The sequence below is a fragment of the Schistocerca cancellata genome, chromosome 7 (assembly GCF_023864275.1).
Source record: "Schistocerca cancellata isolate TAMUIC-IGC-003103 chromosome 7, iqSchCanc2.1, whole genome shotgun sequence".
Lineage (NCBI taxonomy): Eukaryota > Metazoa > Arthropoda > Insecta > Orthoptera > Acrididae > Schistocerca > Schistocerca cancellata.
In genome coordinates this window covers 572,441,532-572,585,710 of record NC_064632.1, presented here as the reverse complement: position 1 = coordinate 572,585,710, position 144,179 = coordinate 572,441,532, and the positions used below count along the sequence as shown (strand labels likewise).

General features: G+C 42.0%; 1 protein-coding gene across 1 annotated transcript; it reads left to right on the top strand.

Annotated features, from left to right (window-relative positions):
- Positions 1–61,798: 61,798 nt before the first annotated feature.
- Positions 61,799–143,734, top strand: LOC126091975 (caseinolytic peptidase B protein homolog). Its single transcript, XM_049907334.1, has 10 exons — positions 61,799–62,290; positions 80,615–80,666; positions 80,753–80,943; positions 98,025–98,251; positions 103,471–103,585; positions 110,006–110,184; positions 130,786–130,947; positions 142,240–142,396; positions 142,561–142,754; positions 143,247–143,734. Exons 1-10 carry the CDS (start codon positions 61,960–61,962, stop codon positions 143,553–143,555), a joined length of 1,917 nt encoding a protein of 638 aa, XP_049763291.1. The 5' UTR covers positions 61,799–61,959; the 3' UTR covers positions 143,556–143,734.
- The last annotated feature ends 445 nt before the right edge of the window (positions 143,735–144,179 follow it).

Sequence of the window (144,179 nt, the reverse complement as noted above, 5' to 3'; positions counted from 1 at the left end):
GCCTCAGTTTTCCACAGGCGCCCTATTCACCAAGCCGAGATGTAATCCCAAATGCCAACGGAAAAGTATCCGCTTCTCTCCAATTCCACAAGATACTTTGGACTGAAGCACTCTCCCCATGGCCATTACACATAGTAATATTAAAACAGTTTTCTGCATTTTGTGTTCAGACATCATTCCGTAAGTCGTCACCAGATGGACTGAAAGTCAAATTAACATCGCGTTCAGAATCACATTCAACCCAAAATTGAGTATTACTTTTGGTAATCGAATGTCAAAGCAATTAAACTTCGATAATACCAATACGAATGTTTTGATAGCCGAAAGGGCCTATTACTACGCATCTATTAGTAATTAATTATGATTTAACTGTAAGAGCTTGAGAAAATAAATAGAGGCCTTGGGCTTCGCTCCGTTTTCTTAACATCTTGTTGTTATTTTGGACCTCGGTGTTAGGAGTATTCCAAGTAGATATTCTAGTTCATACGGCACTTTTCACCTTTCTTGTAAAAGCATCAGTACCAATTAAATTGTAATCGTTGTGAGCAGATGATAGTAACAAATGTATGTTCAGAATGGTATGGGTGCTCAGTGAATGTGGTGGTGTTAGGCTGTCCACGTGGTCTGAATGACGTCAGTGATGACGTATTAACTCTATCGCTAATTACCTTAGTAATGATAAGGTGGCGGTGACTGAGCCTCTTGTGGGCAACGACTCTGATTAAACTCTCCATATATCATCCTGCTCTGCAAGCACGCCTACATTAAAAGCTGCCTTGCGATTAGAAACTACTGCCCTGCTTCACCGCCTCACCTTTTCCTCAAGCACAAGCAGAGTATGGGACAAAAAATTACTAACTTTTTAAAGAAAACCTCCGCCACTCTGCTCATTCTAATACACGAAGCATATTCGCAGCATATTGGTGGTGGAACAGTGACTATGCAGTACTGGAAAAAAATCTACAATCGGAATTTAAATAATTTGCGACTGTAGGCACAGACATATACTTTTTCAGTAATACACGAAGCACCTGTCTCAAGAGCACCAAGCAGACGCAGCGTTCATTCTTGTGGTATTTACAATAAGTCTGCTGACACTTACTTATCAAATACGAGGGTTGGAACTTTAATAGTGGCAACTATTCATATACAGCTCGTACAAAATAGATACGTGTTTCAAGTTTTACTGACCTTCAAAGAAGTCAACAGCACTGTGTATAGCCCGTTGCCAGCGATGTGGAAGTCGTAGGATACTCTTAGCAATGCCAGTTGTGTTGACAGTTCGAGCGGCGCGGTCTATTGCCCAACGAATTTGTAGCAGTTCTGATGCGTATGCCATGAAGTGTTTCCTTCAGTTTAGAAATCGAGTTGAACTTACGAGGGCTTAAGTCGTAGGTTGTGTTCCAAAAATGAACAGCATAGAGACAGAAGTGATGACACTTTCTGCAGGACCTGCAGGACAATGCTTAAGCATGGACAGTGCAAGCTGTTACTGCTTTGTTTGACTGATGGGGCTGCTAAGTGCTATACCACTTACTGCACTCCCCTGACTTAAGCCCTCGTTAGTTCAACTTGGTTTCTAAACTGAAGGAAACGCTTCACGGCATTCGCTTCGAACTGTTAACAAATTCGTCAGGCGATAGACCGAGCCACTCAAACTGTGAACACAACTGGCACTGCTAAGAGTATACTACGACTTCCACATTGCTGGTAACGGGTTATACGTAATGCTGGTGACTACTCTGAAGGTCAGTAAAACTTTGAAACACGTATCTATTTGTACAAGCTATAAATAAATAGTTGCCACTGTTAAAGTTCCAATCCTCGTATTACCATCTGCTATGCAACTGAAATGACAGTCACTAAACTTGTTTCATATGTTACAGTGAGTTAAGTAATAAGTTCGTTGCAATCCTGTTTCCCTTGTTATAAAAGATACTGAGTATTAATTATTTGACTATATAGGCGCCACACTGTAATTCACATGTATCTGACATGAATTAAGGGCATCACATACCGATGACTAAGGAAATGATGCTGTTGAAGCGTTATTGCACAGATAGCAAGACAAACGTTCGGAAATCACTAGTATTGTCTCAAAAAACAATTATGTGTAAAATTTCAGTTTGGCTACTGACAAGGGGACCTTCCAAGATCTGAGATTCAGTTCAGGATGAGACTTTGTGGGTTACTAGTCTACCACAAGGATGCCCAATCATAAAAGTGTTACAGCGCACAACGCAGAAAATTCCGAAAAAAGGGCTCTAAAAATTTAAACGTAGCTCATTCACACCTCATATATGGATCATAAGCAGCAAAGCAGCACGAAAATGAAGTAGTTCGATCAGTAGTGTAGTAGACACTCATGCGGCTGGTCTAGGTTCGATCTTATTTACTGGTGGGTAGGTAGGATTCTTTTAAAAATTATAAAAACTGTTAAATAAAGTAAGTAACCTGAATAGTATCAATTAAATTGTAAATAATTTTATTTTGTTTATAAAATGGCTGGCACAGCTATTTAAAATGTGAATTATACTCATCAATATTTTCTTTTTAAAAACTTGAATAATTTCAAATGCATTTTTGATGGAAGTAAATTAACTAACATGTCACAAGATTCTGAGTCAAGTTTCAGTTACAAGGTGTACAACTTTGCTTCTGCTGTTTGACGATAGGTGGCGACAACAGTAAGTAGCGGTCGAAAGAAACAGATCGCATATGTCAGTCAGTTAGCTTGGACCTCAGTCAACAGAACCTCATTCAAATTAAATGTTTATGTTGAGTAATGCAAATGCAGTTATTTTAGGAACATCATTAGCAACAGTCTTTTCATTAGCAAGAATAGTTTGCAACTACACTCCTGGAAATGGAAAAAAGGACACATTGACACCGGTGTGTCAGACCCACCATACTTGCTCCAGACACTGCGAGAGGGCTGTACAAGCAATGATCACATGCACGGCACAGCGGACACACCGGGAACCGCGGTGTTGGCCGTCGAATGGCGCTAGCTCCGCAGCATTTGTGCACCGCCGCCGTCAGTGTCAGCCAGTTTGCCGTGGCATACGGAGCTCCATCGCAGTCTTTAACACTGGTAGCATGCCGCGACAGCGTGGACGTGAACCGTATGTGCAGTTGACGGACTTTGAGCGAGGGCGTATAGTGGGCATGCGGGAGGCCGGGTGGACGTACCGCCGAATTGCTCAACACGTGGGGCGTGAGGTCTCCACAGTACATCGAAGTTGTCGCCAGTGGTCGGCGGAAGGTGCACGTGCCCGTCGACCTGGGACCGGACCGCAGCGACGCACGGATGCACGCCAAGACCGTAGGATCCTACGCAGTGCCGTAGGAGACCGCACCGCCACTTCCCAGCAAATTAGGGACACTGTTGCTCCTGGAGTATCGGCGAGGACCATTCGCAACCGTCTCCACGAAGCTGGGCTACGGTCCCGCACACCGTTAGGCCGTCTTCCGCTCACGCCCCAACATCGTGCAGCCCGCCTCCAGTGGTGTCGCGACAGGCGTGAATGGAGGGACGAATGGAGACGTGTCGTCTTCAGCGATGAGAGTCGCTTCTGCCTTGCTGCCAATGATGGTCGTATGCGTGTTTGGCGCCGTGCAGGTGAGCGCCACAATCAGGACTGCATACGACCGAGACACACAGGGCCAACACCCGGCATCATGGTGTGGGGAGCCATCTCCTACACTGGCTGTACACCACTGGTGATCGTCGAGGGGACACTGAATAGTGCACGGTACATCCAAACCGTCATCGAACCCATCGTTCTACCATCCCTAGACCGGCAAGGGAACTTGCTGTTCCAACAGGACAATGCACGTCCGCATGTATCCCGTGCCACCCAATGTGCTCTAGAAGGTGTAAGTCAACTACCCTGGCCAGCAAGATCTCCGGATCTGTCCCCCATTGAGCATGTTTGGGACTGGATGAAGCGTCGTCTCACGCGATCTGCACGTCCAGCACGAAAGCTGGTCCAACTGAGGCGCCAGGTGGAAGTGGCATGGCAAGCCGTTCCACAGGACTACATCCAGCATCTCTACGATCGTCTCCATGGGAGAATAGCAGCCTGCATTGCTGCGAAAGGTGGATATACACTGTACTAGTGCCGACATTGTGCATGCTCTGTTGCCTGTGTCTATGTGCCTGTGGTTCTGTCAGTGTGATCATGTGATGTATCTGACCCCAGGAATGTGTCAATAAAGTTTCCCCTTCCTGGGACAATGAATTCACGGTGTTCTTATTTCAATTTCCAGGAGTGTATGTCCAAGCACACATCCGATACTATCATTTATATCCATGTAAATGTAATGTTGCTTTCACTAATAAATTTATTTAAAATTTCATCTGCCTCAATGTGAAAATTTGTTTTTTTTTTGGATGAATAAATTTTTCTAAGTTTTTCAAATTATATTAACCAATATGAATTACTACTGTCTCTCTGTCACAATACATTTTATATAATATTATTAATGGCAAATATTGTATAAAAACCACCTAGTGCAACATTACCGCAGCTAGGTCATACACATACAGACAATCTTTTTCTGAGAACGAATGACTTACCACTAAACTGAGGCAGGTAACTCATTTACTACCCATAAAAATATTATTAATGAAATGAAAACAGATTGGTAATCAAAATAGAAATACCAAATAAGAAATCGAAAAATAATAATGGCAACCTCTTACCTAATTCTGTTCAATGTGCTTTAATAATTTCAAGGTGATGTGACGAAGCAGCATTCATACTTATATTCTCGCTTTGTGGTGGCTGAAATAGAATAAAATCAGTCATTTTTAGGTTTACTCCAACCAAATGTTTAGATGAGCCAAAATATCAAGAATTTATAAAAATGTGTAAAAATGGAAGATAGAAATAGTGACAACATTACTACTTCTATTGAGCATAATGAAGAAATTATACTATTAGATGAATGACAAGGTAATATGCTTGTAGTGTTCGATGATTTCATTCTTAAAAAATCAGTATGTTTTTAGAGACTATTATACTACAGCCTGACATTTAGGAATAAATTGTTTTTTTTAGCTTAGATAAACTCAAAAATACCACAACAATTAGTGAGAGATAACCTAAATTTTTTAAATATATTTCGTAGAGATGATACAAATTTAAATCATATTTACCACGAGTTTGATGCTGGTGATTTTAAGTTTGATGATTTTAAAGAATATTGTAGTAAATGCTGGAATAATGGTCAGTCCGAATTTTTATGAGAGAAATGACTAGAAAACCTAACAAAGGAAACTGCAGATATCAAATTGAAGATATTTTTACATCACCCATCATACATTAGAGATGATTTATTAATGTTCTTTATTTACGGTAAATGTTTGCAAAATATGACTCATATGTTAGTAAAAAAAGCTAGATGAAACAAAAAGAAAAAGAAGGAATTAAAAGAAGACTTTACAAAATGTAAAAGACAACCAAGAAGAGAATATGAAAACTATAAATAAGAATATCAGCCTTGCACCACAAGGAAGTGAAGAAGGATTATATGACAATGTTCTGAATGCTATTCAAGAAAATTTAGAAGTTGAAAAACAAATGTTTCTTTATGAGCATTATTTAGAAGAATTTAATGACATACCACCAATAAAAATATGCTTATAAATTAAGTGAATCTGAAATACAAGATGCATTGAATAAATAATGAAGAAGAGAAAAAGAACAAAAAAAAGATAAAGAACAAAACTTAAAGGAAATAAATCTAAGTGGAAGATTATTCAAATGTATCAGTCACATTGAAGATAAAATTCTTTGACTGAGACCTATTGGTTATCTTAAATATGTTGGTTCATAAATATATGCAATGCTACAGATGTACTGGCGAATCTTTTAACTAAAAAAACACATTATAGCTAAACCAATTAAATATATCTGATGTGTGAATTAATCGACAGATAAGCAGTAAATCATGAAGATGAATTAGCTGGAAATAAAAATCATCATAACAAAAACATAGGAATAATGCAAATGTTAACAAAAGAATTTTGTGACTTCATTACCAATAATAAAAAATGAAAATGATATATGACTAGAGTTTTAATAGCTTGTCACACACTTTTTGGAAACCTGAAAAACAGGGAAAAGGTTGAGTAAATTGGATTTTAAATAATTTCCAATGCCAGAGATGCATCTGCCAGGATTTTTGTACTGCAAACTGTCCACTAAACTAGATGGATGACTAGAATGTGGTGATATGGTCATAAATTTCTTAGAAGAAGCATACAACAAACATGACATTCCTTACAGAGATAATAAAGATTTAGAAACTAAATATCAAGCTGATGAATAACTATAGCTAGCTACAAAATAGAGAATGTTTGCTGAAGATGCATCACTTGGAGAAAAATTATTAGCAACAACGGTTAGAGGCATAATGTGTGGAAAGAGAAAATTGGGAAAGGGTTTGGATGTTGGTGAAAGTGGGTGAGCACTAAAAAAAATAGTCTCATAACAATTTTTAGTTACATAAGTGAATAATTTCAGTATTGATTACAAATTGCTACCTAGTGGCAAAATTAAACCAAAAATAATAAAATTTAAACATAATTGTGAAGAGTTACACACTACAGGTAATTTTTAACTGATGCTCAAAAAAGAAAGAGAGATAAAAAACTGATGGAAATTTGCTCATAACATTAGGTATACCTGTTGTGAAAAAGATTGTTGAATACCTAACAAAAAGGAAAGAAGACTCTGCCCAACAAAACATAACGGTGGATATCTTCTTCTATTGTCCGCAGCATTGCCATTGCCATGGCCCAGTCGGAAGTTCTGGAGCTGTGGGCAAATGTCAGCACCACATCATAAACTCCGCGCATTTCGTCCAGCAGCTCCAGAACTCCCGACTGAGCCAAGAAGACCTCATGGTGAGCTTTCATGTGGTATCCCTGTTTACTAGGGTACGTCTAAGAGACTTCCTAAGCCTCATAGGAGAAAAATTCGGCCCAACAGTAACGAAAGTTTTCGAATTCGTACTTACGTCAACATACCTCCTGTTCGATGGGATCTACTACGAGAAAACTGATGGAGTAGCGATGGGCTGTCCGCTATCACCAATAGTGGCCAATATGTTTATGGAGGCTTTTGAAGAAAAAGCTCTCGGCTCGGCAGCCTACAAGCCCTCTTGCTTTATTCGATACGTAGACGATACATCGTAATCTGGCAGCACGGACGACAACGCCTCCAAGTCTTTCTGCAGCATCTGAACTCGCTGCACCAGAATATCAAGTTCATGATGGAGGTAGAAGAAAACAACCAGCTTCCATTTCTGGATGTGCTCGTCAAGCCAAGACTAGAGGCACACTAGGACACAGCGTCTACCGTAACCCGACACATACAGATTTGTACCTGCATGCCTCCAGCTGTCATGCTCCTTCACAGCGAGAGGGTGTTCTGGGCACACTGGTGCACAGAGCACGCGAAATCTCGGATTGTGACAGCGTATCGGCTGAATTGCAGCTCTTGCAGGCCGTGTTCCGCACGAACGGTTACAGGAACTGGCAGATAAAACACGCCTTAAGACCGAAGAAGCCGAGACCGCAGCCTTCCGAGGACGAAGACAAACCGGTTGCGACGGCGATTATACCATATGTCGGGAACACATCGGCAAACATCGGCAGAATACTCAGAAAATATAATGGCAAGTGCGTGTTTCACCCACCATCCAAAACGAAAACATTATTAGGATCAGTCAAGGACGACTCAGGCCTCCGGAAACCGGGAGTTTACAGTATCCCTTGCCAGTGTGGGGAAATGTATATAGGCCAGATCATCCGGACGGTACAGGACAAATGTAGTGAACATAAACGCCACGCAGACAACACACAGCCGACCAAGTCCGCCGTGGCAGAGCACTGTATCTCACATGGACATGACATGAACTACGATGGCACCAAGGTGTTTCAGCAATCGAACACCTTGTGGGATTGTATCCTCAAAGAGGCAGTGGAGATCCGGCTGCATGACGAACTAATAAATAAAGACAGCGTTTTCCAGCCAAGCAAAGGCTGGGAGCCCACTTTAAGCATGATTAAAACACAACGACAGTCTACACGGAAATCCGCTCCTGTCAGGACACCTGTAGAAGAAGAGCCATTGTCACCACGACGGCAGAGTTCCGTAAGCGGCCGTAGTCGCGGAAGGACTGCGGCCCATGATCTGTCTCGGGGCGCCGCGCTTCCCCCACCACCCAGCGCCGCCCTTCCCCCACCACTGGCCGCGGACCGCTCGGAAGCGCCCAGACGGAGGCTGCGTGAGAGGGGTGGACATTATATAAAATCATCATCCATTAGAGATCAATCAAACACCAAGAACACCTGAAGATGGCAAGAAGTTAGCTGGCCGAAATATCGCGCCTTTTGGAAGACGCTACATGGTTGAAAACCCGACAAATTTTCAAGATTTCCACAGGTCCTAAAGATTATGATTTGGAATGTATTCTGAAGTATTGTGTTGAAAATACAATAAAAACAATACAGTCTACACAGGAACTAAACTGCTGTTATTGGAGATAAAGCTATTGAAATATAAATTATAAATAGAACCAATTTTGTACAAGAGCCATTTAGTAGCTTTTCAAAAATAATTGGTTTAAAATAATTGAAGAAATGTTACTTTCCACATTTATTCAATACCCAAGAAAATAAAAATTAAAAAGAATTTATTGGAGATGTCAAATATTATTGTGTTGAATCTATGAAACCAGAGAAAGAGAAATATGTCTCAAATGGGATAGGCAAAAAGTTAAAGGAAATTTTGTATGCAACAGAGGAAATAAATGAATAAATACTGCAATTCAGATGTAGATATATTGAGAAGAGATTGTTTAGAAATAGGAAAACAATTCATTGAATTAGCTAATATACATCCATTATCTTATTTAACAATTGCTAGAGTTTTCATGGCTGTATACTGATGTAAATATTTCCCTAATAGAAAAATTGCTCTATTGAATAAAGAGCAGAAGCAAAACTATAGCAAAGAGTCTATTGCTTGGCTAAACTGTTTAAATAATAATAGTATTCTACATGCTCTTAATGGTAGTGAAGTAAGTATATCTGGAGCAAAAGTAGATGTCTTTGATAAAGAAAACAGTAGTTTTCATCAATATCATAGTTGTTTCCGGCATGGTTGTAAAAATGTTTTAAAACTGAAATGGTTAACAATATAAATAAAGAATCGATGAATGACCTGTATCAAAAGACATTAATAAGAAGCACAAATATACAAAATGCTGGAGAATTTAGTGGAGATTTGGAAATGTCAGTGTATTAACACAGTAGATATTTAAAATATTAATAAATTAAAAAAATTGCCTTAAGTTAATGGACCTTTGAATCCAAAAGTTGCATTTTATGGTTGTCAAACTGATACCATAAAATTAAGAGATAAAGCAAATGGCATTATCATGACAATAACATATGAGGGCCATTCAATAAGTAATGCCCCACATTTTTTTAAAAAGCTGTTAATATACCTAGACAATCGTCCTTCTTGGTGCTTCACACTTCATGTTGGTTCTGTGCACCAGTGAAGTTTCGAAATCTTCTGGCAGATGGCAGAGCTGTACTACAGGGTCAACATGGCGTCTTCATATGACTCACATTACAGTAACATGCTGTTGTTGAATTTTTCTGTGCAGAAAAAGAAACCATGATGAACATTCATAAACGTATTTGTGCAGTGTATAGCAATGCTGTAGTGGACAGAAGTACAATTAGGCGATGGGTAAAGAAAGTTACATCCTCAGGATATACAGAAGCAGAGCTCCAAGATCAGCCATGCTCAGGACATTCTGTGACAGTCACTGCTCCAGACATGCTGAATTCTGCAGATGCCATTATTCGTGCTGACCGGCGATTCACAACTCGACAGTTGCCTCTAAAGTTGTTGGTCACCATTGGTAGTGCATCTGCAATGATCAAGACTCTTGGATGTTGAAAGAGGTGCTCATGATAGGTTCCACGAATGGTCGCAGCGGACCACAGGATTCAAAGAAAGGCCATTTCATCTGAATTGTTGGAGCGTTTTGAGGCCAACGGAGAGGCCTTTATGTCACAGATCGTTAAGGGGGACGAAAAGTGGGTGCACTACTTTGAGCCCAAAACAAAAAGGCAGTCCATGGAGCGGTATCAATCTCAGTCACCAAAAAAGAAGAAATTCAAGACAACTCCATTCGCCAGAAAAGTCATGGTGACAGTCTCCAAGAATTATGATGGCATCATTATCCTGAATCTGATGCCAAGAGTGTCAATCATCAATTCAGAAGCATGAAGACTCTGAATAAACTCAAGAAGCGCTTCCAACGTGTTCAATCGGACACGAATCCAGCAGAAATCTTGCTCCAACACGATAATGCACTCCCACACACAAGTCTGAGAATCCAGGAACACATCGCCAAATTGGGTTGGACATCTTTGCCTCATCCACCCCACAATCCCGACCTGGCATCGTCGGACTTCCATAGCCCTTGGGCCACTTAAAGATGCTCTACAGGGAACACATTTTGAAGATGACAAGAGTGTCAGTCACGCAGTGAAAACATGACTGAGGCTACAGGACAAGAGTTTTTACCAGCAGCGAATATATGTTCTACAACGACATTTGCATATGGCCATAGAAGACTATGTAGAGACCATGTAGAAAATTAGGACATGAACAACACATTTTGCTGTATAATTTCATCAAATTCTGACTCTTAACAACAAATATGTTCTGAGAAAAAAAAAGTGAGGAATTACTTATTGAGCGACCCTTGTATATTCATGTCTGTAGTCTTTTATCAACTGCAAAATATCATGAATATTATCCTGAGAGCCATCCAACAAAAATTTGTAGACAAAGATATTATACTAAAAAGGTACAGATTTATAAAATGGAAAGTGTTGGCACCTAGAGGAGTGTAGAATCAAGTTTTGCCAAAAGAGATAAAGATCAATAAAAATGGAAAACTGCTCTTTTACTTATGTGCCAAATGTGTAGAAGAAAAAATAAATGAATGTAATCACAATGATGATGTAAGACGTTTTATTGGAACTTCGCCATCTGATGAAGTAAAGAAAGTTGTGGAAAGAATGATATAAAATGTTAAGTATCAATAAAGCGTGTAATTTTAGAAATAAAAGCAACATGTTGTTTAAAAATTATGTAAAACACTTTATGAAAATATAATTAGCAATTACTCCCCATGAGTTTGAACCTAATGAGTTATACCTCAAAACAGAGAAAGACAGTTGGATATTGCATTAGATCCTGATAAGATAAAAGAAAATACAGAATAAAATACTGTTGCTAAGATATGTCTAAATTCATTGTGGGGAAAATTTAGACAATGACAAAATATGAGGAAAACTGAGTATATTACAGATTAGCAACAGTTTTATGAGATATAATTGTACGATTGATTAGACCATATTGACATAAATTTTATTAATGATAATATGGCTCAGATGAAAAGCAGTTTGAAAGGTTATTATATAGAAAATACACTGATGTAAATATTTTTATGATTGCATTCACTATATCAACTAGAAGGCTCAGGTTGATAAAATTTTCTCAGTTTGACAGCCGAGTCAATGAGTTGTTCTCCAGCAACATTTCACCAAGTTTCTTACTTTCCATCTTCAAGTGACAATGGCAAGTAAGAAATGTCCTGAAACATTGCTGGAGAACAATGCATTGACCCAGCTGTCAACCCAAGAAGATTTTATCATCAAGATTCGCCAACAAAGCCTGCATTCTCATATAAGGCTTAGGTTATTTGATATGTTAGATCAACGTGGAGAATCAGTTATGTATTTTGATACAGAATGGTAATATAGAGTATATAGATGATGGCAAAGATACTGTGCGAACAGGTTGTATGCCAGGTGAATGGACTGATAAGTTAGGAGACAAGTGGATTCAAATCTTAGCATCGACTGGATCTAAAAGTTATTATTTTAAGAAAAATGATAAAAATACTGTGATGAAGATGAAAGGTTTTACTTTAAAATATAAGGATATTCAAAGGTTGAATGGCAAATATATGATTGAAGTATTTGAGAATGAAGTGAAAGAAAAGATACAATTAGAGTACAAGCTGATAACGAACGATTTTAAGCCAAATACTTAATCAACAAGTAAGTTAAGAAAGAATTCTCATTTTAGTATAGTATAGTAAAAGAGTAGTTCTAGATAATTATGAAACAGTGCCATAAGTATATTACGATTAAAATAAGTTTTCTACATTTTCTAATGTAAAAATAAAATTAGTATTGGGAATTTTTTAAAACATTTATATAAATAAAGTAACTTTTTTCTTGTATTCTCTGTTTTCTAAAACTACTTCCTTTCTACTTCTCTTATTAAATTACTTTTGAGAATCATGAATCAGAATTAGAAAGTCAGAAATTTGAAAAATATCTTTAAAACACCAGCTTTCATTAAATATAAGTAATGCTTCCTTTCTTCTGTAGCTAATATTTTTTGTACAAAGTTATAATTACTATATTAATATTCATATTTTGTATGTAGACTTTCGTTTTTTAAAATTCTGTTAACCTTGTTTTGTTCTTCATGAGAATAAATTTTTTACTTCTATTTTTGTCACCAGTGTTTTGGAGCATAATTCTTTTTTTTTAACTTTTGATGGTTGCCAATATTTTGTCTTTTTCATTTAAATAATTTTGTTCCTTTTTTCAAATACGTACATATCTTTAACAACTCCACCACTGGAATAATACTGTTCTTGCTATGAATGTTGTCTAGTTATAACATGTAACATTTTATTGCAATAAAAATTTTATCTATTTATATGGAGCCTCTCCTGAAGAAGTTCAATATTGCAAGCAATTCTAATTTGTTTAAAAAATAGAGATATAAATGTAATGAGTTGAATAACACTACTGGATACAAATATTTCAATACCAGATGTGCAGATAAAATTAGACTGTGCTTAATAATGAGTTTAGGATTCCTTTACTGAAAGGATATTTGAAATCAATAGCAATTTAGGTTTCTAATTTTTTGAACATGGACATGTTAAATTGAGATACAATGGATTAAAGAAAATGAAAACTAATTCTAATGAATTTCATGATTTGGAATTTTTAGTTTAACTGAAATTTATGTTCAATTTTTTTATTATTGTGCCCACATTATTTTTTCCTGAGAAACCTGCTTAGTTCTCTCTGCATTGTCAGCTACGTCACAAAGAATACCTGGTTCGCTACAGCTGAGAGCTGTAGAGGTTTACAAGTGGCGTAGGTTTCAAATATCCTGGAATACCACTGCCCATATCGTTTAGTGCCTTGTGAACTTTGCGGTGAAAGAATTATACCAGACTGGACATGCATACTCTGCAGCACTTTGAAATGTCGCTAGTGCCGTCGTTCGGAGGGTTTGTGGTTGGGAGTCATCCCTACTACCAGTGATCCTCGAAAGGATACTATTTCTGGCTTCCAACTTAATTCTCATATCTTTACAGTGCTGCCTGTATGACAGACGAAGTGATTGGTCTCGTTCTTGTTATTCAAATGTTTCTGATAAGTTAATAGCAAAACGGCGTTTAGACAATGTAATGATAACTCAGCATAAAGAAGTTATATAAATTTTATTTTTAAACGGGCGTGAATGTTAATTTAGCACAATGAGTAAATGAAAGTGAGAGTTCTGGCGCGCAGACCAGTGGGTAATCCTTCCATCTTCTGTTCTGTTAAAACAGACGATGAGAACAAAAGTCAGTTCAGTAGGTGGCAAAAAATAAACTTTCGACGGAATTGCGAGGTAGCATCTGTCGTTTCTTCCTAACACTACTTCTTCTTGTTCACGTGAAATGTGATACTGGATGGAAGGCTATGGCTTCCACAGCCAGAAATCCCACGCTAGACAAGAACTTGGACCGACCAATTCAGCACATATCTGTTAGTCCATTGTGCAGGCTGAAAGCAATATGTGTCACTAGTCCACTCAAGAGTGCTCTTCAGAGACAGAAAAGAGATCTACGTATAAAAAGCAAATTTACCTGTGTAATATGTTTACAAAAAAAACACTTTGTAATGAAAAATGTTGTAACATTCGCCTATCTGTCTAATATTTAGTTTCTGAAGTAAATGGCTATATATCGTGAACCTTAGAGTTTCTGTCAGGGTGTCTCTAGTTTCAGTGCATAGGGAGGATGGTCTTTCCGTAGGACGCTTTTCGGACAAAATCAGTTTGTTCTGGGATTGAGAGACACTGCTGTATCCAAGGTGAGGGTAACGACAGTACCTAATATACTTCTTGTACACACAGATGTGGCGGAGAGTCCTCCGGTGGTTGTGCTGCTGCGGCAGCACTGAGGAGGAGGAAGAGGGCACCGTTCGGCTGGAGGAAGAGGAGAAGAACGTCCAGCAGGAGGCGGAGGGCGCCCCTCCAGACCCAGTGGCGGTCATGGAAGAGGTGAGGCTCGTCGCTGTACGTCACTCCAGAATGCTGGCAGTGTTTGGGAGCAGACCCACTGTTCAGGGGATGCACAGAAATATGGGAACGCATTGCCACACCTAACACAGAAGACCCATGGTAATTAAATAATAGCCTCCAGTCGAATGGGAATGAATGACTGTGCATTCTGTATGGTTCTCAAGGGGTCTTATACCATTCTTTCTGCAAAATAGTGGCAATTTCAGGTAACAGCGAAGCAGGTGAATAGCAATCTCGCACCTGTCTCTCCAAAGTAGAACACAAAGGCTCGACAATATTGAGGCCTGGTGACCGTGATGGCCAGGGGAGATGCGACAGTTCATCCCCGTGGAAAAGAAAACCAGTCCTGGACGATAGGAACAGTTTGAACAGAACCCCTGTAGTCTTCGAACACAGCAGCAGCCATTGGGGAACAGACATTGTACCATGGAATCAGCCAAAATGCTCACATAACCATGGGCATTAATGCTACCTTGTAGAGCGACTGCGGGGGACAGTGAAATACCACGATATTGCTGTCCGAGTCATCTCTGAACCCCCGTCATTTATCGCTTTTGGGACGTTAACTCCGCCAGAAGTTCGAAGCATTGTACAACATCACTGATTCGACCAAGTGACTTTCTTCTATTGCTCCATAGTCCAGGTCTTGCGTCTTTGGCACCACGTTTTTCTCTTACGGGAATTTTTGTACACGCTACAAATCTTCGACATGGTGCCTCTTGAAACACCGAACACTTCGGCTACCTTGGTTACGGAAGCACTCGCTATACGAGCACCAACAGTCTGCGCACGTTCGAATTCACTTAACTACGGTATAACATTGTTGTTACGACGACTGACATCTGCAACGTCTTGAGGATATAGCACAGGTGCCGTTCGTGGTCAGAGACGACAGAGCAACCTGCAGGCTTGTCTAGAATAGCACAAACATCTCTTAATGTTTCCATAGTCCTGTCCAATGGGTTTATACAGAACCACCCAGGCATTACATCATACCGCAACTAGCTCTTACTGCTTCTGCACCTGGCCAAGCTTCCCTAGTGACATATACACAGCTAATCAAGGTTCAAGGAGACTGAGCTCTCCTGACAGACCCACCCTGCTGTTACCACTTGTCTACTGACTACTTGACACTCCCCACCTCCTTCTGTACTGGTGGGTCCGCTTCTCGTGACCTCTACTGGTCAGTTCCTTATTACCTGCGGATAGCCGGATAATCTGATCAGACAGTACAATGGTGTCCAAAATTAAAGCCACAAACCGAAATTTTGCGAGGTTGCGTTTATTTTGAAACAAAACAGTATAATCAAGTCATAGTACAGTTGAAACAACATAAAGAATACAGAACGTAAACAAGTGTAACATGCATAATGGTCGACAAAAAATTTCTTCGTTTTTTCCAACTTAACGGATTTGCACACACATTCCGACAACTGGTTAATGTGGTCAATGTGGGGTGTGACCACTTCTGGTGCCATCACGGACCAGACAAACGACGGGACATGGTGTGAATGATGCTCTCAGTCTCATGTTGAGGCAAGAACGCCCATTCTTCCTGCAGCTGCTGTCAAATCTTGGTGGGTGGTTGGCGGATGCTGAGGTGATGCAACCCGTATCCACAGTGCACCCCAGACATGTTCTATTGGAGAGCGAGCAGGCCACGCCATGAGTGCAATATCCTCCGTTTCCAGGGAAACATCAACGACCCGTACTCCATGAGGTCGATTGTTATCGACCAGCAATAGGAAGTCTGGGCGCCCGTAGCTCGTGGTCGAGTGGTAGCGTTCTCGCTTCCCACGCCCGGGTTCCCATTTCGATTCCTGGGGTGTCAGGAATTTTCTCTGCCTCGTGATGACTGGGTGTTATGTGCTGTCCTTAGGTTAGTTAGGTTTAAGTAGTTCTAAGTTCTAGGGGACTAATGACCATAGATGTTAAGTCCCATACTGCTCAGAGCCATTTGAACCATTTTTTGAAGTCTGGGCCCACTGTACCTCCCAACAACTGCACAAGAGGTCCCAAGGTTTCCTCAGGATATCTGACAGCAGTTAAACCCTGCAGATTTAACCGTACCATTTCATGAAGAGGTGTTCGAGTGGTCAACGTAATCCTCGCCCACAACATTAGGGGACATCCTCGATATCAGTGTCTTCTACAACGGTTGGGTCACAAAATCGTGTTCTGCGTTCCCTCCAGATGCAAATTGGTCGGGAATCACTGTTCACACCAAACCGGGATTCATCTGCGGAAAGAACATTAGACCACTGTTCGACCGTCCAGGTGGTGTGTTCATTCCTCTACTCTACATGTTCCCTTCTGTGAAGACATGCCAGAGGTACACTACTGCAGGTCTCTGACAATAGAGGCCACTCTTCCGAAATCTTCTACACACCGTTTGCCTCGATACAACACGTGCAGTGGATGCTGCGAGGTCAGATGCCGCTTGCCGTGCAGCCAAACAACAGTTCTCTCTTTCTCGTGTTTACACGTGGTCGGCCCTGCCCTAGTCGTCGGGATACAGTTTCGATCTCTATAAACTGTCGCCCATCTGATTCACTTTAAGCCATTGGGCCACATCAGTTTGCGATTGTCCTGCTTCCATTCTTCACTCGGCCCTCCACCGCAGAGACCCTGGTAGACGTCTTCTCTGTGCCATACTATACAGTCTGTGACTGTGTTTTCACAGCGATTGTGGATGTGGGACTACCTGGAAAATACTATCCCGTTTCATATGTGCCCTGACGTCATCGTTGGCGTGGTTGTCCGTTGTTTGTATGATTATATCATGAATTAGGCACAGGAATCAGAAATAGTAGTTTGTTACCTTAATTTTGTACCCTAGTGTATATCTACAGCCGACTGTAGTTGCCTAGAGAAAACGTTTGCAACTTCGTATACGTTGCCAAACTCTGGTGTTTAATAGTAATATGTAGGTATATTTTCTCACATAAAAAGAGCATGAAAAATCATCAATTTTATAGCTGTCTTCGTCATCTCAGAAACTTGCCTGTGATATATATTATTCATTCTGCAGTTGAAGCTCATTCTTGTGTCTTTGTAAACAATCCAAAAACAAATGTAAATTGTACTATTCCAGTAATCTGCGTAAATCAACACCTGTGTCTGAAGTATATTGATACAAATATGTGAACTATACTCTTCAATACGTAAGCACTTCAGAACTTTATTACACATCGATCGGCAGTGGGCACAAGTGAAATGGAACATTGCTGCTTTGTGCTATTAGCAAGCGTCACAACCGTTGGCATGGTATCAATTTGAAAAGTCTCAAGGAAAATTGAGATTAAGATGCAAACACATGTTCTTAATATCGACATAGTTCAGTTTTAAGAGAATTTTCCCATGTTAAATCTACATTCAGAGTCAGGTGTTGGCTGCTATGTAGCTAATAAACCCTTTTCTTTACAGGAGTGGCAGAAGTTTGTGCAGGAGTTCTACGCAGTCTACAGCGGACTGGCGGATGAGCTGTCTATAGAGTCATCAGACGTGAGTATCACTACCTCTCTGGACTTGTAACTGATAGTCGCAGAAACTTACGGCGCGTGTGCTAGTTACAATTCGTTCACAACTGATAATGATGCCATAAAACCTGTTAACATTAAATCTAGAAGCACAGTTAGATGCTGGTTAGTATATGGCTGATACAGCCCTTCGTCTACAGGAACGTGAGCTGTTTCTGCAAGAGTGTTTCAAGATGTACTGCCGGATAATGGAAGAGGACCTAATGCAGTCAGTAGGGGTGAGTCTTACTAACTCCGTATACTTTAGTCTTAACTGATGGCCATATATTCTAGGTAGCTCTTGTCCACAGCAGATTACAGTGGTGAAGGCATTCATTTCTTCAGCCGCCCCAACCCCCTACGTAACCAAAAACATTACGTACATTCGCTAACTACATTTCTCTGCATTTATTCATGTCTATTGTGCACTCCGACGGACTTGGGAAAATCCAGCAGGACAATGCGTCACCCCACACGTCCATAATTGCTATTGTGTGGCTCCAGGAACACTCTTCTGAGTTCAACACTTCTGCTGCCCACTAAGGATCACTATGCCACGGAGACTGTCTGATACTGCGATGTTTAACAACATTTCCCTGTTATTTGAAACATGTCAACAAGGTAGTCTACATTTTCCTCACATTTAAACCGATTTATTCAGAGTTATTGATACCGAAGCGTTGTGTGAAACCTGCCACGAAAACCCGTCAGTGAATACGAGAATGAGACATACTCGGTTTTCTTTTTCTTTTTGAATTGTTTCGTGATGTTGGCAGTCTATGTCCAGAATTAAGAAGCTAGAGTCACTGACCTCTTAAAGAGCCTAATAATTGTGTATTAAAACAGCTAGCATATCTGAAAAAAAACCTGCACAAACAGCACTTCACCATCAGTGAAGCAGTTTAACAACAACATTCCCACCTAGAGTAGAAATTTACCACACATTTCCATTTGCCTCAATGCCTCATCAACTGTCGCGACGTCACAAAACGTTGTCCTCGTCTTGCAGGAGACGGCGGCAACTCCGCTCGCCCCCGCACCCCCAGCCCGCAGCGCTTCAGAGGCGCCGCACCGGAAGGGGAAGCGACGTCAGCGTCGTCGTGGCCGGCCCGCCGCCGCCCCCCGCAGCTCATCCTCCAGCAGCGGCGAGACTCCGCGCACCAGGTGGAGGCCGCGACGGCGCTACCGCAGGCCGAAGGTACGCGCGGGCCTTCGAGGCCGGTTCGCCGCCTCCGCCGCCGCCGCCGCCCCCAGCAGCTCCTCGTCCACCTCTGGCAGCAGTTGGGAGCTGCGGCGCGGGAGGCGGAGGCCCAGCCGCCGGTGTCGCGCCTGCGTCCGCACCAGCGTGGGCGCGCGGAGGCCGGGCGCCAACAGGCAGATACTACGCGACGACTACAGACTCTGTGCGCGTAGACAACCGTAAATAAATGGATCCCGCGGGTCCGTCTGGGCACTTTGTTGTTGTTCTTGTAGTTTCCGTCAGTGGCAGACGTCACAGCGATGATCGACGAATCGTTTCGCGGGAATCCACTGAGTTAGCGTTAGATCCCGCTAGAGTACTCTGCGCGGATAATTGACAACCATCTCCCAAAGGAGAATTCCGTGCCGAAGACTTAATGGCAGCAGCAAGGTTGTCATGGAGACACCCCAGTGGCAGTTCACGTCAGGCATCGCGTTGCTGTCTGGCGGCGTCTAACTTCTCCGCTGCTGCCTGCCGCTCTGAATATTCGAGGAACTACTCACAAGCACAGAGTGTGACACGAGGTGTCCTCCAGCAGCACATACACATATACATACGAACTGTCTGTAAAGCGATAGAACGAACGTCCTGGCCACTGTGAAATCCTTCATCTGATTTTGAGGAAACTATTCCGTAAAGGTTTTTTCACATCTCATCAACTGACAACTTGACGCGACGATTAATTGGAATTCTTTTCGCTCGTTATCACAGTTATTTTTATCCGTCAAAGTCGACACACAATACACGAAATCTTAAGAGTTTACAATGGTAAAAACGCATTCCATTTCAGGCCATACATTGCTCCATATCAGATTTAGATAACACATCAGAATAGTGTTAATGTTCAAGACAAAAAGATATTTCCATCCTCGACATATTGGTTTGTATCTCTATGGGAGGGTCACATGGTACACTCAATTCTACATGTGACGTGGAAACGTGGTCATAACATATGCCATATTTCATGACCTTTTCAAGATACTGAAATTACATTTTTCACAAATGTTGATGTGGAAGAGACACACACTGTGTGTCATGCAATTAATACCATAAACTTTTTTATCTAACGAGGTATGGAAGCAACTGCAGTTTTTTCGATGCAACCCTACACTTTTTTGGAACTGCAGTTAATATCTTGTCAATGAAGAATACAGTGACAGAACACAAGTTTATGTTTACTACAACCTATGTGTGCTACTGAGCTCTAATCAAAACCTGTTATATATTATATCGCTAACTACATCTTGTGACCATTTCAGTTTGCACCAAGGCTTTTTCTTTAGTGCAACCTTTTAATGCTTTACAGCTGCGTGTTACGACATCAGCTTCCTAATTACACTACTGGCCATTAAAATTACTACACCAAGAAAAAATGCAGATGATAAATGGGTATTCATTGGACAAATATATTATACTAGAACCGACATGTGATTACATTTTCACGCAATTCGGGTGCATAGATCCTGAGAAATCAGCACGCAGAACAACCACCTCTGGCCGTAATAACGGCCTTGATACGCCTGGGCATTGAGTCAAACAGAGCTTGGATGGTGGGTACAGGTACAGCTGCCCATGCACCTTCAACACGATACCACAGTTCATCAAGAGTAGTGACTGGCGAACCGTGATGAGCCAGTTGCTCAGCCACCATTGACCAGACGTTTTCAATTGGTGAGAGATCTGGAGAATGTGCTGGCCAGTTCAGCAGTCAAACATTTTCTGTATCCAGAAATGCCCATACAAGATCTGCAACATGTGGTCGTGCATTATCCTGCTGAAATGTAGGGTTTCGCATGGATCGAATCAAGGGTAAAGCCATGGGTCGTAACACATCTGAAATGTAACGTCCACTGTTCAAAGTGCCGTCAATGCGAACAAAAGGTGACCGAGACGTGTAACCAATGGCACCCCATACCATCACGCCGGGTGATACGCCACTATGGCGATGACGAATACACGCTTCCAATGTGTTCACCGAGATGTCGCCAAACACAGATGCGACCATCATGATGCTGTAAACAGAACCTGGATTCATCCGAAAAATTGTCGTTTTGCCATTCGTACACCCAGGTTCGTCATTGACTACACAATCGCACGCACTCCTGTCTGTAATGCAGCGTCAAGGGTAACTGCAGCCATGGTGTCGGAGCTGATAGTCCATGCTGCTGCAAACGTCGTCGAACTGTTCGTGCAGATGGTTGATGTCTTGCAAATGTCCCCATCTGATTACTCAGGGATCGAGACGTGGCTGTACGATCCGTTACAGCCATGCGAATAACATGCCTGTCATCTCGACTGCTAGTGATACAAGGCCGTTGGGATCCTGCACGGCGTTCCGTATTACCCTCCTGAACCCACCGATTCCATATTCTGACAATAGTGTTTGGATATGGACCAACGCGAGCAGCAATGTCGCAATACGATAAACCGCAATCGCGATACGCTACAACTGGATCTTTATCAAAGTCGGAAACGTGATGGTACGCATTTCTCCTCCTTACACAAGGCATCACAACAACGTAGCACCAGGCAACGCCGGTCAACTGCTGTTTGTGTACGAGAAATCGGTTGGAAACTTTCCTAATGTCAGCACGTTGTAGGTGTCACTACCGGCGCCAACCTTGTGTGAATGCTCTGAAAAGCTAATCATTTGCATATTACAGCATCTTCTTCCTGTCGGTTAAATTTTGCGTCTGTAGCACGTCATCTTCGTGGTGTAGCAATTTTTATGGCCAGTAGTGTAGTTTTCTAGCATCGTTATTGAAATGGTCTTCATAGACACGCGTCTGATTCTACACTTCAGTTACTTTTACTAAAATATGATAGATCCATGGTGCCATGATCCTGTGATGCGAAGTACCAGGTACAATTCCCTGTGCTCATCTTCAAATTACAAAAGTCCTGTAAACGTACTAAACACAAGATTAGCGTTCCCACTGACATTTTAGTGTGGTTGTGTATGACCAAAGCTGCCATAGTAATTAGCTCTGACGTTCTCACTTTAGCTCTAGATTCGCCACTCAGCAGGCAAAATATCGAGTCTACTTAATATTAACCTAGATCCCCAACACCGATAATAATTAATGGTTCAAATGGCTCTGAGCACTATGGGACCTAACTTCTAAGGACATTAGTCCCCTAGAACTTAGAACTACTTAAACCTAACTAACCTAAGGACATCACACACATCCATGCCCGAGGCAGGATTCGAACCTGCGACCGTAGCGGTTGCGCGGTTCCAGACTGCAGCGGCTAGAACCGCTCGGCCACCCCGGCCGGCGATAATAATTAAAAATAATGTTACATGAAATTAGTTCGCCCTGTGATCGGCCTGCGAACGGCTGCATGATATTTCGTGTCAGCAGATTTAACTTTTATGTTGAAGTGTTGAACGAAACTGAAGAAGAAAAATTGTAGGGTTAAGTTTTGCCTAGATCGACAAAGATCTATTAATAGGACTTAAGAATAAATTAAAGGAAGAAGTCTGAATCGTAGCAGCGAACTGATAATGAAACTTTGAAGAGTGTAGAAGAAAGAAGCAATCCTGCCAGCTTACAACTCGAATTTCATACAACTGCCGAACAATGATAAGTAGAAGCAGCGGGGAAAAATCTTCACTGGCTTTAACCAATCGAGCAGTGTTAACGGAGTCATTTTAAATTACACTGAGGTGACGAGAAACTCAATGGAGTGTGATATGCACGTACACAGATGGCGGTAGTGTAGCTTACACAAGGTATAGAAGAGCAGTGCACTCTCGGAGTTGTCATTTGTACTCAGGTGATTCATGTGAAAAGGCTTCCTATGTGATTAAGGAGGTATGACGTGAATTAACAGATTCTGAACAGGGACTGGTAGTTGGAGTTAGACGCACTGGCCATGCTATTTCGGAAATCGTTAGAGAATTCAGTATTGCGGGAGCCACAGTGTCAAGAGCATGCCGAGACTACCAAGATTCAGGCATTTCCCCTCACCACGGACAACGCAGTTGCCGACGGCCTTCACTTAATGACCGAGAGCAGCGGCGTTTGCATAGCTGTCGGTGATACAGACAAGCAACACTGTTTGAAATAACTGCCGAAATCAATGTGGGACATATTCGTTAGGACAGGGCAGCAAAATTTCGCACTGATGGGCTATGGCAGCAGACAGCCGACTCGAGTGCCTTTGCTGACAGCATCACGTTGTAACATTACGAGTCAAGATAGCTGTAGCGGAAATTGAATAGCGTAAAGTTATCATTAAAAATCCGTTAGGACAGGGCAGCAAAATTTCGCACTGATGGGCTATGGCAGCAGACAGCCGACTCGAGTGCCTTTGCTGACAGCATCACGTTGTAACATTACGAGCCAAGATAGCTGTAACGGAAATTGAATAGCGTAAAGTTACCATTAAAAACGCACGCCGCGCGATTTGTGACGAGTTGGTTGGTCATAATAGTAGTAACATGCTTTTGAATACAATTAAAATATAACGGCGATACCTGTTTAGTGTTATTGGAAATAATATGTAGTAAATTAATGAGTAAGGTAGCCGATCCTATAAGAAGAGGTGAAATTCGGCATATTAAGGTGTTTTGCTTTATGTCGACTAAGCCGATTATACGGCGTCTTTTTTTTCGTTTACTCTCAGAAAAAAAAAAAAAAAACAAATAAGTAACGAAGTGCTAATTGTGCGTTGTGAAAAATATAGGGGCGAATTTTAAATAGCTACAGCGTATAATCAGACTAACAAATGGACATTCAGTTACGCGAAATAGCGGACAGCGAAGTGTGGTCATTAAATTGAACACACCTACAGGGCGGTCAATTCCAGGATAAGTCTATTCGCATCTCACGAAGGACGCGGTATTGAGACCGGTTTTTTTTTTAATTATATCACGGAGAGCGGGCTTCAATTTATAAAAAGGAGAAAAGATGTATCATTATCATTGACTGTTGGTGTTAAGCAACCAAAACTGTTCATCAAAGGGTTTCGGTGAATGAGTGGTGAATGCGAAATGACACTGTGAACGAAGTTATGTTAAATAAAGCAGAAGAGACAAGACAGTTTGGTCGTATCTGTTATTATTCCATCAACCGTAACATTTCTTCTCGTTGTACGAAGCCTTTATAGACGATCGTTATGACAATTTGCTTTGAAGGGATCTCGCTACGAGTTAGGTTTTGGGGACCTGGTCAACAAGGGATAGTTCGTAGATCTTAACTACTGCAGCTATTCTGGAATCAGGTGCTACCGTGACCGTTGTGTGTTGTCAATGGCTTAAGGTCATCATATCTCATGCTCTAAGATCGACGCGCCTTTCCTAATGGTATAACGGTGTCTTACGGTAACAACGACAACGCCGACGGCGAATGAAGATACGGTAGAAGGGGATTGACAAGTATTTAGTAGATCAAACTAAAAGACTTGACGAAGATCTATCTGAATGGTTAGAAATAAAAGGAAATGAAATTGTAAACAAGGTTAAGACTACTATTGGATCCCAGCCAAATGAAAATATCAATGAGCACCTAAGTAGATATGATGAATTAATTAAGCTCTTCACTAGCGAAATTCAGAAAATAAAAGAGAAAATAGTTGATGAGTTACCTAAATGGCAAAAGGAAACCAATCATAAATTGGCGGAGTTAGAACGAAAGTCATCACAAAATTTGTTGACAGAGGACGAACGTTCGGAGAATAGGTCGAAAAACAACCGAACGTGTGATAATATGAAGTACAATTGTGGTGAAAATTTGCATTGGGAAGTTGATGATTCGGTTGGTAAAGATGATGATTCTTTTGGTCAGCGAGGATATTTGTCTTCTTTAAAGGTCGAGAACAGCATTTTTAAAAGTAGACAATTCCCAACATTCTCCACTGAAAAGAACAACCTGCATCCGAAAATCTTTATCAATAATTTCAAAAGAATATTTCCACGTAGCTGGTCAGAACACGACTGACTTCAATTCATAGTATCCAAAATTACCGGAGAAGCCGCATTATGGGCCGCCGAAGTAAGTGAAAGTTGCCATACTTGCGCTGAGTTTGAACAACTTTTTTTGGCTAAATACTGGTCGTCGAGTAAACAAGAGAAATTAAGAAAAGAGGTTTACCAACCTGAGTATTTTAACAGTAAAAGGAGTACTTTAAGGCAATATTTTGAAAAGTACATAAATAAGACACGTTATTGGAGTGATCCAATGTCTCACAAGGAAGTGATCAGAATTTTGAAGGGAAGGTTGCCCATAAATATACGTGAAAAGTTAATAAATGTTCCTGACCACGATGTAGAACAGTTCTTGTCGGTGATTGACTCTATAGATATGATTATGGAAGACGCAAGACAAATGAGTAGTAATCAAATGTCGACTCACACTCATAGTAATACGAATAATTATAATAATAATAATTTAACGTATGATAATAATAATACCGAAAACCAGGTCAAACCCGTGTCACAGGAGCGTGGACAATCTTCATCCTATGGTTACAATAAAAACAATGATTATAATAAATATAGAAGAGATACTTACTGTGCTAGAGGTAAACCTCGATATGGTGACACGAATGTGCATAGTAGTGATATTAATAAGAGTAACAGGTACCCAAGTGATGATCCCAATTGTATTCGACCTTGGGAAGATAATTCGAAGCATAATGTTCATCGGCAGGGTGGAACAAATGCCTCGAGTCCTCATCCAGCACAAGGAGTTAAACCAATGGGCGAAGGAGCCTCCAATGTGCGACGGGGTGAATACCATAACTCGGATCATACTGTACGGATTGTGGAAGTTCATGAACCCCCACCAATGACTCAACGAGATAGATTAAACTAATACCTGTCACCAAATGCCTTCCTAGGATGACTCTAAAGGAGAAGGAAGGAAGGCATCAATTTGAACTGAGAGTATTAAGGTACAATAATGATCAGGATATAAGGAATGAATTAATTGAAGAAAAACCTGAAGTTTCTAATAAATGTGGACAAATTTTACAGGCAATAATTCCAACAAGTATAAATAATGTTGATGTTGAAATATTAATTGATACCGGAGCAACTATTAGTGTCATGACGCTGGACTGTTTAAAACAGATAAGCCGAGGGGTAAAAATGCCCACTTTTCCTATCACAGGATGTACCGTGTCTGGTGCGTTCAGCGCAAAAATGCAAAAAGTTGTGAAACAGGTACGTGTCGACGTTACAATACGGGGGGCTCAAATAGAAAGTACATTCCTGGTTGTTCCTAAAATGACAGTACCATGTATCTGGGGTTTGGATTTTTTATGTGAGACCGGTGCAATCATTAATTTAGAGAAAGGTGAATGTATATTTAATTCCAATGGTAATGTTTTGACAGCCACCCTGAGAAAGGGCCGAGTAATTCCAAATCAGTTGTGTATGAATCTAATGGTAAAATATGTCAGTATTGATGATGAAAATGTGTATGATATATGCCTTATTAAATGTTCTGAAGAAATGATTGATAAAATGTCATTGCAGGAAAAGGTGTTAGAATCAGAATATTTATCTGTTATTCAAAGGGACGAACTGTACTACTTGTTGGAAGCACATCAGTCGATTTTTAGTAAACGTCCGGGTATAATAAAAGACTTTGAATTCCATATAAAGACGTATGCACATAAACCCTTTTGTCATACTTCCTATTCTATCCCATGGACAAAGAAAGAAGTAGTGTGAAAGGAAATCAATAAAATGTTAGAATGGGGTATTATTGAGCCCTCAGATTCCGAATATTGTAACCCTCTTGTGGCGGTAGCTAAACCCAATGGTGACATCAGATTGGTGTTGGATGCCAGAGAGATCAATAAGATCATTATACCTGTACAAACGCGACCGGAGAACCTAGAAGAGTTAGTACAAAAGTTTTATGGTGCCCGCTTTTTAACTTCTTTGGATATGCGTAGTTCATATTGGCAAACTAGAATATCGAAAGAATCTAGAAAATATACTGCATTCATTTTTCTGGGCCGAAGTTACCAGTTTACCGTCATGCCATTTGGGTTGAAAATAAGCGGTGGTGTTTTCATATCGGCATTAGATACAATAGTGGGCAGAGACTTTTTGAATGAAGTTACTTTATATGTGGATGATTTGCTAATTGCTTCTGAAACTTGGGAGGAACATTTGGACTTATTAAAAAGAGTTTTTGCGAAATTTTTGGAATACGGAGTTACTGTAAATTTGAGCAAATCCAAGTTTGCTCATAACCAATTGAAATTTCTTGGACATATAATCATTCCTGAAGAGATAAAACCAAATCCTAAAAAGATGGATGCGATTAACAGATGTGCTTATCCAAAAAATAGGACGGAATTAAAGTCATTTATCGGCTTAGTTTCATTTTTTGACGATTTTTACCCAATCAGTTAGGAAGCCAAGACTGTTTGTTATGGCTGTTAAGAAAAAAATTTCAAGTGGGAGTGGAATTCCGAATGCACGCAAGCTTTTGATAACATCCACAATGCTTTGACTAATGCTCCACTGTTACATCATCCGAGACTTGATCAAAATTTTTATATTGCTGCGGATGCTTCTGAAACAGGATTGGGTGCCACTCTTTTCCAGATGGACAATCCAGAAGATATCAGTACAATCAAAATAATTGGGTCTGCCAGCAGAACACTCTCTAGCTGTGAACGTGCATATTGTACTACTGAATTGGAAGTACTGGCCGTGGTCTGGTCCCTTAGAAAGTTTCGCTATTTTGTATATGGAAAGAAGATCATTGTATTCTGTGACCACAAAGCTTTATCTTTTATTTTAACAGGAAGGATGTTCCATTCACGTTTAACCCGGTGGGCCTTGCTACTGCAAGAATATGATATTACGCTCAAATACATCAGAGGGAAAGACAACATCATAGCCGATGCTCTTTCAAGACTACCGAAAAGAAAGACTGACGACAAGTGTGAAGAACGGACTATTGACTTTAAAGTCATGAATTTATCAAGGCAATATTGTGAGAGGCAGATTTCACAGCTATGTCGAAGTCTTCCACAACTGCAAGAAGATGATAAGTTGTGGAAAGCCATTAGGCATGCTGTTGAAAGCAAAACGCTAAGTCACTCTCAAGAACAGTATCAATTAAAATCCGGAATATTGTATCGGAGGAAGGATGAAGAAGATGTTTGGAAAGTTCGTGTTCCAAATAAATATTTAGAATGACTAGTATGGTACACTCACTTGAATTGGGGTCATTTTGGTGCCGCTAAATGTACGGCCAAAATAGCACAATACTGCTATCATCCAAATTTGGGACGTATAGCTACAAATTATCTTAAGAAGTGCAAAATATGTCAGAAGGTGAAACCCATTAACTATTGTCGGCAGATAGAATTACATCCTATCATCCCACAACAACCTTTAATGTTGGTGTCATGTGATGTCTGTGGGTCATGTCCCATGACACGTGGACAGTTCAAATATGTATTGGCTTTCTATGATCTCTTTTCAAAATATGTGAAATTATATCCTTTGAAAAATCTCCCCATGTTACGCAAATTTATCAACAACTATATAACTGAGCTTGGCAAACCTATAATGATCTTGACAGACAACGCTGCTTATTATACAAGCAAAGTATGGAGAGGCACTATGAAAGAACAAGGAGTCCAGCACATTTACATCTCAAGATTTTACCCTTGTGGAAATCCGGTTGAGAGAATCTTCCGAGAGTTGAACCGATTTTTATGGACGTACATACCCAAACAACATTATAAATGGATCGATTGGATTTATGAATTTGAGAAAGTGTATAATGACTTACCACACTTATCGACAGGTTATTCACCTAACCAAATAGTATTTGGTGAAAGTATTGTGCCAGAATGGATGAAGAAATTACCTGCGATAGAACAAAAGATTACCAAGAAAGAAGATATGGTGAAGAAGGTCTACGAAAACCTGAAGCATCAAGCACAATTGAGAAAAACCCGTTTTGATAAAAATGTGAAGAAAGTAGTCACATATGACGTAGGGGAAGAAATTTTATTGAGAAATCACCCAAAAGCATCAACCAGGAAAAGACTGAATAAGAAATGGCAATATTTATATACAGGTCCATACAAAATAATGAAAATACCTCATGAAGGGAGCTACCTCCTGGCAGATTGTGATACTGAAGTAATTAAAGGCTTGTTCCCTCACATAGACCTGAAGAAGTATTATCAATAATGAGCAAAATATAGATTCAAGAAACACTGAATGATACCAAGACTACACTCAGTAGACTAAATAAAAGCACCAGTGGATAAATACGTACTTATACTAACTTACAAAGAAAATTAAAGAATGTACCGACGATTTCCATGAGATCCCTTCTTGGTATCAGCAACAATGTCGACGCTGAAATACGATTTATCCTCTCACCGAACAGCGAGGATGGATGATTTAAAAGTGGAATTAAGAGAAACAGAAAAGGACCAAATCCTCTCTGGTTAAAGAAGTGGCCTAATAAGGGTTTTTGCCTAGGATGCCAATCGTCGAACCCGGCTGTGATCCCTGCCTTGCACAGTCGGTTGAAGACCGACAATCACCAGTTTGCACAGCGTCTTGTTGACTATCTGGATCCATGGCTTCGTGGGGTCTGCACCACACTCGAATGCTGTCATCAGCTCTTACCAACTGCAATCAGAACTCACATGGTCCGGTCCCGGTTTTCCAGTCGTCTAGGGTGCAACCAACGTGGCCACGAGCCTTGGAGAGGTGCGGCAGGGGACGTTCTACCGTATCTTCCTTCGCAGTCGGCTTTCTCGGCTCCTGTCGCCATTTTGTCTTACTGCGCTCTCGAGCGCTCTGACGGCAGAAACCTGAAGTGCGGCTTCAGCCGAACAAAACTTTGAGTTTTTCTACGTATCTGTAGTGTGCCGTGACCATATGTCAATGAATAGAGCTACGGTGAATTTATGAAATCGCTTCAATCATTTGTAATAGCCCTGTACATGAATGATTTGACGGACGGTGTGGGCAGCAGTCTGAGGTTGTTTGCTGGTGATGCTGTGATGTACGGCAAGCTGTCGAAGTGAGTGACTGTAGGAGGATACAAGCTGACGTAAACAAAATTTCCATTTGGTGTAGAAAACGTAGAAAATGTAAGTTAATGCCAATGATTAGTAAAAGCAAACCATAATCTTCAGATACAACATTAGTAGTGTCCTACTTGACACAGTCACGTAGTTTAAATATCTGGGCTGACACTCAAGGCGATATGAAATGGAACGAGCATGTGAGCACTGTGGTAGGGGAGGCGAATGGTCGACTTCGGCTTATTGGGACAATTCTAGGAAAGAGTGGTTCGTCTGCAATGTGACCTGATCTTGAGTGTTGCTCGAGTGTTTTGGAACCGTACCACGTGGGGTTAAAGCAACACAACGAAGCAGTTCAAAGACGGGCTGCTAGATTTGTTACCGGTAGGTTCGAACAACGCGCAAGTGTTAAGGAGGTGCTTCGGGAACTCAAATGGGTATACCCGGAGGGATGGTGTAACATTACGGGTCAAGATAGCTGTGACGGAAATTGAATAGCGTAAAGTTATCATTAAAAACGCACGCCGCGCGATTTAATTGAATAGCGTAAAGTTATCATTAAAAACGCACGCCGCGCGATTTGTGACGATTTGGTTGGTCATAATAGTAGTAACATGCTTTTGAATACAATTAAAATATAACAGCGATACCTGTTTAGTGTTATTGGAAATAATATGTAGTAAATTAATGAGTAAGGTACCCGATTCTATAAGAAGAGGTGAAATTGGGCATATTAAGGTGTTTTGCTTTATGTCGACTAAGCCGATTATACGGCGTCTTTTTTTTCGTTTACTCTTAGAAAAAAAAAAACAAATAAGTAACGAAGTGCTAATTGTGCGTTGTGAAAAATATAGGGGCGAATTTTAAATAGCTACAGTGTATAATCAGACTAACAAATGGACATTCAGTTACGCGAAATAGCGGACAGCGAAGTGTGGTCATTAAATTGAGTACACCTACAGGGCGGTCAATTCCGGGATAAGTCTATTCGCATCTCACGAAGGACGCGGTATTGAGACCGGTTTTTTTTTTTAATTATATCACGGAGAGCGGGCTTCAATTTATAAAAAGGAGAAAAGATGTATCATTATCATTGACTGTTGGTGTTAAGCAACCAAAACTGTTCATCAAAGGGTTTCGGTGAATGAGTGGTGAATGCGAAATGACACTGTGAACGAAGTTATGTTAAATAAAGCAGAAGAGACAAGACAGTTTGGTCGTATCTGTTATTATTCCATAAACCGTAACATTTCTTCTCGTTGTACGAAGCCCTTATAGACGATCGTTATGACCATTTGCTTTGAAGGGATCTCGTTACGAGTTAAGTTTTGGGGACCTGGTCAACAGGGGATAGTTCGTAGATCTTAACTACTGCAGCTATTCTGGAATCAGGTGCTACCGTGACCGTAGTGTGTTGTCAATGGCTTAAGGTCATCATATCTCAAGCTCTAAGATCGACGCGCCTTTCCTCTTGGTATAACGGTGTCTCACGGTAACAACGACAACGCCGACGGCGAAGGAAGATACGGTAGAACGTCCCCTGCCGCACCTCTCCAAGGCTCGTGGCCATGTTGGTTGCACCCTAGACGACTGGAAAACCGGGACCGGACCATGTGAGTTCCGATTGCAGTTGGTAAGAGCTGATGACAGCATTCGAGTGTGGTGCAGACCCCACGAAGCCATGGATCCAGATAGTCAACAAGACGCTGTGCAAACTGGTGGTGGCTCTATAGCCACATGGGCTATGTTTGCACGGAATGAACTGGGTCCGCTGGTCAAACAGAACCGATAATTGACTGGAAATCGTTATGTTGTTGTACTTGGGGTCCACTTGCAGCCATTCAACGATGGAATTTTTATCGATGACATTGCACTCTGTCAATGGCCACAGTTGTTCATAATTGGTTCGAACAACATTCTGGATAATTCAAGAGGAAGATTTGGCCACCCACATGACCTGACATGAACCCCATCAAACATTTATGAGACACAATCAAGAGATCAGTTCTTTCACAAAATTCTGCACCAACAACACTTTTACTATGCCTCACTATTTCTGCTGGGGACTTTCACTCACTACATTATGCTGGGAAAAGGGAGATCCGACATGGTATCCCATGACTTTTGTCTTCTCAGTGTAGCACACATAGAGCAACTTTATCCAGAGGTGAGTGATAAAACTCCAGTAAAAAAGACATTCTTGCACACAGTAAATCTGTTACCCCAAAAGCAATCAAAAGTATGCCTATGATACTTCATGTTGGCTCTACCGACTATAAAATAACGCTGTACATGGTATGATTATAACATGAAGCCCTCTTTGGTGCAGGCACAGGATTTTCTCCGAGTGTGTGGACACATCGCCTTCGTCTGGCGCATTACGTGACAGAGCCGCAACGAGAGCAGCATTTGTGACTTAAGTCCCTTCTTCACAAATCCCGTTGAGAGCTATCAACCCAGGCAGTGTATCCACTACATATTGTGGGACATCGCAGAACTGTATCTTACCACTTAGGGAGTGACCAATATGATTGTGTTTATGACATCATGAAAACCAGACACCGACTCACCAGGTCTCGAGACTGGACGCTTGACTTTCTGAGCAGCACACGCTGCAAAACGAGTTCACTGTATGTATTCAAATAAGACGCTCCCAATATGCAGCACTGATCCCTCTCGAGATCTGTTAACAAGAACACGTCCCAGGCGCCTGAATAAACTAGGCTGCACCAACACACAAAATCAGTGAAGAAAATACCGCCGATCATTTTATCCTGAGTCGACACCGGTTCACATAAGAGGTGAAATAGATAGTTTCGTTGCAAGTTAGAAACAATTGTATAAGGTCCATATTTAAGTCACAAAGCAGCTGCTTCTTAAAGGGCAAGTTCAAGTAAACGCAATGAAAAGCAACCAATGTTATGAGGTTCTAATATAAAATGCTCAAAAAGAAAAGCGTTTTATCCTACTCTCATTATTTGTATACTTTGAGTTTTGCTGATCACCAACCTCTTTCTTGATACTCTGTTGCCCACAGAAAAACGCTACGTACAGCCACAAATGTTCTGCAGGACAAAGTTAATATTTATTCTCAGTGCAGTTGACTTTAGTGCACTGTGTGTCAAATCAAGAAGTCATTCACGTAATGTCACTTTACAGGCAACATGAGTTATCAGTGTGGGAAGCTGATCATCGAAATGGCGTACACATAACGACATTATTCGAACATTAGACAACTAACAAGAGATGCAAAACACTGAATACTTGCCTCATCATGCTCCCTGCACTCATAAAGGTCCTAGCTGCTGCCTCCTAGCTATAAACTGTGGCTCATAGGTACACCGAGGATAATGCAGAAGTGCTTCACGCTGGCTTTCTGGAGGCATCCGTGAAGGCTGTGTCAACCCAAGACAGTATGCAGTCGTCCCCAGGCAAAAGGCTTGGCCTCTAGCTGTACATTACGAACCAGACCATGAACCATCCTCGCCATCCCGTGGACTGTGGTGAGGGAAGAACGTGGGTGAAGGAACTCCAAGAACGGAAACTGAATCAGTTTCGGAGGGGGGGGGGCTGTCATGTGCAGGGGCTAGTACCGTCTACATAGGTTGGATGATGCTCCTCACTAATTGGAGGGCTGTTGACTTTTGCGATAGTACCCTCCAGCCTATTATCCAGATCTTCCAAGGAGATAATGCACGAGTACACCGCACCCGCCTCGTGAACATCTTCCTCCAGATGGTGGGAATTCAGTGAATGGAATGAACTGCAGTATCTGCTCACAAGAATCCTACTGAATATGCTAAGAGCAAACCATAGTGCTCACTGTGTAATCGCAGAAACCATTCTCATACAATGAATGTTGTATGAGTGCATTTACTTTGGTTATTCAGAAGACTTCTTTTTTCATTCCTACTCACCTTGTATTTAAGCACACACATGCTCATAGACACGCAAGCTATACCATTTTTGAGCAGGTTATAAAGAGAAGGGTAGCAATAAGTTTTACTTCTGTTGTGTTCACCAAAGTATACTTGACATCCAACATAAAGGTTACAGGAAGAGAATCTACCACCACAAATGTAGTCACTCTTATTGAGCTTTCTTACTAAGCACACAGCACTTGTTACAAGGCAAATTAGTTATGATCAGAAATTTAAGGCGACCAGATTAAGATACACCTAACAATAATTTACTAATAATACTAGCCTGTTTTTGTAGCTTTGCTGGTGTATGCATTTGACACCCACAGAGAGGTCAAGAAAAATGTGACACTCTTTGATAGCCGATATCAACGGAACAAAATGACATATCGGTACAATTCTTGCTTGGGGGGAGGTTATTTTATGTGTTCAAAGTGATTCCCTATTAACAGCCAAAGAATGTCGCTGCCGCTGAACTGTTGACTGAACTACGGCTGTCAGTGTTGCTGATGTGATAGCCACACAGGACGTCTCTATGATTTCTTGTAGCTCATGCAGTGTAGCTGGCTTCTGTGGATAAACTTCATTCTTCAGTATCCCCAATATATAGAAGTCAAGAAGTGTAAGATCTGGAGACTTCTGTGGCTGCTCAACAGCTCCTCTTCAGCCTATCCATTGTCCAGGTAGATATTCATCCAGGTAGGCTCTGACGTCTCTGTGGTAGTGAGGTGGAGCGCCAGCTTGTTGTAGGTAAAACCTTTCATTCCAAACACCTCTCAGATGGCGGACAAAACAGGTGTTTGCAGCATATGAAGATACACCTCACCAGTTAGGATATCTTCAAAGAAGAACTGGGTCAATCAAACCACATGATGACGAACCATACCACACATTAACACCCAGTGGACTAACATGTTTGTCCACTTCAACTTGAGGATTTTCAGGAGCCTTTTACACACGGCTGTAGAAGTTTACAGTGCCATGCAGTTTGAATTGCGCCTCATCAGACAAGAAAACCATCCCTGCAAACTGTTCATCCACACGAGCATGCCTTCAAATCACTCTCAGTACTCCATCCTTCGATACAAGGTCGTCTTCGTTCACAGTGTGCAGTGATCTTGGAGTCTGCACTTTCCACTTTACAGCCTTCAGAATTCGTTGTACGCTTGATTAGCTTACCCTTCTTTCTCATCCACCCTGCTTCACAGATTTTTGAGATCACCTAGTAAAATGTTGCAACACAGCATTGCTGAAAGCTGGATTTGTTCATGTTTTCGATCGGCCAGACCTTTCCAAATACACATCCTGAACAGTACCGTTGGCTTCAGATTTATCCCAAATACGATGAACTTTTGTATGTGTTGGTGACAGTTCTGTACACATTGCGCTAATGCTGTTGTACCTCCATCATGTTTCCATACTTCCAGTACTAATTCAATATGGCCTTGCATTACTCAAGTGACACTCTTCACATTCATTGCTGCACTGTCATCTGCTGGAAAACGCAGAGAATCTGTTGAGAAAACAATGGACTAAACTACCATACAAAATTGCTATGATGTGTCATTTTGTTCCAAAGATATTAACTATGAAAGAGTGTCTAATTTTTTCTGGACCCTATGTACATTGCAGACATCTTCTCTTCTTCCTCCCTCTCTATTTTCACCTCTTGCTCCTTCCTATCTCTCTCCTCACCTCATCGTTCCAGCTCTGTATTTCCATTCCGTCCTCCCAAAGCCGTTGCTCCATATCCTTCACCACACTTCTTCATCCATCTCCTCTCAGTCCCTATCACCAACCACATCTTCTTCCCCATCTCTTTGGCCACATTATCCTCTCCTCCCTCTGTCCATATCCTCCTGCCCCTTTTCCACCTACCCACAACCCTTCTACCCCTCCACCTACTTCCTGCATTTGCCCCCTCTCAAAGTATATCTCTCCTCTCCCTCTCTTTGTCTACCCCCAGCTCTCCCAGCTATCGGTCCATCTCCTCCACCCCTTTTCCCTGTCCATCACCATCTCTCCCATGTCTCTGCCCAGTTCATCCTGCCCCCTCTCTCTGCTCAGCTGTGTCCATCAACAGATGTAGCTCCTGCAAGGCATGCCAATGCTTCATGTGTAAGATGGCTCCTCCCCTCTCTCTCTATCTCCTCCTCCTAACATTTTCTGTCCAACTCCTCCATCCCTCCCTTTGTCTATTTCCTCCACTCACTCTCTCTGACCATGTCATCTTCCTCCTCACCCTCTGACCATATCCTCCATCCCTGTCTCTGTCCACATTTTCCTACCACCTCCCTATGACTACATCTTCCTACTCCCTCCCTCTGACCACATCTTCCTACTCCTCCCTCTAACCACATATTTCTACTCCTCTTCCATCTCCACCACCCCCTCTTCCTATTCCACTTTCCCATTACTCCTCTATATACGCCTTCCACCCGCCTCATACTAAGTCCATTCTTCCCCTGTATCCATTTCCTCTTCCCCCTCGCTATATTCATCTCCTCTGTCCATCTCACCCTGTCCCAAGTCATGCTCATCAGCATGGGTAGCCTCTGCAATACAACTGAATAAAGCAGACAGATACTACTCACACGATGTGCCCATGATGCAGGGCTGTCTACATGTCGGTCCTTGAAAACCATTTCACGACCCTAACATGTCAACCGCCCTCCAAAGCAGATTGAGTTGCTGGCTGATACTGTTCCAACACAACATGCCATCATGCAGGACAATATATATTCCAGGGCCTGGAAAAACACTTTTTTGCCAGTATCTCTGCTCCTTTTGGGACTATGAGGTTATGAACCCTACAGTGCTGATACTTTTGAGCCCTCCTGTTTCCATGCCAAATCTGGTTGCAATCAATCTAGTATTTCAAACATACAGTATTGCTTTCTTCGTTTAAAATTTAGAAAAGAAACTAGTAATATACGCCAGATTTCTATAAGTTGCACCAAGTATCTAAGGCAGGACGAATTGTGTGGCATAGAAGAAATTTAATTTCAAGGACACGAAACACAGTTGTGAGTAATGTTAAGAGAACAACTGTAAGAAACTTAATAACATCACTGTCATACAACTTAAACGAGTGAAGCAGCGTGGGCTTGAAAATTTCTCAGGAGGCACAAGTGTTGTGTGTTCCATATATTACTGTTATTGTTCCATATATTACTGGTATTTGGAATGACATCTTGTGGCAATAATGGGAACCGATCGATATCATGATGCCTGGTGTGCCCTGAATCAATCTGTTAGTGAAATCCATACAAAATTCCCTACAGTGGTTCCTGAGGTTAGCCTTCACAATCAGAGAGAAAAACGCGATGGGGGACCTTTATCTATAAAAATAAAGGGGAAGAAGATATATGTACATGTATACAATCTGGTAACAGTTTCGTGTGGCTCAGAGCCATAGCGCAAGTCTTACAACTTTGTGTCTGTACTGGACAACACCAACATAATCGATGACGTGCGGGCAACACAAAATATGCTAACCACAGAATGGAAAACAACTATAGGTTACACCACCGGAGCGAGCGCACAAACGTCGCCACTGCAGGCAGTGTTGAAGATCAGATCGGCACCCTCAGCTACATAGCAACAGTTTGCATTGTGAAGACTGCTATTCAGTAGAGAATGATAATGGCATCATTTTCACAGCAGATGGTGACTCTAACTTACCACTAAACTAAACTAAACTCCCCCGGAATAGGCCATGAAGGCCGAACGGTACTGACCGGCCACTGCATCATCCCACCCCATAGGCGTCATTGGATATGAATATGGACTTCTCGTTCAAGTAGGTCCTCAGTTTGCCTCACGAGGGCTGAATTCAATTCACCACACTTCAGGTAATTTCCATGACATTTTTACATATTATGAACACAAACATTCCTCAAAAATCATTCTGTCTATAAATAAAAACGTATTAAAGTTCCTACAGTAGTTCCTGAGATTAACCCAAGCATACTAACACAATTGACTAAGGGCATTCAGTTTATACATGTCAAGGAGAAGATAAATATTCTAACAGCTAAAGATAAAAAGACAAAATACACATTTAAAATACATTAAAAACTACGCCACCATTCATTAAAAAGGAATACCGCACTTTCACTACTGAGCTGAAGGACCTGTGTGGCATAAAAAGGTTTTGGGAAGATTATATGTTGGATTTCTGCAGGGGGAAGTGTGGGTGTAAACATATAAGCACTTAGGTGGTATCTCAAAATGGGGGTAGATGGTAGGATAAACAATAGGAAGACAGAAAAGAATGATGAGTTTGGTGGGTAGTCAGGGCTTTAGTATCAGGAGGGGTAGGGATGGGGGAAAGGAAAAGGGAAGGTGGAGGTGGGAGCCCTGGTGTGAAAGTGGAATGGACTAGGTGGAGAAGAGTTATAGTTAGCAGGGTGAATAAAAATTGGAGCGCAGTTCATTTTCTGAGAGGAGAATCAGTTGAAGTAGCAGTGGTACAGGATATGAGTACCAGGGTTGGTGATCAGATAGGAAATATTACGGTTACTGGAATCAACTATGCAGATAGTGTAGTACACGCAGAGGTGGGAATTTGATGAGGTGGTGGAGGAAGTACATGGTTGGAGGGGAAATGGATGCAGACAGTAAGGTGGACTGAATGGCATTCAAGGATTTGGAGGGGCTGAAAAAATGAGAGTGGGTGGACATCCATGTGAAATCTGCGTAGGAGACGATGGATTAGATCAAGGCTTTTAGGTGTGGAGGATGTCGGAGGAGTGTAATTCCTAAGTTCAGCCAGCTAGTAATAGCCTAAAAGATGGTTCAAATGGCTCTAAGCACTATAGGACTTAACAGCTGAGGTCATCAGTCCCCTAAACTTAGAACTACGTAAACCTAACTAACCTAAGGACATCATACACATCAATGTCCAAGGCAGGATTCGAACCTACGTCCGTAACAGCCTCGTGGTTCCAGACTGAAGCGCCTAGAACCGCTCGGCCACTGCGGCCAGCAGTAATATACTCTATTATGGGCTCTCTGTGGAATGGTTAGTATATGGGGTTTCCTTGTTAGTTGGCAATCCAGTTTTAGTCCAAGGTATTTTAATGGTTACCTAATTGGATGGAATGGTTGTAAATCGTGAAGTAGAAGCAGTGGACGCAGAAGTTGTGTGTGGTTCAACCTGCAATTATTTACTGGGTTTTGGAAGCATGGATGGCTCGATGGTTTGAAGTACAACTGTCACGAATTTTATGATATCTTCAGCAGTAGGAGGTGGTCTGAGGGAATTATTGGGCTGAATGGGGTTATCTATGGGACTGATTGAAACAATTAGTTCACATTTGGTAGGCTGTTTGTCTTTGCAATTTGCAAAGTAGGTGGGGTGTGAGACATGCAGATGTTGCAGGTGTTACATTTGTTGCTGGCAGTAAGGAAAGCAAGAGTATGGCACCATTCAAGAATATGAGAGGCTTTGCTATGTGGACATGTCGGTGGATTTTTACAGTCTGCAGTAATGTGATCTTTGCAATGGAGACTCTTTTGGTAGTTGTGCTACTGAGGATGGGAATTCGGAAGTTCGACCTTGTGGTGGGGAGCATCTATGGTGCAGACGGAGTCAGTAAAAGCACGCTCGAGGTAAGTGAGAAAAGGTCATTATTGATGCATATGGCTTTTTGGACTTCTAAGTCAGGTGGTGTTCAGTTCAGATGCCACCTCTTCATTCACGATCTTGAGGTTGATCTTGGTGATCACTGTGCTCACCACGGTGATCACCAAGGTCGATCTCGAGATAATTCGTCACCGATTACTAAATTTCCATCATTTCCGCCAGCAGCACCAGCACAGCATCTAGCTACACTTGGTCCACAACATAATGTTCTTATAACACCTCCATCTGATGATGAGCCTGCAGAGACTCGAAAGCACGTTCTTGGTTGAATAAATTGTAAAAAAAGCAACTGGTTGCATATTTATTACCAAACAAATCGCCAATTTAAATCACAAACGCAGTTCGTCACCCACAATGGATATACTGAAAGTACTCTCACGAGATCTATCCGTAAAACTGCTGTGTTCATCTTCCTTATGGTGACACTGAGTTCAATGGCTCGCAGGTCCAGTTTATGTTAACCCTCACAAGAACCATTAGAAATCGCCTGCAGAGGTTGGATGGCCTATGAACAATGTAAAATATTTACAATTTTTGTGAGGAATCGCTTAAAAATTACGATGCTAGCCTGAGTAACAGATTACTTTCTTTTTACAGTGGTGATGACTGGAATTTAACGAACCGTCAAACGCTAGAAATTATCGTAATATTTCGAGCTCAAAACCCTTTCATACTGCCTCCCTTTCCTGTTCCAGTCACAAATGGAGCGAGGGGAGAAAGATTGTGAGATTTTTCACATTAAGTGTTTTCTGTCAAGTACCTTCAACTATGGTATAAGGAACACGTCGGGTATCTACGCAGTGCTCATAGATAAGCCTCCTCAGATAAGTGCTGTTCTGCTCTGCTGATTTTTACTTTAAAATAACGACTTAAGGACTGCTGGAGGTATTAAATCGTTACCTCATGTGCGTTGTGAATTCTGAATTCTCGTCTTGTGTGCATACCTTTAATTCCAAAGGAAAAATTTTAATTTGAATATGTTTCGGTGAAGAATGGCCTGCTGGTTTAAAAATCATGTTTCAACCTCCTATCAATGATGACTCTAGGAATATACTACAACTCTTGCATATCGCTCCCATTGGTACTCTGAAGACAAGATTAGATTAATTGTAGCACACGCAGATGGATTTACAAACTCATTCTCCTGCGCTCCGTATGTGAATGGAACGGTAAAAAGCCCTAGTAAGTGGTACAATGGGATGTATCTGCCATGCAACTCACAATGGTTCGCAGAGTATAGATGTAGATGTAGACACCTTCACATTGACTTGCTAGGAACCCATTTCACAATGCCGTAAACATAATGTGCTAAAACAGAAAGCCAACGATACGATTAAGCGCAGTACAAAACCAATTACAGAGGAAAAAAACTCACGAATTAACAAAGCAAGTACTCATTAAGAGTAAACTGATATTTAAATGTAGAAGGGCACTTACTTCACAATCTAAAGCGAAATACCTTTATGCATACTCAGTACCTAAAACGATGCGTTGCCTGCCAGCATTTGTGTCGCCACTCAGTGTCTCTGTCATAGGGGTACTTATGTAAGTGGAACTACGTGTTTCTCTCAACAACACATTAAAAATCGTATCCTCAAGAAAAGTATATGCAGTTTTCTTAGAACAAAAATTCATGTTGTAAGGTTAGGATATAATGGATTTTTTGAACAGTATTGCAAATACTTGCCAATTTTGTACACAAAGTACATTCTACAGATAAAAAATTTGAAGAATTTCTCGAAAACTAAATTGCCTGCTACCATTTGCTGGAACTAAATCACAAGTGAGACTGTTAAATCTCTAGCATGTGTTAAGGGATGAATTATTCAGAATTGTGGGGTATCGTCGAATGAAGATATTGAATCTTGTGCTGCTTTTGTAATTCCTTGCTTCATACACTTTTACAGTGGGACAATGTCTACAACTAAATATAAGTGAATAATGCTTGATCTCACACAGACCGATCGAAAGTTTTTACCTAAACACAACGTGTTGGATGGTGCAAATTGCAGACGTGCAACACTTTTATGCTTCGGGGCCAGAGTTCTCGACACACAGAGTATATAGATCACTGATACAGAAAAACAGTTAACCTCATCTACCTGTAGGGTAGTTCTATAGACGTTATCTTACCGCATCCATTTCAGTGTTGCTCTTTCCGACATTTCAGCATACCTGTATCTGACCTCATCACAGATATTCTTCACTTAATATACGCTGTTCCACACGTTTTGGACCAAAGCTATACAGAGGGTAGAGGAGACTATACCGAGTATTCTGAGATAATGGACCAAATACCCTCTGTTAGAAATGAATGTTTTAGCTAGTACGGGGCTGTAATGAGCAATGCGTATGAGGTGAAGCACGTACCTGCACAGACAGCATGGTGGAGGATGGGGAACGGTGGTAGTGAGGATCCCACCTGAGGTGGTCTGTCCCGTTTCTAGGCGTGATACCATCTTCCACTGGTTATGTACCCTCTTCGTAAATACTGTACAGTCTTAATAATCGAAAGCCTCTCTGTCTTGCATTAGTTACAGAGACATGCTGGTATATTCAGGATATAATAAGCATTGTACTCTTCTTTCAGAGATGCCGACATTTAATTACAATTTCTCAAAGATTCTTTCTGATAATTTAAATTACCGTGTTTAGCGACTGGACTGCTTTATCTGCTTAGATGAGCTTTCTAATAAACTGTTTTCGTTGGGTAACAATAGCCTTTCGTTGCGAGTAAAAACAATAACACGTCAACTTGATAAATTTCGATTGGCCACAGATATTCTTTAGCAGTTCGGCTATGTAATGTTAAAAGTTCGCTTGAAGACATCGATTACTTGAATTACCATCAAGATCAAATTTGAAGTCAAGCAATTCAATGAAACTATTACACTCATTGGTCAGAGTGCGTCACTTTAAAGAAACTTAACGTTTTCAACAGTGTAACACTTCCCAAACTCTGATTGAGGCACTTTTCGCAACTTGAAAACCCTCTTGCTATGTTTTCCATCGTGCATTAATTTACAAAATTATCTTGTTCATTAATAATTTCATAATTGGTTTCCATAATCACCACCAGATTAAAGTAGATGTATCCTTGCGACACAGTATCAGTTCGATGCTCTTCAAAATTATCTTGTAAGAAGACCAACTTCAATAAGTTCGTCGGGTTCAGCTAAACTGGTGGCTGTCCGACCTTGGCTTAACGTGATTCAGAAGAGTGAAGACCTTCAGTTGAGCAACAATAACTTTATTGCGAGCGCGTATCTGACGACGCCCGGCATGCATGGACCGATCGGAGTTACAAAATTTGCTTTCGGCATCTACAGAAGGATCCTTGATCCTGGGAAAACTTCCGTAGTTATTAGAGGGAAAACAGTACTTGTCCACACAAGCCAGGAGGCACTGAACTACTAACTCAGAAAACAAGGAATAATAACAATAAAGAGAACGTATATAAAAGCTAGAAAACACAGCGCCTCTAGAGGCTCGCGCGGAACTAGACAAACGTCGTGTACAGTAATTACGACCGCACAGCACTGATTACGACCGCACAGCACTGCACTGACACATGCGCACAGCACACACATACACACACACACACACACACACACACACACACACACACACACCGGCGAGCTTGAATTAGCGCGCGGCAGCGACTCTAAAAGTTCATTATGGTTGGCGGTGAAATTACTACGCCAATCAGTAGACATGGATGACACATTTGTAGTTAACATTCAGTTAATTTTACAATACAAATGTCATACAAGTTGAAGACCTTACGTAGAACTGATACATGTTTACATAGGAGGTTCTGAAATGGCTGTTACAACTTCTAGGACTTGTAGAGGGGAGTGAATAGGAACCCACGCCGAAAACGAACTACACTCCTGGAAATGGAAAAAAGAACACATTGACACCGGTGTGTCAGACCCACCATACTTGCTCCGGACACTGCGAGAGGGCTGTACAAGCAATGATCATACGCACGGCACAGCGGACACACCAGGAACCGCGGTGTTGGCCGTCGAATGGCGCTAGCTGCGCAGCATTTGTGCACCGCCGCCGTCAGTGTCAGCCAGTTTGCCGTGGCATACGGAGCTCCATCGCAGTCTTTAACACTGGTAGCATGCCGCGACAGCGTGGACGTGAACCGTGTGTGCAGTTGACGGACTATGAGCGAGGGCGTATAGTGGGCATGCGGGAGGCCGGGTGGACGTTACCGCCGAATTGCTCAACACGTGGGGCGTGAGGTCTCCACAGTACATCGATGTTGTCGCCAGTGGTCGGCGGAAGGTGCACGTGCCCGTCGACCTGGGACCGGACCGCAGCGACGCACGGATGCACGCCAAGACCGTAGGATCCTACGCAATGCCGTAGGGGACCGCACCGCCACTTCCCAGCAAATTAGGGACACTGTTGCTCCTGGGGTATCGGCGAAGACCATTCGCAACCGTCTCCATGAAGCTGGGCTACGGTCCCGCACACCGTTAGGCCGTCTTCCGCTCACGCCCCAACAACGTGCAGCCCGCCTCCAGTGTTGTCGCGACAGGCGTGAATGGAGGGACGAATGGAGACGTGTCGTCTTCAGCGATGAGAGTCGCTTCTGCCTTGGTGCCAATGATGGTCGTATGCGTGTTTGGCGCCGTGCAGGTGAGCGCCACAATCAGGACTGCATACGACCGAGGCACACAGGGCCAACACCCGGCATCATGGTGTGGGGAGCGATCTCCTACACTGGCCGTACACCGCTGGTGATCGTCGAGGGGACACTGCATAGTGCACGGTACATCCAAACCGTCACCGAACCCATCGTTCTACCATTCCTAGACCGGCAAGGGAACTTGCTGTTCCAACAGGACAATGCACGTCCGCATGTATCCCGTGCCACCCAACGTGCTCTAGAAGGTGTAAGTCAACTACCCTGGCCAGCAAGATCTCCGGATCTGTCTCCCATTGAGCATGTTTGGGACTGGATGAAGCGTCGTCTCACGCGGTCTGCACGTCCAGCACGAACGCTGGTCCAACTGAGGCGCCAGGTGGAAATGGTATGGCAAGCCGTTCCACAGGACTACATCCAGCATCTCTACGATCGTCTCCATGGGAGAATAGCAGCCTGCATTGCTGCGAAAGGTGGATATACACTGTACTAGTGCCGACATTGTGCATGCTCTGTTGCCTGTGTCTATGTGCCTGTGGTTCTGTCAGTGTGATCATGTGATGTATCTGACCCCAGGAATGTGTCAATAAAGTTTCCCCTTCCTGGGACAATGAATTCACGGTGTTCTTATTTCAATTTCCAGGAGTGTATAACCGTTCTACGACGGTTTCGGTTCAAATGTTTAACTCATCAAATTCTATTTGAGGAATTGAAATAGGAGTGGCGCAGTGCAATTATTAGGTAACAATTCGAAAGAAAACAAAACGAAACATCAATTTATCATTTACTCACATTTGTTTATATTAACCTTTAAACATTGCGTGTTTACATTACTACTGTACCGCAGATGCACAGGCACCGACGTTATGTGACATCAGGCGACACTCTGACGTATTGTACATCATCTTGACTACCCTATCGCATATCAACACAATGAACTCTGAGGTTTTTCTCTTTACCTCAGCAGACGTGGATGAGTTACAAATGTGAACTGAAGTCTTAAAAGTTTGTAACAGGAATTTACAAACACCCAGTATATTCTTTTAAAACATTAATTTTTAACAAAGTGGAGAGATGATTTTCCGTGGAGAATCTGCATCTCTTGTCTGTTAATAGCATCTTTCATGTCGAGAATGAGCGTTCCACGTCAACAGATGTCACCAAGAGCATATTTAAATGACGGCATTAGGCACAATGGGATTACACTCATGTTCTGTTGATTTACGTGATCAGATGTCAGCCACTGAGCAGAGGGTCGTTAGTCCTGGTTTTTTTGTAGCACTGTCTTTAGTTTTTCACTAAGTTTCATACCAATAGAAACTGTGACCAAGTTGGTTTTTTCTGTCACCTCTCCCATCAATCGCAGTTGCGTGTAGACTGAAACTCTAGTGTCTAGAGCTTTAATAACAGAGACCAAAAATACATAATGAAATTTTATGTACGCAATGTCATTGGAAATTGTTGGGTCCTTTAGAAGATCTTTAGCTGAAGTAATGTTCACTGCCTCCTCCCGCAATTTAAGAAGAACGTTCTTAATATCTTCCAAATGCTCGCGGTAATATTCCATGGCCTCTAGCCACATTCCCCATCAAGTAAGTATGGGTTATGGTAGAAGTGGTACGTTGGGAAGTTCCGCTATAACTAACTCGATTGTTGCAGGTGCTTAAAAAACCTTTTTGATGGTTGAAACTAGCTTATTTACGTGTGGAAATGCGAGACGTATCGTCTCAGCTACACGATTCATGGCATGGGCAAGACATTTCATCTGGAGCAAGACTGGGTAAAATACCTTCGACAATTTAATAGCAGCAATCATGTATACGGCTGTATCATTGCAGATTACAAGTACTTTGTTTTCGCCTACACTGTTGGGGTAAAGTAATTTGAGCGCTTTATTAACAGAGTGAACAATTGTTTCCTGGTAAGAACATTTTAGCTCCTTGTTGCAGATCAGATGAGGTACAGAGCGAGTGTCAGGATCTAACTTCCCAATAATAAATTAGCCACATATCGATCTTGTCTGTCAGTTGTCTCATCGACAGAGATCCACATGTATGAATCACCTATATCCTCCCTTATCCTGCCCAATGTATTTTCGTATAAAGTAACTAAATAGTTCTTTCTCAGTGTGGATTCTGATGGAATGCTGCAGTGACAGTATTTCTCTAGAAAACTTTTCAGTTGGTAATTTTCAACTGCATTGAATGGTATGTTTGCTGCAACAATGGGTCGACACAGGTCAAGATGAAATTCGTTTTTTTTTTTGTTGCATTTGGTTTAGTTGCAAACATTTGTTCCAAGTTTGATTTATTTTTTAAGTTTTCCTGGTGTTTAATCCCAGTAACATGCTGACTTAAATGCGACCTCTGTTCAGAACGTACCTGTAAACAAAAAGAAATGAGAAATACTTTGTGGAAGATCTATTTAGCAAAATTAACCCATGTTAAGGGTTTAGAAACAATGCTTTTGCATTCTCTTGTGTCTGGTCCAAGTTAACTCGTGAAAACCCCAGTGGCATCACTGTTCTCTGAGTGGGCGTAGCAGATAAAAGGTTAACATTTTACTTATGTCTTTGTTGCACACATTGCAATGAATAACTCTTATGTTTGTAGAGAAATCAAGGAATGATTGCAACCACTGACGAATCAGAGATGATTTGGAGCTGGCTACTTTCGGCGTGCTTGACTTTCCACAAATACACTGTCGCTGTGAAATATTTCACCATATCCAAGCAGCGCGCTGATGACTGAACGGAGACAGTGCAGGTGGCCTGGTAGCCGCAGGGTCTGAGGCGCCTTGTCACGGTCTGTGCGGCTCCCCACGTCGGAGGTTCGAGTCCTCCCTGGGGCATGGGTGTGTGTGTTGTCCATAGCGAGGCTTAGGGACCGATGACATCAGCAGTTTACCACAAATTTCCAAACATTTCCAGTGCAGGTGTTTTAAACAGGCTGTTCCGACAGGGCAGAAGGAAGGCGCTGGAGGCAGATCACAAAGCTGCTCAGTGCCCTGCCGGCCCATTTGAAGGTTCACAGCGAGCGACAACACTCTGCGGAGCAGGACAGCCTGGAACAGCCTGGCTTATGCTGTCGTCGTCTGACACGATTGGGTGTGTTCGCGCATGGAAAAAAACCAGTTGTCATTCAATTACTGTTTTGTAAGTATCCGCGAATACCAGAAGAGTTATTTTGGACATACAAATTTTATTTGACTGGACTTTTAAAAATGACATACAATCAGGTTCTAACACGAAATCAGGTATTTTAGGTACTACAAAATTACAATTCTTGATAAAATATTTGAGTAATTCTTAGCTGGGAAGACCATGAGACAATGTTACCCATAAAAAATTTTATTTGATTGGATTTTTAAAATTTCGTTGGAATCAATGAGGAAGAGATTAGTGTTTAACGTCCCGTCGACAACGAGGTCATTAGAGACGGAGCGCAAGCTCGGGTGAGGGAAGGATGGGGAAGGAAATCGGCCGTGCCCTTTCAAAGGAACCATCCCGGCATTTCCCTGAAGCGATTTACGGAAATCACGGAGAACCTAAATCAGGATGGCCGGAGACGGGATTGAACCGTCGTCCTCCCGAATGCGAGTCCAGTTTGCTAACCACTGCGCCACCTCGCTTGGTTTGGAATCAAGAACTAATCTGAAATTGGGTATTTTCAGGTGCTATAAAACTAGCGTTTTCGATTTTAAATTGGCGTAATTCGTGTATGTACAACTTTTATTGCCTTTATTTAATGAGGAACAAAATAGTTTTTTACCTAAAATCCGAGGTCTATTCATCAGTCAATAATTCATACTTTCACAAAACATAAGATAGTTCAGAATTATCAGCCAGTGAAGATTCAATCAGATTACATTATTTCGCATCAGACTGTACATTCACTAAAACATCGCCCATTCAGTTTTAGATTTTTTTTTTTACATGAACCTTTTTGCTACAACTGCTCTTTTAGGGAGTCACACCTACGTTTTCTTTTTTTGGCACCTGACGAACCATTCTACACTCTAGCATACAACATATTACAGGCTCCAATAGCACCAGACAAAGATCACAGACTGCCTTCGTACTTCATACCTGACTGAGTTGCTGAACCAAGATACCGCAAACATCAGGGCCCCCTACTCGAATGCACCCGCCCGTGGATTAGCACTGGAAATCCCAAACCGCTTGCTCGTCCACACAGCGCACTTTGTCTAGCAGGCAAGGCGTAGCGCACCTGTCGGCGTCGTCAAAAGTTTCTGGCATTTCCAGAAAGGCTGGCGACTGACTGGGACAAAAATGGAAATCCCTATTTTCGTTGGTTCACTGGCAGGAAGACTGCCTCAGTGTTCATAGAAGCTCTCTGGTTCCACAAAACATAGACTCAATAATGGAGGTGTTCTCGACAGTAGGACTGGCGTGAATGAAGACTGTTAATATTCTATATTTGAAGAGTTTTGTTTTCTCCTCATGGTGGGCTCGGTGTGCCCAGCGACTGCAGTGATTACTGGATACAGCTTGAGTGCTACTAAACGATCTAGTATCTGAGTGCAGTTCACAGTGTAATTCGTTTGCGGTCTTTGCTCTCTGCTGTGTGAATTTGTTACACTTGTGTTTTAAAAAAGTACTTCAGTACTTTTGCTAGTACAACGGTCCATCTCGTTCAGTCTTTGAACTAGATCATCTCTGCTGCTTTTTTTTGCAGCGCCATACCTTACCTTTTGGATCTGCATTAACACATTTATAATGATATATTGTTTTACACATCGTTTACATTACAACTTTAACTGTATGTTTCTTGCAATAGCAGTAATCCGAGCATAATATTATTCTCCATTCGCCACAGGATGATGTGGATGCTCAGTATGTGTAGTTCTCATCATGTCTTCTTCTGATTCTTTGCTTATTTCTCTTACCTTTATGAAACTGTAGCACAAAGAGCACAAATTGCCACAATATACATCGTTTACATTCCAGCACTTTCCACCGCTCTTTTTACCTTTTTTCCAGACGCAGCACATTCACGATCCACACTCAGCGCCATCTTCTCGTGTTCTGTGCAAATAAATTGTAACAGAAGGTTTGTCCCCCACTAGCTTTTATCGGTGAGCCAGTGCGCACGTTGTTTCATAACAGTACCAAATGGAAATAGTATTGTGACTGCCACCATACATTTCATAAGTTAAAATAATGTTTGTATTGTACCAAAAGTCTCATGACATATGATTTGAACAAAACGTTCCAGCTGCTGCGGATGCTTCAGACTATGACATAGGCGCCATTCAGCCATAAAGACAATATGGTTTTGAACGACGAACTGCGCTCACTTCAAAGAATTTGACAGTGCCACAAAGAAATTACAGTCAGCTGATGATTATAACTGCGGTTGTAGTGACCGGTACAGATCGTGTATGCAACGGGCGTGATCAGCTGATCACCAGTGTCAGTTAACAGAGGTTCACGCATTTGCCGCACAGAGCGCTGTCCGAGAGCTTATTCCATGTTGCCAACAGCGTTGCAGTGAAACTCTCTGATTTATATTGTGGTCAATTACTCCTTTTTGTTATCGGGCATGATGATAAGTTATTAAAGCATCAGTTCTCCACAGTAAATCAATAAATGTTTCTGTTCCCTCTATGCCATTATTTCTTGTCTAGATGGGAATAGAAGATTTGCTACAACGAAATAAGTTGCCAGCGCTCTCTTCTGTTATCTCATACACATGTGACACGCATTTAATTTGTGGCCGACTTGCAGCATTGAAGACTTGCCTCAGTGGTGACCCTGTCGTAATAGTGTTCAAAAGATTACGGTCACAACGAAGAATATTTCCTGCACATGTGAGAATGAAGGGTTGACAATGCCCTTAATATTTCGAGACTCGCTGTGCAACATCCGTCCTTCTAGCCGACGAACCCCACGTTATAGTTCGCGCAAATGGAGGCAAAGTTCCAATGCTCTGGGGTAAACGCGGATTCCACGAAGTTTGGACTCGTAGTAAGCCAATTGGAGCACCGACCTGTAGCGCAAGTCCAAGACATGATTACATCCCCACTGGAGGTCAAATTGAAACGCAGCTCATACGCCGTGTATCTGCTTCATAAGAGGAGAGAGTACCCCAAATTCAAAAATGGCTCTGAGCACTGTTGGACTTAACTGCCGAGGTTATCAGTCCCCTAGAACTTAGAACTACTTCAACCTAACTAACCTAAGGACATCACACACATCCATGCCCGAGGCAGGATTCGAACCTGCGTCCACAGCGGTCGCGCGGTTGCAGAGTGTAGCGCCTAGAACCGCTCAGCCACTCCGGCCGGCAGTACCTCAAGTACTCTCGCGTGAAGACATCGGTTATAGAAAGCCTACGCAGTACCTACGCAACCTGCGAAGTAAAGTGAATGCAGTACAGCTCCTGACACGTTGTTGCGTACGTTGTGGAGCAGCAGACTGCCGGCGCAAGTCAAAACCGTAATAGCAACGCAGACGGATATGTACTTGGATGACATAGCTGCCTTAGCCGACCATATCCAAAATGCTATCGTGCCTGCCTCTGACTCCGATTCGGCGGTAATCCGATTCGGCCGTGCCTCAGTAGATGTGCGACCTGACTACGACAGACTATCCCAGAAGGTAACGGCACTGGAGCAACAACTAAATGATGGCTTATGTAACAAAGATGGAGCCTTAACCAAACAACTGAGTGAGCTGCTCGCCGATCACTTCTGAGTACAATTACTGGCGGTGATCGCAGAGCCGCTCTGCGTTCAATACCCCAGGTCAGGATGACGTGCCAATGGTTAACATAAGTAGGTACCATCGGCGTTTCAGACACTAAGCCCATAAATGTAATGTACCCTGCGAGTACAGAAATATCAAATAGCAAGCAGAAGCCGGTGCTCCTACCTCCGCCTCTACCTGCCTTTCCTTAACAGATCACACAAGTCGGTCTGTAAATTTTTGATAGACACTGTCTCTAATCTGAGTATTCTGACGAGTGATAGGACACACAGATATCGCCTGGCCACCGCCTTCAAGCTGCCAGCGACCAACAATTCAGACATTCTGACTTACAGTATACAGTACAGGGATTTTGATCTGGGGCTACATCGTGCAATAGTCTGAAAATTCATCGTAGCAGGCATCGCGGAACCAACTATCACTGCGGACCTGGTCGCCCACTGTCACCTGCTGCCCGACATCACTGACACATGTCTCCGAGATGCAGTCTCCGAGTTGTCAGCGACCATCACCGATGCCACGTGCCCAGCTCGCATGTCAGACTCATCCAGATGACGGCAGACTGTTCGACAACTTTCCTGCACTCACAAAGCCTATGGGGTTCCCTTATCATGTACATCACGACACCATTCATTATATTAATACCACAGCAGGTCCCCTGGTTTCGAGTAGATATAGATACTTAGCTCCAAACAGATACTCTATCGCCAAAGCCGAGTTTGATGCTATGCTCTCAGTAGGCCTTGTACGTCCATCTAGCGGTCCCTGGTCATCCCCGTGCATCTCATGCCCAAGAATAACGGTGCATAGAAGGCATGTGGCGATAGCCATCCCCTGAGTACTCAAATCATTTCCGACTGATAACTGGTTTCACACATCGAAGATTATAATCATGCTCTAAGCGAAAGGCGAGTCTTTAGCGTCCTTGACTGCAACAAAGCATACCCATAGATTCCGGTAGTGGAAGGAAGATGTGCCAAAGACAGTGGTAATCAGGCTCTTCCGTCTGTTTGAGAGCCTATTTATGATCTTTGGCTCCGTAATGCAGTCCAAACGTCGCAAAGATTTATTGACTCCATCCTATGGGGCGTGCCTCACTGATTTGCATACTTGATGACATTCCCATCTACTCTGACACTCCAGATTTGCACCAGCAACACCTGGCTGTGGTCCTTGAGCGCCTCAGTGTGTATGATATCGTCCTGAACGTGTCAAAATATGTGTTCAGAAGACCGCGAGAGGTGAAACTCTGTTACATTGGGCCCCAACAATGACAGACGCATTTGAAACGGTCAAAAATACCCTCGTTGATGCTGCGCTACTCGGGCACCCGAAATCAGTTGCCCCCTGGCACTTGTAGTCGAAGCCAGTCAGAAAGCGAGCGGAGCGGCACTGCAACAATATGTCAACGGGAATTGGCAACTTCTCACTTTATTTTCCCGTAAGTTAACGACGGCGTCGACCTGTGTGGCCGAGCGGTTCTAGGCGCTTCGGTCTGGAACCGCGCGACTGCTACGGTCGCAGGTTCGAGTCCTGCCACGGGGGTGGATGTGTCTGATGTCCTTAGGTTAGTTCCGTTTAAGTAGTTTTAACTTCTAGGGGACTGATGAACTCAGATGTTACGTCCCATAGAGCTCAGAGCCATTTGAACCATTCGATCGCTGGCGCAACAGCGATGGAGTTCATATGATCGCGAACTGTTGATCATCTACGCAGCAGTCAAATACTTCCGCGCCCAACTACAAGCAAGAACGTTCGCTATATTCACCCACAATAACCACTAACATTCGCTTATCGGCAAAACAACGATAACTTTTCTCCCAGACAATTGTGTCAGCTGGAGTACATTGCACAATTTACTACAGATTTACAAGACTTCTCCAGCCTCAACAGTCTAGTAGCAGACTGCTTGTTTCGCATTAGCACAGTCCTGAGACAGTTGATTTCGCTCACTTATGCGACGCACAGCAAACAGATGAACTGCGCAGCATGCTGCACAATACCCAGACTGTACTGCAACTGTACTTGTTAATGAACCAAGCGCGAATTTTCAACTATACAGCGACAAGTCAATAGGCAAAAGCAGCACATACAAAACAATCTTGCACGCTCTTCACGACGTCTGCCACCCCGGCGTTCAGAGCATCTGTGAAACTTGTCGCCTCGCGCTACGTTTTGCCAAGACTTCAAAAGTATTGTCGACAGTGGGCGCGTACGTCCATATCTTTCCAACGTAATAAAGCCAGTCGAAATGTTCACACACCCATTCGCGATTTTCCAGACACCACCGAAAGGTTCGCCCACGTCCATGTTGACGACGTGGGACGTTTGCCCCCATTAGATGGACTATGTTGCTTGCTTACAACTGTGGAGCGATTCAGACGCTGGACCAGGGCCAATTCCCATAGAAGATCCTTCCACCGAGACTCTGGTGATAGCATTCTTGTCTCAGTGGATCGCGCGATTTGGGTGCCCACTTCACATCATAACAGACAAGGGACGCCAATTTAACTCCGAGCTCTTTGCACAGATTAGCAAAATTCTGTAGCGCCTTCCACCATCCAGCCACAAGCTATCACTCTGCAGGCAAAGGTACAAGTCAAACATCATAGATGTAACGAACACCGGCATTCATAACCAGTTCCAGGCGCCATGAGCTCTCCTGAGAAAAGCCATGAAGGATAATATTGCTGTAATCAATAATTGGAAGTATAAATGTTTGTACAAGATTTTTTCAGCTCAGGTGGGAAGAATTTTTATATTTTTAGGTGTTACAAATAACATGCTTTAAATAAAAATTTTCTGTTGTCATTTAATGTATGGTCATGCCTGAGTTTAGCATTTTTCACAGTTTGACTTATTCTGTTCCGTTTCACCTGAAAGTAATATAATTTTCAGGCATGTGGTGCAGTTTGTATGCCCAATGTGCAGGGTCTCTGAGATTCATGAGCTGTTTTAGTTCTTCAGTTAGCCAAAGTGCAAATGTCTTTCTTATGTTATCGGTTCTTAGGGGAGCATATTTGTCATAAAGCTGAGTAAGTTTTTTAGTAGTCAATAAAGTTTTTTGTTAATGTCCAAGATGTGAATAGAAGACGTCACCCAAACTACATCTTGCGTCTCAGTTGTAAGTTCAGATGAAGTAATGTGTTTGAAGTCTTGGTATGTAGGCAGTTGTGGTTTCTTTCTGGAACAATGTAGCGAGTATGTCAAGAAAATTATGCTTTTGAAGGCAGTATGAACCTGGAAAACTCAAAGAAATTGATAGACCGGATCAAGGACATTGACATATTGGACATATCAGGCCTCATGTCATGTTGTGTCACATAAATGTACACATGCATTCTGAGAAATGAAACAATCAACGTCACTACGTAAGGACTAAAACAACAAGGCAATACACCACACACACACACACATGCACGCTGATGAAACAGCAACCACACTCAGGATCATAACAGCACAAAATTATTTTATATTCAACAATGAGTTTTATTCCCAGCCTGAAGGACTGCCAGTGGCATCACCGATCAGAGACCTCTCAGTCAAAATATTCATGAACAACGTAGAGAAGAGCTTCAGACGCACAATAAACCAAAAAAGACGAAGTTATAAAATGGTGTCATTATGTCAATGACGTAATTTACCTGATCGATCAATCACGTACACACATGAAACAGCTACACAATGAAATAAACCATTTACACCCAAAAATTCACTTAATTATAGAAGCAGGAAAGACATTAAATTTTGTGGATCTCACCACACAAAGAATAAAACCACTCCTGACTTCACAACATTCAGGAAACCGAGAACCATGAGCACAACCATTCACACAGACATTGACACACAAACAAGCAGGATTCATATTCAGGCTTCACAGATTAAACAGAACACCTTTAAGCAAACTGAGCTAAATACAATAAGACAATTTGCAGTGCAAAATGAATACGATACCCATATGACAGAGAAACTAACCTAACAAAAATAGAAACAGAAAATAAATGAACAGGCCACATGCACACAGGACTTGTACAACAACACAGAACACAACATACAGAGAAGACCACATGCAAGACACAACAAAGCAGTAACCTACATACGAAACAAAATGGTACATACTCGCATGCAATAATAAAATTGTTCACAGAATAGACAACGTTTTAAAGAAACAGGGATTTTATACATGTTACAGGGCAGACAACACAACTCAGAAAGAGTTGAGTACACAGGAAACACCCAAAGATAAATTTCAACAGATCAGGCATGTATCCACTTACATGCCACACTTGACAGCCAGTATGCATAAGGTGGAATATGTAGGAACATTAAAACAAGAATTCACAACACCCTAGAGCACTAAAAAGGTAATAGGTCCCATAGCACATTTTCCGACCACCTAATAGCCCACAACCATCACCCAACTTAAATAGAAACAGATCCAAAAATGCTAAAAACCCAACCACAGCGTATACCAAACGCTTAAAGTAGAACAAAATTTACACATGCAGAATGCATTAGCACAATGGAAACAGATTACAAACGATCACTCTGCACTATGCAATGGCACACCATTTAACACTTAAAGGAACTAAAAAAAGACGCAACAAGCAGCTAAACCTCCTCCCCCCCCCCCACGCACACACACAAAAAGAGAGAGCGAGAAAGTAGACGAAATTCGGATTTAGCACGAAACTCACTTGAGAACAAGTGAACGCCAACGTTGACCGGGCACACAACAGTAACATGTACACTGTATTCCATCATTTTCGAGAGTGCATCCGGGATATTATTAACTCTTGTACCTATGTTTTGGCTGACAAGCTTTCAGTTACTCTCATGGAGACTCCCTTTCAAGGCTCGTGAAGCACTTTGCACCGTGGAGTAAACGGGCATGCGTCAGAGATATCTTTATCAATACTGCAAGCGATACGCCACAGGCATGTCTGAAAGGTTGTCAGCGAAATATCGATACAACAGTTACAACATCGAGTGAACAGATGTTCACTTCCTAGTGCTTTGAGAATGAAATTGCATACAGCAGAGAGAAGAAAATCAGCAGTAAATCTGGAAGAAGAACAACTGTAGATCTATATCAAAGAAAATTGCCACTGAAGATATCTTGCAAACAATAAAGACGAAATGCGTTTGGCAAGAAAAATTTGTTGCATTCAGTTGCGATATATGGATCTAAAGTAGTAATTAATAACATAATATTACAGACAACTGAGTGCAAGAGGACAATAGCGATGTTCTAGTATGTAAGTCATTACAATGGCAAATAACATTTTGCTGGATCTGTTTACATTAAATCAAACCTTTTTAATTTCTAACATGTTCTTTTAGTATGTTCAGCGATGAAGAGCGGAAATGCGTTTTATTTTACGAGTTAGCTGAAACAAATCAATGAACATTATACACTGTAGCGCCAAAGAAACTGGTACACGCATGCTTATTCAAATACTGATACATGTAAACAGGCAGAAACGGCGCTGCGGTCGGCAACGCCTACATAAGACAACAAGTGTCTGACACAGTTGTTAGATCGGTTACTGCTGCTACAATAGCAGGTTATCAAGATTTAAGTGAGTTTGAATGTGGTGTTATAGTAGGCGCACGAGCATGGACTTGACTAATGTATGAAGTAGTGCTGGAGGGAATTGGCACCATGAATTCTGCACAGCTGGCCCTGCATGCACAGGGTATTTTCCTGTACGACAATTTCACGAGTGTACCGCGAAAATCAGAAATCCGGAAAAACATCAAATCTCCTACATCGCTGCGGCCGGAAAAAGATCCTGCAAGAACCAACGATGACTGAAGAGAATCGTTCAATATGACATAAGTGCAACCCATTCACAAATTTCTGCAGATTTCAATGCTAGACAATCAAGTGTCAGCGTGTGAACCATTGAACAAAACATCATCAATATGGGCTTTTGGAGCTGAAGGCCCACTTGGGTACCCTTGATGACTGCATGACACAAAGGATTACGCCTCGCCTGTGCCTGTCAACACCGACGTTGAACTGTTGATGAGTGGAAACATGTTGGCTGGTCAGACAGGTCCTGTTTCAAATTGTATCGAGCAGATAATCGTATATGGTTACGAAGACAACCTCATAAAACCATGGACCCTGCATGTCAGGAGGGGACAGCTCAAGATGGTGGAGGCTCTGTAATAGTGTGGGGCATGTATAGTTGAAGTGATACGGGCACCTGATACTCTAGATACGACGCTGACAGGTGACACATATGTAAGCATCCTGTCTTATCACCTGCATCGATTATGTCCCTTATGCATCCCGACGGTCTTGGGCAATTCCAGCAGGACAATGCGACACTCCACACGTCCTGAATTGCTACAGAGTGGCTCCAGGAACACTCTCCTGAGTTTAAACGCTTCCGCTGGCTACCAGACTCCTCAGACATGAACATTATTGAACCTATTTTGGATGCCTTGCGATGTGCTGTCCAGAAGAGATCTGCAGCCCCCCCCCCCCCCCGGTGCTCTTATGGATAAATGATTTATGGACAGCTGTGCGGGATTCGTGGTGCCAATTCCCTCCAGCACTACTTCATACATTAGTCAAGTTAATGCCACGTCGTGTTGCGGTGCTTTTGCGTGCCAGAGGGGGCCTGTGCGATATTAGGCACGTGTACCAGTTTCTTTGGCTCTTTAACGTACTATAGGGACCAACCAAATGGGGCAGTTCAGCTGTTCAGACACTGGCATCATACTCCGGAGAATGTAGTTGGTCTGTCCACCCTTCCTGATTTAGATTTTCTGTGATTTTAACTAAGGCAAATGCCTCGATGATTCCTTGATCGAGGCCATGGTCAGCCACCTGTTCTAAGTTGCAAGACCAGTTGTCCTATCTTCACAAAGCATCTTATATACTCTGTGTGTTGTATATTTTGAGCTATCTATTTGTACTGTGTCACCTCAACAGTTCCTATATCATTGTGAGATGAGCCTTGTTTAAGTAATCATAATGATAATAATAATATCTAACAAACAATATGTGTCTGAAGTGTTTTTTTTTTGCAGTATCATGCTAGGTGTAAAAAGATATTTCCTACTCAGAAACTACAAAGAATGTCCGCCCCAGTAGCTGAGTGGTCAGCGTGACGGATTGCCGTCCCCCAGGCCCGGGTTCGATTCCCGGCTGGGTCGGAGATTTTCTCCGCTCAGGGACTGGGTGTTGTGTTGTGTTCATCATCATTTCATCCCCATCCGGCGTGCAGGTCGCCCAATGTGGCGCCGAATGTAATAAGACCTGCGCCAAGGCGGCCGGACCTGCCCCGCGAGGGGCCTCCCGGCCGATGACGCCAAACGCTCATCATCATCATCATCACTACAAAGAATATCGTTCACATACTATTTATTGTTCCCAGATGAATAAGTATATAAATCAAGTAAAAATATATATTCATGGCCTGACAGTAAAACACCATGGCATACTGTCAAACCATAAAATATGCAACAGCATGTGGCCTAGTTGAAGTCATAAAATTTTTGTGTGAGGAATCGAGATCTACTGCTGTTTGCACGTAGGTGACGAAACATGCTTGGGTAAGAAAAGAAAGAATGAGGTTTTCTGCTGAAGGCAGAGAACAAAACCATATTTAGTTGACAGACTGAGGCCAAAGTACGTGATGAGACTGACAATTCGAAAAAAGTGATTATTTCTATGTTTTAGCTGGCTTGATCGTCAAATAAGCAAACAGTAACAGTAAGAAATGAATAGGATAAAAAGAGATCGACAAATAGAGAAATGCAGCAGTTGATTATTTATTTTTTTATTTATTTATTACATATCACATTAATCTGTATTGTGATAAATCACAAGGATATGGAACGAGTCATTATTGCTTAACAGATATAATATACATATATAAAATGACAAAAATGCACCATAAAATGATGGGTAAACTTGACAGTTAAAATCAAATCAAAGGCATAGCTCAAATAGCATAAAACAACTACTGAAAAAGAAAATATAGTACATTGTCCAACTTAAACAGTTGAGGTGAGTTATAACAAAACACATTAAAACAAAGTTTTAAGAATATAAATAGCAATCAGTGCTTTATCTGCAGGTACTCATCAAGAGTGTAGACGGAATTTCCCATTATGTATTCTCTTAATTTACGTTTAAAAGTAGATAAGATGTGAACATTAATATCTGAAGGAAGAAAGTTGAAAATTTTTGTGGCAGAATAATGAACACCTTTTTGCAAAACACTTAAATGTTTTAGATCCCTGTGTAAATCATTTTATGATCTATCATCATGATCATGACATTCACTATTAGATTTACAAAGAGACTGGTTATTAGAAACAAAAATCATCAGAGGAAATATGTATTGAGAGGTGACTGTTAATATTTGTAAGTTACGGAACAGATTACTGCCAGAACATCTTGGATGACCACCACTTATGAGTCTCATAGCTCTCTTCTATGCAGTAAATATTGTTTTAGCTGAAGGCTGGTTATCCCAAAATATTATGCCACATGACATGATAGAATGAAAATAACCAAAGTAGGCAGCTTTGATAGCGTCCATGTCGCCAGTGGGGGTGATTACACTCAGAGCATATATTGGCACAGTGTGCCCTATATGTAGGTTGCCACAGCAAAGCATATATCTTGACTGACTTACTTACGAGGAACTAAAATAAGTACGTTACAACTTGCATTCGACTGAAACTGACAGTTTAAATATGGCGCGAACATAAATATAAAGGCCCGTCCACACGCAACGATCTGTCTGCGCAAATGTCTGCGCACATCACATCTGCGCAGACAGATCGTTGCGTGTGAACAGAACATTTGCACCAACCTGAGGTGTGTGCAAACCTGGAAGTTGGAGTTGGAGGTTTGAGCAAAACCTCTCAAACCTGTGGGTTCAAACCACACCTGTGCAGACAAGTTGGAGCGTGTGGACAGGAGATCGCCGCAAATCTGGCGCGAAACAGCTGTTTGCTCAGTCTAGTGTTTGTATTTGTGCGCACAGGGCATTAAAATAGCTGATACTCGTCAGTTTGTAAGTTTGTAAGTGAATTCATTGAAATATATAGAAACGACCCATGTTTGTGGAAGATTAACAGTAAAGAATATAGTGACCGAGACAAAAAGACAGCAGCATACAATTCTCTAATTGAAAAATTGCGGACAGTTGACGCCCTGCAAACAGAGTAACAGTAATTTTAAAAAAAAATTCGTTGCCAACTGTTTACCGAAAAGAGTTATCCAAAGTTCAGAAATCTAGAAAATCTGGTGTAGGAGTTTTGTATCCTGTAACAAAAGTTTGTAACAGGTTGCTTCTACACAGTAGCGAACTGAAAGTGCCTACTCAGAAACAAAGTAAACCATAGCTCATTGGCCATGTAGGTATATAATCTCTAATAGTATGGGCCTACTGTGTTTTAAACACGCCTACAACACCAAAAATATTATCTGTAACTTGACAGACTTAATTTACTTGACTTGCTTTCATGAACTCATCCTTCAGGACAGCGTAAATAGCTTCACATGTGTTGGGTATTATTTCACTCAACGCTTGTTTCGATATTGCAGTTGAAAATTCCAAATCCTTGTAGCACCTTCCTGTTGCTAGGAATCTTAATGTTACCCCCAGCCGTTCATGAGGAGAAATTGCCCTTCTCATACAAGTATTTTTTCTCATAATATGAGGGGTTAAAAACTTTAAGAGATAATTATGAGTTTCGACATCCATCAGCAAATAATTTCGCCAGTCGTTAGGTTCGCCCTGCAACTCTCGCAGTAAATTTACGTGAGAAAACTGATTTCGCTTTAGCAGCCACTGTCTACACCATTTTGACCGTTTTCTGTTTCCTGCGGTTGGTCTGAATGTTTTTTGCATCACAAGCTGCGAACACAGACCACAACAGAACTTCCTCCATTTCTATATTTCAAAATAACTGAATTAAATTTTTGACGTTTACGGGGAGCGTAGTCGCTTGCCACTGCTATTCCTTTTCTACACCGACAGATGGCAGGCGAGTAGTAGATTGGGGTTTGTGTGGTGTGAACACATCACAATTGCAGCGATCTTTTGCATGTACAGACATCTGCGCCGATGTCTGCGCAGACAGATCGTTGCGTGTGGACCGGGCTTTAGGCTGCGCTACACATCAATGTGTTACTACAACTTTTATTTAGCATCCACATTCGTTGGCTTCACAACCAAATTATCGCCTTCCCCCAAAACTGCACCGCGGGCTACGCTAAGATCAGGTTGTCATCACAACCAAATCGACTTATTTCAGCTGCATGCTTAATTTTGACTATAGACGTCATACACAATGGTAGTTCGCCTCTGAAACTTTTCTTTGTTTCTTCAGTTCGTGCAATTAATACGTAGAGATAAAAAGTTCAAGAACTTTATTAAGTTTAGATATCAAACGATAAGTATTCACGGGAACTATGCGCCATTAACACAGAAGAGAAATTTGTCTCGCCTGATGTAATATTTCTGTATCTCTCGTAAGGATCGTGGTTCTTGAAATATCTTTGGCATATGATGTATCTTGCAATGAAGACGTTTGGTTAATGAACAGGCGGGAGACCAGCAAGGTGCAGACGATATTTGAAAATTGTGGAAATGGCATTTGGGGTTACGTGTGCGATGTCATAAAATTTAGTCGTTATGTAAATCATCATTTCCAATTGTTATGTGTAAATAGTGCTGCTCATGGCACTGTCGCGTGTCATAAAATTCGATATGCTGTATTTACAGCATGTCGCGAAAAATTTGCAAGAGATATTTTCTAGGCACGGATTGCGTAAAGGTTTTATGACCAAGAGGTGTCATTTTCAAATCTATAATCAACAGAAATGTGTGTGTTGTTGGTCTTTGTGTCTTCCGCAAAGCCGAACGAGAATGTCAGATGTGGTGAAGAATATATCGAAGCTGAAGTTCAGTGACTTTTCAGAAAAAACTTTTCATGGTCCATTGATTTTTGTATCTGGCAGCCTAAGCACGATTGTTGCGCTCTGTGCTGAGCGGCATGATAACTTGCAAGGTAAACCAATTGTGTTTTAACTTACTATACGGTCTTGACAAGTCTCTCCTGTATGCTATATTAATCTTGAACCTTTATACAATAGGGTAGTTATATTCTGGGTAACAACATTTGAAGCACGTTGTAGCTGCGAGCGAAGCAATTAAAATTCTTGTTAAGCGTCATAAGATTCCAGGATTCCGTAAGATTATGTCGCTGTGCCCTGCTCTTTAATACTGTTTACGACAAATAAACAAAGCAAATTTAAAACTATCCCTCAACTACATGAGCACAAATGAAAATATAAAAATAATTTCTACGTCAGCTATGCATCCTTTGAGAATGAGAAGTTTGTAGCTTATACTCAAAAGTTTGAAGTCTTTGTATGTAGTCAGTTGTGGTTTCTTTCTGAAACATTGCAGCGAGTACGTCACGAAAAATATGCTTTTGAAGGCACTATGAACCTGGGAAACTCAAAGGAATTGGACAGGATCAAGAACATGACATACCGGACATAGCAAGCCTTATATCATGTTGTGTCGCTTGCATTCTGATAAATGAAAGAATCAACGTCACTATGTAAGGACTAAAACAACAAGGCAAGACACACACTGATGAAACAGCAACCACACTCTGGATCATAACAACACAAAACTATTTTTTATTCAACAATGAGTTTTATTCCCAGCCTGAAGGGATAAATGTTCACACACAGACATTAATCAATATATTGGTATTTTCATATATATTAAGCAAAATATCGTGTTAGTGACCTGCGTGAAATACTTACCAGAGTGACTACGTGATTTTTGGTTCTCAGTATTTCAATAGCAAGGTATGAAACTATGTTCATTATAAATGTGCCAACAATTATACAATACATGTTAAATATTATGGTATCACTCAGTGGCAGTAGTATGCTTCAGTAATGGATAATTTATTGGTAATGAAAAAACAGCAGTTGTATAGAATGACCACATGAACTGGATTTCGAAGGCAGTTGCCAAAGAGGTTGACACAGTGCGTACTCCACTAAAAAGTGCCTATAATTAATTTTACGTATTAAAATATTTTCTGGAAGTATTCTGAATATTGAGATTTTGGCAGTAGGAAGTTACATTCAACCTTGATTATCTTTTTAGATGACAATGATTGTAGTGCAGTTTGAATCATAGTAGATTTCACTAGAATAGAATATTCTGCTGCAGTCATTATATTGCTGTCATAAATCTGACCTACAGAAGAAAAAACACTGGCTCCTTTGTTGTTTTCAAAATTTTTATAATGACATGCAAGTTTGTATAAACAACTGATAAGGTTGTATTTTTTCTACTACAGTAAAATAAGGACCTGAGTCGTTGCTTCAGTCCACAGGTGAGCCTGCAGTCCTCCAACTCCAGATCCTTAATTGTGCCATTTTGTCCCATCTGTGCTAGTACTGTGTAAAGAGATTCCTTAGTTCCTCATGAATAATGGTAGAAGTGCTGTCTCACTGTTATCAGGTGATGCTGCTGTGTATAGGATCAGTCCACATCATATGAAACGGAGATTTGGTCATTAGTGTCGGAGAGTGATGTGGGCCTGGCAAATGCCCAGTGGGCAGGACATTTTTACGAGGGTTGCAACTTAAATAGAGGCAACTATTTATTCACAGCCGATACAAAAGAGTTACATGTTTGAACCTGTTACTGCCCTTCAAAGTAGTCACCAGCATTGTGTCGAACCTGTTGCCAGGTTATAGTTTGCTATTCTGCTCCTTTCTTTATTTACGTTCATGTGATTGGACTGCTCTGAAGATAAAATGAGTACACTAACATAAAAAAGAATAACAACAAAGAATCGATGCCAAAGGTGCTGGAATCGCTAGATTTATTTATTTCTTTATTTAGTCCTTCAAATCCTATATGTATAGAATATATACGAGGATATTGGACATGGTTAGGTATTTACAAGATAAAATACAGCTTGTATTGCAGTCCTAAGGACTAGATATTGAAGTAATTTAGCAAAGATTCATAAATACAACAAACATTACAGGCAACATACAAAGTAGAATATTAATAATGCATCTTTATATTTGTTGTTTGGCTTTTATATATTCTGTCAGACTGTAAAAGCAATGATCAATTAAATATGCCTTTACTTCAGCCTTAAAACTACAGAGTTTACCTATTGATTTAATATGTTTAGGTAGATTATTGAAAATCTTTATCCCAGTATGTAGTGTGCCTTTTTGGCACAATGATGTTCTCACCTGTTTCATATGAAGGTCAGATTTTTGCCTTGTATTGTGTGCATGTATATCTTCATTTTTTAACAAGATATCTTGGTATCTATCGATATATTGTTTGATGAAAACTGATGTTTCGTAGATAAAAATGCAAGGAAGAGGAAGAACTGACAGTTTTTTGAATATGGGTGTGCATGATTTCGTATTGTTTACCCCTTCAATAATTCTTAGTATTCTCTTTTGCATCCTGAAAAGTTTAATATTTGTTGTTGTATTGCCCCAGAAGATTATGCCATATTTAATTACAGAACGCACATAGGAGTAGTATACATTTAACAGGCTGGCTTTGCTGCAACAAGTTTTTAAGATCCGTATCATGTAACAGGTTTTGCTTAGTTTTCTTTGCAAACACTCAATGTGTGCCTCCCATTTTGTGTTGTTCTGGAGCCAGAGTCCCAGAAATTTAGTGCTGTCAACACTTTCAAGAACTCTGGACCTAAGTTCCATTTCTATGTTTGGGTGGTGTCTTCCTTTTACATTATAGAAGTTCAGTGCTAATGTCTTTTCTTTGTTTATAATTAGCTTGTTGTAGCTGAACCACTGTTCTACACTGTTCATTGTTTGGATAGCGGAGTCTTTTAGTTGTTCTTCTGTTTTACCACTAATAAGGAAGCTTGTATCGTCTGCAAAGTAGAGGGTAGTTTGGCAATACTTCTTGTACATAAGATCATTGACATAGAGGAGAAACAGAATGGGGCCCAATACTGATCCTTGAGGGACGTCATATTTCACATTTTTCTTATTCTGAATAGTAGTAGCTGATTTTGTTATGGTCAGTATAGTGCACTTCAACCACCTGTTTGCGACCACATAGGTATGTCTTGAGCCACTCATTGGATATACCTCTAATTCCTAATTGGTCAAGCTTCTGCAGTAGGACATTATGGTCAATGACATCAAAAGCTTTAGATAAATCAAGGCATATGCCTGTCACAAACTCACTTGCATCCAGCTTAGTATAGATTTCATTAAGAAATTCAAATATTGCACTTTCAGTTGAATAGCCTTTTTTGAAGCCGTGCTGTGAAGGAGACAGAATTTTATTTTTATTTAGGAAATCAGACAATCTCTTATAAAAAACTTTTTCTAAAATTTTTGAAAATACAGGCAGTAGGGCTATTGGTCTATAATTTGAAACACATTCTGGATTTCCTTTTTTTAACGGTGGTTTCAGTTTTGCTGTTTTTAAGCATGAAGGGAAGGTTCCTGATTCCAGTGAGCTGTTGCACAAATGTGTCAAGGTTTCATCTAAGGCAAGACAGCATTTTTTAATAATTGCATCTGGTATTCCAACTCCATATGAGTACCCCGTTTTCAAGGTTTTTATAACTGATAAAATTTCTTCAGTATTTGTGGGTGAAAAGAACAAAGATGTAGACACATTTCTCACACTATTGCATGATGGAGGTGATATTTTGTTGTGTTCTTCCAGTCTACTCACCAACTGTTCACTTACATTTGCAAAATATTTGTTGAAGGTCCCTGCAATTTCTGTTGGGCAAGAAATCATTTGTCCTTAATAACATAAGTTCATATTTTTATATTGTTTAGTTTCACTTGTTGTTTGATTTTTTATAACTTCCCATATAGCTTTAGATTTGTTTTTTGAATTTTCAATGTATTTGTCATTTGACATTGTTTTAGCTTTCCTTACAACATTTTTGAGGATCCCTCTTGTAATTCTTTAGGTACAAATGAAATTCATGAGGCATTTTCTGTGTCTTTGCTATATCGTGTAATCTTCTTTTCTGTGCACAAGATATTCTAATACCTGTTGTAATCCATTTGTTCTTTTTGAAATTAGGTTGACATTTTTGCTTTTTTGATGGAAATGCAGCTTCAAAGTATGACATGAAGATTTCCATGAATTTTTCAAACTTTTTGTTAGTATTTTCACAAGTATACACTTCATACCAAGTTTCTTCACTTAGTCTCTGTACAAAAAGGTTTATTTGTTTGTTAGTGAATTTCCTTGCTTCTTTTACAAGTTCCTCTTTCTCAGTTGTTTCACTTGGGGTGTGCGAAGCAATAAACTGTACATAGTGATCACTGAAGCCAGTATTAAGATTTCCGGCACAGAAATTGTGATTTACATTTGTGTTTGTTAATATCTGATCAGTTGTTGAGCTAGTTGTTGGTGTAATTCTTGTAGGAGAGTCTATGGTGGCTTTTATGTTACCTACATGTTTCCAGTAGGGTCATCAAGCTTTGCTGGTCTTTTGAGATTTCTTGAAAATCAATATTAAAATCTCCACATATGATCACTGTTTTGTTGAAGGTTTTTTATAGTATTTAAAGCTGCTTCTAGTTGATGACAGAAATCATTTAAGTTCCCATCAGGGCTCCTATATACACAGATGATAATTAATTTTAATGCAGAGAGTTCAACTGCGGATACTTCAAAAACTTTCTCTTCAGCTAACAGTTCAATGGGTTTTATGTTACAATAATCAATGCCACTTTTAACAAATATACGTGACCCTCCACGACTGGATGTAATTCTAGAAAATGATGATGAAAGATTGAAGTCTGCAAGTTTTGTGACTGACATTGCATATTTAGGCAGCCAGTGTTCAGTTATACACATTACAGAAGCATTTTTTAGCTCATCAGTTCATAAAATTTCAACTTCACTTAATTTGTTTAGTAATGATTGGACATTTTGATGAATCAGCATGAAATTAAAGGATTTGTTAGGCTTTGGCATATTGTTAGACAGGCATATTGTTAGACTTTGGCATATTTAATTGATCACTTACCTTTACCTTGTCAATAAAAAATCATTCAGGTGTGCTGGAAGTACTGCTTTTCTTTTCCCGGTTGCACCTATTCTTCTATTATCATCTGCAGCAGAATTTTCTTCCGTGTCTGGTTCCCCTGGTAGCTGTTCAGCTGTTGCTCCTACTGTTGATAATATTGCTGCTGGTGTTAGAGCTGGGTCTGCAGTTGGTAGAGCTGTTACTGCATTCATTGTTGTTGCTGTGCCTGAATATTGGAGGCACCTAGTTCCTTCTTCTGTTGTTGATGTTGGTGAGTGAGGTCTTGCTGGCATTGTTTCCTTCGAATATGTGTGGAATCTGCCCCCAATATTGTTAACATTTACGAGTTCTACATTTCTGAAATGTTTGCAAAGTAATGAAATTTTATTTATGCATGACCAAGACGGTAAGTCATGACGATGTGGGATGTTCAGCACTAAAATATTTGTGTGTGTCAACTGTCCTAAGCACCTTTTAAGTTCTTGTTTTGCTTTGTGGGTTTTGTTTTTATATACGTCATTTGACCCACCAATTAGCACAACAAAGTCTTCAGAGGATAAGTCAGCAACGTCTGTGGATCGTACATGATTGCAAACTTCCGACATAGAAGCACCAGGCTTTATGTAAGCGATTGTTTGTAAACTGGACTGACAATTCAGAAGGCGAGCAAATCCATGACCATGACTGTCTGCCATCAAAACTACTTTTCTTCGTTTAGGTTTCTCTGCATGTTTAGAAGGCCCACCGTCGTTATGGCCAAACAATTTAGTATCAGCGCAGGACAAATACTTGATATCTGGGTCACGCAAGTGTTCAGGTCTTTCAGTTTCATTTCCTTTCATAACAGTAGTTGAGTTGTTAGGCATTCTTTTGGATGTATCACTCCGCGTATTTGTAGTTTCATATTCAGCTCGAAGTTAGTTTTATCACATGCACAATGTTTCTTATCTTGCACAGTTGATTGCACACTGAACCTGCTTGTAAACGCGATATTAGGCTCATACAATAAGCTTCGTTGAGAATGAGACACTTTGTTTTTCACTTTGCCTGGAATTTCGTGGTTACTGTGAGGCAAGTTTGATGTAGGTTCACACTTTCCGGAAGTAAGTTTTTTTAGTTTGCTCATCAGAGTATCAATGGTTAGTTGCAGACTACTTACACGATCATTTAACTTTCTGATTTCATCACTACAATATCCAGTACTAGTTGATTCCTGGACAACTGGAGATTCTGGGAATTGTCCAATTGAAATCCACACATGACACATCCCTAATTAAAATCAGCATGGATAATTTTTTTACTATAATTCCAGTTATTCTAAGTAAATTTTGAATGAGCGGCTGGTGATTTCAGATAATTCATGCAATTCTGTTGGTTGGTTAGTTAACTGGAATTGGACTACACTGGTCTGACAGCCATTCGAGTCTATCTGGTTGAATGAGAAGCAACTTAATCTCGTCTTTGTGTTTGGGGGGGGGGGGGGGGGGGGGGGAGGTGAAGGCAACAGTTCATTGTTTGTGAGCAGTCAGTGTAGATTTCTAAAAAGATACAGACAGGAAAGATGAACAAGAATTATAATTTGGGTTTCCGTCAATAGCTGCAGTTTCTCAAGAATAATTTATCCACCAATTTGGTTTCACCATGATTTGAGAGTTGTTCGTTCTGGGGAAGCGTCTTTCACTGCAATTCTCTGCACTGTGACCTGAGTTGGCCCAGAGCATAATTAAGGCATTGCAGACATTTCTTAGCCCCTAAAATCACTAAATCTGTAGTTGGCCTACAAACCTTGCCCATTTGTGTGTTTCAGTCTAATTTCAGTAGTCAGTTTTCCAACTTGGGCGCAGCAAGATAGTAAGACACTGATCAATAATACTTTTATAGAAAATGCTCAGACTGAAACAATTAACATATACCCAGTTGCTAATGGACTATCTAATCGTGGTGCAAGTTAATGGCAGCTTACATTCCTGAGGCTGGTTCATCCAAAGCAGTCAGACTTACTGACATCGAAACAACTAAGATTTGTTACTGGTAGGTTTGAACATCACGAAGGTGCTTTGGGAAATCAAACGGGAAACCCTGGAGGGAAAGTGACATTTTTTTTTTCAAGAAACACTACTGAGAAAATTTAGAGAAGCCGACTTCCAAATAGTTCTACTGCCACCAACATATATTGTGCGTAAGGACCATGAAGATAAGACACAAGAAATAAGGGCTCATGGGAATTTAAGGAGATGGGACCCGGATAAAGTGACTAAACCAGAGGTTTTACAGAGTTTCAGGGAGAGCATAAGGGAACAATTGACAGGAATGGAGGAAAGAAATACAGTAGAAGAAGAATGGGTAGCTTTGAGGGATGAAATAGTGAAGGAAGCAGAGGATCAAATAGGTAAAAAGACGAGGGCTAGTAGAAACTGTTGGGTAACAGAAGAAATATTGAATTTAATTGATGAAAGGAGAAAATATAAAAAAGCAGTAAATGAAGTAGGCAAAAAGGAATACAAACGTCTCAAAAATGAGATCGACAGGAAGTGCAAAATGGCTAAGCAGAGATGGCTAGAGGACAAATGTAAGGATGTAGAGGCTTATCTCACTAGTGGTAAGACAGATACTGCCTACAGAGAAATCAAAAGAGACCTTTGGAGAAAAGAGAACCACTTGCATGAATATCAAGAGCTCAAATGGAAACCCAGTTCTAAGCAAAGAAGGGAAAGCAGAAAGGTGGAAGGAGTATATAGAGAGTCTATACAAGGGCAATGTTCTTAAGGACAATATTGTAGAAATGAAAGAGGTGTGCTCCCTGCCGCCGTTGGATAAGCAGCTGCAGCAGCAAGTCGTATACTCCTAGCTCACTCATTTGTTACATAGTTTCTTTTCGTGTTTTTGGTACTTGCATTGTTTTAATTCATAAATTTCGGGTGTATTATAGTATTTGAGAGTTGTAGCATCGCGTTTTAGTACCTGAATAGGTCTCCTTCCGCCACCGAGCAGTGTGTCAGCAGTGCGCAAGTAGCAGCATTACTGCATTTACTAGGCAATCTTGTATTTTAATAACCGTTTAAATTTTGTGTCGATTTGTTTGCGCTCTCTGTAGATTAGTTCAGACGTTCTTTGCACAACAGTTTTTAGCACGGATAGGGACTGCAACTGCTGTGTTCGGATGCAGGCTGAGTTGGCATCCCTTCGCTCCCAGCTTCAGGCAGTGTTGGCTTCGGTCACACAGCTTGAGGCTGTTGCCAATGGGCATCACTGTGGGGGTCCGGATGGGGGTTTGTCGGGGACGGCCAGCTCGTCCCACGCATCCCCCGATCGAACTAAGACTGTGGTTGCCCAGGATACTGCCCGCATTGAGGCTGATCCCTCACGTGTGGTAGTGTGGGAGGTCGTCCCAAGGTGTGGCAGGGGGCGAAAGACATTCCGGAGGGCTGAACGGAAGGCCTCTCCAGTTTGTCTGACGAACCAGTTTCAGGCTCTGTCTCAGGCTGATACTGATCTTCGGCCTGACATGGCTGCTTGTCCTGTTCCAGAGGTTGCCCCTCAGTCTGCAAGATCCGGGCGGTCGCAGAGTGTGGGCTTACTGGTAGTTGGGAGCTCCAACGTCAGGCGCATAATGGGGCCCCTTAGGGATATGGCAGCAAGAGAGGGGAAGAAAACCAATGTGCACTCCATGTGCATACCGGGGGGAGTTATTCCAGATGTGGAAAGGGTCCCTCCGGATGCCATGAAGGGTACAGGGTGCATCCATCTGCAGGTGGTCGCTCATGTCGGCACCAATGATGTGTGTCGCTATGGATCGGAGGAAATCCTCTCTGGCTTCCAGCGGCTATCTGATTTGGTGAAGACTGCCAGTCTCACTAGCGAGATGAAAGCAGAGCTCACCATCTGCAGCATCGTCGACAGGACTGACTGTGGACCTTTGGTACAGAGCCGAGTGGAGGGTCTGAATCAGAGGCTGAGACGGTTCCGCGACCGTGTGGGCTGCAGATTCCTCGACTTGCGCCATAGGGTGGTGGGGTTTCGGGTTCCGCTGGATAGGTCAGGAGTCCACTACACGCAACAAGCGGCTACACGGGTAGCAGGGTTTGTGTGGCGTGGGCTGGGCGGTTTTTTAGGTTAGATGGCCTTGGGCAAGTACAGAAAGGTCAACAGCCTCAATGGGTGCGGGGCAAAGTCAGGACATGCGGGGACCAAGCAGCAGTCGGTATTGTAATTGTAAACTGTCGAAGCTGCGTTGGTAAAGTACCGGAACTTCAAGCGCTGATAGAAAGCACCGAAGCTGAAATCGTTATAGGTACAGAAAGCTGGCTGAAGCCAGAGATAAATTCTGCCGAAATTTTTACAAAGGTACAGACGGTGTTTAGAAAGGATAGATTGCATGCAACCAGTGGTGGAGTGTTCGTCGCTGTTGGTAGTAGTTTATCCTGTAGTGAAGTAGAAATGGATAGTTCCTGTGAATTATTATGGGTGGAGGTTACACTCAACAACCGAGCTAGGTTAATAATTGGCTCCTTTTACCGACCTCTCGACTCGGCAGCATTAGTGGCAGAACAACTGAGAGAAAATCTGGAATACATTTCACATAAATTTTCTCAGCATGTTATAGTCTTAGGTGGAGATTTCAATTTACCTGATATAGACTGGGACACTCAGATGTTTAGGACGGGTGGTAGGGACAGAGCATCGAGTGACATTATACTGAGTGCACTATCCGAAAATTACCTCGAGCAATTAAACAGAGAACCGACTCGTGGAGATAACATCTTGGACCTACTGATAACAAACAGACCCGAACTTTTCGACTCTGTATGTGCAGGACAGGGAATCAGTGATCATAAGGCCGTTGCAGCATCCCTGAATATGGAAGTTAATAGGAATATAAAAAAAGGGAGGAAGGTTTATCTGTTTAGCAAGAGTAATAGAACGCAGATTTCAGACTACCTAACAGATCAAAACGAAAATTTCTGTTCCGACACTGACAATGTTGAGTGTTTATGGAAAAAGTTCAAGGCAATCATAAAATGCGTTTTAGACAGGTACGTGCCGAGTAAAACTGTGAGGGACGGGAAAAACCCACCGTGGTAAAACAACAAAGTTAGGAAACTACTGCGAAAGCAAAGAGAGCTTCACTCCAAGTTTAAACGCAGCCAAAACCTCTCAGACAAACAGAAGCTAAACGATGTCAAAGTTAGCGTAAGGAGGGCTATGCGTGAAGCGTTCATTGAATTCGAAAGTAAAATTCTATGTACCGACTTGACAGAAAATCCTAGGAAGTTCTGGTCTTACGTTAAATCAGTAAGTGGCTCGAAACAGCATATCCAGACACTCTGGGATGATGAAGGCATTGAGACAGAGGATGACATGCGTAAAGCTGAAATACTAAACACCTTTTTCCAAAGCTGTTTTACAGAGGAAGACCGCACTCCAGTTCCTTCTCTAAATCCTCGCACAAACGAAAAAATGGCTGACATCGAAATAAGTGTCCAAGGAATAGAAAAGCAACTGGAATCGCTCAACGGAGGAAAGTCCAGTGGACCTGACGGGATACCAATTCGATTCTACACAGAGTACGCGAAAGAACTTGCCCCCCTTCTAACAGCCGTGTACCGCAAGTCTCTAGAGGAACGGAAGGTTCCAAATGATTGGAAAAGAGCGCAGGTAGTCCCAGTCTTCAAGAAGGGTCGTCGAGCAGATGCGCAAAACTATAGACCTATATCTCTGACGTCGATCTGTTGTAGAATTTTAGAATGTTTTTTGCTCGAGTATCATGTTGTTTTTGGAAACCTAGAATCTACTATGTAGGAATCAACATGGATTCCGGAAACAGCGATCGTGTGAGACCCAACTCGCTTTATTTGTTCATGAGACCCAGAAAATATTAGATACAGGCTCCCAGGTAGATGCTATTTTCCTTGACTTTCGGAAGGTGTTCGATACAGTTCCGCACTGTCGCCTGATAAGCAAAGTAAGAGCCTATGGAATATCAGAACAGCTGTGTGGCTGGATTGAAGAGTTTTTAGCAAACAGAACACAGCATGTTGTTCTCAATGGAGAGACGTCTACAGACGTTAAAGTAACCTCTGGCGTGCCACAGAGGAGTGTCATGGGACCATTGCTTTTCACAATATATATAAATGACTAGTAGATAGTGTCGGAAGTTCCATGCGGCTTTTCGCGGATGATGCTGTAGTATACATAGAAGTTGCAGCATTAGAAAATTGTAGCGAAATGCAGGAAGATCTGCAGCGGATAGGCACTTGGTGCAGGGAGTGGCAACTGACCCTTAACATAGACAAATGTAATGTATTGCGAATACATAGAAAGAGGGATCCTTTATTGTATGATTATATGATAGTGGAACAAACACTGGTAGCAGTTACTTCTGTAAAATATCTGGGAGTATGCGTGCGGAACGATTTGAAGTGGAATGATCATATAAAATTAATTGTTGGTAAGGCGGGTACCAGGTTGAGATTCATTGGGAGAGTCCTTAGAAAATGTAGTTCATCAACAAAGGAGGTGGCTTACAAAACACTCGTTCGAACTATACTTGAGTATTGCTCATCAGTGTGGGATCCGTACCAGATGGGGTTGACGGAGGAGATAGAGAAGATCCAAAGAAGAGCGGTGCGTTTCGTCACAGGGTTATTTGGTAACCGTGATATCATTACGGAGATGTTTAACAAACTCAAGTGGCAAACTCTGCAAGAGGGGCGCTCTGCATCGCGGTGTAGCTTGCTCGCCAGGTTTCGAGAGGGTGCGTTTCTGGATGAGGTATCGAATATATTGCTTCCCCATACTTATACCTCCCGAGGAGATCAAGAATGTAAAATTAGAGAGATTAGAGCACGCACGGAGGCTTTCAGACAGTCGTTCCTCCTGCGAACCATAAGCGACTGGAACAGGAAAGGGAGGTAATGACAGTGGCACGTAAAGTGCCCTCCACCACACACCGTTGGGTGGCTTGCGGAGTATAAATATAGATGTAGATGAAGATGAGATGGGAGATATGATACTGCATGAAGAGTTTGACAGAGCACTGAAAGACCTGAGTCGAAACAAGGCCCCTGGAGTAGACAACATTCCATTAGAACTACTGACAGCTTTGGGAGAGCCAGGCCTAACAAAACTCTACCATCTGGTGAGCAAGATGTAGGAGACAGGTGAAATTCCCTCAGATTTCAAGAAGAATATAATTATTCCAATCCCAAAGAAAGCAGGTGTTGACAGATGTAAAAATTACCAAACAATCAGTTTAATAAGCCACAGCTGCAAAATACTAACGCGATATAATTTAAAGACAAATGGAAAAACTGGTAGAAGCCGACCTCGGGGAAGATCAGTTTGGATTCCGTAGAAATGTTGGAACACGTGAGGCAATACTGACCCTACGACTTATCTTAGAAGAAAGATTAAGGAAAGGCAAACCTACGTTTCTAGCATTAGAGAAAGCTTTTGACAATGTTGACTGGAATACTCTCTTTCAAATTCTGTAGGTGGCAGGGGTAAAATACAGGGAGCAAAAGGCTATTTACAATTTGTACCGAAAGCAGATGGCAGTTATAAGAGTCAAGGGGTATGAAAGGGAAGCAGTAGTTGGGAAGGGAGTGAGACAGGGTTGTAGCCTATCTCCGATGTTATTCAATCTGTATATTGAGCAAGCAATAAAGGAAACAAAAGAAAAGTTCAGAGTAGGTATTAAAATCCATGGAGAAGAAATAAAAACTTTGAGGTTCACCGATGACATTGTAATTCTGCCAGAGACAGCAAAGGACTTGGAAGAGCAGTTGAATGGAATTGACAGTGTCTTGAAAGGAGGGTATAAGATGAACATCAACAAAAGCAAAATGAGGATAATGGAATGTAGTCGAGTTAAATCGGGTGATGCTGAGTGAATTAGATTAGAAAATGAGACACTTAAAGTAGTAAAGGAGTTTTGCTATTTGGGGAGCAAAATAACTGATGTTGGTCGAAGTAGAGAGGATATAAAATGTAGACTGGCAATGGCAAGGAAAGCGTGTCTGAAGAAGGAAAAATTTGTTAACATTGAGTATAGATTTAAATGTCAGGAAGTCGTTTCTGAAAGTATTGGTATGGAGTGTAGCCATGTATGGAAGTGAAACATGGACGATAAATAGTTTGGACAAGAAGAGAATAGAAGCTTTCGAAATGTGGTGCTACAGAAGAATGCTGAAGATTAGATGGTTAGACCACATAACTAATGAGGAGGTATTGAATAGAATTGGGGAGAAGAGGAGCTTGTGGCTCAACTTGACTAGAAGAAGGGATCGGTTGCTAGGACATGTTCTGAGACATCGAGGGATCACCAATTTCGTATTGGTGGGCAGTGTGGAGGGTAAAAATCGTAGAGGGAGACCAAGAGATGAATACACTAAGCAGATTCAGAAGGATGTAGGCTGCAGTAGGTACTGGGGGATGAAGAAGCTTGCACAGGATAGAGTAGCATGGAGAGCTGCATCAAACCAGTCTCAGGACTGAAGACAACAACAACAACATGGAGGCAACAGAAAGTCTTTTTTCCATCACTCTAATTGCGAGTGGAACAGGAAAGAAATGACAAGTAGTGATAGAGGGTGCCCTCCACCATGCTATACGGTGGCTTGCGGAGTATCTATGTAGATGTAGGCTATATTAATGAGAACAGGATACAGTACTTTAAGAGTAAGTTAAAGCATTGGCATTGATCTAAATGGATTAAATTTCATGTAGGAGGAACAAGAAAATTTCTTTAAATGACAGAATAATTGAAGATCTGATGTTACTGTAATATTTTAAGGAAAGTCATTAAATGTCCAGAAATATGCATATGCTGACAGAAATTAATAATGCAGATAATAAGATTAAAATTGTATTGGATAATGTCAAATGGGAGCTAGGACAACCGGTCAGAGTACAAGGTGCTGTAACAGTTAAATTAAATCACAAGGTTCTGGCTGATAATTCACAAGTTGTGAGTACTTTTAACAATCACTTTCTATATGTAGCAGCAAAAATAGGATTAAATGGTTCAGTTGAAGGAAAAAAAAAAAAAGAAAACAAGAGAATATGTTAAATATGTCAATCCACAAAACTTTAAGCCACTACAAGTAGCACCAACAGCCTTCACTGAAATTGACAGAATTATAAAAATTCTAAAAAACAAAAGCTCATATGCTGCTGAAGGAATTTCAGATAAAACTCTGAAAAGAATTGTAACTTAATAAGTAATGTCCTTAGTAATACATGTAAACCATCGCTGGCACAGGAAATTTTTCCAGAAAAATTAAAAAATCCCATTGTTAACCTCTTTACAAGAAATGTGACAAGGAAGACTAAATAATTATCATCCAGTGTCCTTACGACATCTTTTTCAAAAGTATTCAAAAAAGTAATGTACCCAAGAGTAGTCTCATGAGTAAGTGGAAACAATATACAGTAGGGTGTCGATTATCCGAAGTAATTGGGGGACATGGGTGTTCGGAAAACTGGTTTGTTCAGATAATCGAACTGTACATCTTTATTTGCCAAAAAGAAGTACTGTACAGTAAATTTATTCATAAAAACAGACATCTCTTTTAGTATTACAAAGTAACATACAAAGGCAACTTCAGTAGGAATATATAGTATGTGGCACAGTTTATTAAACAAAAATATATACATATTACATACTTATTTTGCATGAACAATACACACAGTATACAAAATTAACGTTTTAAAAAATCCTTTATTTTGGTCTGTCTTAGCAAGCCTACACACTTACGAGCAGCTAAGTCACATACTTTTTTCATTACATATATATGAAACTGGTCACTTTCATCTTGGGCTTCAAACCATCGCAGGGTAGTATCTAAACAAGTGAATGCCTCAGAAGCTGTTGGTATACTTTCATCTTCACTTTGTGGAGCACTGATTGATGAGATGCTGGCGGCGTCATCTTTATCAGTGACGACGTTTACAATCTCGCTGTCCTGCATGATTTGGTGTCCTGGATCTGCATCATCGATATTCATCCATTCAGGAACGTCTTCTTCATCTCATTCGTGGCAATCTATTTCTTTTAGCATACCGAGAATTTCGGACATATCATTCTGTTCGTCATTTTCAATCATACCTTGTGAATTTTCTTCTGTGTCTTATTCCTGGCTTTTTTCAAATTCTCTTCCTTTACAGTATTCCATGCTGCGCTGATCATGTAGGACATGTCTTTCAAGTCAATATTCTTATGATTTCTTAAGAGACTTGCTTCTCCATCCTCTTCTCTTTCTAACAATAACTTACGCAATAATTCTGGGAAACTGTGGGAAACTTGGTTTGGGAGTGAGGGGGATGATGGACGGTAGGTTGGGAGAGTAACAGGTGCGAGCGAGTACACAGTTCAGTTAAGTGGTCGTTCGGTTGACCGACATTCGGATAATCGACGCTCTACTGTACTTAGAATGTCATAGTCTGGATTTCAGAAGGGTTGCTCAACTAAGAATGCTATTTTTACATTCACCCAACAAATATTACAAGCCTTGAATGACAAAATATCACCAGCTGAAATTTTTTGTGAGTTTTCCGAGCTGTTTGATTGTGCAGATTATGTTACACTCTTAGAAAAACTTGAGTTTTATGAGATTGATGGCTGGTTTGAACAATACTTCAGACAGAATGCATTAAGTTGTGCTAACTAATTTAGACAATGTTGGAAAGATAGAAAATGTTAGTGACTGGGGAGAATTCACTAAAGGAGTCCCAAAGGGTGTTCAGTTATGGTTCCACTCCTACTCCTCATGTTATATATCTAATGACCTTTCCCTTAACATTCAACAAGCAGAGCTGGTACTATTTGTAGATTACACTAGTGTTGTAATGAGAGAGAAAGCAATAGAAGAGGTGGTTAATGATGTTATTCAAAGAATTATTAAGTGGGTCCCTGAAAATGAACCTTTCTTAAAAAAAAAAGTTCAGGTCTGCACAACAGACAAACATTCCACTAAATAACATTAAATAAGGTAGAATGCTCCAAATTTTTGGGTGCACCTATTGATGAAAACTTGAGTTGGGAGGAGAACAAGTCTGATCCTCCGATCTTCTCAAACAGTTAAGATGAGCTACTGTTGGTTTTCATATAAATGCTAGTGTTGGAGATAAAGGAATCAACCTCCTGATTTATTTTGCACATGTCTTATGGAATAATTTTCTGGGGTAGCTCATCACTGTGAAAGAAACTATTGATTGCATAAAAGTGAGCAATAAGGGTAATATGTGGTGTTCACCCACAGCCATTATGTAAGTACCTCAAGGGGTAGGCATTTTCAGTGCACCATTACAATACACATATTAATTAATGTAATTCATCATAAATAATCCACCACAATTTGGGAAGAGTAGTGAAGACCACACCTGCAACACTAGAAGGGAAAAGTTACCATTATTAAAGCTGCCAGTAGCTCAGAAATGTGTTCAATATGCAGCCACAAAAATTTTTGATAATTTGCCCAATAACATAAAATGTCTGACAGGTAGCAAAGCAAGTTTCAGATATAAACTAAAATCATTTGTCCTGGACACCTTCTTGTAATCCACTGACGAGTTTCTCTTTGAAAACTGATAGCCTGAGCGTAACGGAAAAATAGTGTTTTTAGTACTGTTAACACTAAACGTGTGTACATATCCTGTAAACTGACTCATTTGACATCATTTTGATAAAAGAACTGTTCAAATCATAGTATAGTCATTAACATACAACATGAACTACTATGGCTCCAACACACTTTGTTGGGGCACATTGGAACTTACTTCTACGTTTGCCGATGGCCCCTCAGCCAAGGTAACAAACTGCATCCTCCCTGCCATAATCCATTATCAGATTTCATGAGATATCCCACATGGTCATGTTTTTTTGTAATAAGCATTGGTGTGTTACTGAGTCAAGCAACATCATATCTACTTGACTGCCTTGATCCATGGCATTCAGGATGTCATGCGAGAGAAAAGTGCAAGTTGGGTTTCATGAGATTAATATTTTTAGAATCCTTGCTAGTTAGCATGGGGAAGATCATTACATTTGAGCTCATAATATGTTCTAAGATTCTACAACAGAGAGATATCATACATATTTAATGATAGTTTTGTGATTCACTTCTGATACCCTTCTTGTGGGTGGATGTGACATGAATACTTTCCTCAGATTAATGACTCCTACAATTTTTTATATGAGTGACCGACAGTAGCATATTATGGTGAGAAGAGGGGGCTGACTTGGCCACATAATCTGTATAGAACGTGATAGGGATTTCATACAGCCCTGGAGCTTTGTTCAGTTTTAGAAATTTCAGCTATTTCTCAACACCAATGACACTAATATCCATTTCACTCGCCTTTGCAGTCATGCTTGAGTTCGGGTCTTTACTTCTGTACTTTCCTTTGTAAAAGAACATTTACTCTCAATTTCAGTTCCAGTGTCATCAGTGAGTGTCCGGACATTAACTTCAGTGCCACTGACAGAATTTACATATGAACTAAATATACTTGGATATTGTGAGAGATATTTTGATAAGATTCTGCAATGGTAGTCATTGAGGGTCTTACATGTGCTCTCATTACAGCCAAATGGGCCTCATTTAGCCTCTCCTTGTCTATAACTGTATGCTTTGTTTTACACTTTTTATGTAGTAATCACTGCGTCTCTAGAAGTTTCTTTGCAGTTATTGTGTCCTGTGAAGGATCCCTCACATAATGAACTGTTCTACTTGGTTCTATCCGTTTCATTCTCAGCTGTTCTTTTACATTAGAGAAACAGTTCTTCCGTATACTTTCTCTGTGTTCCTCCTTGAGATATGGCCTGACTGCTTCTTTCTGGAGCATACTCAACATGGAAATCTTCCTAATTTTTATAGCTGCCCTTAGTACTTTTAATAATTGTTGTTGCTACAGCTGCCTCTTGGGCACTGATACCAATTTCAATATGTCCATCCTCAGCGAGGTCAGAGCTATTAGTTACAACTAAATCTAATATATTTCCATTATAATTGTGCTTCCAAATTATCTGTCCTTGGTAGTTTTCATAGAAGGCATTTAGTAATGTTTGACAAGGTTTCTTGTCATGCCCATGACCTGCAAAACTGTAATTCTATAAAAGGTCAGCTGTCATGTAATTCAGACATTAGTTGTGGTGCCTTTTTGAGTGTATGCATAAATCAAAGTGTATGTGTGTGTGTGTGTGTGTGGGAGGGGGGGGGTGATATGTAGGGGTACTTGTTTTTATTATTTTGTTTTGTTTTATTTTCTCTTATACAAACTGATTATTTGTTTCAGAGAAGTATGCATTCAGAGCTGTTAAGTATGGTAACTTGCAGGAAGTTAAAAGGTATCACATCATGAAATATTTGTAGAATACCTATTAATTCTTTATAATTTCCAAATCTTTTATCACAGTTGAGTATGTGTGTGCAGGCTGATATCTGAAGGCCTGGATGTGAATCGCCGACATACACTTGGATGGACATTGTTACATACTGCTGCCATCAATGGTTGGGTAGATGTGGCACGGCTTCTCTTGCAGTCTGGTGCAGATCCGAATGCCGGAGATGAATTTTTTAGTGCCTATCGCACTGCTCTTGAGAAAGGGCTTCACACAGTGGATGGTAATCAGTCTTTTTCCTCACTGTAACAGCATAATTTTATTTAACTAAACAATAGAAAATCCAGGATGGAATGTAACAATATTGTGAAAAGGAAATTTGCTACTCACCATATAGTGGAGATGCTGAGTCACAGGTAGGCACAACAAAAGGACTGTCACAAACAAATAAAGCTTTCAGCTATTAAGGCCTTCATAATATGCACACCCCAGGGCTCCTAGTTTTTTTTGTGTGTGTGTGTGTGTGTGTGTGTGTGTGTGTGTGTGTGTGTGTGTGTGTGTGTGTGTGTGTCTACGTCTATTGTTGACAAGGCCTTAATGGCCTAAAGCTTTAGTTATTTCCGACAGTCTTTTTTGTTGTGCCTATCTGCGACTCAGCATCTCTGTTGTATGGCGAGTAGAAACTTTCCTTTCATAATATTTTTAATTTTATTTAAATGATTTTGCAGGCATTTAGTAACTTGTGAACCTCGTGTAACCTTATTTGAGTATTTTTCATGTTGTTTAGTAGTTTATATTTGTAATTATAACTAATTGCTATTAGTACATTGTGTGAGCATGTGCGTTGTGATATCCAGTATGGAATGTAATATGTATATAAAGGTAGATCACTTCTGGCCAAATAGGCAGATAGCACAAAAACTGTTGATATGGGGCATGTGAGTGTGTAGCACTGAGATAGGTGCCACAGCAGTTAAAATGCCAGACTTGCATTTGAGGAGTGGGCTGCAGATTCTCTTCTGCTCTCCAGATTTAGATTTTCTGTAGTTTCCAAAACTAGGAGCCCTGGGGTGTGCATATTATTTGTCATATACAGAAAGAACTTGAGGACAACTAGCTCAGCGCAGTAGCTCTCGTACTAGTGTCTGAAGAGAACATACTTCATGAAGAGATAAAAGTTATGGTATACGGATGCATCATCTGACCATACATTTCACCACCTGTGGGATGCATTTGCTGTTACCAATGTGCCAGGACTGGTGTACATACGAAACTGTCTACAGACACAGTATTGGATAGTGATGCGCCAATTAACAGTGCCAACAATCACTCCAGTGCTTAAATTGCCCAGATCTACATTCTCTGCATCCAACTTTTTGTAAAGAAAAGAAAATCCAGGAATTCAAAACACTTGACCACTTATACCCTGAAGCCCATTCGAAATAAAAATGGCTTCATCTATTACCAATGTCATAGATTTTCACAACCACTACAATAGGTATGCCCCATGCCTTGAACCAAGAACTGATTCCCAAACCCATGTTTGTCCAAGGAAAAGGCAGTTTCCTTCCTCAGACACTAATTACAGGATACCACTGGGCATTCATCTGCTGGTGTAGCTGGAGACTTAGGCTCATTAGAGGCCTAGTCTTTTCTGTCTTAGAAACATGACCTGAAAACCCCTAACAAGACTTCAAACTTTACAAATAGAAGAGGAGCAGATAGAGATAAAAAGATGTCTATATTAAAAAGTAATTATATGGTACCAATTGATGTGGTTCCCTCTCCCCTCCTCCTTTTTCCTCGCAGTGGCAGACACATCCATTAATATGCCATGCCATGTTATAGTGACATAACTTCAAGTATATGAGAAATCCGCAGAAGCAACACGCATTGAACTATTGTCACTGGAATGTAATTAGTTGACTTTGATAATGACAACACACTGGTAACAATGAAGATTCTAGAGGTCAGCAGATGTGCCAAAGGTTGCCTCGACTTAGAGAGGAGTGTTAAAGCAATTCAGTGTAGTTATTTGGCTTTTCTTACGTGACTTCACAACCAATCATTTCTGAAGCAGAATCTCAGGTTAATTTTTAACTAAACACCTCTGAACATTTCTTTCCATCAGTGAATAGTTCAACTCCCCCCCCCCCCCTTCCACCTTCCCCCCATCGCCCGACTATTGTTATTAAGAATTCCCTGAATGTTTCAGTAATTCCTTGACCCCCTGCAGGCCCAGGGGTCAGAATGGGCCTGAGGTATTCCTGCCTGTCGTAAGAGGCAACTAAAAGGAGTCTCACATGTTTCAGCCTTAATGTGATGGTCCCCTGTAGGGTTTAACCTCCATTTTTCAAAATTTTCCTGAAGAGTGAGCCAATTGGGGAAGTGTGCCATACATGGTGCATCATGTCCATCATGCATTGAGATCCTTAGCCCACTTTCTCATCGTGGCATTGCAGTCCCGCTCATCCTCCATCTATTAAGCGAGGACACCTTCCTGGGTGCGTTTTCCTCCTCCCACTATGCAGTGTCGCTTTCTGCACCGACGTTGGCTGTGGAATTCTTTGCACCTGATATCCAGCACAGTAGCCAGTCCATTGTGGTGGGGCTGCCATGTACTCTGTTGGTTGTAGCCCCCTGACTACACAGGGTTTGATCTGCTGATGACTGCACTGTTAACTCCCCGTGTATGCCAAGGGGTAGATGCACGTTACCCTGGACCATCATGACTCCCGGCAATGGCCGTCCTGCTAGGTGGCCTTTGCTGTGGCTGGGTTGCGCCTGTGGGGAGGCCCCCTGGTCGGAATGGATGGCATTGGGCCAGATGACACACCATGAAACGCACTACATCTCTTGCTGGTGGTCTGCCACCAGCAGTCTCTAAGCGGGCAAAGTCTAACTTTAATGCTAAGAAATATGACCCCAAGTCATTCCCCTCCCTGGGTACACCATGGGAGGAGTGCCAGGCTTAGAATGGCAGCAAACCTTATTCACCCCTGTACCTCATATGTACAAGAACTGATGGGGACTACTTTGTTTCGATGAAGCTACAGTTTTTTGCAGATCATTTAAAGGACCAGTTCGGGTAAGTGGAGGGCTTGTCCAAAATGCGGTCAGGGTTAGTCTTGATAAAAACGGCATCCTCTGCCCAGTCACAGGCGTTACTCGCTTGTGACAAGCTGGAGGATATTTCCATTACCACCACGCCTCATAAGAGCTTAAATATGGTCCAGGGTATTATATTCCACAGGGACCTTCTTTTGCAGTCTGACGACGAGCTGCGCGCCAACTTATAGCAACGAGGAGTTCATTTCATGCGACGCGTCCATCAGGGTCTGAGGGATAACTAGGTTGCCACCGGTGCCTTCATCTTGGCCGTCAAGGATGACACATTACCCAAGAAGGTCAATGTGATGGTCTATCGCTGTGATTTCAAGCCATGTATCCCTCCCCCATTGCAGTGCTTCAAGTGCTGGAAGTTCAGCTATATGTCTTTCCGCTGTACTTCCAGCATCACATGTCGAGATTGTGGATGTCCATCCCATGCCAATACTTCATGTGACCCACCTCCCATCTGTGCCAACTGCAGAGACCATCATTCCCCTTGCTCACCAGACTGCAACAAGATTTTATAGCGAGAAAGAAAAATCATGAAATACAAGACCCTGGACCGACTGACCTACACTGAAGCCAAAAGGAAATTTGAGTGCCGACATCCTGTGACTATGACCACTTCTTATGCCGCCGCTACAAGAACAATTGTAGCCCCATCAGTTCCGCGAGTTCCAGTCGGCTCTCAGAGCCGGAACACTAAACCTGCTCCCTTGATGGTAGGGGGAACTTCCCTCCCTGTTGCTCCTGCACCACTTACCTTGGGAGCACTGTCCCCCCCAACTATTGGGGACACCAGCCCCACTTCTCAGCTGGGGAAGCGTAAGTATCCTTCAGCTCCTCTCGCTAGAAAGGGGTCCCTTAGGTCACTGCCTTCCCAGGTTTCTGCTAGTAGGTAAGATGACACCCGCCGGTGGCTGAAGCACCCAAAAGCAGCTGGTTGTAGGGCTCCACGATCATCCTCAGTCCCAGAGACTGAATCAGTGAACCCCTCCCAGCCAGAGAAACCCAAGGTTCAGCGAGAGAAATCCAGATAGAAGACCCCCAAGACCAAAGGAATTGTGGTGGCACCCACACCACCGCTGCTTACAAGCTCTGCGTCTGATGATGAGGTGAAAATTCTGGTGCCCGCTGACGACCTAGATCTCGCCAGACCCTCAGACAGAATGGATACAGCCTGTTCAGGAAATAAGTCAGTGGCAGCAGGTGACCCTGAGGTGTAGACCGCCTCATTGAGTGTTTCATGCCTTCCCAGTCTCACGATCATGTCATCCTCCAGTGGAATTGTGGCAGTTCTTTCCACCGCCTGGATGAGCTATGGCAACTGTTAAGCTTTACACTTGTTTTCTGCATTGCCCTCCAGGAAACCTGGTTTATGGCAATGCGAACCTTTGCCCTTTGTGGCTACAGGGGATATTGCAAGAACTGTAATGAATATAATAGAGTGTCAGATGGAGTTTGCGTTTATGTTCTGAACTCGGTATGTAGTGAACCTGTGCCCCTTCAAACTCCTCTTGAAACTGAAGCTGAGGCTGTCAGGATACAGACGACACAGGAAATAACTGTCTCCCTCCAGACAGTGCGGTACCCCTGAAAACATTGGCTGCTTGATTGATCAACTCCCTAAACCTTTCCTAATTTTGGGAGATTTTAACGCCTATAACCCCTTGTGGGGTAGCACCACAGTTACTGGCTGTGGCAGAGATGTTGAAAATTTACTGTCCCAACTTGACCTCTGTCTCTTAAATACTGGGGCCACCTCACATTTCAGGGTGGGTCTAGGTAGTTACTCGGCCATTGGTTTATCAATTTGCAGCCCAGGACTTCTCCCATCTATCCACTGGAGAGCACTGTGTGCTAGTGTCCGCTTCCCCAGCTTCCTGTCACTGCCCTGGTGTCATGCCCATGGATGCCTACCCAGATGGGCTTTAAACAAGGCAGACTGGGTAGCTTTCACCTCTTCTGTCACCGTTGAATCTACCCCACGTGGTGCTATCGATGTTGTGATTGAGCAGGTCACAACAACAATAATTTCTGCGGCAGAAAACATGATCCCTTGTTCCCTATGGTGCCCCTAGTGGAAGACAGCCCCTTAGTGGTCGCCAGAAGTCCCTGAGGCAATTAAAGAGTATCGGCGAGCTTTACAGCAACATAAGTGGCACCCTTCCCTGGAGCACCTAATACCCTTTAAGCGGCTCCATGCCGGTGTTCACCTGCTCATAAAATGATGGATACAGGAGTGTTGGGAGAGGTACGTGTCGACCATTGGGTGCCATAAATCACCTTCCCAAGTCTGAATGAAGATTAGAGGTCTTTTTGGTTACCAGACCTAAACAGGTGTTCCTGGTGTTAACATAAATGGCATGCTCTCTACTGACACAAACACAGTTGCCAAGCACTTTGCTGAACACTATGCTTGAGCCTCTGCATCGGAGAACTACCCCCCAGCCTTTCACACCCTCAATTGGTGGATGGAAAGTAAAGTCCTCTTGTTCACTACATGCCACAGTGAACCCTATAGTGCACCATTTACAGAGTGGGAGCTCCTCAGCGCCCTTGCACATTGCATGACACAGCTCCTGGGCTGGATCAGATTCTCAGTCAGATGATTAAACATCTCTCGTCTGACTACAAATGATATATCCTCGTCATCTTCAGCCGGATCTGGTGTGATGGCGTCTTTCCATCGCAATGGCGGGAGAACACCATCATTCCAGTGCTAAAACATGGTAAAAATCCACTTGTTGTGGATAGCTATCGGCCCATCAGCCTTACCAATGTTCTCTGTAAGCTGCTGGAACGTATGGGTGTCAGTGGTTGGGTTGGGTCCTGGATTCAAGTGGCCTACTGGCTCCATGCCGGGGCAGCTTCCATCAGGGTCACTGTACCACTGATAATTTTGTGTCCCTCGAGTCTGCCATCTGAACAGCCTTTTCCAGACGCCAACACGTGGTTGCAGTCTTTATTGACTTACCTAAAGCATATGACACGACGACCTGGCGACATCATATCGTTGCCACATTGTATGAGTAGGGTCTCCGGGGCCCCCTCCCGATTTTTATTCCAAACTTCCTGTCACTCTGTACTTTCCATGTCCAAGTTGGTGCCTCCCATTGTTCCCCCTGTATTCAGGAGAATGGTGTTCCGCAGGGCTCTGTATTGAGTGTATCTCTATTTTTAGTGGCCATTAATGGCCTAGCAGCAGCCGTAGGGTTGTTGGTCTCCCCTTCTCTGAATGCAGATAACTTATTCATTTCGCATTGCTCCTCCAGTACAGGTGTTGCTGAGCGGTGCCTACAGGGAGCCATTCATAAGGCGCAGTCATGGGCTCTAGTCCACAGCTTCCAGTTTTCAGCTGCAAAGTCGTGTGTCATGCACTTCTGTCAGTGTCATACCATTCATCCAGAACCTGAATTTTATCTTAATGATGATCCACTCACTGTAGTGGAGACGTATCAATTCTTAGGACTGGTTTTCGATGCCCGATTGACTTGGCTACCTCACCTTCATCAGCTTAAGCTGGAGTGCTGGCAGCACCTCAATGCTATCTGCTGCCTGAGCAACACCAATTGGGGTGCATATCTCTCTACGCTGCTTCAGCTCTACAGAGCCCTTGTTCAATCCTGCCTTGACTATGGGAGTCTGGTGACCAGTGTCCTGGTGGAGGCCAGAGTCCCTCCATTGCACAACTGCTCGCTAGTTATGTTGCACACATTCATAGTTCTCCTGAGCATCCAGATTACCGTCTCCTTTTCCCACCTGCTGCAATTCATTTCCTGCATCAGCGGCCCAGGTCAGGGCTCACAATTGCGGTTCACATGCAATCCCTTCTCTCTGAACTGGAGTCTTTTCCCTTACCACCACTACTTGAGGTCCATTCACTACACTTCCATGGTGAACTCCTCAGCCAAAGCTTCGTCTGAACCTTTTGCATGGCCCTAAGGACTCCGTTAACCCCGCCGCTCTCCGCTGTCACTTTCTCTTGATTCTTGACATGTTCCATGCTCTGAAGTTGTTTACACCAATGGTGTGATGACTGATGGTTATGTTGGCTTCGTCTATATCCACAGAGGCCATATTGAACAGTATTCCTCACCTGCTATCTGCAGTGTATTCACTGCAGAGCTTGTGGCCATATCTCGTGCACTTCAGTACATCCGTTCCTGTTCTGGTGAGTCATTTCTCCTGTTTACTGACACCTTGAGTAACCTACAAGATATCGACCAGTGCTACCCTCGTCATCCTTTGGTGGCGAACATCCAGGAGTCCATCTCTGCCCCGGAACGGTCCAGTCATTCAGTGGTGTTAGTGTGGACCGCAGGACACGTCAGACTCCCAGGCAACGAACTTGCTGCCGGGCTGGCCATAACAGGCTATATGTAAATCGCTCGTGGAGAGGGGCATCTCTGAAACTGACCTGTGTTCTGTCTTACGCTGTAAGGTTTTTCGGCTTTGGGAGACGGAGAGGCATAACAGTATGCACAACAAACTGTGTGTCATTAAGGAGACTGTGAATATGTGGAAGTCTTCCCTGTGGGCTTCTCACAGGGAATCACTTGTCCTTTGTCGGCTCTGCATTGGCCATATGTGGCTCACACATGGTTACCTCCTCCTTTGCGAGGACCCACCTCAATGTCTCTGTGGCTCCCAAATGACAGTCATCGATCTCTTGCTGGACTGCCCAATTTTAGCCGCTCTGCGGTGGACTTTTAACTTTCCCTGCACCCTACCATCAGTGTTGTGTGACAGTGCCTCAACAGCAGCTTTCGTTTTACGTTTTATTCATGAGGGTGGGTTTTATCATTTGATCCGAGTTTCAGCGCATGTTTTTTGTCCCTGTGTCCTCCACCCTAGGGCTTCTAGGGTGGAGTTTTTAATGTGTTGCAGAGTGGCTGGCTTCTCCTTTTTTATTCTCATGGTCAGCCAGCCATGGTAATTTGCTTTCTTGTTTTTAGACTCTTCTTCATGTTTCTTGCGTGTGTTTGTGAGTTTCTTGTCCTGTTTTGTCCGTTGTAATGTTTGTTGTCCTCCTGTCGTTCTTCTGGTTCTTCCTTTTTTCCTGTGATTGTACCGTACGTCGTCTTTGTTTTCTTCTTTCCCTTGGGTACTTGTTCTACTGGGAACACAAACTTCACAGTTTGGTCCCCCCCTCCCCTTTTTTTAAACCAACCTACCAAATCAGTAATTCCTTGACTTTTCTAGCGATATCAGCTTCCCTGAGAATTCCTCATTTCACCATTATTTTTAGAAATGTCACCACTGCCGATGAACATTGCCTCACAATTCAGTAATATTGCATGTTTAGGCCTAATAGAAACCACACAAATATAGAAAGAGCATCAGGCAGTATGTGCACAATAGCCCACACTCCACGTTGTGGTGTCTGGAGTTTTTGAAGCCATTACAATAGATATATGAAATCGCACTTGAGTGCAGCATGTGCACAGTAAATCAAAGAAATCACAATATCTCAAATTGAACTTGAGTGGGGCATCTGCATATTATGTGAAAGGATTAGGAACATCAGCTGCAAGAATGTAGGGTGAGTAGTCTCAGATATTTATTTTTAGAAACAACTGTGCCTTTGGACCATGATATTCAAATACAATGTACAAATTAGTTTTACTCATGAAAAAGGAAATTATAATTAGCCCTTTATCAATTACAAGATTCTCCGGTTCATTACCAAGGTGTTCAAGTCTTGGTTGCTATAAGACAAATGGAACTGGCAGACTTACTTAGATCATAAGTGTAGTTCATTTTTCCTTGCGGTTATCAAGCGGCTATTGTGCGGAAGAAGACTTTCTGTAGATGTCTGCCAGCATCTAGGTAGTATCATAGCGTCATTGTGTGAGATGTGTCTGGTGGTGGCCAGAGCTAGATGTGTCCAGCATTGGCAGCACAGCAGAACGTGGTCAGGAGCCCAGTTTCATCTCTCAACTCTTGCCACCTGGATAACAAGTGTCTTCTTTCTTGTCTCGACTGCAAGTGTCCCTTCAAGGTGATATCTTTGTGTTCTCCAGAGATATGTCCCTGGGTGTGGCCAACCACACTATTGGCTCACTGAAGTTGTTCTTCTGGCCAATGAAATTATTGTTTACCATCTATGTAAAATATTTTTGTAATGCCCACAGTTTCCATGGCTATACAACCACACACAACAATGTTTTCAACTGTATAAAGTCCTTGTAAAAGTGAAAAATTTTTTAATTCCTTCACTGCACACGCAGCATGTCACCAGTTAAGAATAGATATCCTGTTCGCTGTCCATTTGTCACAGCGTCCTCCTCCTCCTCCTCCTCCCCCTCCCGCTCCAATGTCTCCCTGCACTTCAGCATCATTCCCACATTTCTCTTGGCGGGAGAGCACATGCATGCACTAAAAAGGCTTTTATAATAGTATCCCTTGTCTTGCATCTTTATCTCCAGTTACACACCGTGTCTGAACCCCTACCCCTTCTATTCTTTGCAACAGCACAGGAAAACATTCTGTCATACTCTCCGTCACAAGGACTTGGGCTTTACTTTTGCCACTCTCATACAGTAAACACATAAGTCATATCATTAACTTATATGATACCATTAACTACAAATGCTGTGTGTTCATACATGAAATTAACCTCCCTTTCATAAATATGCCCCCATGCCATAAAATACTCCCTCATGTTTCATACATTGAAGATGCCAGCATTTCTCATTCCCTCTCCTAACATGTGGGTGTTTGGCACATCATCATTTTCTACTGTATAAGGCCCAATCTACAAGTGATGATTGTGAAAGTATTTTTCTGCTAACTGCTTGTTCCGCTCTTCTGTCAGCCTTCTGTAGTGTAGCGAATGTTATGGGTGGGCTGGGGGCAAGGTTTCTGCCTCTTCCGTCTACACCTGCCTCTACCTCCCACATGAACAGCAGACAGACTCTTTCTCCCTTTTCTTCTTCTTTTTTATTCCATAGTCAACATGGACATTTGCACCCCTCTATATACAAGGGTCACTCCAAAAGAAATGCACACTATTTTTTTTTAATCCATCTTTCATTCTACATGTTTGAAAGTTTTACAGTGTGTAGATACATCCTTTAGGAACAACATTTTCATTTCTCCACATAATTTCCATCCCTCTCAACTGCCTTATGCCATCTTGGAACCAGCGCCTGTATACCCGCATGGTAAAATACTGGACCATCCTGTTGGAGCCAGTGTTTGGCAGCGTTCACAAGGGAGATCTTCAAACCTTGTTCCACGAAGAAAGTCTTTGTTTCCCAAAGAGATGATAGTCACATGGAGTCAGGTCAGGACTATAAGGCGGGTGTTTCAGTGTTGTCCATCCGAATTTTGTGATCGCTTCCATGGTTTTTTGACTGACATGTGGCCGTGCATTGTCATGCAACAGCAAAACATCCTGCTTTTGCTGATGTGGTCGAACACTACTCAGTCGAGCTTGAAGTTTCTTCAGTATCGTCACATATGCATCAGAATTTATTATGGTTCCACTTGGCATGATGTCCACTAGCAAGAGTTCTTCGGAATCGAAAAAAACCGTAGCCATAACTTTTCCAGCAGAAGGTGTGCTTTTGAATTTGCATGATGCCACTCCATTGATTGCCTCTTCATCTCTGGTGAAAAATGATGGAGCCATGTTTCATCACCGGTCACAATTCTTCCAAGAAATTCATCTCCACCATTCTCGTACTGTTCCAAAAGTTCACTGCATACTGTTTTTCTTGTTTCTTTGTGAGCCACTGTCAACATCCTGGGAATCCACCTGGCACAAACCTTTTTTTTTAACGCCAACATTTTCAGTATTCTGCAAACACTTCCTTTCCCAATCCCAACATAGCGTCACAATTCGTTCACTGTGATGCATCTGTCAGCAGTCACCAGTTCGTTAACTCCCTGCACATTGTCTGGAGTGTGTGCAGTATGAGGCTTGCCGCTGCGAGGACAATCCTCAATATTGCCCTGCCCACTTTCATCACGTAACCTACTTGCCCACCGACTAACTGTACTGCAATTGACAGCAGCATCACCATACACCTTTTTCAACCTCTTATGGATGTTTCCCACTGTCTCGTTTTCACAGCACAGGAATTCTATGACAGCATGTTGCTTCTGACGAACGTCAAGTGTAGCAGCCATCTCGAAGACATGCTGTGATGGCGCCACTCATGGTAACAGGTTGAACAGAGTTTGAAAACATGCGGGAAGGATGTATCTACACACTGTAAAACTTTCAGACATGCGGAATGAAAATGTATTTTTGCAAAAATAGTGTGCATTTCTTTTGGAGTGACCTTCATAGTTAAAAGGAGGATCCAGGTGTTACAGTGCTATAAATAAGGTTGAAATTGTACTAAATTAGTATGAGTGTTCAGTGAAAGAAAAATCTTAATTCTTCTGTGAGAGTGCTGTTATAATCGGTCTCCATTCTTTTCAATATGTTCTGCAATGTTATAATTGATCTCCATTGTTTTCAAGATGTTCTACAAAGCTATAATTGATAAACACATCTTCCACATTGAAAATTATGTTTTTACATTGTGATTATGCCAGCTTCACCTTGAAAATTGTGAAGTGCATTTCAGTAAATTGCAGATAATTTTCTGTAACTGATCATACTAAACAAGTTGAATATAATATCTGAAGTATTTGTAGACAAGTTTAATATACTGTGACAAGAACTTGTACGGACTTGGTTCTAATTAGTAGATTGTATCTCTTTATGGTTATCTGTGTGTAAGAAGATTAATGATTTCTCAGAACATGATGAGGTGGAAAAAAATGTCTTGCATTTCAGTTCCTTACAACAGATTCTAAATATTTATAGAATGTTCTATTCCACTAAAATTTGAGATAAATGTCATCAGCCGTATTATCACTAGCAACCCTGAAAATTGTGTGTTTGACACTAATATCAGTCATTTTCAATACATGCAAGCCTTTTCATGCTGCTACCCCTTCCCCACCACCCCCACATAAGTGTTCGATTGCAGTCTTGTCCTCTTAGTGTTCTTGTTCAGATTGGTAAATAGTGTGGCAACTATTGCTCTAAACCTAAGCAGAGTATACAGGCTGATATTTTCCACTGTGTACAAATCCTAGGGACTGATCAATGAGAGGATATGGAACAAAAAAGGTCAGATGAACTTGTGTCCAGAAATGCATGGTTTTCATGCTAGAGAGCATTTATTCAATCATACATTGTTACAGAGACTGCGGCCACAGTTACAGTATGTATTGGGAATGGTTTCCCTGTTCCTCAATGCATGTGTGTACTCGCCGTAACTTGTTCTGTCTCACATGTTCACATTGGCCAGGCTGCATCCGAACAGCTTGAAAGGAATCATGAATGACACTTCTTCCAGCACAGGAAGCAAAGTCATCTGCTAAAAACACCAATAGTTCTGGCGTGTTAGGTGACATGGAAGGAAGGCTGGTCCTAAAATATGGTTGCCAGTTATCCCGGCTCACACATTCTGGCTGCACCATGCTGACAATTCACTGTCACTATACCATGGTGGCTCTGCATGATACCCCACAGGTGATCGTTATAAAAGTTGAAGATACCATTCCACGTAAAGATGACCTCATCTGTGAACAGGATGGATGACAAATCCTGGAGCACTCAAAAACATCCCAGAATCATGATTGCCTGATGGAGAAACGAGTGACAGAAGTACTCCAATGTGGAAAATGTCACTAGTAAGCGCTGCACACACTGTAAATGGTAAGGGTGGTAACAGTTTTCATGGAGAATGTTCCACATGGTCGTCTGGCCTACCCTATACTGGTGGGTCAACTGCCTCGTACTGACAGGGTGGTCACCATCAACAGTGTTAATCACATTTTCCTCCAAGTGTGGTGTCTGAACATTTTGGGTACATCTTTCATGATTTGCTGCTTCCCGAAACGATCCTGTCTCAGACAAACAGTGAAACAGTGTTACAAACATTGAAACAGTGTTACAAACATTGAATGCTGTAGTAGTTGTTGGTGGGGATAGTTCTCCTTATATAACCTTGCTGCCTGCTACATGCTGCCATTTGCTTTTCTATAAGTAAACACCATGTCAGCGATCTCTGGAACCATTGTCACATCCACTACAAGGTGAGTCAGCAAGAGAAGTGAATCGGACATATTACCAATTGCTATGGCAGGAGAGGGCACTAGGACGACATATGAGGAACAGTACCACTCTCTAGGAGGAACCCATGCTGGCTGGAGTGACCGAGCGGTTAAAAGGCGCTACAGTCTGGAACCGCACGACCGCTACGGTCGCAGGTTCGAATCCTGCCTCGGGCATGGATGTGTGTGATGTCCTTAGGTTAGTTAGGTTTAAGTAGTTCTTAGTTCTAGGGGACTTATGACCACAGCAGTTGAGTCCCATAGTGCTCAGAGCCATTTGAAGCATTTTTGAGGAAACCATGGATATGTAACTGTGGCTGCATGGTACAGTGGATACTGCACTGCAGTCTCTGTAACAATGTCTGATTGAACAAATGGTCTGTAAGCATGAAACCATGCATTTCTGGACATAAGCTCATTAGACCTTCTTGTTCCATATGATCTCATCAGTCAATCCCTAGAGTTTGTACACAGTGGAAAAAAAAAATCACTCTGTATTTGCATACGTTCATTTGAATCTGCACTTTATTCCGAAATCCCCCATCAAATATTATGTGTTATTTTGAGCAGAATTTATCTTGAATTGTAAATAGTGCATCAAATTGCAGTCTGAGTTGATTGATACTATCATTCCAATATGTGTAAAGGAGATATTGAGTTGCATATAGGCACAACAAAAAGACTGCTATATTTGTAGTCTTTTGGCCAGAAAGTATTCTTCCAAAATAGACAACATATACACATGCATTCACATAAATGCAACTCACACACTCACGACCCGTCACTAGCTGCCAGGGCCAGTCTGGCCTTGGCCACATCATGTTTCATAGCCATGTGTGCTACACCACTGCTTGTAGTTATGTTGAACAGTCCGCCATGAAACACCAACAAATCCAGCAACGTCACACACTGTAAGGCCATAGGCGTGGCCAAACACGGTTGCCCCTTGTTACCACTCTGTCACATCCTTGCTTTTACGCATTTTTACACACAGTGTTCACTTGATACACAGATGTCTTGCTGATCACCACTGATTCATGATCATGTAGTGCAGTGAGTGCACAGTTGAGCACCTGACTTGATTTTTGCATCATCTGTAAAGGCTCAATGACGATTCATCTGTGTGTGGACAAAGGGTGACTAATACTTTGTGTGGTGAGCTTAGCTCTGTTAGAACCTTCATATAAATCAAAATTAGCTCCATTCAAGAAGCTCTCGTATGCAGTGATTCAACAGCCACCAGATAATGACAGTATTCTTTCCAAATGAGCCCCTGAATTATGGCACCCAAGTGCTATTATACAAACTTTACAGGCCAGGATCATAATTCCTTTAGATGCAGGCGTTGACGTTCTAGAAAATGACTGCGCAGATGAGCTAGCCAGGGCATTCTTTCATATGAAATGGTTGACACTCCCATCCCCAAATCTAATTTAAGGATATATCTGTGATTCTGCCTTCTGCATAGGTGGAGGGGAAATATAAAATATATCTCTCTTTTGTGGCTCCCAAGAATAGATACTTCACTTTCTGTTTCCTGGTGATCACAATTTGGGTGTCTCTCTCATCGCTTCAGACATCTCCACCTGTAAGAAAGTGTTAAGCTCTCTGTAAGATTAGGATTGAAACATCTCGATTAACGAATTCTAATAAATGATGTATCTGAAACTAAAATGTGCTTAATAACTTATTTATTTGTTCTACAAAGATGACATAACATTGGCTCTACAAAATCTGAGACAATACTAGCTATGTCGGGACTACTGCCCTAGCACTTATGTATAGTTTAACAATCATAATATAAAAGCATTAATGGTTTCAAATAGTAATTTTACAGTTTACAATTACAAGTTGAAATGAGTTTCAAAAGTTACAGAATTTGAACGTATAATTTGTTCTGATGTTTTCAGTATAATTAACGTACCAACATATCACAGTTATTGTTATCAAAATACATGAAATATATTTTCATAATAATGTTTGATTTTGAAATGTTTATAACTTTTTAAATGCGGGTTTAATTCTGATACTAACATAAATCCTGGATCTTTACACATAGTTGAACAATAATTGAAAGCAGATTTCTGTGTACGACTTTTGTAAATACAAGTTTTAACATTTGTAACATATTTTCAGATGGAAACAATATTTCATCATAATTTTTACTGTATTTGATTATTATTTAGTTCCAGGTATCTCAGGTTTCATTAATTCCATTGACTAATATTGTTACAAAGTGTGCTCATTCAGTTGTGAAAGTTTGTGTTTACATCAGGACTTAGTATCGGTTACTACAGTATGGCCTGTATCACACTCTTCATTTTGTGTTATTCCATTTTATTACTCTACAAGTGGCAAATTAACTGCCCCCTCCACTCAATAACAAATTCAAGAAAATAACATAAATTCCAACACACTTCCTGAAATTAGTTGTAGGTTGCTGTAGTTTTCCAGAGGTGAAGTGGCTTGCACAGGATAGACTAGCATGGACAGCTGCATCAAACCAATCTTCAGACAGAGGACCACACAAAATAGCAATAAGTACAACAACAACATTAAAATGTGCAGAAATAAAACAACTTGACAAGAAATGGGTGAGGAAGATACTGGTAATTATCACCGTATCTTTCTTCCTGTCTTGTCAAAAGTATGTGAGAAGATAGATGCTACCCAGATATCAGATTTTGGTGTATAAAATTATTTTAGAATACCAGTTCTGTTTCCAGTAAGGAAAAAACGTGAGTAATAAAACCATTGAGAAAAATAGTGCATCACTATACAAGGATAATAAAGTAGCAGAAATCCAGAAATCTTCTCCATCCTCACACAAGATTTTGCCCCGGTAAACCACACCCTGCTGATCCGTAAAACTGATAAGTATGGGTTAGGGACAGTGCGGTATAGTATACCAGTATACTAGACAGGTGAGTAAATTATCCTTCAGAATTAAGTACAGTAATACAAGGTGTTCCTCAGTGCTCTATTCTTGGTCCTACCCTCTTTGTTTTATTTTAATATGTCAACTCTTAATGTGTTCTGTTAGCAAATGATACATCTGCAATAAATGAAAATTTTCAAGCAGAAAAAAAAAACTGACTGCATCATTAATACACTTAGAAACAGGATTTCAGCTAAACAGGCTGACGTGAAACACTTCAGAAATGCAGATGGAACAGTTAAAGACATGAAAGTGAAACTGTAAGAAGATTAACTTAAGCTGTAAAGATAATGATATAGCAGAAGTGGGATTTGTCAGATTTCTAGGACTATCTAGATAAGAAGCCAACTGATACTGATTACCTACCTCATGAATATGTAGGTTTGCTTTTGCAGTGTAAGTATTATCCAATGCCACTGGAATGGACTCATGGAAAATTGCACAGGATTGTTATTTTTCATCATTGGCATTGTTTTTTTGAGGATGCTGTAGTAATATCTTACCTATACTCTAGAAAACAATCAGAAAAGTTGTGTGTGCTATACATCCAAAAGAATCCAGATTTTCGTTATCTAAAAACCTGGAACTTTCAATAATACCCTACCTTACATCTATGAAATAATCCTTTTATACAGCATATCAAAACTATTCACAAAAATCATGTTGATTGTCCACTTAAGGTAATTGCATGCTCCCTCTTGATAATCATCTACTGCAAAAGAAACTGCATAAGACTCCACCACAGAAATGACACACTTTTCAGTGGAGTGTTTGTTTAGCATGTGAATAAAATGATGCTTGAATTTGTGTAATAAGAGGCAGCAGGCACTTATTATGGAATGTTCATGAAGGTCAAATTCTTCATTTAAGAAGAATGTCATTGATCATTACTCATAGTATATAAATATAAATGTTCATTCTCATCAATAAAACTATTAATTTTAGACTACAACCCAATCTCTTTAGCCTAAAGTTTTGTATGAGTGAGTGATGTTCCTAATTTTTGTTGTATCTCTTTTACCATAATCAGATGATTAGTAAGTGTATGTTAAGAGACAAATAATTACTATTTTTTTGTCTCTGCACTTAAAATATAAAGCTGTACCTTGCAATTGATAAAATTCCTTCATTTTATGAATATTGTTGAACATCAGTTGTTACTATTAATTGAATTCCATATCTGTGCCTAGTGCTTGCAAAGCGAGAGGACGAATTCAATGACATGCTGAGTAACCGAGCCTCATTCCGTGGCTTCACTGCATTGCATTATGCCGTCTTGGCTGATAGTGAGGAGCTTGTGGAGCTACTGCTGCAGCACGGTGCCGACCCCACGCAGGAGAATGACCGAGGACACCCACCAGCTGCCTACGCTCGTACACAGCAGATGCGCAATGTCCTCGAGACACATGCTGCCAAGGTTAGTGAATACAAGTTAATAGCTTTCATGCTGTGCATCTGGTGACCCAGCCTGATGCATTTGAAGCCCAGTGGATGACATGTAAATTGCTGACAACAGTCGCTAGGTGGCATGACTGCATCTGCAAGTGTTGATTCACTGCTACAAGTGCCAACTTCTAGACTTGGCCAATGTGCCCGCCTATCTGCATGCACGGTTTCCCTTGAAAGCCGGCAATGCAGCAGCCCCACGATCAATGTGATTCCCCAGCACTTGTATCGGTCTCGCTATGCATTGTTGTGTTGGTTCTGAATTGACATCATCATAGTTTTTTATCTTGGTTTGTCCACTGGACGTTTTATTTTGTCATGCCATCTCCATTGTCTCCCTTTGTCTCACATTGTCCATCTGTTACCCTTTGGTGGCTTGTGGTGTCTAGTCTCCACTGGTTCTTGAATTGTTTGTGGTTTTGTTTGATTCCGGTCACTGTAGGGTGTCACGGAGACTCACCCTGAAGAAATTGCTTTCCGGCTGTCAGTAATTTAGTTTGTATTGATCTGTTCTACAGTAAAGACAAGTACTTGGGTGCCTTTCAGATGAATTTAAGGTTGTAATGAAGGAGAAGCAGTGCTGAGTTAAAACAACTTGGCAGAAGAGAACAAAGTAAAAGAAATTGAAGGTGTGTGTTTTACCATCAATATGATTACTCGTGAAATAATGGCATAGCATTAAAATGGCATGAATAAAATGTATAGTATCCTATAAAAGACAATACTTGAATTCTCTCTCTCTCTCTCTCTCTCTCTCTCTCTCTCTCTCTCTCTCTCTCCTGTTCAACCGATCCGATGTTCTAAGGATTCCAGGTCATGAAATAACACTCCAGAATTGCTCAAATAAAACTTATAATCTACCTCACTCATGTATGAATACTTGAATCACGAAGGTCAGATAGTCTTCTATAGTTGATGACTGTAATTGGTTTCCGATCATGTTGTGAGACATTACCAGGTCTTTCTACATATTTACTCGCATTTTATTACTTTTATTTGTGTTCAGACTAATTTGCATATTTGCACCATGTGCTGGTCACCTTAAAGTCTCCCTGCAGTTCATAACAATTTTCTGATTATGTTACATCCCTGTAAGTAATTAAATCTGTGATTTGCCTCGGAGAGCTATCCACTTTACCTGGTAGTTGATTTATATGTATTGTGTACAGTAGCAGTCCTATCACACTAACCTTAGGTATTGGACACTACTTTCATTTGAAACTGTCTCTCAGTTAAGAACAATTTACGTGTTTCAGTAAGAAGTCTTCAATCCAAATCTTCCTGTAAGCCAAGAAATATAACATCAATCTGAGTTGAATTACCTTCTGTGTTCTGAATGTCATGAACAAGCAGAACATGTTTAGTGCTTGCAAAAATTTATTAATTTCTGCAGACGAGTTGTTCAGTCTGCAGTAATATCACGCACACAAAATAACTTCTGTAATTCCACAACTTAATGGTATCAGTGAAATAGATCTGTAGTTCTGTGCTGCTTTTCTGCCACACTTCTGGATTGGAAAGATGTGTACATTTTTCCAGTTACACGGCACACTTTGCCACTGTAGTGATACACAATTGAAGTGAAGAAATTTCTTGTACTTGCAGTATTCGATACACAATCTTTCATGCACCCCACAAGATCCAGCACCCTGAATGCATCTTGCATAGTTGCCATTATGCTGGTTTTGATTTTGATCTGCTTTTGTCTGTCGTTATGGATGGTGTGCTATTTAAATCTGCCTTTCGTAGCTGATACATGGCCTCCATACCTGGTTGCCTTGGGATCAGAAGGACTGAGACAACACGATACTGAACATCATTCGTGACCCAACTAATTTTTAATTCCATTTATTAGACTTTCATCCTGGCAGGTTAATGCAGAACAGTGATTTTTCCTTTGAAAAAATTATAAAAGACAATAACTCTGTTCGGAATCAAATGTTAGTGTCACCCAAAAGCCTGCTTTACAGTAAATTATAAAAATATTTTATATGCAGATAGTAACTGTTCTCAAAAGAACAGATACCATTGATGACTGTGCAGCTTCTCTAGAATAAATGATAATTAATTGAAACCCTCAACTGCTGACAGGTGTTGTTGATATACCTCGATGGGGACAGCTGAAAATGTGTGCCCCGACTGGGACTTGAACCCGGGCTCTCCTGCTTACATGGCAGATGCTCTATCCACCTGAGCCACCGAAGACACAGATGAATAGTGAGACTGCAGGGACATATCCCTTGACGCTTCCCGTGAGACCCACATTCCCAACTGTCAACAATCTACATACGTAATGTTCCTAATAGAGAATCTGCAGGGTCATCAATGGTATTTGTTCTTTCGAGAATAGTTACTATCTTCATATATAGTTAAATGGCTACCTGGCCATTCACCTTCATCTGTGCGAATACGCACAGGTTACCCGAACTCTTATAGGAATCGTCACCTTAGTGTGCGTGACTAATGAGTGGATCGGCAAATATCTATTAGGAACATTACGAATGTAGATTGTGGGCAGCTGGGAATGTGGGTCTCACGGGAAGTGTGCAAGAGATATGTCCCTGCAGTCACGCTATTCATCTGTGTCCTTGGTGGCTCAGATGGATAGAGCGTATGCCATGTAAGCAGGAGATCCCGGGTTTGAGTCTTGGTCAGGGCACACATTTTCAGCTCTCCCCATCGAGGTATGTCAACAACACCTGTTGGCAGCTGAAGGTTTCAATTAATTATCATTTATAAAAATATTAATCCTTGTTGTCTGAACAAATAAACAAATTTCAGTGCTAGCTTTAAGAAAAGTTACTAGAAATCATTAACTCTGGTTTCAGAACAGATTATTCAGAGACATCAGTACTTATCTAAACGAATTAGGAAACATAAATGTTTGGGTTAGAGAAAATGACTAATAAAGGGGCATCTTAACAGGCAGGAAAGCATTCACACGTACAACAAACACTGCTTCTAAACAAACCACCCAGTGGCTGACAATGCGCCCCTACATCACCAGAAAATTCAAGGCTCCTCACAGATGGTCAAAAAAATGGTTCAAATGGCTCTGAGCACTATGGGACTTAACTTCTGAGGTCATCAGTCCCCTAGAACTTAGAACTACTTAAACCTAACTAACCTAAGGACATCACACACATCCATGCCCGAGGCAGGATTCAAACAAATGGTCACCCCAAGTACAAAGGCTGTGACCCTCCAGAACATAGACACAAACAGATCTTCACACACATGAACGTTTACTGAAATTTGAGGTCCTGTCACAAGATCCAGTTTCCTTTAAGTGATGAAAGACCACACAATGTCAAAACACTGGCAACTTTGTTCAGATTTCAGGTCAGAATAAACAGTTAAGCTGGTGTGCATCCAAATGTATCACAGAGCCATGCAGTAAGCCTTCTGTTGGAAAGGCGCCTGATATTGCAGGGAAAGCAGCAATTATTTCACTGACAAATTAAGCACTTACAAGGGAGCTACTGTGATAAATCGCTATGGAAACTCGCAGTTACAGGGTTAATATCATGATGATGTCTCACACAACAAGACAACAAAGTGTAATAATTATCTTAAAACAGCAGAAGGGTACATTAACCTTTCCTAAACCAAACAAGACAAAACATACTAAGTAAAGGCAGGCATTAAACAAACGTGACTGCCCCTCCCATAAAAAATGGGCACCATTTTGTAGCCATGTAACAATACCATAAAAATGATTATAATTTGTAAGGAGGACTAGCCCAGTACTCTTGGCAAACTTAAGCATACCTGGAAACAATCTAGAGAAAAGAGGTGATAATTAATTCGTGATGAAACTTACAAACATGAATGGTGGCTGGTTAATCGACAAGGCAATAAAGTGTAATGGTTCACTCAAATACCTTAAAAAAACTCAATAAATACTATGTACAGAACTGTCTAAAGGCAGTAAACATGACAAACAGGTGGTGACAATAATTTGCGGCTCCAGTATGATTTACATTAGGCTGCTCAATGAGCTGACTGAGGCAGAAATCCAAACGTACCTCTCTGATTGGGGTGTCATTGCACATGTTCCACATCATTATGAAGTGTCGTATTCATGATCTATGGAACAAGTATTAATCCGATCTAATCTAATCTAATACAGCTTGTGCAGCAACATGATACACATAGTCACTATCCAAGTGTGTTTATGAAGCTCATTACCAAAGGAATAAACTTACACAAAATTCCTTAAATATCTAAAGCATTAAGGAAAAACACATTGAAATTAGCAGTCAGAAGATACACAGTCTTCTCAGCAACAGTCTAAAACACACTTCAGAAACATACATATTTTGACACTTCAAGCTAGGAAGGCTTGAGCAGTGATCACGATCTGATTGTTAATACTTCTACTACCAAATCCTAAGTGAGATAGGGAGGAACCAGATGGTGCAGGCTCTGAAGTAGTCATTGCACGCTGGGTTAGGCACCATGTTCAGTGACTGGGTAGTCCAGCTGTCTCTTGGCCACAGTTTATTGGTGTCCATACTTGCGTTCTGACAGCTTCTTAGTTGTCGCACCCACGTAGAAAGCAGCACAGTGGGTTGCAGTTTACTTTGTGACATTGTCATTATTCCATCTTGGATTTTCCATTCTTTAATACAAATTCTTGAAGTTTTACAAGCAGTGTTGCATGCTTTCGAGCATATCCATAGTGTTGTCTCTTTAGTCATTCTAATATTGTGTTTAATCTTAGCAGACATGTCATTCATCATGGAAATATTGGTTAAGGAACAAGAGTTCCTCATCAAGATTAACAGGATTTTCATTTCAGGTTGATATTTGTTGGTTTTATGAGAGTACCCTTGTCATGGCATGAAAAACATTTCTGGAGCTTTATGGGACTTTTATCGTATTTAGTTGCTACTCAATCATAATGGTAACTGCTGTTGTAGCCATCAGCCATTCATGTCCTTGAATAATATTGATACAAACAAGAAAGACATATAGAAAGATGTATAGGACAATCAAACTATATTTTAGCCTGATCCACTTGTTCTTTTGTCTTTAGCTTGAGAAATAGATATCGTCCTGACTTAAACATGCAGTAGAGTTCTCATTTTAAATTACATTTGATTATTTTTAGCTGTAACTGTACCTTGATTCCTTGCTTTGCAAGACTAACACAGTACATGTATTGAAACTGATTTTTCTTTTTAGTGGGAGGAGATACAGAGGAAGAAAGAGGCTGAGGAACGCCGTAAGTTCCCTTTAGAGCAGCGTCTAAAGGAACATATAGTTGGCCAAGAAGGTGCTATTACCACAACTGCATCAGGTATGGTATTTTCCCCCCAGGGTCTCACCACTTTTTGGTGGGTTCGTGCTTGGCTACCATGGGGTCTTTGCAGCATCTTTTCTCTTACGTGCTGCATGTCTATCCTCTTGCTATTCTTTTTCCCCTCCCTTGGAGAACATGTCTGGAATGTTGTTGGAAATGTGTTCTACATATTCAGTCGCCAATATCAGAACAGTCTCTCCACTGTCTTTCATTCCTTCTTTCTTTTCTTCATTCCCTTTCTCCTATCCTTCCTCCACTTCAGTGTTTGAGGTTCCTCTTTTTCTTCTTCCTCCCTGCGCACTCCTGAAGGCAAGCCCACATATCTGACACGTAACAGGTGACTGAGTAATGCGTAATTCCCAGCCCTAGGTTGACAGTTAGGCTTAACACTTACCCACTGGTAAAGACCAGACCCAGGGAGGGGTGACTGCCTCAGCTGCTACCTTCCTACATTGCTGATTGGTCCCTCTTTCAGGTGTTCGGGAGGTGTGACCTGAGGTGTGAATAATCACGTAAGGTGGGTGCACCCCTTTCTGAGGTGGACCTCCAGTTGGAAGGAGCATGCCATTGGAGATGCTGGCAATCAAGGGGGATTTTCTCACAATGAGCCAATCATGTTCAGTCAACGTATACTAAACATAAACAGAATGAGCCTAACAATTTAAAGACCCTCCCCGCTGCACCCCAGTTCCTTGTGGTTTCACATACTGGAGATGGTCAGTCCTGTGCTACGGTAAATCTGTTTATTACTCAGAAAGGTGTTGATGTAATTGCTGGTCCTGTGAAGTCCTGCTCTCAGTTATGAAATAGTGCTTTGCTTTTGGAGACAACTTCTTCTCAAGCACAACAATTACTTGCAGCTTCACTCCTCCACAGTTGTCCTGCTTGTGTAGAGGCCCATCGAACCCTGAATTCTTGCCATGGTGTTATTTACATTAGGCTGCTCAATGAGCTGACTGAGGCAGAAATCCAAACGTACCTCTCTGATTGGGGTGTCATTGCATGCATTGGGTGATGAAAAAAGTCAATGCATCCTTAGTGCCCACATGCACTCTTATTTTGATAGATTGATGCTTCCGTCAAAGAAGGCCATGATGTTATCACAGGACAACCGTACATTAACCTGTGGCAGGGATGCTCCCAAGGGCGATTCTGTATCTCCTCCTCCCCGCTGTATCAAATGCAACGGTGACCGTGCCATCTCCTCCCAAGATTGTCCCGTGTATCTCGATGACAGGGCTGTCTACGAGATCTGGGTGAAGGAAAAAATGCCTTACCTGATCATTTTTAATTGTCAGCTAGTAGGAAAACCTGCATGCTACCATTTGGCACCTACAGTACTGTTATAGCTACATTTCGCTCCACGAAGGACATGGCCATGCAGACGTGACCTCAAATTTAGCACCACGGTTGTGAAATCGTCCAGCAGTGCAACAAGCCACCACTTTCACCTCTCGGGGTGAAGTCACCTGCTACTGAACAGGCTGGTAGAATAGACAGAAGGAATACTCCCATGAAGACTTCCTACATCCCTCCAGCCAACAAACATCTGAGTCTTCCTCAGCAAACCAGAAAGGCTCCACGAAGTTAAACAAAGGTAAACGGTCTTCTCCTTTGCCAAGCCGGAGATCCTCCTCGACGGTGTCGACACAATACCCTCGCCCAGCTGACCTCCGTGTTGCTAGTGTGCACCACCAACCGTTTTTCTGCCCTGGACTCCGCAAACTGACAGAAGAAGACTGCTGATGTTTCTGTAGACCTCATGCAGCAGGATCGTCCTGCCTCTGTGCCCTGTAGCAGCGAGTCTACGAAGGCTGGCACTTGACAGCTGCCAGGGTGATACCCCTTCATTTTTTTCTTTGTCCTGACTCTCCTCCAATGGAATGTTCGCCGCCTTCAAGCCAACAAAGAGGACTTGCTCTTAGAATCACAACATCCACTTGTACTCTGCCTCTAGGAAACACAATTGCGTCCTCACGACTGCTTTGAGCTCTCACATTTCTTCCTGGTCTGCTTTGACCTTCCTCCAAAGGAACGCATTCCATCTCATGAGGGTGTCATGCTGCTCATCTGGGATGACGTCCATTGTCAACCCATCTCCCTGACTACCCAGCTCGAGCCTGCTGCAGTCCGCATTTTTCCTCCTCACTTGACCTTTTTCCTTTGTACCGTTTACATCCCTCCGTCATTCGGTGTCACCAGGGCAGACTTACTCCATCTTATTGGGCAGCTCCCTCACCCCTCTACTGCTTGGTGACTTTAATATGCAGTATACCCTTTGGCACTCACCCAGAACTGGTCAGTGAGGTGCTCTCTTGGCTGACCTTCTCAATCAACTTAATGTCATCTGCCTTAAGTCAGGAGCACACATGTTCCTTTCAGACTTCACTCACAGCTATTCCCATGTGGACCTATTCTTCTGCAATGACCAGCTTGCCCATCATCTCAAGTGGTCCATTCTCTCTGACACATATGGCACTCGAGCGACCATTTCCCTTGTGCCATCAGATTGCTGACCCCTACCCCACCTACATGCTCACCTAAATGGCACCTTTCTAAGGCCAACTGGAGGCTTTGCTCTTTCCTATAGCATATAAGCTAAGTGGATTTCATTTCACTAGTTCTTTTAATAGTTCCACTTCCTCTTCCATCATGTGGAGCAACATGCAATGGCTCTCTGGGATCAATGTCCATTTCCATCCTGACAGTAGCAGATGATGTCATAGTGGACCCTATTGCTATCTCCAATGCCATGGGCTGCCATTTCATGGAGATTTCAAGCTCCTCTCATTATCATCCTGCCGTCCTCCATCAGAAATGAGCGGAGGTGGCTCAGGTGATACCCTTCTCTTCCCAGAATAGTGAGTGCTACAATGCCACCTTTACTATGAGGGAGCTAGATCATGCTCTCGCCTCATCCCGATGCTCCGCACCAGGGTGAGATGATTTTCACATTCAGATGCTGCAGCACCTTTCTCTTGCGGGCAAGCACATTCCCCCTCATATGTACAATGGCATCTGGGCAGAGGGCATGTTTCCCAGACACTGGCATGAGGCCACAGGCATACCCATAACTAAGCCCAGTAAGGACAAATGCTCCCACCATCTCATCTCTCTCACCAGCTGTGTTTGCAAGGTGGTGGAACGTATGATTCATGCCTGGCTGGTATAGTGGCTCACGTCTCGCAATTTACTAACTGTTGCACAATGTGGATTTAGAGTGCGCTTTTCTGCAGAAAACTGAGACTTTGGCCATGTTTATCGATTTGGAGAAAGCTTACAACACCTGCTGGAGGACTGGTATCCTCCAAGCTGTCTACAAGTGGGGCATCCCTGGCTGCATGCCCCGTTTCCTTCACCAATTTTTTAAAGGCTTTTTTTTCCAAGGTATATGTAGATTCTGCCTTGTCAGACACCTTTCTCCAGATGAACAGTGTGCTTCAGGTCTCCATCATGAGCAGCATCCTCTTTGCTATTACCATTAATCCTATAATGGCCTGTCTCCAGCCGGGCATCTCTGGCTCTCTTTCCGTTGACAACTTGCCATCTATTGCAGTTCTCCATGGACCTGCCTCATTGAGCAACATCTTCAGCGATGTCTCAATCCTCTTTAGTCATGGAGCATCAACAATGGCTTTCGTTTTTCTACTAACAAAACCATTTGTATGAATTTCTGGTGGCGCAATTGGTTTCTCCCACCATCTTTAAATCTTTGATCTGTTGTGCTTCCATTTGTTGAAACTACAAAATTCCTGGGGCTCATGCTCAATAGGAAACTTTCTGGATACTCCCATGTGTCTTACCTAGCAGCAATCCTTCAATGTCCTATGTGTCGTCTGTCCTCAGTTATACTTCCTAGCGAGCAGATCAAACCACCCACCTCCATTTGTACCTGTCTCTTATGCATTCAGAACTTGACTGTAGGTATTTCATTTATGCATCAGCACATCCGTCCATGTTACACCGTCTCAATACTATCCACCATTTGACCACTGCTGCCTTGAGAGTCTGTATGCAGAAGCTGGCGAACTACTGCTGTCCTACTGCCGTGACTCTCTCCTCAGCAGATATGCATGCCATTTGTCTGCCATGCATGGCCACCCATCCTTTGCCTCCCTCTTCGATGACTTCTTCGATTGGGCACATCTCTCTTCTCTGTTCCCTTCTGGACTTCGCTTTTGGCTCTTGCTCCGGCAGCTTAACTTTTTGCCACCTGCCACTTTCCAGATTGGTGTGAACCCTTCACCACCTTAGCTTCATGCGGCGAGCCATGTTCACCTTGGCCTTCATTCACTTTTTGAGAACACTATTCCAGTCTCACTCTATCACCTTCAGTTTCACAGACTTCACACGGAACTTCACAATAATACCTTCTTGTACACTGATGGCTCTCGGATTGACTGTGGTGTTGGGTGTGCCTTCATCATTGGTACTGTCGCTTTTCGGTATCGGCTGCTGGAACACTGCTCAGTATTTACAGCTGAGCTCTTTGCCCTGTATCAGGCCATGCAGTACATAAGGCAACATAGGCTTTTCCATTGTGTCAACTGCTCCAACTCTCTCTGTGCCCATCAAAGCTTCTGTGTTCTGTACGCTGTATATCCCTTACTGCAACATGCCCAGGAAAGCTGTCACTTGCTCACTCTTGGGGAGCCACTGTGATGTTTATGTGGGTTCCTGGTTATGTAGGTCTGACAGGAAACAAGGCCGCTGATGCTGCTGCCAGAGCTGCAGCCCTTGTACCTCAGCCCGCTAGCTCTTACATTCCCTCTGATCATCTCTGTGTTGCTGTCTGTCAGCAGACGGTGTCACTTTGGTATGACCAGTGGTCCTCCCTTCATGGGAACAAGGTCCAGATTATTAAGCCTCTCCCAGCGGCTTGGAAACCACCTCTTGTTCCTCTTGCCATGTGGAGATCATTTTAGCTAGGGTGCTTATCAGGCAGTGTCTTTTTAGTCATCACCATCTGTTAAGTGGTCCTCCCCCATCACTTTGTGCTCATTGCCCTCAGCCTTTGACAGTCCATATTTCCTGACGGAATGCCCTTTTTCTTTTAACTGCTTATGTTCCCATTTGTATTTGCTGTCTGAGCTACAATGCGACAGCTGTTTCACTTTTTATCCATCGTAGCAATATGGCGAAGGACATTTAATCTCTAGTTCTTGACCTCCATTTCTCTATGGCATGTTTTATAGACCTTTCTCCACATCCATATTTTTAGCTGTCTTCTACAGTTCTGACACAGGCTCATATGACCCTAGTTATTTTTGCACCCTAAAACAAAACAAAACAAACAAGGTAAGTTTTTTGTAACTTACATAATGTATTTTTACCTGATTGTTCAAATGGCTGTTTTTTATTGGCGTATCTCCCTAAGAAAAGCATATGTCTTACATTCATAGTGAAAGAAACTAAGAGCTCCGTTTGTGTGTGCAGCTCTGTCACAGCTTCATTGGGATAGCTTTCAGATATAATAATAGCTACAGCTTATCTTACAGTAAATGAAATTTCAGTGTTTCATTGCAGGAAATGGGAGTATTAACTTCCAGAAAACGTTAAAATGTATATTTTGAGCTTACGGTACATAAGTAAGGTAAAGCTGCAATCAGGCCAAAGTTATATACTAGGCATGGTTCTATTGAAGTCATTGGAGATGAAGCACAAGCCCAGATTGTGTCAAGGATCAGAAAGGAAATCGATGATGCCCTTGTAAGGGAACCATCCCAGCATTTACCTGGAGCAATGTTGGGAAATCACAGAGAACCTAAATGTGGATGTCTGGACACAGGTTTTAACTGTCATCTTCTTGAACATGGGTCCAGTGTGTAGGAGATTCTACAGTTTAATAGCATATACCCCCAAACCAAAACACAATTTAGTTTGGTACCTGTGTTGGAATGACACTTAGCCACCAATCCACACATTAGAACTAGGAAGAAGAAAATAAACAGTTAATGCAATGACTTAAATCATCAAAGCAGGAGAATTTATAGGGTTGTAAACATTTATTGTATCTTTATTGATCTGCGTTACCAAGTTCTCAATATAATGGACAAAAATGGATAAAATGTCTACAGGCTGTCACAATGAGAAATATATGATTATCTGATGGACTAACATGTTAATTGATGACATACATGTAAAACACTCAAGAATATTTTTGTTGATTTCAGCTCACTGTCTTCATTGTGACTTTCTGTAGAATAATTTATCCATGAATCCTTTGTGTGCAGTTTTTCTGTGTAGTAGGAAAACAATAGTCATACCATTGTCAAGTACAACTGGGTGTACACCATGTGCAGTGGTGCAGACTTAAATATCTCCAGATCAGATTCATTCACGTATGACAAAAGTGTGTACATGTGTGTGGGGGTTCCAGGTGCAGACTTCTTAAATTTTGTACTATTGTCATTGCAGCTATTCGCCGGAAAGAGAATGGTTGGGCTGATGAAGAACATCCACTAGTGTTTCTCTTTCTTGGCTCCTCTGGAATTGGCAAAACTGAATTAGCCAAGCAGCTTGCAACATACCTGCATCGTGGGAAACCAGGAGGGTTTATTCGTCTAGATATGTCAGAGTATCAAGAAAAACATGAGGTTTGTACTTGCCCGAACATTTTGAAATCAAGCTGGTGCTTTTAGAAACTCATTTTCTCATACTGTTGATTTTACTTTTGGTTCTATAAAGTGTATGTATGCAGAACTAAAATAGTTTTTTTAACTAATTGTTATCCATAGAGAAGATTAACCTATAAAATAAATAGCACATTACCCCTGTTTTTTAAATGTATTATAAACTATAAATCTGATTTGAACAATGGGAAATCCAGTATGGAGTGGAACAATATAGTGAAAAGGAAAGTGGCTACTCACGATATAGGAGAGGTGCTGAGTCCCAGATAGGCACAACAAAAAGACTGTCATAAATAATAGCTTTCGGCCAGTAATGCCTTCGTCAGAATTAGACGCCAGACACACACCTACACACTCATGCAAACGCAACTCACAAGCTCATGACTGCAGTCTCAGGCAACTGAGGCTACACTGTGAGCAGCAGCACTGGTGCATGATGAGATTGGCTACTTGGCGGGGGTAAGGAGGAGGCTGGGGTTGGGAGGGGGAGGCGTAGTAGGGTAGGCATGGCAGGCAGACAGACAGACATGCTGTTGGGGAGTGCAGAGGGACAAGTTGGAAAAAAGAGGGTAGGCCAGCTATGTGCAGTCAGGAGGTTAGACGGAGGGAGCGGAGAGGTGGGGAGGGGAAGGGGAGGATAGTGGAAAAGGAGAGAAGTAAAAAGACTGTGTGCGATGGAGGAATGAGGGCTGCATAGTGCTGTAATGGGAACAGAGAAGAGGCTGGTTGGGAGAGGACAATGACTAATGAAGGTTGAGGCCAGGAGGGTTATGGGAATGTAGGATATATTGCAGGGAAAGTTCCCACCTGCATAGTTCAGAAAAGCTCATGTTGGTGGGAAGGATCCATATGGCACAGGCTGCGAAGCAGTCATTGAAATGAAGGATGTCATGTTTGGCAGTGTGCTCAGCAACAGGGTGGTCCTCTTGTTTCGTGGCCATGGTTTGTCGATGGTTGTTCATGCAGACAGACAGGTTGTTGGTTGTCATGCCCACATAGAATGCAGCACAGTGGTTGCATCTTAGCTTGTAGATCACATGACTGGTTTCACAGGTAGCCCTGCCTTTGATGGGGTAGGTGATGTTTGTGACCAGGCCAGAGTAGGTGGTGGTGGGACAACAGGTCTTGGATCTAGATCTATTACAGTGGTATGAGCCATGAGGTAAGTGGTTGGGAGCAGGGGTTGTGTAGGGATGGATGAGTATATTGTGTAGGTTTGGTGGACAGTGGATTACCACTGTGGGAGGGGTATGGCAAGTCTCCCCTGACCTGCCATTCTGGGTGACTTTCCCAAAATCTACCCATTTTCCTAGACCTCTCCAGTCCTTTTCCTTCTCCAGTCCTTCTTCCTTCCCATTCAACTCTTATGCCTGAAGAAAGAGCCACTGGCTCCAAAAGCGTGCCAGTCACAACAGTCTTTTATGTGTGTTCTGCTGCCACTTGTTGGTAGATTTTGTATCTACCCAATTAAATAATTTCATCAGTAATTTATTGTTTTAGTTATCATTTTCTGAGCATCTTGATCCTCACTTGATGTCAGTCGCCTCAGCGTCCACCCAGATGGGCTTTCAGCAAAGCTGATTAGGATGCCTTTACGTCTGCCATTGCCCTTAGCACCCCACCACATGAAGGTATAAGTGGGGCTGTTCAGAGAGCAACGACAGCCATTCTATCAGCAGCTGACTTAGCAATCTGCTATTTGTCAGGACTTTCCCATCAGGAGATGGTATCTTGGTGGTCCCCTGAAATCACTGTGGCCATTACAGATCGCAGACAGGTGCTAAAATGCCATTAGTGACATCTGTCGATGGAGCAACTCATCGTCTTTTAAATGGCTCTGTGCCTGGGTCTGCCACCTCATAAAATGTCAAGAGCTAAAATGCTGAGAACAGTATGTTGCTACTGTTGGATGGTGTAGCCTTCTGTCCCGGGTTTGAGCAAAGGTTCCGTGCCTCTGTGGACACCAGTCCATCACAGGTGTACCAGATATCTGTCTGAATGGTGTTGTCTACACTGCACTGACCCAGGCCTGGTCACTGAACATTTTGCTTTGCATTATGTTTGAGCCACGGAGCCTCTGTGCTTTATTGGTGAGAAACTGTAATTGTCCTGGTACTGAAACTGGGTAACCCCCCCCCCCCCCCCCCACCTCCCTCCTTGAGATGGACAGCTATCACCCAATTAGTCTCACTGGTGTTCTCTGGAAGCTGCTCGAAATTGTGGTGAGCTGGCAGCCTTTTCGATACACTGATTCCATGAACACGTTGCTGATTTACCAGCACATCCTGTAATTGTTTGATAAACTGATCCCAGGAACTGATCACTCTGCCCCATTAGAGCTCATGACTATGCTCCCTTCACCTTCACTTTGGGCTAATGTCTCTTTTTCACTTCCCCTCTAGAACAGTTCATCACTAACTGAGTTAGCATTGAAATGTACTGGCTTGGTAGGGTTACCCTGAATCTACCTTCAGTAAACAATCAATGACAGTCTTAAAAATACTGTATGTTCACAAATTAATAAAACTGGAAATATGCTAACCCTCCTGTATTGCATACCTATTTCACTCCTTACTATCTTTTCAAAAAATTTTGTGAAAGTGACCTGTGATGGAAAAGAGACTCATAAATCTGAGCAGGACTTGACTGCCTCTCAGTTTGGCTTTCATAAAGAATTATCCACAGAGGAAGCAATGAAAGACCTCACAAACAAGTCCTGGCAGAACTAAGCAAGAAAAATTACCCTATTGATTTATGCTGTGACCTTGCCAAGTCTTTGACCATTTGGATCACAAAATTGTACTTGAGAGACTAAAGTGTTACAATATTAATGGCATCTGTTTTACAAGGATGGAATCTTACCTCTATAGCAGAAACCAAAGGTCACACTCACAAACTTTAATAGTATGCTTGTGCCATCAGCAAACAACACAGTTTCTGAACCATTCTAAAAAGTCATTGGAAGTTCGTATCTGATATAAGTGAACTTTACATCAGATAAGACCAACAGCGGACTCATTACTAAACCTTGTGGATCTCTACATGTTACATTCATCCATTTTGAGGCGAGTCCATTTGTGGCAGAAAATGCGATCCCTCGCTCTTCAGGATGCCCGAGGCATAAGGCAGTCTCTTGGTGGTCGCCGGAAGTTGCTGAAGCAATTAAGGAGCGTCAGTGAGCTCTACAGCGGCATAAGCAGCACCCTCCCCTGGAGCACCTCATAGCCTTTAAATGGCTCTGTGCCCGTGTTCGCACCCTTATCAAACAATGGAAGGAGGAGTGTTGCGAGAGATAAGTCTGCACCATTGGGTGCCACACGGCACCTTCTCAAGTCTGGGCAAAGATCAGACGTCTTTTCAGGTACCAGGCCCCAACAGCTGCCCCCGGTGTTACCATAAATGGCGAGTTATGTATGGACGCAAACGCGATTGCCGAGCACTTTGCCGAGCACTTTGCTCGAGCCTCTGTGTCAGAGTATTACCTCCCAGCCTTTTGCACACTCAAACGGAGGCTGGAAGGGAACGTCCTCTCATTCACTACACGCTGCAGAGAATCCTGTAATGCCCCATTTACAGAGTGGGAGCTCCTCAGTGCTCTTGTACATTGCCCCGACACAGCTCCTGGGCCTCATCACATCCACAGCAGATGATTAAACATCTCTCATCTGACTACAAGCTACATCTTCTTGTCATCTTCAACCGGCTCTGGTGTGATAGCATCTTTCCATCGCAATGGCAGGAGAGCACCATCATTCCAGCACTCAAACCCGGTAAAAACCCGCTTGATGTGGATAGCTATCAGCCCATTAGCCTCACCAACGTTCTTTGTAAGCTGCTGGAACGTATGGTATGTCAGAAATTGGGTGCTGGTTTGCTGGCTTCATGTCAAGGCGGCTTCCGTCACGGTCGCTCTTCCACTGATAATCTTGCGTCCATCGAGTTTGCTTTCCAAACAGCCATTTCCAGGCGGCAACACCTGATTGCAGTCTTTTTTTACTTACGTAAAGCATACGACATGACTTGGCGACATCATATCCTTGCCACATTGTATGAATGGGGTCTCCGGGGATCACTCCCGATTTTTATCCAAAACTTCTTGTCTCACTGTACTTTCTGTGTCCAAGTTGGTGACTCCCAAAGTTCCATCTATATCCAGGAGAATGAAGTCCTGCAGGGCTATGTAGTGAGTGTCTGTATTTTTAGTGGCCATTAACGGTCTAGCAGCAGCCGTCAGGCTCTCACCTTCCCTGTATGCATACGACTTCTGCATTTCGTACTGCTGCTCCAGTACTGTTGTTGCTGAGCGGCGCCTCCAGGGAGCCATCCACAAGGTGCAGTCATGGGCTCTACCCCACGGCTTCCAGTTTTCAGCTGCAAAGTCGTGTGTCTTGCACTTCTGTCGGCGCCGTACCATTCATCCAGAACCCGCACTTCATCTTAATGATGATCCACTCACTGTAGTGGAGATATATCAATTCCTAGGACTGGTTTTCGACGCTCAATTGACTTGGCTCCCTCACCTTCGTCAGCTTAAGCAGAAGTGCTGGCAGCACCTCAGTGCCCTCCGTTGCGTAAGCAACACCAAGTGGGGTGCAGGTCACTGTACGCTGCAGCAGCTCTACAGAGTCCTTGTCCAATCCGGAATTGACTATGGGAGTGTGGTTTATGGCTCGGCAGCACCTCCAGCATTGCATTTACTCGACCCTGTGCACCACTGTGGAGTTCGATTAGCGACAGGAGCTTTTAGGACGAGTCTGGTGATCAGCATACTGTTGGAGACTGGTGACACTCCACTGCAGATCAGACGTGCGCAACTGCTCACCAGTTATGCAGCACACATTCAAAGTTCCCCTGAGCATCCGAATTACAGTCTCCTTTTCCCGCCCGCGGCAGTCCATCTCCCTCATCGGCGGCCCAGATCGGGGCCAACGATAGCGGTTCCCATGCGGTCCCTTTTCTCCAAACTGGAGTCCTTCCCTTTACCACCTCTACTTGTGGTCCATTCACGTACGCCTCCATGGTCTACGCCTCGGCTGAAGCTTTTTCTGGACCTTTTGCATGGCCCTGAGGACTCCGTTAACCCCGCCGCTCTCCACTGTCACTTCCTCTCGATTCTTGGCGTGTTCCGGGGCTCTGAAGTGGTTTGAGTCGACGGCTCAATGGCTGATGGTCCTGTAGGCTTCGCATATGTTCATGGAGGACATGTTGAGCAGCACTCCTTGCCAGTTGGCTACAGTGTTTCCACTGCAGACCTGGCGGCCATATCTCGTGCTCTTGAGCACTTCCGCTCATGCCCTGGCGAGTCATTTCTCCTGTCTACTGACACATTGTGCAGCCTACAAGCTATCGACCAGTGCTACCCTCGCCACCCTCTGGTAGTGTCCATTCAGGAGCCCATCTATGCCCTGGAACATTCCCACTGTTCCATTGTGTTTGTGTGGACCCCAGGACATGTCGGAATCCCCGGCAACAAACTCGCCGACAGGCTGGCCAAAAAGGCAATGTGGAAACCGCTTCTGGAGATAGGCCTCTCCGAAGCTGACCTGCATTCTGTCTTACACTGCAGGGTTTTCCAACTTTGGGAGACAGAATGGCATAGCAGCACGCACAACAAACTGCGTGTCATTAAGGAAACTATGAATGTGTGGAAGTCCTCCATGCATGCCTCTCGCAGGGAATCAGTTGTCCTCTGCCGGCTCCACAGTGTCCATACGTGGCTAATGCATGGTTACCTACTCCGTCGTGAGGACGCACCTCAGTGTTGCTGTAGCTCCCGAATGACAGTCGCCCACCTCTTGCTGGACTGCCCTTTCAACCGCTCTGCGGCAGGTTTTTAACTTTCCCAGTACCCTGCCTTCGGTGTTGGACCACAATGCCTCCACAGCAGCTTTAGTTTTACGTTTTATCCATGAGAGTGGGTTTTATTCTTCTATGTTGGTTTTAGCGCATGTCCTTTGTCCCTTCGTGTCCTCCACCCTAGTGCTTTTAGGGTGGAGGTTTTAATGTGTTGCAGAGTGGCTGGCTTCCCCTTTTTATTCTCATGGTTGGACAGCCACTGTAATCTGCTTTCATGTTTTACTCTCTTCTGTTTCTAGCATCTCTGTTGTTTTCTTGTCCTCTTTTGTTCCTTTTAGTGTTCATTGCCTTCCCTTCCTTCTTGTGGCTTTTCCTTTCTTTCCGTTTTGTGTTATATCTTTCGTCCGTTTTATTCTCACACTTGTGGCATTGTTTTATTAGGAACAAGGGACTGATGACCTCGTAGTTTGGTCCCTTCTCATGTCTTGAAACCAACCAACCAAACTGTTGTGTAATTCGATAGAATTTTATAGTTTTCTAAAGTGCATTTGCCTTTCAGTTGGTTATTGTGTAAAGTAGTAGGTTCGTGTGTAAGTTCATAGAGTTTTTCTTCAGCATGTTGGTATTCCAGTTACTGTGGATTTATTTATCTATTGTCATTTACACAATCCCAGTACAAGACACAAAAATAACTTCCACATAGACTTTGCCTCCTTCTTCAACATACCCATTGGATTTATCTGCTCTACATAAAGCAAGAGACAGGAAATCCAAATAATTCAAAAGTTACCTTATTAGCCATTCTTTTTACAAATTGAATATCCAGATTCAAGAATTGAAAAGTTATGTTGCTGCGTGGCAAACAGCAGTATTAAGTGTAAAGCTGTGTGCCAAGTACCAATGTATTGTTAACAGAGTTCTTTACTTACAAATGAAGATAACTATTTTCTTTGAGAGATACCAATATAACCAAGTAAATATTAAGCTGAAACAACACCTACTTAATATAACTCAGTAATCTGCAGCTTGTTTTGAAATAATTTCTTTCTGATTTTCTTGGTTAAATTTGGCAGACACAGGCATGAATAACATTAAGCACTACAGTGACATTTTGTTGGTATTCCAGTGTGCAGATGAAGTTCTATTATCTGCATGTCTTCTGCTGGTGTCTACCTTGACTCGGTCCACATCACTGGAGTTTCTTCTTTATAGAATCTGCAGAATGTGAATGAATGAGCACTACTAAGCTTATGTACATTTTATGTACATGTGGTTTTTGATGCTTATTACTGGTACACTGCTGTACACATCCCCAGTGTTTAGATTAATTTAGACCATTCTTTCTGTGTTTGGCAATTTTCATAAACATGAATATACTGTTCAGCTATAAAAGAGTGACTCTCGTGTCTCTTTTACCAACCAGCTTTATTTCATGGACAATCATCATTTCTATCTCCTTATTGCAGCAAAACGTTCAGAATATAAATGGATACTGTTTATGAGAGTTGCCAGATGCCGATAAATTTTTCACTGGTTAAATTACGCAGGTATTGTGTACTTTGAAATCACAAGATGCAACATGAATGAGAGTGGGTACTGATTTTCTGTTAGTTTGGAGGGGGAAAGGGGGGGGGGGGGGCAGCATGAGTAGGGTATAGGACATGAAGACATTCTTATGCTACTCCCAACATAGTACTTTGTCATCAGCATCAACTGACAGTTATGAATTACTCATTCTATTGAGTGTACCCTGTTTGTTAATTGCATGTTCCATAGATCATTTGAACAATTCTCTTACTAAAATGATGTGGAGTGAGTCAGTTTACAGGATACGTATACATGACGAGTGTTAACATTAATGAACATAAAATGTTTTTAGTTTTAGTCATGCAACTGTACGGAAAATCTAGGCTCTTTTTAACAGACTACCAGTTTTCATCCATGGGATAGGTGAAGTTGATCAGGAGAAATTATTTTAGGTTAGATTTAAAATTTGCTTTGTTATATGTCCAGCCTTTTATACTATTGGGTAAATGATCAAAACCTTTGTTCTTGCATATTGAACTTGTTTTTGAGACACTGATGGCTAAAAATATGGGAAATTAAAAAACACAGCACATTAAAATACCTTAATATTGTGTAGGAAAAGCTTTGGCATTCAAAACAGCTTCCAGTCATTTCAGAATGGATAAATACAGATCCTGTGTGGTGTTCAAGGGAATCTTATACCATTCTTCCTGTGAAATATTGCCAAGTTCAGGTAACAACAATGTAGATGTAGTCATCACCGTTCTCTTCAGATTAGACAGCAGATGCTCAATGATCTTGAGACCTGGTAACTGTGGTGTCCAGGGAGATGTGACAGTTTGTCCTCATGCTCACAACCCAGTCCTGGATGATGTGAGCTGTGTGAAGTGGGGTCCTGTCATCTTGGAAAATAGCATCACCATTTGAGAACAAACATTCCATGGTGGTACAGACCTGATCAGAAAAAATGATGACAAAATATTTACTAGTTATCCAATCTTGCAGAGTAACAACGGTCCCATGGAATACCATGATACGGCTGCCCAATCATCAGCCAGACCCCCAGCTTGTTTCACTATTCACAGCAAGTAGTTTGCTTCATAAGCTTGGAACAGTGTACATCAGATGTAAACTCGGCCACAGTTGGAAACAGTGTGAAACAAGACTCATCCACCCAAATGACTTTCTTCCACTGCTCCATATTCCAGGTTTTAAGGTCTTGGCACGAATTGCCCTATCACGGGCATTTGCATCACTGATCCATGGTTTCGGAATTCCAGATCGCCCTGCAATCCTCAGCTTATAGAGCTCCCTTTTTGTTGTTGTGGGACTGACCATTTTCGCAAGTACAACATTCATTTCTGTGGTGACTTTTACAGCTGTCATCATGTTATTTTTGATCACAATGTTCTTAAATGACTGCCTGTCATGAGTAGTCAAAACACACTTTCATCCACTTTGTGACTTAGTGGATGATGTTTTTCCACTTTACCGGTATAAATCTCTGATATGTTGCACCTAGAAACACGTACATCTCACCTACCTTAGTTATGGAAGCACCCACCATACAAGCACCAACAATTTGCCCAAGTTTGGCTTCAGTTAGCTGCGAGATTATGCACTCAGAACTACACCAAACAATGTTGAGAGTACGGCTGTCACTTGCTGTGTATTGAGGTCATTATGCAGGTGCCATTTGTAGTCAAATACAATAATGCAACTGTGGCATTGTCTATCATGTACATTTTGTGTAATGTTTCCATATTTTTGTTCAACCCCTGTATATGTATTGTGATGGTGCAGTTAAAATGCATAACTCCCTGTAAACTGACCTGTCCGTTTTTTGCCATCTGCTTCCCACCTCTGTTACATACAATGCACTTAGCTTTTCACTTTTATTAACTTGTGCAGAATATTCTAGCAGTAATCTGTGTCTTTCATATTACCCTCTCTTCCACCTTTAAGCTCTCAGGTTTTCAAATCTCATTTAGTGCTGTCTCCAACACTCACTCTTTCCTTCACATCCCGTCCGGTAAGTCTCACCTGACCTGGGGTTCTTGGTGACTCTTCCAACTCTACCCCTTTTCCTAAAGCTCTACAGTTCCTTTCCCTCCAGTTGCACAACTAAAACCTTTCTTTTAAAAAAAAAAAAAAAAAAAAAAATGTGTGTTCTCTGCTTGGTGAGTATATTTTTTTGTCTATCCAATTACGTTGTATTGTGAAAAACTGATTATTTTTGTTTTTATAACTCCTTGAAAAAATACCTACACGATGAACGTAGGTCAACACCACGTACTATTCTTGCTATTCAATTGTGCACAATTAGTACCTTCTTGTAGGTGATAAGTTACTCCAGAAAATTGTTCCATAAGACATCAGACAGTGGAAATATGCTGATTATCTCAGGAGGTTCATTCTTTTGTATCTAAGACTAAGTATTATGTGAAGAACAAAAGTACACTAGACTCTCGCTAATTCAGACATTCTTGGCACATGTGGGTGCCTGATTAGCGGAAGTAGCAGATTATTGAGTGTCTGAAATTTATTTTATTCGTTTATTTTGAAAACATAGGGGATATAGTCTACTGTACTTTGTTAAACTGAAGGACACAATTTTAAAACGTAGAGGATATACTTTATCAAATCCAAAAATACACTAATTTTCAAAGAAAACTTAGTCCTTGAGTGTATACAGCCGTATCACTCACTATGAAACATGTCCGTGATTTTTAACTCATGGTGTATACGACCTGGGACAACTGGGAGATCCGGGAAAAACCCAGGAATTTTTTCATCCGGTAGAAAACTCGGAAAAACCCTGGAATTTTTTAGAATTCCAGGAATTTTTCATTGTTTTAGTTTTCTGTTAAATTTTTGCAATTTTGACTGGTAAGAACTCATACTCTAACAAAGGATATTACTGTATCCCGCTACTGCAGTATAACACTTCAACAATAAAACATAAACAAGAGAAAAAATAAAAAATAACTAAATTGCAAAGGAAATGCACCATATACACAACACTCAGTGCTCATGCTAGCATGTGCCAACAGCAAAATGTGTCTAAGGCTTTAGGAAGACTATGCAGTGCTTCATAACAACAAATTGCCTCCAGTGAGTGTGAAGTCATAACTATTTACATTAGATTCATTTTAGCAGTTACGAGCGAGCGCATGTGCAGTTGAGTCACGTTTGAGTAGTAGATTCTCCCACTTCTGGCTACAGGAAAGTGGCTGTTGGCTGTGCAAGCAGTCGCAGCAAGCAGCTAGATGCTACCGGGAAAAGGGGATGCCAAGTTCATATTCTTGAGGGGAAGAAACCTTGTTTCACAAAGTGCTTAGCTGTCTGTCCGCATGAACGGCCACTGACAAACTGTGGCCAAAAAACAAGTGGACCACCCTGTTGCTGAACACGCTGCCAAACTTGAAATCCCTCATCTCAATGACTGCTTCACAGCCTGTGCCATATGGATCCTTCCCACCAACATGAGCTTTTCTGAATTGCGCAGGTGGGAACTTTCCCTGCAATACATCCTACGTTCCCGTAACCCTCCTGGCCTCAACCTTCGTTAGTCACTGTCCTGACGCATCCAGCCCCCTCCCTGTTCCCATTCCAGCACTACACAGCCATCATTTCACTGCCACACCCAGTCTTTTAATTTCTTTTTATTTCTCTCCTTACCCCTTCCCCCCCCCCCCCCCCCCTCCACATCTTCTCTCCTGCCCTCCGTTTAAACTGCAACACTTCACTGTCCGCCACTCCCACCATACTATCCCTCCCCCTCCCCGCCCCAGCCTCCTCCTTACCCCCACCCATTCATCACTCCCATCATGCACTGGTGCTGCTGCTCGCAGTGTGGTTTTAGCTCTCTGAGACTGCAGACGTGTGTGTGCCTATCGCGACTCAACATCTCCGCTATATGGTGAATAACAAGTTTCCTTCTCTGGTATTGTTACATTCCATCCTGGATTTTCCATTGTTTGGTTTTATGTATCCTATATTTGATTTAATGTCACACGAAACAGAAGTTATTAGCTAATAGGCAATAAGAGGTGTGAATTTTCTGAAGAGTTCTTGTTCTCCCAATTACAAATAACCCCATTCACTAGTGATTGTGATTTTTTTTTAATTTTTTTTTAAATATTCAGGCAAGTTGTCAAACCAGCTGACTGGGAGCAGGAGAGGCACCAAAGGACATTTCAATTACCACTGTCCTGAATATATTTTGAATGCGTCCATTACAAAATATATACATTTCAATGTCACAGAGCGAAATACAGTGACATGTGATAGAAGAATGCTGTATGATGACCAAACAACATGTCTTACATTTCCTCAGACACATATGTTTTATGTTTCACACTTTTTAGAAATATGTGCGCCAGAAGATGAACATATTTTTGGAAATTCGATTTTTTTTTAGTATTGAACCAGTTAGCAAATACCGTAGACCCGGGGCTGATGCACACAGCAGTCTGAGTTATAGTGGGTAGTCTCTACATGACCCATGTTTACATTCAGTGATTTTGCTGTTTCTCCTTAGTTTACTCTCACGTCAAATGAAAATGTGGCCGGGATCTATCAAGTGAATTAAAATACATTCACATAATTACGGAATGCTAAAATATGTTATTAGTTTCAGATTTTATTTTATTTCTACCTTTCTGACAGTTAAGCATTAATCACCTTGCAGAACAATGAAGTTATTTTTGTCTGTTTGCTAAATAAATTTGACTTTTACTAACCTTTCCGCAGAGGCAGTCAACATATTTGAAACGAAATGTTTAATTCCACAGTACTGGCTAGTTTCAACTGTTCGCTGCATTTCAGGTGCATGTTTTCATCTTCTAGCACATATGGCATTACGCCATAATAAAGAACCAAACATGATATAATACAGTACTGGTGCTCCAAGAAAATTTACATCCTGAAAACCACACTGAAAAGCTTAATATCAGGTCAAGGTTTACTTCATTGGGAATCTGGACATAGGAATGTGCACTTTAAGTATGCATTTTAAATGTGCACATTTTAGTATGGTTCACAAAATTCCGATGCTGTTGGAACATACTCTGATGTCTTGTTTCTTTTATGACATAATGTGTGATCTTTCAATGTTTCACACGTACATACATACGGGCTTCCTACATCATGGTAGCTGTGCAAGTGCACTGTCGCCTGTTATCTGCGCTCTCTGGCAACTGCTGAAACGAACCTATTTCTAACAGGTCGTGGGAAGATATTGCGAATGGTGGTTTGAAAAGCGTTACTTTCAAAGTTAGTATCCTTTCACGTAAGTTGAACTATGTGCGAGAATGTTACCATGACTTTCTTAAATCACAGAGCGTTTGACTCTCATTTAAAAATCAACTCTTTGATGATGAACCATTTAGAAGAATTTCGAACCCTGAAGATCAGACATTTATGTCATTATCAAAAATTTTACTGGTACATTTGTGTGATATATCTTAGAGTAACATGCGCAAAAAAGATCAAGCTTAGTTTCTCTTACAGCTTACGAACCTTAGAGACCAATATTATATGTGATATCTTTGCTTTTCTTGTAGCAACATTATGTATATTAATTTAAACTATTAACTTTCCCTGTTTGTGTGTTCGTACTACTCAACAGTGATGTTGCTGTTGGCTGACTACATCACTTGTCCTGTGCTCTGAATATCCGCTGTCATCGGCTGGCGAGATCACGTGACATGAGCTATGACTGGCTTACAAAAGCATGTCGCAATCTCAATTTCAATGATTTGGAAAGTAACATGCGGTGTTTGGTGGAATTACAATATACTTTCGTAATACGAAAATTCGCAGCGTACGTGTTGCTGCACATCAAAGATATTTCCAAAACGTGTCTTTTTCCCTGAGTTTCGCTTTCTAAAGTGCTGGGAAATTCAACACCCATGTATAAAACCATAAACATTCAAAGCATTGATAAGTTTGGCAGTTCCAAGGAAAACTATTATGTCACTTATCATGGAAAAAGTGTGTTTTCACATGGGAGAAAGTGTATTTTTAACTGGGAAAAATCCGGGAATTTTTTTTCCTTGTCCATGTATACACCCTGCAACTGTTGCAATGATGATACGTGATAGTGGCATGCTTTATCACACAACCCCTTTACAAGCATTACATCAGTACTGCATGTATCTGGTTGTTGCATAATGTACTCCAGGAGGACCTCGGCAGTTTCGGCACCAGCAGTGTGAGATATCCTCATGCTCTCTCCTCCTGTGTCCTGGTCTTCATCACTTTCATCATTACTTTCTTGTACGCTTTTGATTATTTCTTCAACTGTTGTAGTTTGGTCCGTATCACAGTTTTCCTCATTCAGCCACTTAGTATCATCATGATCATCAATTTATTTTCCTCCTGGAAGGTTGTGTAATGAGTCAGTGTACAAAGTAATTGATAATTTTGAATTGACTGGCTCATCACTGTCACTTAGTACTGGATCCAACTCGGCATCAATGGATGGCCACAATTTTCTCCAGCTCTTCATTGGATAGCTTTCAGTGGAAGCTGTTTCTTCTTTAGCTCTTTTCTCACTGCAGGTACAAATGCTTCATGGAACCACTGAGAGAATATTTGTCTGTCCATCCACACTTTCTTCTGAGCGCAATACTGCACTGGTTGAGTACTTTTGTCATTGTGTTGAAAACAACGTGGATGTTGGGATTTTCCAATCACCATAAGCAGTAGTTTATGACTCCCATTTGCATCACAACACGTCATTAATGTTACACACTGTTTCTGTTGCTTGTAGCCACTAGCTTACTTCTCGTTCTTGGCAGCTAATGTTTTTGAAGGGAGCATCTTGTGAAAGAGTCCTGTTTCATCAGCAATTAAATCTTCTTCCTGTATTATCTTCCATATCTTGCTTACAAACTCATCAGCATCTTTATCATTAGCTTAGTGACTTGCCCTGGTGACCTGTCAGCTGTCGAATGCCATGTTGTTTTTTTTTTCCAGTTTGATAGCCAGCCTTCGCTCACTGCAAACAAATTACTACTGCCAAGTTGTTTGTTAAATGCAGCTGCTTTTTCCTTTATAATCGTGCCACGGACTGGAATTCCTTTACTGCGTTGTTGAGTGAGCCATCTGTAAACAGCTACATCCAGTTCTTCATTCTCAATCTTTCACATAACCTTTCATTTTCCCAACTCACTATCCATTTGTCTGGAGTGCTGTTGAATAACATCTTCTTTCTTTTTGATGTCATAAATAGTTTCTCGTCCAACATTGAACTCAGCAGCAATGGCTACCTGCGAAGAACCTCAATTTAACTTATCTAAAATTTCGAGTTTCTGCTTGAGGTCTAGTGTAACTTGTTTCCTTTTAGAAGACATGATTCCAAACTGTAAAGAAAGCTAAAATACAGTATATAAAGCATTGCTTAACTAAGCATTGTTCCACACGATAATTCATTAAGTATGTGTTTTTGGATGTGCACCCGGTTACTGAGAGGCCAGACTACTGAGGGCCGGATTAGTGAGAGTCTAGTGTAACTGAATTTAGTCGTTTAAAGAGCTCAGTAATAGTCTTCTTCCAGTTCATTTTCATCACCGTGTACACCCAAAAATGTGGAGCATTCTGCCCTGCTTACTGACTTCAGTTCATATGGTACATAAGTTGTCAGTATGATTCTATTTGTTGTACAAAACTGAGTATAGTGTTTTCTCAAAATTTAGGATGAGTCCATTTTCTGAGAACACATAATAATTCTTTGAAAAACACCATGTATGTACAAATCTGATGATTACTGAATATTTATTTTCCTCTTTGTAGAAGTGCATTTATAGAAACATTTTAAAAATGTGTTGAATGTTAATCCATTCTGAATTATAGAATGAAACAGACTTACCAGTGCTTCTCAAACTTCTTTGTTGGTGGCCACATTTGTACTGGAGTATTTCTTTGTGCCCCATCCCCCACTAAGTGTTACATATTTAATAAGTGCCAACAGCACATGAAAACCACCAATGTACTACTTGCCACTCATATTTTTGTGCATGACCGCTGTGCTGAAACCCCAGTTGAGTGAATTCTGATGTGCATAAAATATTTGAGAAAAAGTGCTTGATCTAGGTAAATACATCTACATCTACATTTACATTTATACTCCGCAAGCCACCCAACGGTGTGTGGCGGAGGGCACTTTACGTGCCACTGTCATTATCTCCCTTTCCTGTTCCAGTCGCGTATGGTTCGCGGGAAGAACGACTGTCTGAAAGCCTCTGTGCGCGCTCTAATCTCTCTAATTTTACATTCGTGATCTCCTCGGGAGGTATAAGTAGGGGGAAGCAATATATTCGATACCTCATCCAGAAACGCACCCTCTCGAAACCTGGCGAGCAAGCTACACCGCGATGCAGAGCGCCTCTCTTGCAGGGTCTGCCACTTGAGTTTGTTAAACATCTCCGTAACGCTATCACGGTTACCAAATAACCCTGTGACGAAACGCGCCGCTCTTCTTTGGATCTTCTCTATCTCCTCCGTCAACCCGATCTGGTACGGATCCCACACTGATGAGCAATACTCAAGTATAGGTCGAACAAGTGTTTTGTAAGCCACCTCCTTTGTTGATGGACTACATTTTCTAAGGACTCTCCCAATGAATCTCAACCTGGTACCCGCCTTATATATATAATTAATTTTAATTTTGGGGCCACAAACATATGTTGGCAAATGGCAGAGGTAGGGTCCTGTTTAAATATGACAGTACCGTAAATTTTGTCTAAACAGCAAGCCAAAAACTTCAAAAGTTTTTTTCTCAGTAACTCAATTTAGTTATCTGATTCACAAGACAGTTTTATATATTCTTCCTGAGATTTTAGAAAGAAATGTTTCACATGTTTCAAATCGAAATCAAACTTACTATCAACAGTGTCTGCAAGTGAAAAAATTTCAGATGAGATAGTTTTCACCTGTCCTTCTAAATGTTTAATTTATTTATGAAAGCCTGTATTTTATGTTTCACTGTAAAGATATTCATGTTCTTCCCTGGAGAGACATATTTAGCTTTTATTTTTCAAATATATCTGACAGCATAAGTTGAGTGTCCAATTTGCTTTGCAGAAGAAAGAGCTGTTTCACAGTTGGTACACATATCAGCCATGACACTTCTCTATGCAGGAAAAGTGTGCTGAAACTCAATTTTTACTGCATAAATTTGTAAAGAGATAACTCAATTGTGTGACTTTTAATCAGACTGGTGGCTTATATTTTATAATACAAATTCAGATCTGCAGAAATTGCCTTAGCCACTATACTTTCATGATGAATCATACAATGGTTAAGATTAGTGGGACCATTGTTTGCAGATTTAACCTTAACACAAAATCCAGCTATTCTTCGTATTGTTGATGCTGCTCAATTGGTACATACTCCAATGATTTTACTCCATTCCAGGCACATTTCACCTGAGAACTCATTCACTTTTCGAAAAACCTAATCAGCTTTAACATACCCTATTAATATGCGAAAAAAGAAAATCAAAGTTGCTCACACTGGTCATTGTTAGTTTCCAAAATATTTCTATCATTTGACAGCCACTTTCTTGTTTGCGTGCAAATTTTTGGCCCAGAATAATTCATTAATTCATTTTTTTGTAGCTAACGGTGACACAAGATCTTTGCCTACAGTATATGATTGCTTAGCCTCTTGTGGTTCTTATAGCCCAAAGTATGTGATTCAGTAGACTTTTTAAATTTTCCATTATTTTAATAGTCATTCAAAAAACTTAACAGACTTATTGGAAGAGCAACCATGTTGCGAAAGTTAATGTCATTTCTGTTGTGCAGATTTCAAGATTCCACTCACTAGGCATTCATCACAAATGCAGATTTGTCTTCAGTATCTGCAGAAATAAAAGTAAATCCATGTTACACCAATATTTCACAATATTTTCACATTTTTGTGTGCAAAAGAACAATGTCTATGGTTTTAAACATTCCCTTTCCATTGACGTAGTCAAAAATTACATTCATGTTCAGAAGAAAACAGAACACCTTGAATGCCTAGCGATAGAACAGTCATATTCACAGGACATGTACATTAGTGTGTTCTGCAGAAATGATTAGCATTTGTCACCTTGGTTCAGCATGTGTCCTATTGCCTAGTAGGCGCAGTATCCGCTGTGGACTCTGACACCTTGTTCCTTGCGTGATGGCATCGATGTGTGAAGGTATGAATGGCATCCTGTGGTATAGCCATCCGTGCTGCATTCACATGGTTCCAAAGTTCATCTGTGGTGGTTGGCTTTGGATCACAGCGCTGCATCTGTCATTTCACCATACCCCACACATTTTCAATTGGTGACAAGTCTGATGATCAGGCAGGCCAGGGCAAAAGACCGGCATCCTGTGACACCAAGAAGGCACGTTTGTGCAGCAGCATGTGATTGTACATTGCCCTGCTGAAAAATGGCATTTCGAGTGTTGTGCAAAAAGGGTATGGCTACGGGACACAGGACGTCATTCGTGTAGGTTGCACTGGTCGCAGTGCACCAGACGCGTACCAACTGTGATTTGTGGTTGTACCTAATAGCATCCCACACCATAAGGCCTTGAGTTGGTGCTTCATGTCTTGTGCCAATACTGTCAGTGTGATGCCGCTCACCCTGTGTGTGACAAACCAAACTGTGGCCATCATTTTCAAACAAGCAGAACCTGGATTCAGCCGAAAACACTATCTAATGCTATTCCTGGTCCCAGTGACACTGTTTCATCCACTATTGTTGTCTAGCACATTTCTGCAGATTTGTCAAAGGTAGGCAGAGAAGTGGACAATGTGCACATAACCCATGCCATAATTAATGGCGATGGTCGGTCCCTCCTAATAGCGTATGATGTGTTAAACTGTTCCACTGTTGCACCAGAGCTGAGGAGAAGGAGACCTGTCCTGCAGTGCCATTCAGATGAGGTGTCGATGTGCTCGGGGTGGTCTGGGTGTTGTACCCTAACCCATGTTATCGTGTTCTCTGGCCTTCCAAGAACGATACTGCACATACCCATTGCACTGCCAAAACATTTCATCCCACATGAGCAGATATTTCCCAGATGGATGCACCACATTCTTTCATGCCAACAATGCGCCCTCTTTCAAACTCACTGATTTGATGGTATGGTTCACTCATATAGCTGCGAGGTATCCTGCACGTCTGCTCAAGTCACACTGTTCGGTTTATAGTGACAACAAGAGCCACAGGCACATATTACCAGTAGGTGCTGTTGCACCATGACATCAATGAACTTGAACCCGCAGGCCAACGTGTTCCAGATGTTAATAATTTCTGCAGAATATACTAATGTACATGTCCTGTTTATACGGACATCCTGTCTCTAGTTGGTCAAGGTGTTCTAATTTTCCTGAGTGTGAATATATTAATATTCTAATGTCAAACTAAACTTAAACTGCAGTTGCATTATATGTGATTAAAACTGATGCACTGTTGATAAGAAACAGATGTTAAACACTTGTAGTTCTAAGTCAAAAGAAATACTTATCCTTTCTTACATTATCAACAGGTCCAAAGTCTCGGGTCAAGTTATCAAGGCATTAATTTTATCAATCCGTCAAGACCTGGAAGGCTAGAAGGCATTAGATACAGTTCAATAGTGCAGCCTAATGAACAAAATAAGAGCATATCTACATCTACATCCATACACCGCAAGCCACCTGACGGTGTATGGCGGAAGGTACCTTGAGTACCTCTATCGGCTCTCCCTTCTATTCCAGTCTCGTATTGTTCATGGAAAGAAGGATTGTCGGTATGCTTCTGTGTGGGCTCTAATCTCTCTGATTTTATCCTCATGGTCTCTTCGTGAGATATACGTAGGAGGGAGCAATATACTTCTTGACTCTTCGGTGAAGGTATGTTCTCGAAACTTGAACAAAAGCCCGTACTGAGCTACTGAGCATCTCTCCTGCAGAGTCTTCCATTGGAGTTCATCTATCATCTCCATAGCGCTTTCGCGATTACTAAATGATCCTGTAACAAAGCGCACTGCTCCCCGTTGGATCTTCTCTATCTCTTCTATCATCCCTATCTGGTACGGATCCCACACTGCTGAGCAGTATTCAAGCAGTGGGCTAACAAGCGTAGAAATGAGACAGCTGTGTGACTCGTTTGAAGAGTTACTAACAAACAGAACACAGCATCTCATTCTCAATGAAGAGATGTCTTCAGACATAAACATAACTTTGGGGTACCCCAAAGAAATCTTTTAAGATCATTACTTCCAAATAAATCTTATATTATTGTATACTCAAAGATTAAAAATGTTGTACAAGTGAAGGCTGAATGTGATGAACAGCCTGCAAAATGGAGAGGGCGGAGGGGCAGAGGGAAAATGGAGTTTTATTATCTAATGAGGATAAAAATATTAACTGGCTGTTGCTACTTTAGTAAGATTGGATAATGAAAACGTGTTAGGTCATAAATGATGAGGTCATAATTCTTTGAAGAGTATTTATTAACAGCCAGATTTTGAGTAGTGTTAGTTTTTTGTCTTTATTTTCAGCTAAGGTGAAGTCTTTATCGTTCAGTCTCGAACTCCTTTCATGCTTAGCCAGTGTAATAGTTATACCCCTTTCTAATTGATGTACATGTAATTTGTTACACAGATTGCAGGAAATCCTATAAATTCCACTCTGTTCTAAAGGTGGAATCCTGTATTTACTGCGGAACAGAATGTAGGCAGCAGTATTTATACTATAAAAAGCTGGACTATATTTCCAGAAGATATACTTTGTGCCATTACTTACTTTTAGAACACTTTTACCTTATACATTCCTATACTTTTTCTTTGAGTATAAAGTAATATAACATTTATTTGTTCAGAGTGTCTTTGGGAATCATGTTATGCTTGTGTTTTCCATCAAGTAGTAAATACAAATAAATATAGTTGTAAAATGTCACAAATCTTTGAAAAACAAACTGTGTACCGCTGTGAACACTTACTAATGTTGTGTGGATTTTCTAACAGTGATTATCTTACAGTGGGATAAAAAGCCAAAGCCTGTTCATAATGAACTATTAAATAAATATTATTGTGGAAGATAAATACGGCATATTCAAGTTTTTTAATACTTCTCATGTCCCTCCAAGTACTGACAAAATATTCCATAAATGTTAGCAATCTTGAATGTTTTATAAAGTCTGTGCTACTATATCTGCCGAACAAAGAGCTGACATGATGTTTAGTGATACTATACTTTCGTTTCTAGGTTGCAAAGCTAATTGGTGCTCCACCAGGTTATATTGGTCATGATGATGGAGGTCAGCTTACTAAAAGACTTAAACAGTGTCCAAATGCTGTTGTCCTTTTTGATGAAGTAGATAAAGCTCATCCTGATGTCCTCACTGTTCTTCTGCAGTTGTTTGATGAGGTATGTAAAGAACATGTGATGATAATCTTGTTAGTGTGTTATGTTTTGGAAATAACCAAACAAATTTTAAAAAAGGAAAAAAAAAAACAGTACCATCACAAGCGCAAATAAGGTAAGTAAAGGGAGTGTGCAAAGAAGTAGTTGTATGTCATGAGTTAAGAAGCAAACAATTACTCAATTTTTATATATATATAAAAAGAAAGATGATGAGACTTACCAAACAAAAGCGCTGGCAGGTCGATAGACACACAAACAAACACAAACATACACACAAAATTCTAGCTTTCGCAACCAACGGTTGCCTCGTCAGGAAAGAGGGAAGGAGAGGCAAAGACAAAAGGATTTGGGTTTTAAGGGAGAGGGTAAGGAGTCATTCCAATCCCGGGAGCGGAAAGACTTACCTTAGGGGGAAAAAAGGACAGGTATACACTCGCGCGCGCACACACACACACATCCATCCGCATATACACAGACACAAGCAGACATTTGTAAAGGCAAAGAGTTTGGGCAGAGATGTCAGTTGGGGTGGAAGTACAGAGGCAAAGATGATGTTGAAAGACAGGTGAGGTATGAGCGGCGGCAAATTGAAATTAGAAATTAGTGGAGATTGAGGCCTGGCGGATAGCGAGAAGAGAAGATATGCTGAAGGGCAAGTTCCCATCTCCGGAGTTCTGACAGGTTGGTGTTAGTGGGAAGTATCCAGATAACCCAGACGGTGTAACACTGTGCCAAGATGTGCTGGCCGTGCACCAAGGCATGTTTAGCCACAGGGTGATCCTCATTACCAACAAACACTGTCTGCCTGTGTCCATTCATGCTGGTCATTCCCACATAGAACGCTTCACAGTGTAGGCAGGTCAGTTGGTAAATCACGTGGGTGCTTTCACACGTCGCTCTGCCTTTGATCGTGTGCACCTTCCGGGTTACAGGACTGGAATAGGTGGTGGTGGGAGGGTGCATGGGACAGGTTTTACACCGGGGGCAGTTACAAGGGTAGGAGCCAGAGGGTAGGGAAGGTGGTTTGGGGATTTCATAGGGATGAACTAAGAGGTTACGAAGGTTAGGTGGACGGCGGAAAGACACTCTAGGTGGAGTGGGGAGGATTTCATGAAGGATGGATCTCATTTCAGGGCAGGATTTGAGGAAGTCGTATCCCTGCTGGAGAGCCACATTCAGAATCTGATTCAGTCCCGGAAAGTATCCTGTCACAAGTGGGGCACTTTTGGGGTTCTTCTGTGGAAGGTTCCGGGTTTGAGGAGATGAGGAAGTGGCTCTGGTTATTTGCGTCTGTACCAGGTCGGGAGGGTAGTTACGGGATGCAAAAGCTGTTTTCAGGTTGTTGATGTAATGGTTCAAGGATTCCGGACTGGAGCAGATTCGTTTGCCATGAAGACCTAGGCTGTAGGGAAGGGACCGTTTGATGTGGAATGGGTGGCAGCTGTCATAATGGAGGTACTGTTGCTTGTTGGTGGGTTTGATGTGGACGGACGTGTGAAGCTGGCCATTGGACAGGTGGAGGTCAATGTCAAGGAAAGTGGCATGGGATTTAGAGTAGGACCAGGTGAATACGATGGAGCCAAAGGAGTTGAGGTTGGAGAGGAAATTCTGGAGTTCTTCTTCACTGTGAGTCCAGATCATGAAAATGTCATCAATAAATCTGTACCAAACTTTGGGTTGGCAGGCCTGGGTAACCAAGAAGGCTTCCTCTAAGCGACCCATGAATAGGTTGGCGTACAAGGGGGCCATCCTGGTACCCATGGCTGTTCCCTTTAATTGTTGGTATGTCTGGCCTTCGAAAGTGAAGAAGTTGTGGGTCAGGATGAAGCTGGCTAAGGTAATGAGGAAAGAGGTTTTAGGTAGGGTAGCAGGTGATCGGCGTGAAAGGAATTGCTCCATCGCAGCGAGGCCCTGGACATGCGGAATATTTGTGTATAAGGAAGTGGCATCAATGGTTACAAGGATGGTTTCCGGGGGTAACAGACTGGGTAGGGATTCCAGGTGTTCGAGAAAGTGGTTGGTGTCTTTGATGAAGGATGGGAGACTGCATGTAATGGGTTGAAGGTGTTGATCTACGTAGGCAGAGATGCGTTCTGTGGGGGCTTGGTAACCAGCTACAATGGGACGGCCGGGATGATTGGGTTTGTGAATTTTAGGAAGAAGGTAGAAGGTAGGGGTGCGGGGTGTTGGTGGGGTCAGGAGGTTGATGGAGTCAGGTGAAAGGTTTTGTAGGGGGCCTAAGGTTCTGAGGATTCCTTGAAGCTCCGCCTGGACATCAGGAATGGGATTACCTAGGCAAACTTTGTAAGTAGTGTTGTCTGAAAGCTGACGCAGTCCCTCAGCCACATGCTCCCGACGATAAAGTACCACAGTCGTGGAACGCTTGTCCGCCGGAAGAATGACAATGGATTGGTCAGCCTTCAGATCATGGATAGCCTGGGCTTCAGCAGTGGTGATGTTGGGAGTAGGATTAAGGTTTTTTAAGAAGGATTGAGAGGCAAGGCTGGAAGTCAGAAATTCCTGAAAGGTTAGGAGAGGGTGATTTTGAGGAAGAGGAGGTGGGTCCCGCTGTGACGGAGGACGGAACTGTTCCAGGCGTGGTTCAATTTGGATAGTGTCTTGGGGAGTTGGATCATTAGGAGTAGGATTAGGATCATTTTTCTTCGTGGCAAAGTGATATTTCCAGCAGAGAGTACGGGTGTAGGACAGTAAATCTTTGACGAGGGCTGTTTGGTTAAATCTGGGAGTGGGGCTGAAGGTGAGGCCTTTGGATAGGACAGAGGTTTTGGATTGGGAGAGAGGTTTGGAGGAAAGGTTAACTACTGAATTGGGGTGTTGTGGTTCCAGATTGTGTTGATTGGAATTTTGAGGTTTTGGAGAGAGTGGAGCTGGAAGTGGGAGATTGAGTAGATGGGAGAGACTGGGTTTGTGTGCAATGAGAGGAGGTTGAGGTTTGCTGGAAAGGTTGTGAAGGGTGAGTGAGTTGCCTTTCTGGAGGTGGGAAACCAGGAGATTGGATAGTTTTTTGAGGTGAAGGGTGGCATGCTGTTCTAATTTGCGGTTGGCCTGTAGGAGGATGCTCTGAACAGCCGGTGTGGATGTGGGAGAGGAAAGATTGAGGACTTTTATTAAGAATAGGAGTTGATGGGTGTGTTGATTGGCTGAGTGGATGTGTAGGTGAAGAATTAGGTGGGTGAGGGCAATGGATTGTTCAGTTTGGAACTGGTATAGGGACTGATGGAAAGAAGGGTTGCAGCCAGAGATGGGAACTTTAAGTGTGAGGCCTTTGGGGGTGATGCCAAATGTCAGACAAGCCTGAGAAAATAAAATATGGGAGTGTAATCTGGCTAGGGCGAAGGCATGTTTGCGGAGGGAATGTAAATAAAACTTAATGGGGTTGTTGTGGAGGTGTTGTGAGGGTGACATGGTACTAGAAGGTGGAAAGTGGAACACGAGGCTGAAATGAAAGTAAATATAAAAATATATGGGGAGAGATAAAGGTGAACTAGAAAGCAAATGGAGATCTGGTGTGAAAAAAGGCGAAAAAGGGTTGGTTAGAGCTGGGCTATGTTGATCCTGTGGTGAACTTGTGTAGGTAGATAACGATGTGCATAAAGGTTAGGTGATTGTGTTGCCGCCAAAACACGTTAAATGGTGGAGAAATTCAGGAAAATTTCGAGAAAACTACGTGAGGATGTATTAAAAGGAGTGGTTTGGTGGTGGCAGATTATGGAAATGAGGCTAACAATTGTCTGATGAAGAAATAATGACGTTAAAACTTGTGGGAAGCGGCTAAAAATGATCGGTGATGTGAGAAAAACGAAAATGGAAATAAAGCAAAAGTTATTAAAACTAGCCAAAAAGGTTGTTTAATAGCTGAAAGGAACTGTTTGTGAACTAGAAACGGTGGATTTTATTGCAGGGGTAGTGTTGAAAGCGGAAAAAATTTTTTTGGTTATGGTTTGGAAGTGGGTTACGTATTATTACGTATTATTGAATATATATCGGTGGGATAAAATTGTATACTGGATTACGGTAAAAAAGGAGAAGGTGAATACAAAGTCAAACTACTGGCAAAAACAGAAGGAGGAAATAAGACGACAGAAAAGATTACGAAATGTAACAGTGACAATAACAAACGTAGTTGTTGGATTCAAATTAATGATATGAATATAATAGAGGGAAACATTCCACGTGGGAAAAATATATCTAAAAAGAAAGTTGATGAGACTTACCAAACAAAAGCGCTGGCAGGTCGATAGACACACAAACATACACACAAAATTCTAGCTTTCGCAACCAACGGTTGCCTCGTCAGGAAGGAGGGAAGGAGAGGGAAAGACAAAAGGATATGGGTTTTAAGGGAGAGGGTAAGGAGTCATTCCAATCCCGGGAGCGGAAAGACTTACCTTAGGGGGAAAAAAGGACAGGTATACACTCGCGCGCACACACACACACATATCCATCCGCATATACACAGACACAAGCAGACATTTGTAAAGGCAAAGAGTTTGGGCAGAGATATATATATATATATACAGGTTATAATAGAAGGAAACATTCCATGAAGGAAAAATATACCTAAAAACAAAGATGATGTGACTTACCAAATGAAAGTGCTGGCAGGTCGACAGACACACAAACGAACACAAACATACACACAAAATTCAAGCTTTCGCAACAAACTGTTGCCTCTCAGGAAAGAGGGAAGGAGAGGGAAAGACGAAAGGATGTGGGTTTTAAGGGAGAGGGTAAGGAGTCATTCCAGTCCCGGGAGCGGAAAGACTTACCTTAGGGGGAAAAAAGGACGGGTATACACTCGCGCACACACACACATATCCATCCACACATATACAGACACAAGCAGACATATTTAAAGACAAAGAGTTTGGGCAGAGATGTCAGTCGAGGCAGAAGTGCAGAGGCAAAGATGTTGTTGAATGACAGGTGAGGTATGAGTGGCGGCAACTTGAAATTAGCGGAGATTGAGGCCTGGTGGATAACGGGAAGAGAGGATATATTGAAGAGCAAGTTCCCATCTCCGGAGTTCGGATAGGTTGGTGTTAGTAGGAAGTATCCACATAACCCGGACGGTGTAACACTGCGCCAAGATGTGCTGGTCGTGCACCAAGGCATGTTTAGCCACAGGGTGTGCACCAGTTTGTTGCGAAAGCTTGAATTTTGTGTGAATGATCTACCAACTGACCTGCCTACACTGTGATGCATTCTATGTGGGAATGACCAGCAACAAACTGTACATTCGCATGAATGGACACAGGCAGACAGTGTTTGTTGGTAATGAGGATCACCCTGTGGCTAAACATGCCTTGGTGCACGGCCAGCACATCTTGGCACAGTGTTACACCGTCCGGGTTATCTGGATACTTCCTACTAACACCAACCTATCCGAACTCCGGAGATGGGAACTTGCTCTTCAATATATCCTCTCTTCCCGTTATCCACCAGGCCTCAATCTCCGCTAATTTCAAGTTGCCGCCACTCATACCTCACCTGTCATTCAACAACATCTTTGCCTCTGCACTTCTGCCTCAACTGACATCTCTGCCCATACTCTCTTTCTTTAAATATGTCTGCTTGTGTCTGTATATGTGTGGATGGATATGTGTGTGTGTGCGCGAGTGTATACCCGTCCTTTTTTCCCCCTAAGGTAAGTCTTTCCGCTCCCGGGACTGGAATGACTCCTTACCCTCTCCCTTAAAACCCACATCCTTTCATCTTTCCCTCTCCTTCCCTCTTTCCTGATGAGGCAACAGTTTGTTGCGAAAGCTTGAATTTTGTGTGTATGTTTGTGTTCGTTTGTGTGTCTATCGACCTGCCAGCACTTTCATTTGGTAAGTCACATCATCTTTGTTTTTAGGTATATTTTTCCTTCGTGGAATGTTTCCTTCTATTATAACCATATATATATATATATATATATATATATATATATATAATAGAGGGAAACATTCCACGTGGGAAAAATATATTTAAAAAGAAAGATGATGAGACTTACCAAACAAAAGCGCTGGCAGGTCGATAGACACACAAACAAACACAAACATACACACAAAAATCTAGCTTTCGCAACCAACGGTTGCCTGTGTCTGTGTATATGCGGATGGATATGTGTGTGTGTGCGAGTGTATACCTGTCCTTTTTTCCCCCTAAGGTAAGTCTTTCCGCTCCCGGGATTGGAATGACTCCTTACCTTCTCCCTTAAAACCCATATCCTTTTGTCTTTCCTTCTCCTTCCCTCTTTCCTGACGAGGCAACCGTTGGTTGCGAAAGCTAGATTTTTGTGTGTATGTTTGTGTTTGTTTGTGTGTCTATCGACCTGCCAGCGCTTTTGTTTGGTAAGTCTCATCATCTTTCTTTTTATATATATATATATACTCAGCCAATGAACACACCCGTCAACTCCTATCCTTAATAAAAGTCCTCAATCTTTCCTCTCCCACATCCACACCGGCTATTCAGAGCATCCTCCTACAGGCCAACCGCCAATTAGAACAGCATGCCACCCTTCACCTCAAAAAACTATCCAATCTCCTGGTTTCCCACCTCCGGAAAGGCAACTCACTCACCCTTCACAACCTTTCCAGCAAACCTCAACCACCTCTCATTGCACACAAACCCAGTCTCTCCCATCTACTCAATCTCCCACTTCCAGCTCCACTCCCTCCAAAACCTCAAAATTCCGATCAACACAATCTGGCACCACAACACCCTAATTCAGTAGTTAACCTTTCCTCCAAACCTCTCTCCCAATCCGAAACCTCTGTCCTATCCAAAGGCCTCACCTTCAGCCCCACTCCCAGATTCAACCAAACAGCCCTCGTCAAAGATTTACTGTCCTACACTCGTACTCTCTGCTGGAAGTATCACTTTGCCACGAAGAAAAATGATCCTAATCCTACCCCTAATGATCCAACTCCCCGAGACACTATCCAAATTGAACCCTGCCTGGAACAGTTCCGTCCTCCGTCACAGCGGGACCCACCTCCTCTTCCTCAAAATCACCCTCTCCAAACCTTCCAGGAATTTCTGACTTCCAGCCTTGCCTCTCAATCCTTCTTAAAAAACCTTAATCCTACTCCCAACATCACCACTGCTGAAGCCCAGGCTATCCGTGATCTGAAGGCTGACCGGTCCATCGTCATTCTTCCGGCGGACAAGGGTTCCACGACCGTGGTACTTGATCGTCGGGAGTACGTGGCTGAGGGACTGCGTCAGCTTTCAGACAACACCACATACAAAGTTTGCCAAGGTAATCCCATTCCTGATGTCCAGGCAGAGCTTCAAGGAATCCTCAGAACCTTAGGCCCCCTACAAAACCTTTCACCTGACTCCATCAACCTCCTGACCCCACCGACACCCCGCACCCCTACCTTCTACCTTCTCCCTAAAATTCACAAACCCAATCATCCCGGCCGCCCCATTGTAGCTGGTTACCAAGCCCCCACAGAACGTATCTCTGCCTACGTGGATCAACACCTTCAACCCATTACATGCAGTCTCCCATCCTTCATCAAAGACACCAACCACTTTCTCGAACGCCTGGAATCCTTACCCAGTCCGTTACCCCCAGAAACCATCCTTGTAACCATTGATGCCACTTCCTTATACACAAATATCCCGCACGTCCAGGGCCTCGCTGCGATGGAGCACTTCCTTTCACGCCGATCACCTGCCACCCTACCTAAAACCTCTTTCCTCATTACCTTAGCCAGCTTCATCCTGACCCACAACTTCTTCACTTTTGAAATCCAGACATACCAACAATTAAAGGGAACAGCCATGGGTACCAGGATGGCCCCCTCGTACGCCAACCTATTCATGGGTCGCTTAGAGGAAGCCTTCTTGGTTACCCAGGCCTGCCAACCCAAAGTTTGGTACAGATTTATTGATGACATCTTCATGATCTGGACTCACAGTGAAGAAGAACTCCAGAATTTCCTCTCCAACCTCAACTCCTTTGGTTCCATCAGATTCACCTGGTCCTACTCCAAATCCCATGCCACTTTCCTTGATGTTGACCTTCACCTGTCCAATGGGCAGCTTCACACGTCCGTCCACATCAAACCCACCAACAAGCAACAGTACCTCCATTACGACAGCTGCCACCCATTCCACATCAAACGGTCCCTTCCGTACAGCCTAGGTCTTCGTGGCAAACGAATCTGCTCCAGTCCGGAATCCCTGAGGCATTACACCAACAACCTGACAACAGCTTTCGCATCCCGCAACTACCCTCCCGACCTGGTACAGAAGCAAATAACCAGAGCCACTTCCTCATCCTCTCAAACCCAGAACCTCCCACAGAAGAACCACAAAAGTGCCCCACTTGTGACAGGATACTTTCCGGGACTGGATCAGATTCTGAATGTGGCTCTCCAGCAGGGATACAACTTCCTCAAATCCTGTCCTGAAATGAGATCCATCCTTCATGAAATCCTCCCCACTCCACCAAGAGTGTCTTTCCGCCGTCCACCTAACCTTCGTAACGTCTTGGTTCATCCCTATGAAATCCCCAAACCACCTTCCCTACCCTCTGGCTCCTACCCTTGTAACCGCCCCCGGTGTAAAACCTGTCCCATGCACCCTCCCACCACCACCTACTCCAGTCCTGTAACCCGGAAGGTGTACACAATCAAAGGCAGAGCCACGTGTGAAAGCACCCACGTGATCTACCAACTGACCTGCCTACACTGTGATGCATTCTATGTGGGAATGACCAGCAACAAACTGTCCATTCGCATGAATGGACACAGGCAGACAGTGTTTGTTGGTAATGAGGATCACCCTGTGGCTAAACATGCCTTGGTGCACGGCCAGCACATCTTGGCACAGTGTTACACCGTCCGGGTTATCTGGATACTTCCCACTAACACCAACCTGTCAGAACTCCGGAGATGGGAACTTGCCCTTCAGCATATCCTCTCTTCTCGCTATCCGCCAGGCCTCAATCTCCGCTAATTTCTAATTTCAATCTGCCGCCACTCATACCTCACCTGTCTTTCAACATCATCTTTGCCTCTGTACTTCCGTCCCGACTGACATCTCTGCCCAAACTCTTTGCCTTTACAAATGTCTGCTTGTGTCTGTGTATGTGTGGATGGATATGTGTGTGTGTGTGTGCGAGTGTATACCTGTCCTTTTTTCCCCCTAAGGTAAGTCTTTCCGCTCCCGGGATTGGAATGACTCCTTACCCTCTCCCTTAAAACCCATATCCTTTTGTCTTTCCTTCTCCTTCCCTCTTTCCTGACGAGGCAACCGTTGGTTGCGAAAGCTTGGATTTTGTGTGTATGTTTGTGTTTGTTTGTGTGTCTGTCGACCTGCCAGCACTTTCATTTGGTAAGTCACATCATCTTTGTTTTTAAATATATTTTTCCTTCGTGGAATGTTTCCTTCTATTATAACCATATATATATATATATATATATATATATATATATATAAATGATTAATGGAAAATCTCATATAGAGATGTGAAACAAATACTAACAAAGAGATAGAGGGGCTGGCCAGTACTTACCTCAGCTCAGTACAGCCGATAGATACACACAAAACAAAATCGAAAATTTATGTTCCTAGCGTTCGGAACAAATGTTCCTTCATCAGGGAGGAGAGAGGGGAAAGAAAGGGAAGAAGGGAAAGGAGATTCAGTTACTCACAACCCAGGTTATGAAGCAACAGGGAAAGGAAAATAGGGAGGGTAGCAAGGATGGAGGCATGGTTGTCAGAGGGAAGCCAAAGATATTCTACTGTAAGTACTGTGCCAGCTTCAAACCAAAGTGGATGCATACAGAAGTAAAGAGGTATATAGTATAAAGATAAACACAACTATGCAGGATGAAAAGATGCGTGAATGGCTAAGAGGAAAGGGAAAGAGGAGAAGACTGAAGAGTAAATGGGAGTGAGGTTGTTTAACGTAGGTTCAGTCCAGGGGGATGGCGGGATGAAAGGATGTGTTGGAGTGCAGGTTCCCATCTCCGCAGTTCAGAGGGACTGGTGTTGGGTGGGAGAAGCCAAATGGCACATACGGTGTAGCAGGTTCCTAGGTCCCTAGAATTATGCTGGAGGGCATGCTCCGCTACTGGGTATTGGGCATCTCCTAGGCGGACAGTTCGTCTGTGTCCGTTCATGCGCTCAGCCAGTTTAGTTGTTGTCATGCTGATGTAAAAGGCTGTGCAGTGCAGGCATGTCAGTTGATAAATGACATGTGTAGTTTCACATGTGGCCCTGCCTTGAATTGTGTACGTTTTACCAGTAGCGGGGCTGGAGTAAGTGGTTGTGGGGGGATGCATGGGGCAGGTTTTGCAGCGGGGTCGGTTACAGGGGTAGGAACCGCTGGGTAGAGAAGGTAGTCTGGGAATATTGTAGGGTTTAACAAGGATGTTACGGAGGTTAGGGGGCCGACGAATATGACTTACCAAACGACAGTGCTGGCAGGTCGATAGACACACAAACATACACACAAAATTCTAGCTTTCGCAACCAACGGTTGCTTCATCAGGAAAGAGGGAAGGAGAGGGAAAGACGAAAGGATGTGGGTTTTAAGGGAGAGGGTAAGGAGTCATTCCAATCCCAGGAGCGGAAAGACTTACCTTTGGGGGAAAAAAGGACAGGTATACACTCGCGCGCGAGCGCACACACACACACACACACACACACACACACACACACACACACACATATCCATCCGAACATACACAGACACAATCAGACATTTTGTCTGCTTGTGTCTGTTCATGTGCAGATGGACACGCATGTGCGTGCGAGCGCATACCCATCCCTTCCTCCCCCAAAAGGCAAGTCCCCCCACTCCCGGGACCGGAATGACTGACACCCCCCCCCCCCCCCAATATATATATATTTTTAGACAACACTGTGAAACTCAGCACATGGAGGAGGCAGTGAGCAGCAGGCAGTCACATTGGAAAAAGGCTGCTGAATATTATGGTGGAATCTTGATTTTACATTCTCACTGTAAAGGTGACTCGTTGAGTTGCAGATAGATACAAGGAAAAGACTGGTTGGAGCTGCCAGTGGTGGCAACCGAGTGTGTGTGGGGTGTGCGTGCTTGTGTGAATGTGTGTATGTTATCTTTGCTGAGGAAGGCTTTGGCCAATAGCTGTGTGCGTAACAGTCTTTTCATTGTTCCTGTCTGCAACTCACTGAGTCATCTTTATGGTGAGGAGCAATCTATCCTTTTCCTTGTTATATAAAGTTTGCTTATAATTTACTTTACATAAAATGCTAACTTTTAATACAGTGGAACTGTTTCTGCAGGGTAGATTGACAGATGGGAAAGGAAAAACAATTGAATGTAAAAATGCAGTATTTGTGATGACCTCAAATCTTGCCAGTGATGAAATAGCACAACATGCACTGCAGCTGCGCAGGGAAGCAGAGGATGTTATGCATCAGAGACTGGAGGGAAAACTTGGTAAGTTTCTAACAACTCTGTAAGGTAAAGAAAGCGATAGGTGTATGACATGACAAACTTAGTATTTCATTCGTAAGGTTTTACGTTATAGAATCTCACTGATTGAATCGATTTCTTCTGTGCATTGCTGAAAATTGGAAAATGATTGCTTTCTTCTGTTATAGATGAGAAGGAAGTTCAGGAAACAATAACGATTTCCCGTGGTTTTAAGGAAAATGTTGTGCAACCAATTTTAAAAAGACATTTTCGGAGAGATGAATTCCTTGGTCGTATCAATGAAATAGTCTATTTTCTACCATTTTCTCGGACAGAACTGCTGAAATTAGTTTCTAAGGAGCTCTCCATCTGGGCAAAACGGGTAAGCACAAACTACACAATATGTAGCATTTATAACATTGCTGTGGAAGAATGTCACATATGTGGAGCAGATAATGAGGATCTTCTCAGTTTTTCACAGAAACCCTGATAAAATTTAAATTATGTTTTAATGACGTAACTATGCCTAATTTTTGAACAGATCTTTGTTAGTGTTAATTGACTATCCGTTTTTGAGAAAGTAAAGGATCAAATGATCAGCATGTCAAGGTACTAGACCGGTCTTGCCTGGTTTGTTCAGTGAAACAGGTTCTGATTTGTAGGGTTTGTCATTACCACCAGTTTCCACAGTGACAGTAAATATGACAGTTATCACTGTCATATTTAAATTACAGCTGTTTCAATGAAAAAGTGAACAAACATGATGCTAATGAGTGGTGGTAATATTACGGCTGGCGAATGTTTGTTGTTAGACAGTAAATATACTTATTGTTTTTAACAGCAAATAAGCACAATAGTCTTACAATTGTTTCAGGCTAAGGATAAGCATGCAATAAAGTTGACATGGGATCGTGAGGTGGAATCTCTGCTTGCTGATGGATATGATGTGCACTATGGTGCACGGTCTATAAAGTATGAAGTTGAACGTCGTGTGGTCAACCAGCTGGCAGCAGCCCATGAAAAAGGTTACATTGGACGTGGTTTTGAAGTCCATCTAGTTGCACTGTGGCCTGATACCGCCGAGAGTGGGGTTATACGGTTACGTGTAAAGGCACCTGGAGCTCGTACCTATGCAGACGTAGTAAGCAACCCTGGTTCTGGTCTAGGAGAGTTTTGGAAATGAAGATTTGGTTTTGAGATTCTACTTTTGAAATAATTACTCCAGCATGTATTAATTTTTATGTAAAACACTGATTTAGTTATAAAACCTCTCGAACTATGTCTGGTGCTTTAAATGAAAGTTATTGTTGTAAACAGTATTAGTTTGTTAAATTAAAAGATTTATGCTTGTGACAAAAGTAATTGCTGGCTATTTCATCTGTATATGTAACCTGCTCTGCAATATAACACCACCGTGTATTTCCTATCTTAACAGCAGGTTTTACTTGTAGTAATCCCAAGACCACTGCAGAAGTGTGCATTGTGGATATGAAGATAACTTAATAATTGGAAAATTTTGAAAAAGTATGTCAACAAATATGGGAAATGTGAGAGGCAAAGTGATAACCTATAAAAATACATTGCTGAAAACATTGCACAATCTAGCTGTGGGGATAACCCTGTTGTTCTTATGAAATAAACACTGTAATAGGCGTGTAATCCTATTAAGTTAAGAAAATATGTGGACATTCCCTGTCAGCAATCAGAAATTCACAATGATTTTGTAATGCACACACCATAAAGTAGCTTGTGGAAAATAGATTTAGGCATTTTCATCATCATCAGAGTTGTAATCTTCACTGGAATT

Coding starts and splice junctions, on each gene's coding strand:
- LOC126091975 (XM_049907334.1), top strand. CDS start 61,960: ATGGCACTGTCGCGTGTCATAAAATTCGATATGCTGTATTTACAGCAT. Junction 130,948..142,239: donor TTCTGCAGTTGTTTGATGAG/GTATGTAAAGAA, acceptor CTGTTTCTGCAG/GGTAGATTGACAGATGGGAA. Junction 142,755..143,246: donor TCTCCATCTGGGCAAAACGG/GTAAGCACAAAC, acceptor CAATTGTTTCAG/GCTAAGGATAAGCATGCAAT.